We start from the raw sequence: 144,179 nt of genomic DNA, 5'->3' as shown, positions 1-144,179 counted from the left end.
CTCATCTGTTCCTGCATTTGAATGATGTGAAATTCTGGCACCAAAATGTGCACATTTATTTGAAAATGATCAGTCTCCCAGGTGGGAATATTAACAAGTTAATAGGAATCTTGAGGAATTTCATGTTAGATTGCACTTATTTCGAATATTTTCAGTACATTTGATGGGGTGCAAAATGATACTTACTCACAAGGGACTAATTTTGAAATTAATGCAAATGAAAGCATATTATTATATTCACTCCATCAAGGTGATGTTCTCTTTTGAGGAATTAAATTAAATCCCATTAAATCCCATCAACTTGTTTTTTAAAATAATGGGCATTAATGTCTTGTTTTTAAATTGTTGATGACTAACATATTGACCTCATTATGATTTTATGGGAGGAAATTACAGTTTTCCAGAGGAAAGATATGAAATCTCTTGAGAAGCATTATCTTATTTTTCATATTTATATATTTATTTTTTCATATTTTCACATGGGAACTGTCTGGCTCCTTCCCGCCCACAAAAGAATAATCAATTTTAATAACAACCTGGTAATTTGTAGATTTTGAAAGGGTAATATTCTTTAATTTCACTTTTAATTATCTTGTAGTGTAAGATTTACACTACTAAATGCACATTGAATTAAGTCCTGTGTTTATTTTCTTGAGCCTGTCTGTGTGTAAATTCCTTTAGAGCCGCTTCATTTAAACACCCAGGCCACATGAGACATTCTGTCCACATGCTTGGGGTGCTCTGCTACCCAAAACAGCCATTTCAAAATATTTTTTCCATATGTCCTTTTACCCAGGAATGTCCTGCTCTACCTAGAATAAAGAGCAGGATATTACTGCAGAGGTAGAATCACATTCCTTTTTAGATGTGGCTATACATTGAGCAGAGAGGTCTGGAGACTCTCAAAGTACACTGTCCACTGAAAATCAATATGCACTATTCACCCATTGTGAGTTCGGTTATAAATACTTGTGTAGAGTTTCATACTGTTATTATATGTTTCATACTGAACTCACAGGAGATTATTTTCATATTTCACAATAGATTTGTTGATAGGCTGTACGTAGTAACGTGGCTCAAATCCAGGGAATCCAGGTAGTACCTGAGCCCTCACCGCTAAATGTACTAGACTCTGTCCAGAGGAAATAGCCCAGGTGGATATCCCAGAAATGGAGCCATTCACTCTTATTCAGTACTAACTATCCAGACTGGCTTTGTACAGATGGATCAGAGCCATTGGGGTGGGGGTGGGGGGCAGATACAGCCGTACACAAACCAGGAACTTTTTGTGATTGTTTACTTCGTCTTTGCCAACAATGCACTTCTCAAAATGGAGTGTTGATATGTTGTCCTAAATCAGAGGCTTTGTGTAACGATGGACTGCAGCCATGACCTTTCAAATCTGTCCATTAAATTTGAAAAAATACCTTCTTTGGTTAACAGTGCATCTGGGCTCAATGTACAGCAAGACTTAAAGGGAGCAGAGCACTCAGTACACCATGCAGTTGAGTTATCCATTTTGGCCACATGGTATCACTAAATAAATCTGTATTTACTACAATAAAATACTGTTTAAAAATTTGATTTGGCAGATTGCTTTAACTTATTTAATTTCCTTCATGGATATCACCCAATGAGCTTCATTTATTAGACAGCAATATTCTGCATTCTGAAAAAGAGCACAATTGAAAAAAATGACATGGGATGACAAGAACAAATAATTTCAAGTTATAATGCTAACAACAATGAGAAACGTTTGGCTAAGAACTGTAGTACAGTGACAGAAAGTCATTGTTGAAAGTCATTTAGATGCATACTCAGGTTATTTATTTCTAACAGCTAATAAATGTAGTGAAAATATATTTTTTAAATAAATCAAAAATAACACACTCAGCAATCAAAATTTGTCACCACAAACGTCAAGCCTGTGTGCACCCCCATAACTGCATGTTATCTCTGATTCAAGTTGAGTGTTTAAGAGCAAATATCTACAAAGCATCCTTGATTACATTCTGAAAAGATTTATTGTCTGCTGGTTCCCTGGAATTCAAACATAGGGCGCATGTTGGCAAGGCCATATATCTTGTCTTCAGGTGATTTATAGTATTTGTTTAGGTTACTTATTAAGGGGTCACAGGGGCTCATAGGAAACTGAAATGCCTGTGCTTTATTAACCAGCCCCATGAGCTTACTGAAGTATCTTTGACAAGGAGGGATTTATCTTGAAGGAAAATAGCTAGAAAAAGCCTGCCTAGAAAAATATGTCTATGTCTTCTGTCCCCCATTCTAGGTGGCTGCATAATTAAAACTAACAGACTGTCAGATAAAACTACTTGATAATCATTGCAAAAATATAGCCAGCCACATTATAGCACTTGGTATTGTGCAATGGGGGACCAATTGGCTATTATTTCGTGATATGCTCTCTTATTTTCTCTCTTTTTGCAGCAGGAAATTGATCATTCTTTTACTGTTTTTGTAACTCCACTTAATTCACTCAAAACCTGTCAAATCAGCATACCATACAATTCCTCTTCCTCTGAGTTGGAAATAGTTAAATTCTGAAATATTTCTTTTAATCCAAAAATCTGGTCTTTGTTTGCAGCAAATTACTCATTTTTCTTGTTCAATTTTATAGTTCATCTGGAAGGACATTTGAAAGAGGAAGTACAGTATATTTATATGTGTAGACCTTAATATCTACATTTTAGTGTCATTTTCTGTATTTATGTATCATTATTTTCATTATTTTGTGCTCTCTGTCCCTCTTCTTTCTCTCTTTTTTCTGAAGAATTTGGTGTCCGCTGATTAGTGTGTGACACAATATTCATTAGATTAAAAAAAAACTTAAGAGTGGCATGCTTTGGGCGATATATGTCCGTGTAGGCCACAGAAGCAGAGATAATAGGATACCCTCAAACAGTAAAAACTTGAAACTTGATTATGAAATCATTATCAAACACTGTCTAATGCATGATGAATGTGCCTACTGTAAATACTCATAGATCTACAATATGAATCTCAAACTCTAGTCTGGAGGGCCACAGTGCCTTCTGGTTTTCAGTAACTCACTGAATAAATATTACACAATGCTGCTTCCAAGGCCTATATTGGCTGCTGATTGAAACAAAACCACAAAAAACAGCTCTCCAGGGCTTAGCCAGTTGTAATCCTGACTGATGGAAAAAAATAGTTCAATATCATAAATTATGTCAATTCTGATCCAAAACCAGTGAATGAAGGTCATTAATGTTGGTCTGTGAAGTCCTAGGAAGCAATTTATACAATTTTCAGCAACTTATTTTCTTATTATATCTTTTCCATGTTTGAAAGGCCTTTGTCCACGAGTCGTATCACTGCAACAACGCCCCAAAATTCAGGAGGTCCCCACATCCTCTGAAATGTGGACTGCAAGCTGATGTTTCCTTTTCATTTTGCAGAGATGCCAGGAGCAATGGAGGTAGGGCATATTATTGATATGTACTGCACATAAGCACTCATCTTAACATGCTTTACAATTGCCATATTTACTGCTTTTACCTAGTTTACTGTCAACACAAGACCACCCATAACTCCCAAAAGGGAAGCCTTCTGTCATCTGAATCCCAGATAAGATGCAGGTTCTCAGTGTTCAATCAGCACTCTGTGAATTAGGAGGATTGCTCAGAATCGTAATGCTGCCGAGGGCCTGCATCGTGCATATGTTTAAACGAATCACTAGAAGAAACTGCATCTGTTGGTCAGAAGTCGGTGAGTCATCTGTGGAAAATAAATGATATTCCACTGCCAGTGGCTGAAAGATATTGTTTAAAAGGGAAATACGTCTTAATTTCTCCCTCTATTCTCCAACACATGGCTGTGGTATTGGGATAAAGTGACCTGAACAGGGAATTCCTTTGCGGATGTTTCATTTCTGTCGCGGTTAGCTAAATTTCCACGGTGACTAATGTCCCTGAGAGAAAGGCCGGATTGGGTAATGGGAGGTCTTGTAGTTGCTGAGCCAACATGAGGTCTGTTGAAATGGAGACACACCGCCTCCGCTTCTCTATAGCTTCTCTCTGCGGGCGGAGAAATCGGCCAGGACACCGACGTGCCGGCACACGAGCCACTCACACAGAGGAGGGAAGGAAGAGGGAAAAGGCTCCGAGTTTCTGCTTAAATCTCAGATGAAATACGATGGACAGGGGAGAAACAGCTCCCACAGCTGCTGGAGACCTCAGAGGTTATAGACACAAGATTGTTCTTGAAGCCCACTGTTCAGTAATCATGCTCAAGAGGCCTTCCTTATTTTTGCTTCATTCTGGAAAGTGTGTGGGCTTTATATATCACATCAAACACACATAATGTATCAATTTTATTGCCAGTAACTCTTATTTGAAGAGCCTTACAAGGCTAGCACAGCATGGTTCATTTAATTCATTAAATGTATGGAGCAGCTGGAAATACAGTAGCATAATTCCAGCTGAAAATAGCCAAAATAAATTGAAAAATTGAATTGTGAAAACATGTGCCACAACCATTCTGAAGCAATAGCCTTTGTAAAAGTAAAGTCAGCAGCTATACCTAAAGAGGAACGTCATACCAAACCAAATGAGATTGCCAAAACACCCACCATGACTGGCATTTTCAAATGGCTTTTTGTTAATAAAAGAGTGGAAAAAATAGCATCACATAATCACATGCTAGCCTACTGTAACAATCTAATTGCTCACTCACATGTTAGAAAGGAGAGACATAATGTTGTGTATTTCAAGCAAAAACATGACAACGGATGTGGTCGGTGCTTGACGTGAAAATAAAAATATTTGCAGGAATCAGGGCGACTGGATGAGATGGGAATAAAACCTGGACAGCCGCATGATGTGGTTGGAGGCTGTGATCCGGACTCGAGTGGGGGAAGATGGAGTGGGAGAGACTGCGATCATGAATGCTAGAAGAAGTGCTGGTGCTCATATGAGCGAAACGAACAGGTCTTTACGCCAGGCTTCACCAGATTTGTTGACCCCTTTTCAAATATGTTTGAGCATTGAACTACTCCTCCAAAGAATTAGGGCCCAAGAATGAGTTCGGGCTGTGTAAGATATATGGCAGGTCTAAGAAAAAACAATACATTCTTCGTAAATTTCACATATTTTGGCTAATTCAATAAAAGTTCATGCATTGGCTGCACTTTTCAATAGCCAAACTCAGTAAAATATATCCATGCTTTATGTGATAAGTGTAGCTCTGTGGATTTCGCCCTTGCACATATTTTTGTGGTTTTCCTAAATTTTAAAAGAATGGAGTCTGGCGAACCGAAATGGTTTGTATACATATACATATGGGCTCATATATATATATATCACTTCAGCGTAACAAATTCAACTGAAACATATAACATATGGGGACCTTTTCTTTATTACTTGTAACACAACTGAATTTATTAACTCTGCTTTCATGGCTGGTGCTGGATCTTCTGAACAACAATCACAAAAATATAAATGTATCAACATATTACCAGATGCGACTGTTGGTTTCTACACTTTATTATTTCAGAGTCTCTTCAATTATTCAACTATTATTAAAAACACTAAACCTTCTCTCTCTTTACATTGCAGGTCTTCTCGTCTTCATCTTGATAGCACTGATTTGCCTGGTTTCTATTTCTAGTAGTATTTGCTTACAATGTTAAATTGCATGTTTTATAAGTTACTTTGAGTACAAACATCTGCCAAGTGGTAAACTAAATTGTTAAGAAACAAAGAGAGCACTATATAAGACTGTATACTTTTGATTTTTTCCAGCAAATTTGCCCAACACTTTTGGACAATATGGATGTAATTAGCATTTTCTCTCTGAACTGTGGGGGATTTCTCTCTTTTATCCTTGTTTGGGTGTGGTGAGTGAATGTAGCCCCCTCAAACTATGGCACCCCCTGCAAGAATGTGCCAGGCCCTGGCTTTATTTGGCATTTCAGAGCTGGGATGTCCGTATCTCTTCAGCTGAGCTCACTGAATGGCTCAGGCCCTGTTAGATTAATGCTGGAGCTGTGACAGGCTGCTATAGTGCAGGGTAAAGACAGGCTTCATGAGTCACAGGCAGTCTTCATGTGTCGAGGCCAAATACAACAGGCCTTAAGACCCCTCATATTAACTTCAGGGAGTTCAGGACTACCTTTGTGCCTCTGTGAAGCTATGAAGCCATTATAGGAAAAACAAAAGTTGAGTTGAAAACTAGGTTTGCAGGAAATTAATAGCACTCTGGTGTTATTTTTCTAAACTTTCTCAGCCCACTGAGTCAGCTTGCCTAAAGCATATTAATTAGCAGGTTGACCATGGAACATTGTATTGCCACATTGATAATGTTGCCAAAGTTGCCACACTGATTAAATAAACAGTCAGGCTGTTTATTTTTTCATATTGTATATTACAGTGGTTGGTTGTGATGTGTATTTTTACAGTTGCAAAACTGCTGCACATTTTCAGACATACCTTTCTGACGGCAATTTGGGAACAAATGTGGGGAGGGGATTGGGGGAAATTGGAAAAGCGCATAAAAGTGTACATTTCTAAAATAATTAGTCACTTTAGTGTCTCACAGATGCAGACTCCCAAATTCCTACAATACAGGAACAACAGTAACATGGGAGATGCTATATGTTAATTTTTATGTAGGATCTTGATCACTAGAAGAGAATTTATGCCAATTTATCAAAACTTTTTGAATGTTTTAATCCAAGATGCAGCATTTAGAAATTAAATGTTTAAATGTCTAAAACCTGCACGTGTTACTCAACAGAAGTAGTTTACCCCTGTTATTCAAAGCAAACCACATAGCCAGCTGTGCTGTTTTTAAGACACCCTATTGGTCTGCAGCGTCAGGAATCCCTAACATAAATAGAAACAAGAAAACTGTTGTTGCATCCATCCTTGGTTACCAGTCAGCTAGCTATTCACATTTTAGACCACTGAATCAAGCATCGTCTAAGACTTGAATTAGGTTCAATCATGTCAGGCAGTTGTAAAATCAATCAGGGCTAGTTGTTGGAAGCAGTAGCCAGGGATGGGCAACAATACCCTAAAGTGACTCTTGTTGTAAAGTACCCAAATACATACATCTATGACCTAATATTAAAACTGTAGGTTGTATTCAAGATGGCACATGGGTATAAACCATACAACAAAAAGAGGTGAGCAACCAGTGTTATTTCAAATACATGTATTGATACTACAGCTCATGCAAACCTCTTTATCTCTTCATTAGCACTTCATTTTTTTCTCACAAACTCCCACAAACCAAGTGGAATTTTTTTCATCGGGTTCAGGACATCTTCTGTATATTCTGTTTGACTGTTGGTCAACTGTCGCCTGCGGGTATAAATACTCGGGACGATGGCCTCTTGACTGTAAAAGGTGGTGCCACAGTTCTTGTATCCTGCAGGCTCTGCAGTAATGCAGAATGGCTGTGATGCTATGAGGAGCTAGACCTATTTTTAAGACCAATTTGTTTTCACATTATTTTGAATTCCCAGTAGTTTTTGTTGGCCCCAGCAACGTCCTCCTTCAGTTCGGGAGAGTACAGATAAGCACAGGCTTATATCCAAAGTGTGTGCCTCCGGCTTTCATTACTGTTCACTCTGCAGTCCAGCAAAGTTGTAACACCAGCCGAGCTGCACAGTCAACATGGTGGTGTAGCAAACTTCATGTGCAGCTGGCACAGGTAGGCTAGGTGTGCAATCAACCAGGGGATTCGCTGTTGAGATGGGTGCATTCCAGTCAAAAAACTGAACCCTTGCCTTGACAACACATTAATACCAACCACGGTCTGCTGGATTTAATCGACAGCAGAGGATTGTGTCATAGAGTATAAATAGAGTATAAATATTACACACTATATACACACTATATCTAGGGTCCCCGTGGAGTCGGTAGTGCCTGGGAAAGCTTTCCCTATCATACCCCCTTAGCTCCACCTCTGCCTTGAAGACATTCTCTTGCACATCACTTTTTTGGGAACCTCAGTTGCCTACATCCAGATAATGAATTTAGCCATATATTGGCTTCACCTACAATCTCATTGGTTCACTGGTTGTTACTTTGGTGACTTTTTATAGACTCTGACGTCTGCCCCTCCAGTTAGAACATGACCCACTCCCAACCTTATTGGTGAACTGACTTCAAAATCCAGCCCATGATTAATAGTGCCCAATAGTGCCATATTGTTCCCACAATAGATTAGTGTCCCTAAGAGCACTTCTCTCATTCATTATTGATACTGTGAATGAATCCAGTCTGCCTCCTTCATTTGAGGGGCATGCTAAAATGTCTTTTATGGAAGCTGCTATGGAAACGGCAGGGAACGTTGATTGTTTTTGGAAAGCGTGTATAATTTTATTCGCTGTTGCGCAGCTGGGTGGTTGGCGGGGGAAAAATCGACGTTGCTAACCAAGTAGCCCACGCTAAGTAGTTAAAATAAAGAAATAAAAAAATTTGACACAAAGTGCTGCCTGTTACTGTGTTTGCAATAATGATTCACTTACTGCGCTGTGCCAAAGCCTCTTCATCCGGTGCTGCAGCCCGCTCAATATAGCTTTTGCAGACTTGTACTGCTAGTGAGCTGAGTAAGACCTTGGCCCTTGGAGCGCTGCCTCGACAGCTGTTCCATCCTGCCTCTGTTAACCCCCCCCCCCCCCAGCTCCCCAGTCCCCCCGGTCCCCCCGCCTTAATCTCCCCGTGCCAAAGAGAATAGAGGCATGGTGTAAAAGTTGGCCAAACATTTAATCGAGAGCTCAGTCACACGGTCTTAACCAGTACATGGGCCATATGTCATTTGTGTTAAGCATTTGAGTTTAGATTAGGGGTAGACAGTTTTATTGCAAGAGCATTTCTGGCTCTGGGGCTAATCTCCTGACATGACTGTCACACCAACCACAAATTTCTGTTTGGTTGAGAATTAATAAATGCTACTCCATTACTGAGACTGGTGTCTTCTACAATGCTTTGCTGTTAGGTTCCCAACTGTAGGATGACCAAGCTTGATTTGGTTTTGGATGTGTTGCTGATTTATAACTCTGCTGAGCACAAATACATGAAATGGTCCTTGTCTGTATTTTTATCATAAGCATTTTTGTGTATCCACCTGAAATGTGAGATTACTGTAAGTTTATATAAAAATATTGCTTATATAATTATACTTTGTAAATGTAATCCTTTATATTATCCAGCTCTGTTCACAAACCTTTGATCTTCAGCTGGATTAACATTACATCAGTTAAATCCTGTCCAAGGCCAGTGGCTTTTAACTGATCTGTTCCTCTTCCTGAACCATAGACCACTCCCCTGGATTGAGTTCACATGGTCGGTCATTTATTTGCTAACTTACTGACTTGTGAAATGCATGGCCAAGAACGACACACAGCCTGAATCCATAATAAGAAACTGATCAGAAATGTTCTGAAAGCCAACACATGTTGTTAGTATTGCCTAAGCAGTACTGGAAGAGTGCCCTTATTCTATGGCTATTTATGTATTTGTCCTAGGCCTGAGCAATTTCCTTCATGGAAAGATCCTTTAAGATTACATCACAGCAGAACAGTTACAGAACAGCCAGTGACTGAGTAAACAAGCATCAAGATGAAAACCAGACTAAAATAGAGAAACGCACATAAATCATTGTTTTAACACGTGTCCAATGCCGAGCACGTCCCCCCTTTATGCAAAATGCACCCAGTGCACTCAGTCAGCGAAGCGCTGCATGCTGGGTACTTGGCACTGAAATGAAGCAGTTTAATACACAGATGTAAATAATGGCAGCGGTGTCAAGGCTGCAAAGCTCTGTGCTATTGGGTGACACAGTCCCCAGGCTGTCAGGAAAACGACTGATAAACTAAGAGTAGACTATGATGTGTCAGCTGGCCGATCCTTGTTATGCACGACCCTTCCGCATAAACCTGCCACAGCACGGTCTCAGGCAGGGTTGCCAAACACAGCTTACGGATGACAGACACATATGCTGCCGTTTGCTCTCCAGCCTCTGTTATTCATTCATTTGCCGAAGCTTTTTGCCAAAGCAGGTTCAGTGGATGATTAGGTGCATTGCTTTACAGCACTAATTAGGTGACAAACAGGCTGTCCATTTTTGCAGTCTGACATCTTCCCCCAGATCTTGCTGTTAAATATATAATTTTATGTCTGACAAAAAACAAATTTATATGTTTGAGGTGATGGGAGTGGAGTTACCTGAGGCAAAGGGTAGGATGTAGGAAATTTAGCTCACCCACTTTGCATTGTCAAGAGACTTATTTGTAGTTCTGCCAGTAAAGAAATGATCAAAAGGGACTCTTTGTCCCTTGGATTTAGGGAGGGTGTGGCTACTGCTGTTTGGCAGATGCGACAGTTGAGGGTAGGCTTTGACCAAATGGGATATTTAATATTTTTTACATTATACTGACTGATTAACTGAGCCAAGCAAACAAAGTCATCTGTGTGTGCTACAGTACAGCCAACACCTTGCTCTGCAGCTGGCTTCTCGCTCTTTGCATTGCACGGTTGTAGTGGGTGGGTGTAACTCTAAAACACTACTGTACTTAGTCACAGTCAGTTTGAACTTGATGACCAATTTAATGGTTGGCTGTGCCTGAAGAAAATTCGATGAAACGTTATTTTACTCACCTGGGAGAACAATAAACTACGCATAAACCACCAATTCAACCTATTAACATCTACAAACCCTAGTCTACTAAACACCAACCAGAACCATAAAAGATAACATCTAATGTTTCCACGACACCTTGTCCCCTATCCTACAGTTTCTAAATGACAGCTGATTCCTCCTCCCTACACTATATTTTAAAAAAGTGAACAACCTAAGGACGGTAACTCTGAATGCTATAGTAATCAGGTAGGAAAATGTAGGCTTTGACCCTCAGGAATAGTAATAGGTATTGAAGGATTATATCAATTTAGGCAGCAAAACACATGAGCATATTAAGTTCACTAGCAGTAGCAAAATTGTTTAAAATGCACAACATAACCAAACAAGAATATGCAGACATATATTCATACATCCAAAAAGTAGCCTTACAATGACTTGTGCAAATGGATTTAGTAAAAGGATTTTCACAAATGGCACCCCTATCTCATGTAGCAAGACAAATGGAAAATTCCCCACCATCTGGGTTCTGCATGTTGCCATTTCCCAGGTTACGAGTTGCCTTTGAACCCCAGGAAAGGGGACTGTCCCTGCTATGTCACTGGATGAACAAAGCATGCCAAATCAAATGAAAACGTATGTGCAATCCTATCCTAACAATACATACAAACATATATACATGATGGGCAAAGTGATATTGTTCCAGAAAACACACGTAATTGTATGCACATTTGGTTTAAATTGCCTTCAAATCAGCTCAACCACTCTATACTGTTAACATTAGAAACTGCTAAAGCTAAGCCGATGTGGACTTGGTTACTACTTGAATGGGGCACCTCCAGAGAAAACCGCAGGAAGAGGGCACTCTTCTCTCTGGTCTTACCGGGTTAAATAAAAATTTAAAAACCATGACCACCAGTAGAGACTTCAACGCATAGAAAAGACAAGTGCACTCCTTCCAATGTATTACTCACTTTTTCTCTCACTGGTGTCCAACTCAGCGGGTATGAATAAAATGTTTTCACAGCATTGTAACCACTTTATGTTCATTTTCCATTTGGAGTTTACTGCCTTCCCCGGCAGGGAGCTGGCTGATACGATCTTTGGAAAAAGATCTAATGCACCTGGTGCGGTATACAAGCCCTTTGAAATGCATTGCAGCAAAAACAGCGAGTCTGTGGCAGTGGATGGTAAATGTCGAAGTGAATTTAACATATCAGAACTCCCAGAGAAACTTTGTTTTCTCATCTCCTTCTTTGTTTTGAAAAATCTGCATGTGCGGTAGTAGAGCTGTTCCTTACTTTCACAGTTTCAAAGGTTTCTTGCCCTAGGCACATGTGGCTATGGAAAGCAGCCTAAAGCAATACACAAATGAAATAGAAATTCAGGCACATTGAAAGGGTAAGGGGCTACCTTGGTGGCTTAGCAGTGCAGGCTGCAGGCTGGATTATATAGAGGTAGATTGATACTGGACTACGACATTAGATGACTGTGCCCAAAAGTCCACTGTGATGGGAAGCTGTTGGATTTGTATTACTGGGTAGTGGGCTTAACTCACTATGTAATAGCAGTTTACCCATTTTAGTTTGTGAGACACATCTCTCCTCTGGTTGGTAGACATCACTCTGTACTGTACGAGAGTTCTGTATGCCCTAAAATGTGAGTTTAATATGGCCAGCTTCCCTCACATTATGCATAGATGCATAAAGAGTTCACAACCACTGAAAAACAAGTTTAATGGTTGTCCATGAGAGATTCACCGCTTCTTCGATCCACATTAGCTCTCTCCGACACCACAGTGTGGCCTGTAGTGTGGAAAGTAGTTGGCTGGTTGGCAAGGACTAATGGGGGTGGGGGGAATGGGATTCAGTATATGCATTTCCCACATGGTAATCTGGGTGTGAGTGGCATAGTGGTGCCAGGAGAAAACAGCACAACTGGCGGTTCCAGTTGAGAAGTGTTTTCATCCTACTAATAAAGCATTAAATACAAAGCACCCCTCACTGTTCATTCTGACAGTTTGTGGAAAGTATGTAACTTTCTCAATCACACGTTTTTTAAACACACGCTGCATAAAAGGGAGGCAATTGTTCAAAGTTGATATTGAGAATGTTCCAAATCAGGAGCAATAATAAGGGCCTTGAGCCAGAGAGCCATCTCTGCAGCACTCAAGAGGAGTCGAGCCCTGCAGCCAGATCAATCCACTCAAGTCAGGAATCTGGGAGGGGACAACAGAGACAGCTGTAGGGAGGAGAGGAAAGTTGTGTTCTGTTTTTTTTTTTGGCAACTAATAAGAGCATCTCTCTCGTGTGGTAATGTTCACCACCCCTGGACCGGCCATAGCTTCTTTGTATGCTACTTGCCTGAAAATTTTCCTTGAGGAGACAAGTAACCTTTCATGTTCCACAACTCCAGTGTGTACCTGTCTGGCCCTAATGTGACATGTCTGTCATCCACAGACAATAGGAGTCCATATGTGTGTGATACTGATATCTGCTCTGATATCACCAAAGTAAGCTCTGAGATAAATCTTAGAGCATTATTTCAGTCTTAAAAATATAGCTCAATTAAGGTATATGTCACACGCCAGCATGACACCCCTGGTAGGGAGATGTGGCAGTTTCGGGAAACACCGTTGATTGCCACATGGAGAGAAAGAGAGAGAGAGAGAGAGAGAGAGCGCACCCACACGAAGGCGAAATAAAATAAATGACCATCTTCACCCTTCCCCCTCACAGGTTCCAGGCATAAACAATAAACTAAAACGACAAGCTAAAATAACAAAGACAAAAGTAAGTAAAACAGCGTGACCACTTTCCAGTGTGCCGCACGTAGCTGGCCCGCTTTCCAGCCGGACCAGCTCCTCCAGCTTTACAGTGGCGGATTACTTTCTTGGTCTTTCCTGCTTGAACAAAACTCTAATATAAAACGAAACGAAAATCATGAACACGCTCTCAGTGCGAGCTCCCAGTCTTGGCCTCAAACTGTGGAGAGCAGCACACCTCTAAGCACCTAGACTGATTAGTTAACGCAATCCAGGTGCGTGTGCCCTCTCCACCAGCTGGCGTAACGGAGACCAATTTGCTTCTTCGGTGGACCGAATGCTATAGTATAGTTTTTCCTGGAAACAAAGCATTGCTTTAAACGCTGCAATCAATTGTGCCAAAGCAGAGGACAAATAATTTATTGTAACTAAATTGCATGCAAATATAATATCATTAAATTTTACCAATATTATATAACTAGTAGTGTTTATTTTCGCATAGCAAGAAAATGTTGTTTTAATATTTTTTGCAACATAAAAAATGCATACTTACCCTTTATATGAAATATAAGGTATCCACAATATTTATATCAGACTCATTTTATTTTACTGCAAAATCATTTTCTCCTGGTAGAGGTTCAGTTGCCTGTTTTAAAATCCTAATGATGTGTTTGGCTGTGACTTAATAGTACTTGAAATGTCCTTTGCTAACTGACCGCAAGTCAATGACTCGCCATCATTTATGAACAATAATTTAGGTTAACCACTAGGTGGCAAAACACACATTTTTAAGGGCATCCACCACAGAAGTCTCAGTCTCTGAAGAGTGCCTGCTCAGCTCCTTATCACGCTTTGTCAATGTCTCTAACCACTGCAGTTTAACTGCTGAGTATTTCCTCTTACCTTCTACAAGGGACTGCTGGATTGTGCTTTGACAGAATTTCAACCAGCCACATCTGGAAAGACAGTTGATTTTTGACATACTTGCATAAATTTTCCCTATCATGCTTCTGTGCTACAGTATTACTGTATATGTACATTGGTGAAGAGAAAATGGTAACGATGGTTTTCAGGTCTGGTTTAGCTCAGTACGAAACGTTGATTGTTTTGAGATCAGGTGATCTTTAAGGGAATACATTATCTTTGACTGATACATTAGCCGATGTGACACACATTAATCAAAAGCTTGTTGCTTTGTGCTTAGCTGTACTTCCCTATAAAACACTGGAGGGAGGACTGACACTGCTGGTGCAGGAAGGCTGGGAGTACATAATGTACCACTGTATTTGCCATCGAGCGATGATAGAAAGCCTACCAGTCGAAACCTCCCTTTTCTGGGTGACACCATAATCTGTTACTTTGCAGGAGTCTTAATGGTAAAATATACCATTAAAATTGTTAACAATACGAATGAGCTGAGCATAAAATTTGAAGGGTACATTAAATGTTTTAGATTACATTTTATGTGTTATGAAAATTTATGCCTTCTGCCCTTTGAAGTCCACAGCTATGGTCAGGGCCCCCAGGATCTCTGTGGCAAATCTGTTTTGCATTTTGCCCAATGCAGTCCAGCATATCATCACTGATAAAGATAAGCTGTTTCCCTTTGCACTTTGCTGAACAGAATATGAATTTGCTGGGGAAAATTTAAAAAATAATTTCTAATAAACCAATTTATCAATCAGTGAAACCTATTTGCTACAGTCTTTTTAAATTAAATTTAAAATTAAACTGCTCTGAGCAAAGTTTGCCTCAGAAAAAATCAAAATCAGGCAAAATCAGAAAATAACTGCAGATAACAATTTATTTTCAGGAGGGCACAAACATGATCGAACAGGTAAGCCTGAGCCTTTATGTTCAGGCAATGGGTGAAAATATGTCATTTTAAAATGTACCTTTGGCCAGATATGATTCAGCTTCACTGCTTTAATTGTATTTTACATTATCTTCATCTGGCTATTTCTCACACGCAATAAAATAGATGATTAAGACCATTTGTCTCTGCTACTCAGCAGAACCACAAAACATCCCTGCAAAGAAGGGGTGAAACAAAACCGCTGACAGTGATGTGGGGAGGGGTAAAAAGGCCGTTTGAGAGATTCATGACACACCATTTGGAACTTCAAAGCACAACAAATGCCAGTACTCATTTGGGGCTTCATGCCTCGGGAAAAACTGAGAGCATGCCTTGACTTTGCATGAGAACGGCCAACACACATACTCTGCCTTGAAGTCGGCACCAATGATACCCGAAATAGAAAACTGGAGCAGGCTGTAGCTGAGGTAGACAGCATTGTGCTTTCCAAAGCTATGCCAGTGCGTAATTGTTTAAAGTATATACAAAAAATATTAGTCAACAAATCTCTAGTTCAAAAGTTCTCTTTTGCTATTCACTGTGATCACGCCAAAGTACTGTGATACACCAGTATTGAAAACCGAAATGCTGGGGGCACCGCCCTCATCAGCGGAACAGATTTCCCAAAGGCACATGTAAAGCATTATCGATTCTGCCTTGAAAGGAAATAAATATTCAGCTTCCACAAGATGTGATCTTTATGTTAAATATGCTGGAGAGAAAAGTTGCATGCTTTTCTGCCTGTAACTAGGAGGACCAAACTCCAACAGGATTAGTGGACTTCAGTTTTTCAGGATCTGAAGCCAGAGGAGTAGTTTAAAAAGAATAACTAAGCAGAAATAATGTATTCTCTAGTCTAGTATTTTTTAAACTATAATTGGCTCAAGCACAGCTGTTGTCCTTTGTGACATATTCTGATAGGAAAATAGTTTAGCCATACCATAATTAGCAAGGCTGAGTCAGCTTAGCTTTTAGTTCTCCTAGATTTAACAATGTGGGTTTCAGACATCCTCATAGCGTGAGTCCAGCAACAATAAACTGACTGATGTCCCACAGATGATCCTAAACAACAAAACCAAAGTTCTCATTGCTGGTCGCCAGAATTCCCTTGCAATTTCTAGTCATCTAAAATATAACTAAAGTGTAGAAGACTACATTTCCCCGAATGACATGAAATACAGTGGGCTCATTGACCTCCAGGCATTCAATCTGAGATATCCAAGCAGTCAGTCTAACATGGACGATGATACTAAGCTGCATTGGGGACAGAGAGGGATTTAGGACAGTGCTCTGGAGCTCATACTGATAAGGCAGGGTCAGCAGGAGGTCTTTTGACGCTGTGACAGAAACACATGTCATGTTTTGTTGGTTATAAACGATCCACATTTTATATGAGGCCTGTAAATTCATACATTAAAGAGTATGATATTTTTGTTGGTTTCATTTTCACTCAGTGCACCTTATCCCAACACAACCAAATTTTGGCAAAATCTTCAAAAGAGAAACCCGTTTTAAAATGCTGCTTTTTCAATGTTCAAAAGATATTATCACAGTTAAGACTAACTCTCCTTCTCTGCAGTTTTAATAACATTCAGTCATGGATGCTTCAAAATAACCAACTTTGGAGAAAAAGTTGATCCTCTGAAGTAAGGAGCCAAAACCAGCTGCCTTTGTGACATTATAGTATGCACATTTCATATGGTATGGACTGAACACAGCAGTCACCCATTGGCTTAAAATAACAGGTAGACTTGATATGCCTCATAGACATCACATTACCATCTCACACATTTATTTGTCCCCAGTCAACATGTCCAGTATTCTCTGTACTGACCCCAGGGAATTATGGTATTATTCCCCCGCCATTGTGACGATTCTCACGGACGTCAATCCAGGGGACAGCCCGATCATTCTGCCATGGAATGTCTGGCTCATGTGCACGTAGGAAGATAAATGTGGACACATTTTCCACTGTGACTCAGCCTGCAGATAAATTAACTATATTTAAAGTGGAGCACTTCAATGTGAATTCCATCAAGGCTGCAGTTAACGGCATCTGTGGAAAGCTGGAAAGGCAACAGGATGAATCAGAGTCTGCTGTGCTCCATTCAGCCGCAAGATCTGGTGAGAACCTCCCACCCAGTCTTTCAAAATGCACTTTAAAATGACAAAAAAAAAAAAATCTCACGATTTTAATTTTCCCACCACAAATGTACGAGGACTCCACGGACCATAAATGTCTCATGTTTATATAAACAGATATAAGCAATCCAGTATCTCCAGTATCTCCATCAAGGCCTCTATGCAGCATAACAGCTTCTGTTTATTTCAGTGAGTCAGCCCGAGCGGAAATGAAAAATGTTATCGATGCCAGAGGAGGCTGACCCTGCTCATTTGTTAACATTATATTTATTCTTTAAAGAAAAGATGAGTTAGAGGTGGACCTTTGGTGCAAACAAGGTAGTTAAACATTGGCTATACATAAGAAATAATAGAAATGTGATTTGTAAATGGTATTTTGCCTTTCCGTATTTTTATTTATTCTTTTATCGATTGATTAATTTGATATTGTTAGAATTCCACAATATAATCAAAGCAGCGCTTTGGCTTAGTCAATAAAATGAAGTTGTCACTGAGGCACAATATGCTAAGCCACAAATTTAACTAGCCTTCCTGCATTCCTGGCCTTTTTGTATCTTTAATATGATAACATTTTTTTTAGCATTTTATACAATTCCTTCGAATTTCCGGAACAAATAAAACCAGAACATAAAACCTTAATTTTCTCCAAGCAAATTTATACCTGTTGATAGATGTGTATCTCTGACATCAAAGTCAGTATATTAAGTGCTTTAGAACTGCAATCAGACCAGTTATTTAATCTCTGTAAGGCTGACCTTTTATTGAGTTCCCAGTTGGTACTGTAATTACTCAAACTATCTTCCTGATTTGTTTATAGATAATCAGTCAATGTTGAGCAGTACCTTGTCATTTCAATAGCACACCCACTATCAGAAAGAATTCCTGTTGAAACAGCTGTCATCATCTTTAAATAATCAGAGTAGCCAGAGGGAAACTTTGACTTTTCTGCTTTGGATTAGCTGGGGTAAATACCATTAATCCCGACGGTAGAGAGGGTTGAAGGTTCTGTTCCACATAGTGGTTTGAATTAAAATCAAATGAATCTGTCACTGCGTGAGAGAGCTATTCCACGAGCCGACATGTGAGAGTGAGATCACGTTCAAGAGAGCATCCAGGTTGCAAAACCCGTGCCACTGTAAACACTCCAGCCTAGTTCCAGTGAACCACACTTATTTTCTTCCCCAGTTGGATAACATTGTGGTGATACCACATCCACTGTAGTTTTTGCTTGAATACCCCGGATACACATGCAGGAATCTTTGTTCTACACTCATACCCTCTTCTACATCGGACCCTGAGCCTGTTATTATAAATATAATTTGTGAATATAATCTATTAATCTAAGTAAGTGCTCAGTTATTTACTATTGCGGTCATGGTAAATATTTACCACAAATTTTCTTTACAAATCACAAACTTGGCCAAGAGCAAAAGGTCAAGCTTATTCTTTTCATTTAAATTAAACAAAGCTGGTCTTGAGACATTGTGAGAGGTTTAAGAGTTGCTCTCATTGAACCACTCTTTCAGGTCCACTTGCAATTTCCCATAATGCTTTTTAAAGTGGCCAATCAATCAATCAGCTTTATAACGAAAGCCCTCACTTCTAGAAAAATGTTCAGTCATCTGTTAATGTGTACATCTCCCCCCCATGTAAATTGCATCATGCTGTGATAACAGCATTACCGCTGTGCATCATTGTAGAAGGATGGACGGAAATTGAAAAGCCAGAATTCTGGGGTTGTCAGACTTGCCAAATTTCTCTAAATTGTCTCCGTGATAGTATCTCTGTAAAAAAGGGCTATACAAATTATTAACTGAATTTAATTTAAAAGCTCATCAATTTAATCTGGAATCTTTGTTCATCATGAGAACCAATCTAAAACAGGCTTTCCTTTATTGTCTAGCCAGCAATAAAGGAAAGGTGGCAGCTTCTCCAGGAAGTCTTCTGATGAGTAATGACGTACTGTGTTCTCTTCTTAGTGTCTGGGAGGATGGTGAACTTTAGCACTTCTTGGGTCTTCTATTGACTCATCCTGGTTTTCTCAGACAGTTGTGGAATTATTTTTTTTGTTTTTTTATTTACAACAGAAGTGCATTAAGAACCCATACATGTGATTCAGATTAGCAGCTCCGGTCACTGGTTCTTGGAGGTTAATATGTCTATTCGCTCCATGTTTTCATTAACAACCATATGAAAACACATCGGTATCCAGTCTTGTTGTCAAACAGAATTATGTGCAAAGCTAAAAACTGACTATTGCTTATCATTATCTCTCATCACTGATTCCATCTAATTGCTCAGATTTGTTATTTGAAGGGATTTAAATTTTATGATTTGTGATGTGATTTATTTATGTTTAAGGGATAATACAATACTAGAATGAATTAAGATACATATACATTTATAATATATCACTTGATATACATTTGCATATTTCAACATTTATTTTAAACGCTGTTAAGTTCCTCAAATGCGTGTATTAAGAACGAACATAGGAATGAATCTGCAGTCTGTTATCTGTCATCCTTAGAGTCCCCCAAAGATGATGGACATGTTTTTTTCTATTTTCACTCCATATTATTTCAGAAAGAACAGATGTCTCCACCCAAAGGAATCCCAAATGTGTCTATTTCACATTCTTAGAACTTAGAACTCCAAGGTATAAGACAGGATTGCACTGACATGAATCAAAGAAGACACTTCATGAGCAGATCAATAGGTGGACTGCAGATGCTCTGCAGATGGGTCACTAATCAGAAATGACACTGAACCAATCCTCCCTTCACTGGCTGATGCTGGCACTGGTTGTACATCGTTCTGCTGAGCTGCTAACCATGGTCTGCACTAGCATCGTCTGTGTTCAAAAGCATTTAATCTCTGTAACAGCTGACATAGAGCATTTACAGCATCTGAGAAGAGAGTGAGCACAAGCTGGGTAAGTGCACCAGTGCAGCACTTCATTTTCTGGTCATATTAGTTGATCAAATATATTTATGGGTGTAATGGTGTTTGCCAAAGGAGTTGCATTAATGTTGTTATATGAATTAACCTGGCCCTAAGGTAAGTTAGGTAATGTAAACACAATAAGCTACATTATAACTAACCCCACTCAGCTAATTAGCCTTCCATGTTATTCAGTTTCTTTTTGTAAATGTTACAGCAGTTACCACAGGCAAACTGGTGCTAACTGCTATAATTAACCTACAACAGGCAACAGCTGTTAGCAAAAAAAGATATCCAATAAAGCTATCCTTAAATATGACATAAATCAACCGTCCACAGCAGGCTTGTGTAGTTTCATTCTGGCATAGTAGAGAAAAGGTCAGGCAAAGTGTTTGCCGTTTACTATAAGTCAATCTGTATAAGAATTTCAGCCAAGTGATCGTAATGTAATAATGTAAAGCTGTGCTTTTGACACCCGGACACAAATTCTGGCATGTGTGAGATTGCTCATCTACAAGGTTCCTAATCCTCAGCGTTGACACCCTATCCTCCTTGCAGAGCCTACTGTATCAAAGAGCCCCGGGAAAAAAGGCTATACTTTGCCATAATTAAATTGGCAAGGGCCTTGTTTCACAGTCCTGTGATGTCACAATCCCAGTCCTCCTATTTGATTGAGGGTTTATTGCTAGATCAATCACTATGGATAAAATTCTTGTTTTAAATGTTTGTTTTTCAGTAATAAGTACGTGAGATGAAATCATCCATACTGTGCGCAAAAAGTCGGCTGGACCCATCTAGGTTCAGACCTGGCCCAATAACTACTGTAATGGGCAACATCTGAGCAGATTCTTGCCATGGTCTGGCACTTCTATCTTGGTTCTAGTTGCCCGGATCTGGGCCAATGTACTTGTCCCAGGTCCAAGGTGTAATTCATTCTGACACTAGGCCACACGGTTTGTTCTGTATCTGGGCCTGACATTTCCAGCCAGTTCCAGTGCTAACTGCCATGTTTAATTTACACACATTTAACACGACATGTAATATCACTGATTAAAATAAGCTCAATTGTCAGCTCTTAACAAAGCAGACAAAATGAACGGTGAGAAACCCTTTTATTTTATTCACATGAAATCTGCAGTGGAAATTCCAAAGAACCTTTTTCCCCTTTGTCCATTGTCGCTAACGTTTTGAATGAGGGAAGCAGGAGTTTCAATTTTGCTTAATGTACTGTACTTCTTTAGTCCCTGGTGTTGAGTGTAAACTGTACCCTTTTTAAGAGAATAATGACAAGCAGATGTTCCTTTAGGATTTAAGGGGCACCAGCACCTTTAAGTGGGGGACAGACAATTCTGCGTTATACCTGTTATTATTTATTAGTTTATTTCATCTTTATTTAACCAGGGTAGCTACTTTGAGGTCTTTTGCAAGTGAGCCCTGGAACCTACATGTCTTTGGACTGCGGAAGGAAACTGGAGTAATCTGAGGAAACCCGGGCGAACTTGAATCCAGAACCTCCTTCTTGTATGGCAACAGTGCTACCCACTGCGCCACCACGCTGCCAAATATTAAATTTATATGAATGAGATCTGTAAACTGTTCAATCAGACTTTTGTCGTGATCTCCTCTTTGGTAAGTGCTGTTCATTGCACAACAGTATTGGGTTGCATTTTTCTGCTGATTACTGCTGTTAAATTCAGAAAATGCAATGAAATTGAATGCTTGGCAGTGAGGGGTAGAATGACTTCACACTGTCACAGTGAAAGAAACAGTAACATTAGAATGTTCAAATCCAATTCCAATTGTGTATGTAATTTCTTCTGGACCACACCCTACCTATCTTAGGTAGCATACTTCACCCAGCTGTGGAGACCCCTTAAATACAGTAGCTGTCCTATTCTGGGTTGTCAAAATAATTATAATCATGCTGTGTGCCCAAATTTTATAATAAATTCTATCTTATTGTTTGCAAATCAGGAAGATTACAGATCATTCCCATTAGAGAGAGACATTCTACACCTCACGGAAGAAAGAAAAAAAATTACCGGATCTAATCAAATTGCAATTTTCTGTAATTTCATGAACAGCAGTTTTCCGGGGGGGTTCACGGAAAGTTCGCGACTGTCTGACAGCACCATTAGCAGCACCCTGTGTTATGTCCTCGTGTTTCCATGGAGATAAATTAAAAATACTCTTTCGCAGGGGTGATTTAGGAAGAAGTTTTTTGCAACTCTTTAACCTTTCTGGTCGGGGTTCCTCTCTTTTTTTGCCCCACCGAGAGGAACTTCTCGGGGGCGGGATCACGGAGAGGAGCTGGAGAGGGAACATCTGGGCCTGGAGAGGCACTGGCTGCGCTGCACAGAGGGTAGCGCTCCCTCCCTCATAAATCTTCTCCCCGTCCATGGCGGCAGCCCCCAGACTGTCCCGGCTGCTGGCTTCCCCCCAAAAACACAGGCCTTGTTTGGAACGCATTCTGAGGATAAAAATTAATGCATTTTCCTGCAGAGGAAGACAAAAGTGTCCAGTACTGTTCGCTGCTCTTATAAAGGATTTTCCATAAACTGTACAGGGCAGTGAAGACAGCCTTTTCTTCCAGATTTTCACTCAACTGAGCTCCAAAGACCGGGTGCAGAACTAAACAGGTTGCACTGTAGGGTAGTTTGGTTTGGATGCAGTTTTGAGACACAAGCTGTTGTTTCCCTGAGCTCTTCCATCATTCCCAATAAAATTCTAGATGAATGTACTGTACTGTATTGTAAAAAGTGTTATGCAAGTGAACCTGTTAAAACGACTACTACTCCTACGTCTATTACTATTAACTCTCTTACCCCAACTGCTACTACTACACATTATATTATTACCAATTTACATTACTATGACGATCAATTCTACTATTGCAATAATATACAGTAACAATAATGGCTTTTTAATCTCATATGCACCCTGGAAATCTGCCTTGGAGCAATGGAACTTTCTGGATCTGTATCTCTCTCTCATCATTCATACTCGCACATGCTTGCGCACGCATTCTTCTTTCCTCCATTTCTCTCCCTCTGTCAGTGAGTGAGATTTTCCAGACGTTAAAAGGCAAACACAGCCATAAAAGGCCTCACTTTGCTACAAGATACTCCAAAGCACAGCTGATACAGCTCTTATCCCTATCATTAGAGTTCTGCTTTTTCATTTTTTATTTCCACAATCACTAAAAGGAGGGAAAGAAAACCGACACAAGACCACTTCATTTCTACCCTTCTGCTAAAATCTTATAATACATTTTTCTCACTCAAAACCCGTGAAAGAAATATCACTCCTATTAAGTTTATTAGAAAGTCTAATTTTTATTCCCCATCCCCTCCCCCCAAATAAAACAAAAAATTCAACAAACAAAAAAATATCAGTTTGACAAGTACATTCCATATTTAAGAACTGGAACATGTTTGTGAAGCAAGGGTTCCAGAAGTGCATTTACAACACATCATGTCTGTTTGCTATTGCTGAGTGACTGTCATCATATACATATTTTCACTTAGAGTTATGTAAACACAACCAAAGAATCTATACCATGTAAATCTTTATTGCTGAAAGTGAAATCCTAAAGCATAGCCAAGTGGCTCAGAATGAGTCTAAAAATACTGAAAAAAGTATCTGTCTGAAATCTGTGTTTTGCTAATAAAGAAGTTATTTTATTTAATACGGTAATGCCAGTTAAAAAGAAAAGTTTTATAAAAATTTCTCTGACCAAGATATTCATACAGTTTTTTGTTTTAAATTATAAAAAAATGCACCTAATTTTTGAAAACAGTTGTGTACATGTTCCAGAACCTTTAAAATACAAACTGGACAAGGTCAACAACTCCATTGGCAAACGCGTATAGCACCAGTACGAAAATCATGCAGCACTCTTTTTATCCTCTTCCTTTTTGGGTTCATTTCTTTATTGTGACAGAAAAGAAAAAAATGACTACTTCAAGGCTTTGCAAGTGAATCCTTTGCAGGATCAGTGCAGTCATTGTTTCTTTGCTCTTCTGTTTTGGTCATTTAATTTGATATCCTCAGAATCACCACAGAGGTAAAAGTTGATTTTCTTCACCGATGTTCTCCTATGTTTTCATTGCTGCCATGATTTTTTGCTTGCCAGGCACTGTAAATAAAATTGAAGATACAGGCTTTTAATTTCTTTATGTCCAAAAATGATGTTCACAATTCACATGATTTTGACTGAAGTAGTTTTTTACTAGGCATGCATAAAACCTTCTATCAGCAATACAACCTTCACAGCTGTCAGGTAATTAAAGTGTTAATACAGGCATTATTACGGTTCTGTTTGCTGGGGATTATGAGGCTGACTGTATACAACCATAAAACAATAGTTACAACTCTCGCTTTAGGGGGACTGAGTTGCAAGTTGATTCAGCCCATTAATTTATCCAAATAATTAATTAGCTAAGAACATGTAACTTCAGAACTTTATTTCCAAAATATATGGTAATGAAACAGATTTTGAAATGTGTTTGAAAAGCTACAAACACCACATGCTAACAGTGCTTTTGTGAAATGTTTTTGCGATGTTTCGTCATTTTAAATGCACTCCAGCCATTAGTCTGAGAAATGGGCTTTTGAAAAATATGTATTTATTAAAACATAAGATGGGGTTGATGGGGTGGGTTAGGGGGGTAAATGGGAAAGCAAACCATGGGAATAGAGGAGAGGACCCACCTGCTGTCCCGCAGGTCTTCAGGCACTCCTCCTGGGTGTCGAAGCGGTTCTGGTTGCCTTCGCAGCCTCCATACCAGAAGCGGGTGCAGCTCTTGCTGGGGAAGTCGTAGTGCCACTTGAGGACAAACTTTGCACATGAACCCTCTTCCTTGGGGAGCTGGCAGATGTTCACCCCGAAAAGGGCAGCTGAGAACAAAGCAGGGACCAAGGGAAAGGGGGGGCGGAGGTTGGTTGAGCATTAATTAACATCCGGGAAATTGATTGACCATGTCTGTTCTAACAACCTGAAATTCAGCTGTCTGACAAACCCGGGCTGTCAAGGTTCCACAACTGATGTTGTGATATTGAATTGGGTTAACATAAATAATCATGTTGGTAAATGTTCAATCGTAATCCAGCTGCTGTGAAGCTTTTTGAAGTTTCTTTTCAAATTTATCTATGACCTTCCTCCACAAAAGCCAATATCTTTAAAAAGAAGAAGTACATTTACTGAACATGACAGTATATGTACAGTAAATTGGCTGCAGTTACCTGCAAGCAGAAATGTTCTTTTTCAATGTTATGCATTGACCCATGAACAACAAAATTGCTGGGCTCCAAACCGCAGGCATTGGAAAATAGGCCTGAAGAAGGCCTGAAGGCCTATTACCTTTATTACTGTGAGCACACAAAATGATAACATTTCAGCTGCTAAACATCAGGACCAAATTTTCCCACTAAAGTGCATGCTGGGATATGTGTATGTTTTGGAATAAAACCTGTTTCTATTGGCAGCTGCCATTATCCACCAAAAAATATGTTCCACTGAGAATCTTTGAGCTCATTGACGCCAATAATATATTCTGGAAGACACTGAAACTGTGCTGCTCATGATTGCACTGGTGATGCCTCACAGTTGAGTCTGACAGTGTTAAAATGGTACTCCAAAGCCTGTGCCATTCTGTGACTATGCCTGTTCTGAAGTGCATGACTAAACTGCCCTATTCACAGATGCACCTGCATGTCTGCTACCCATCACCCAGGGGCAGTGTTAACCGTACAGCTAAAATCTACCTTACAATTATTTGGCAGACGCTACAATACAATAATTTGACATACAATAAGTGCATACAGAAGGTCATTGGAACAACGACAATATGCCTGGCACCTTATGTAGCGAGCATCTTGACCCCATGTGGGGGTGGGGGGGATGGATCAGCTTGCCTGTCCGCACCTAGTTTGGCGCATTTCCTTTGCCATGCTTCATTACCCTTGGAATGTACGACTTCCTCTTTCCTCACACACAGGAGAGACTGACTCCCCCCAGCAGCCATTCCCATCACAGGGCTTCCTGCTCTCATAGCCTGACATAGTTTGAGTTATGGCAAGGCCTTTTCCCTGCTCATTTAGGGCCTGTAATTACCAATCAGGCAATGTAAACTCTCGGCTGCCCGCTTGTTAAGACGAAACTTACAGCAGCATTCTGCCAGTGCTGCTCTTAGTTTCTCTGTGGCAGCTGACAAGAACACAATTGGGCCTTTTCATTCATTCCAAGATGATTACAGTTTGGCAAGTGCAAGTGGAAGCATACAATTCTGATGATTTACCGTTCCATAATTCATCCCATTGATGAAGAGGGATCTGGACAGATAAAGCTCTCTTTGTTTAAAAAAGGAATGGAAAGTAGAAGAAAATGAATTATGCAACTGTGACTGTAACTATATTCTGCTACAGTGGAACTTCATTTATTATTTTTTTGCCATTTTCCAATCCAAGCTGATGGATTTGAGAGGGAGGCCAACCTCTTAATCCTTTTCAGAATTTGGGGGTGAAAACTCTAATGCTTACTCCCTGGGACAGCATAATTTTATCAGAAAATATTTTGTTAAGAATATAATAATACAATAAAAGGACATAAATGAAGGAATGTGAAACTGTTAATAAGAAAAATCGTACATTGAAAACTTGCAGCAGCTAACCCTACCCACCCTACTCCAGGGACAGATAGGAGAAATGAAAGAGAGAGCGATATGAGATAAACAGATTCATAAACAAAGATAACTGAAAACAGTGTCATAACATGGTTCAATGAAAAGCTCTGTTGCTTGCAGGTCGGTATCCATACATGTTTTTGTCTCCCCAATTTACTGTCCGTTATATGCCTAATTAGCTACATGCACCATTGCCAGTTCACCCAATACAGAGTAAAACATCTCAGATCGGAACACAGTAAAAGTCTTCAGCTGTCATTCATGGGATTATCAAGAATTTAAGGCCAGTCAGCATGAAATCCAATAGCCAGTTTGACTCACCTGGGGCAGGTGGGTCTGAGGTCTCTTCCTGCTGCTCACCGGCCTGGGGTTCTGGTGCTGGGGAAACAATTGTTCACCATTTTTTTTTTTAAAAAGCCAATTTGTCACCACAGCATACTGAAACTGAAAATCTTCATCTTTAAACATAGGAACCATGTACATTTAAAAAAAAGTTTTCAATCATACCAGCTTGGTGTAAAGATTTTTGGCAGCCAAAAAAGAGGACTACTTACATGTTTTCAAGCAGCGTCTCATGCACTGGGCTTCAGTCTCGAACCTATTGGCATTCCCTCCACAACCACCATACCAGAACTGGGTACAGATCCCGTGCTTTTTGTCAAAGAACCACTTAGCCTTATAGTCTTTGCATGGCATTCCGAAGTCAAAATCAAGTGCGCACGGGTCTGCATTTTCATTAGCTAAAACATGCAAAAACAAGACTTGTTAATACGAGTGGAAGAAAAATAGCAACAATGTTAAAGTAAAAAAAATTAGATCAGAAGAACTGACCTATACAGTAGTGCCTGGTTTTAAAGCTAGTTGACTGCCAAGGACTGACCACTAATGTCATTCAATGAAATGTTCTGAAGGGACACTGAGCAATTACATGAATATGGGCTTGGAAAATGTTAAATGAAAAGAAAAAACAAATGGGTATGTATTTTTACATTAAATGTATATAAAATAAATGGGGACAGATGCAGTGAGACAGAATATGTATGAAACTGAACTAAGAATGGCAGTGCCCACATTTTTGAGAATGGAAATCAACTCTTTTGCACTTAAAGCCAGGCCTGTGAATATTAGTACATTTTAGTAACTTGTGTTTTTTAGCAGCAGTTTAATTCCCATCATGCTTTGCAAACTACAGTCCACTACCACTGGCAGTACTCTTTCTTTACTGAAAAAGGACAAAGATGCATGCTATCACCAGAAAAGCCTTGCCACATTGAAAGTGACACTATGTTTTTCTCACATGTATACATTTCTCACACTCAAACATAAACAGCAATTGCTTGGACTAATTTCAGAGCAGGTCTGAAGCATCGATGTACTGTAGAAGCCAACTTACATCATATACAGTATGTGACGTTGATGGAATCAACGTTCCAGATGTGTGGCTGGGTATTTTCATTACACAAATATGAGTTAATTGAGTTGAGTTAATAATTAAAGACTACTGCTTTCATTAAGCTAGTTTCTTGGTATTTTTCACCTCCACAGAAATCTGGTTCAAGTAGCACAGTATCCTTGGAACGTCATTGTGGGGAAAAGTGTTCTCTCTGTGGAATTTCATCCATTCCTGACATTTTCTTTGTGTAATTATTATTATTATATTCTTCTTCTCCTTATTATTATTATTATTATTATTATTATTATTAATAATAATAATAATAATAATAATAATAATAATAGTGTGGTTGCCTTTGGCAATCACACTACTATTATCTCACATATTATTCTTCTTAATTCCACCCATTTTTTGGACTGCTACTCCTCCCAGAGTTTTCGCAACACATACATGTGCAATATGTCAAATCGAGTGGCTTCATTGGGAATGGTGTGCTATAACTTTGTGGAAAGTTTTGGTGCACGGCTTCTGAAAAATTCGACTTTTTGTGGGAAATTTTGCCCCATAGAGAATGAATGGTGGAATGTTGACACTCGTGACATCACAATGCCCTCTAGCAACAAAACAGAGCATTGTGACATCACGAGGTTGGACATTCCGCCATTCATTTAAATTTCCAATGTTTATTATTTCATAGTATTTGAACTGGTTGTTATAGACAGTTGTGGGATGCCTCATTGGACATGGTAGAGATTCCTTTGTTCATTGGTGAAGAACCCTAACCCTAATCCTAGCTGAAACCCTAAACCTAACCCTGGCTGTAACCCTAACCCTAACCCGAGTTGTAACGCTAACCCTAGCTGTAACCCTAATCCTAACCCAAACTGTAACCCTAACCCTAACCCGAGCTGTAACTCTAACCCTAGCGGGGTTAACCCTAACCCTAGCTGTAACCCTAACCCTAATCCTAACTGTAAACCTAACCCTAGCTGTAACCTTAACCCTAAGCCTAGCTGTAACCCAAACCCTAACTGTAACCCTAACCCTAGCTGTAACCCTAACCCTAACCCAAGCTGTAACCCCAACCCTAACTGTACCCCTAACCCTAACCATAGCTGTAACCCTAACCCTAACTGTAATCCTAACCCTAACCCTAGCTGTAACCCTAACCCTAATCCTAACTGTAACCCTAACCCTAGCTGTAACCCCAATCTTAACTGTAACCGTAACCCTAGCTATAACCCTAACCATAATCCTAGCTGTAACCCCAACCCTAACTGTAACCCTAAACCTAGCTGTAAACCTAACCCTAACCCTAGATGTAACCCTAACCCTAGCTGTAGCAACCACCTAGAACACCATAGCAATCACCTATTAACACAATGGCAACCCAACACCCTAGCAACCGCCTAGAACTCCATAGCAACCACCAAGCAACACCCTAGCAACCACCTAGAACACCCTAGCAACCGCCTAGAACACCATATCAACTACCTAGCAACACCCTAGCAACTGCCTAGAACTCCACAGCAACCACCTAGCAACACCCTAGCTACTGCCTAGAACATCATATTAACAACCTAGCATACGAAACCTGAAATATGTTGTCTTCTTCCAAAATAGTAATACTGAATACTTATGTAAGAATAATGTTTACATAATGTATAAAGCTCTGTTCAGCACAAAGTCAACTTTGCATTGGCAGAAACCACACGTCACAATTTCTGCAGGAATTTTCTAGTTCTTCTTCTTCTTATTATTATTATTCCTAATGCTGATTCTGGTTTATATTGAGGGGCATGCCCAGACCAAAGAGAACTGTGGGAATGCATTTAGTAGAGTGGAGGTCACAGTGTCTTTGTGAATAACAAAGACGGGATTAATTTATCTGGAAGTGAACAGACACACTAAATTCTCATGGGCTGTGAAAAGCCAATGTGCACCTGCATGAAAAATGCAATTAACTTGAAACCATGAAATAAAAACTGCCTTTACTGGCTTGGACAATGGGCTATGTGTTGATAAGGAAAATGCATCAAAGATAAAGAAAACAGTCATGAAAACATACTCTAATAAGTACGGGGTTGTATCCTGTTTCAGGGTTGAATCCAAACAGTCTGCCTTGTGAGGGAGTAATAAAGCTGCATGATAATAAACTAAAACTGAAATAAGGGATCCAGTTCCAGTAAGGTATACAAATCTATGAGATTTGAAAATGATAATACATTTTACTATCCTAGCTACATGGCTAAATAACATAGTATTTGTGAACACAATAATGTGAATTTTGAAAAATGTTGATAAAAAGTTGATGAATGCAAATTTTATGCAGTATTGTAGTAGAAATACAATATTTGTAAACATTAATCTATATTCTCAAATACATATGCAACACTAGATTTTGAATGAACAAAAATAAAAGAAAGAAATGTGTGCCTTCAGGCATATCTTTTATAATGGCTCACCAGGTCAAATCACGACATTTATTGTTACTTTAGGAATGAGAGGAACCAAGACAGCATTTATTTAGTTAGAACTACACATAGAAAGATTTTATTTGACGTTTCTTTGCTTTTCCCCTACTGTTTAATAGGTCACTCACATAAATATTTAATATATAGTGTACACAATTTGCCTCATTCCTCAGATATGCACATTTATGTTTCTTGGACAGCAAGAGAGGCCTCCTTATAAAAGAACAGCATTCTATAAATTTTCATCAGTGAGTATATTTTTCTTACTCACATGCTTAGTGACTGTACAGGCATACCAAGGTGGTGGAAACTGCGCAGCTACTGTGAAAAAGTCTCCTCTTTTTCTTACCATGGCTTACAGCAATTATTAAACTTTGGGGGTTCTTGTTGGGAGAGAATTAAAAATTTCTTGAGAGCATTATGCGTCAATAAAGCTTAAACTAAGAAATACTCTCAATTGAATAACATTTACATAAACAAATTTACTTATTTAAAATATTAAATTCCATAACAGTTTTGTTTCACTAACTCACCAAAGCAGGAACAGATTACTGTTTTACTTTATCATAATTTTATCATTACTACACTACTACTACTGGCCCACTTATGTTTTGTGAATGAATATGCAAATACATGTGCAAATTATTGCCTTGTTATGTGTAACGATAATTCAGTATAACATTGAACCCAGAAAACAGAACCCCAGTTTGCATATAAATTCTGTTAGCTTAAATATTTTTCTGTTCTTTGAAATAATTTTTGGGATGATGATTTGGATCGTGATTAGGTTCTCGGGCCTGTCAACTGTTTAAATTTTGAATTCATTTTAATTCCTACAGTGGCAAGTTTCTCTCAAGAAAAGGCTAAACATGGATGGCCTAATGAAAATGTCACACAACAGCAAGTCACATATTTGAGGTAATTCATACTTGAAAGACCACATTATTTACTGGATCTGTGATTTAAATTCATTTGTACATGTAAAATGTAAAAAGGAACTATATTTTGTTCCTTTTAGTTGTTATGCTAAATAAATGCTTTGTTATTCTGGTCTCAGTGGACTGCCTTGTAATCCGTAGAGTGAGAGATAATAAGATTTAATAAGGGAAAATGGCTCTTAAATCAGGAATTTCCTTGGATTATGCTGTTTATATACCAGCTCCTGCCAATGAAATTATACAGCACCCAGGGCCAATTCTGAGAGAGAGCAGTATTGGGGCAGGGGCAGCTTGCACAAAAGAACTGGTTCAGCAAGAGCTAACAGCGTAGCTAATCTAAAACACTTCTATAATGGTGGCATTAAGGAATATTTGTTATTTTTAGGGCCTCTGATATATTGTTAAGGAGATAAGATAAGGTGAACTGAGGAACAGAACAGTTGTACTTTTCATACAACAGAGAATGAGGAAGGAGTCCTATCGCTCACCTAGCTCTGGTTTGTCCAGTGGAGCAGTGGAAAGAGTAGCAGTCACTTCGGCAGGAGCCACTGTCTTTTTCTCAGCTGCTTCTGTCAAATCAAGGAAATTATGTTAATGTGACAATCACAATAAAACACAGCACAATCCAGGTGCTCTGGCACGTTTGCAACTGTGGGAAGTAACCTCCTTGTACAGCTACAACAAGGAGTCTCAATGGCCAGTGGTTGACAAATGGCAGGAAACAGGAAACGGGCTCGCTGCGGTACGTTCAGGAGCAAGACACTCACTGGTACTGACGATGCCCTTGTGCGTGTGCACAGGCTTGCCCTGCGCGTACACGACCACCACCACTTGGTAATTCTGCGCGCTCTCCAGGCCCTCCAGCAGGAGCTCCGTTCCCGTCACGTTCTTCTGCAGGGCCAGGGAGTGGTCGCTCAGCCGCATCACGGTCACCTCGTAGCGGGCCATGCCCTTGCTGTCGGAGCTGGACCAGCGGAGCCTAAGGCTGCTGGACGTCACGTTGGCCACGTGTAGTTCCTCCGTATCCACTTCTGGAAGAGGCGAAAGAGAACACCAAACACAGGCCCCAAAAGTCAAAGAAGGCAAAAAGTGAATTGAAGGTTGGTAAAGCCCCCAAAATGTGCTCATGGAAAATAAGGAAAAAATGTGGCAGAGCAGAAAGTAGTGTGTTTCAGTAGCAGTAGCCTTTGTCTACTAAAGATGGTGATTCCTGCAGAAATACATTCAGACACTCTGAGGGACAGACCCAGACAACACAAAGAGGTGTGTTACCTTTGCTCTTAGCTGGATGCACAACCTGGTTCACATGGTGCTTCTGATGCTCCCTGCATGGGGACGAAGTTTCAGACACAGTCCAGAAATGAATGAGCAGATTTCTCATATCAGTGATAATGTGGGAAAAGGTACAGAAGTGGCACAGCAGCTGGTTTCATAAAGACACTCACTCTTTCTTTTGGGCGTGTTTGAAGGGAAATTTCCAGGGCTGGTCACTCAGGTACCACTGACAGTTCTTGGAAACTTCAGGAGACATATAGAAGGCGTGCTCCACTGTACAGAGAGAGATAGAACAATAAGGTAAGCACGGGTGAAATAATTCATTTGATTGGCACAGAAATATTCTGAACATACAAATCAGTGCATTTCTTAAATTTGAATGATACACAAAAATAGATAGTCCTAGTGAACCAGGGCCTATGTTCAATGAACAATTGTCCTTAACTATGAAAAGCATATAAATAAATAATAAAAATTGCCATAAACTGTGAATAATACTGTATTTTTACAGCATATATATATATATATATATATATATATATATATGTACCAATCCCAACAGCCCACACTGCACTCACTGCTGATGTATTTGGGAAGGAGGAGCCCAAAGCGCTGAATGTGCGGGTCGTAGAACTGGGTGGCGCCATTTATCCTCTTGAAGAAGACACTGGCGGGCTCGCTGGCCATGCGAGCGAGGATGCGGGCGTCAGTGACACCCAGGTGCTCGCCCACACCAAGGATTACCAGGAAGTAGCCCTTGCACTTGGCCTCAGTGGACAGGCGCACCAGCTTCTCCTCATCCTGTGGCCAGACAGGACCCGTCACCATCAGCACGATGAGCTTCAGGTCGCGGTGGTGCGGGGCCTTCTCAAACACGTTCTCGATGGTGTACTCTATGGCATTGCCCAGCGACAGAGAGCCCTCCAGCTGGGTCACCTTGTCCTGCAGGAAGTCCATGATGTCCTCCTTGGAGCCGTGGTCGGTCAGGTCTATGTCCACCCGTACGGGGGCACCGGTGCCATTGGCACTGAACTCGTAGGGGGCGTGCTGGACCACCGCCACACGGGCGTGGTTTACCGAGGTCTTGGGGTCGGAGGCGATCTGAAGCTGGTCGATGATGTGGGCGATGTAGCGCTTCATCTCCATGAATACCGCGGGCCAGGTGCTCTGAGAGCTGTCCATCACGAAGGCCACATCAATGTCCAAGTCAGTGGTGAAGGAGCGTCTGTCTCTCGTCGATGAAGGGGGGATGAAGTCACAGACCGGGCTGGGTGAGCAGAAGTCTGAAAGGGAAACCAAAATCAGGCTTTAATACGTTAAACGCATTGGAGCCAAATGTAATGTGAGGAAGAAAATTGTGCTGGGGTTATCCAACAGCAGTGGTTCTCACCCCTGATCCTGGATGACCAGTGTCTGGTTTTCATTATTATTCAGCACATCATTTTTAAATTAAAGCTGATTACAGTTAGGTCAGCTTGCCTGGCTTCTTGCAGACCCTGTGATTCTCCAGGATCAGGGTTAAGAACCACCGTCCTACAGTTAGTAACGTGATGAAAATGCATGCACAGCATTTGAGAAGATATGTTATAGATATAAATATCCAATGCACATTAAATGGCGCTCACCCAGACAGATATGGCAGCTCATGATCTTCTCGATGGCTGAGTTATACTGTGCATTGCTAGGAGCGGGGAGAGCAATGACCTGAGCCAGCACAGTGTTGTTGACCTGTCACAGAGAAACGGCTGTGAACAAACCTTCCCTGAAGTCACTGACTCACATTTCTGACAAATCAGACAAGACAAGAGCTTGATTACATCCAGCAAGGAGCATCACTAGCGGACCTTCTGCACCAAGGCAGTTCCGTGCTGTAAAAGGAATCGCTGATGGAGTGCTGAAAGCAGTCTGCCTCTATGCCCCAGCCTCATTTGTTTGTCCACCAAAATTCCAGGCATGCTCTTCGTTAATAAACCAATGAGGTACAATCAGAGACAGTGATTCAAGTCATCTAAACCACTTGCCTATAACGTGGCTAAAACTTATAACAAATTAACTGATTAGACTGTGGGCAACCGATGAACTGCAAATTCCCCCAGATGTCCTGGAGAGAGGGGGGGGGGGTAGTGGAGACTATAGTGCCCCCTACCTTCAGGGCCTGGGAGAGCGAGCGGTCCTCGCGGTTTGTGATGAAGACGGAGGCGATGCCGGCATCGTATAGGCGGAGGGCGGCGGCGCTGAAGGCCGGGGAGGTCTTGACAGCACCATTGACGAAGAAGACGGCCACCTTGCGCATGAGGAAGCCGCTGCGCACGCGCTTGAAGGTGTTCTGGGCCAGGAAGTTCATGGCGTTCTCCAGGCTGCGCGGCTTGCGGGTCTGAAGGGGCTGCAAGCCTTCGATGCGCTGCAGCAGGCTGCTCTTCTTCAGCGCGTCGGCGAAGCGCACCTCCGTGGTCACCTCCTGGTTGTACAGGGTCAGGGCCACCCGCGCCCCCCGGGGGCAGTTGCTCTCGGAGATGGTGATGCCGCCCAGCAGCTTGAGCACCGCTTCCCTCATGTTGTTGAAGGCTGGGCCGGCTGTGCCGTCCGACACGTCCAGGGCGAATGCCAGCTCAGTGGGGTACAGCGGGCACTCCTGAGCGCCTGAAATTGAGGAAGCACGAAATGTTGCCTGTGCTGCTGCTACAATATTAAATGACCAATTTTTTTGTACTAAGGAGCTATATCCATATTTCAGTCCACAAAGTCAAAATACACAATATTCAGAAAACTGACTTACCATAGCAGCAAGCTAGAAGTAAACAAAAACAAAGCATTTTATTACAGTCACAGTATTACAAGATAGTACACAATTATGAATGACAGACTAGGTAGCATAAAAATAATTATTATGTCACTACATTGTATATTTGCATGGACAAAACTGATCATTTTGAATTCCATAAGCATATCAGAAAGTAGGATATCTGCTGCATTTGTTAAAAAAAAACTGTTATCTAGATTAAAAATGTATGATTGCATGATTGAATTAAAAACAATCAACAGTATGATTAAAACTACATTTGCTCTTTGATTTGACTCAAAAATTATTACATCAGAAACAGCATACTGTATATAATAACCTGGAAATTGAATAGAAAGAACCATATTCAACGACAAATGGCAAAGTCCATAATTAGTACTCACGGCAGTTATCTCTGATCTTCTTCACCAATTCACATTGCTGAAAGCAGAAACACAATCACAGAATTATTATGGAAAAAATATGCTCTGGTTCCAATATTTTTAGCTTTTTTAATTCTGTTTTTGCATCCAGTGCAAGTTGTTTGAAAAAAGAAATGTAAACTTCGTACCACCACGCCAGGTCCTCTTGGTCCTTTCAGGCCCTGTAAAAACAGCACAAAAATCCGCATTAAACAGACTGAACACATCAGAAACGCATCAGAACTCAACCCCCAGCTCTGATGGCTAGCAAAGTGAATATCCAAAGAGAGAGCCACCCTTTGTCTGTGGCTCAAGGCAGCATTTGATAGAATGCAGACATTAGACTAGTACAGTATTTCTTATGCACTGTATGAAATGCTGTTTCAACACCTCCAAAATACAGGCTTGGAATCAACATTAGGCTTTTTCTACTGAACTGCAAATAAAAGTGCATTTTTTAAATTAAATTACTTTTTTTCATTCAATTTTATGATAGCTGTGTACATATAGACTGAGTCAGTATGAAAGTTCTCATCTTTAGTGTCTTAGCGCTATAATTTTGGTAGAAAAAGGGCACCGGGTTAGTTTGCTATTGCAAGAAAAGGCTTAATTCAAGCAAAAGACAAAGTTTCTACATATCCTTTAAAAGGGGACCAAGTTGTATAAAACTTTTTCCGAGACCCATGTACTGAATACCTGACTTTTTCTAATTTCAGAGAAGTCATCATCTCTCTGACCCATTGTATAAATGAAGGGGGTTTCGTTGATTTCCGATTGAGAAGAATGAGACGGCAGGCCAAAAGAGATGCAAATGCAATAGCGTTTTCCTGTTGAGCACATAAATTCTCCTCTGACTTTACCACACCAGCTGATAGCTGTAGTCTAACATGTGCATTCAATTGTGAGAGAAAGCTGAGGATGAAAGTTGAGAGAATCCAGGCCAAAGAATGAGACACTTGCTCAAATGTCCTTTGAGGGACAGCAGGTGCAGATCTAATGCTGTTTATTCCTGGTAACCATGGTGCCCATTCCCCCCAGGTGAATCTCTCACACATGGCCTACATCAAGTGTGAATTTGTTAGTTTGGCTCTGTAGTCTCTCATCAGTGTGCACCTCACTGCTATTCATTATTTTACCTACATACAGGCTGAGAATCAAGTGTATCTCCCTCCACACACACACACACACACACACACACACACACAAAACCAACACATGCACACAAACACACACACACTCATGCGCATGCACACACGTGTGAATTTGTTGGTGTCAGTCTGCGGGTGGACGCGTGTATGCATGCACATGTGAAAGTATCATGGATTTTACGTAATGTTCTTGTACCTCTGGCTTTTAAACGAGACATGCATGACCACACAAAATGGGATAATAAAGTCCACCTATATTTATACGTATATATGTTCACCTATATCTATACCTTTACACACACACACACGCCATATTTAAAAAAAACACTCATGAAATAAGGTCCTTACATGAGGTCCAGGGTATCCAACATCCCCTTTCTGACCAGGATCACCAGGATTACCAGCAACACCCTGCAAAAGAATCCAAACCGGCATATTTACATCAGGAGTACACGTGGACCCAAAGCATACCTTTCGCATCTATAAATCATGAACAGCGTGGCTCTCATACTGTATCCGTAATAAAAAGCTGCAAATCTGAAAACATTTACTGTAAAAGTAGACAAGCAGGCAGGTATTATAGAAACCAGGCAAGAAGTGAGGACAGACTTTTCCACTTAAAACAAATAGCCTCAATACCTACAGGCTAGTACCTATATATCTTTGTGTCTGTCTGTCTGTCTAATTTCCTCCCTGCTTGAGTTGCTCTAACATGATTTTTAAAGATGCTGTTTCAAAGTAAATTAGTCATACATTCTTAATGTCTTTGACTCATTTTGACAGCAATACATGTTGAATGGAAGAGGACATTATTTCGACACTCTCTTCAGCCATCTGCTTTCCGTTAAGTCCCAGGAAACTCACCCGCTGTCCACGGTTTCCTCTTGGACCTGGGCCTCCCTGAGGGCCTGGGTCACCCGCTGCACCCTGAAGGAAACAGCAGGGGGGGTTAGAGAGAGAGAGAGTGAGAGAAGATCAGCTTGTCTGCACATGGCAAGGTCACATGCGGGTCAGAGCCAGGCGCAGAGAGCACAGCGGCTGTGTGTGTGTGCGTGTGATGCAGAGCCAGGCTGATCCCCGGGAGTCAGCCGCAGCCAGGAATCACACCCTGAGGCATTACCCACCTTCGGACCAGGGAACCCTGGGAATCCTTCGTCACCCTGCGATTAAAAACACAATCCCATTAACACTAGCATCGGAACACCTACTCCAAGAAAATTCACTCCTCCGTATCGTATAGAATGGGAGAATCCATTACTACGTTACATTTATTCAGCAGACGCTTTTATCCAAAGCGACGTACAAAAGTACATATCAAGGTCATTGGAACAAAGTTAATTATGCGTAGGTTACGATAAAACAGTGACATAACCTTCCAGGTAGCTCTGGGTGAAGCATATCATTTACTGGCAGATTTGTACTTGTGACTGAATAACTAGCAACATTATATATCTCTCTGATAGAATTCACAAAGTTAGTTCTGTCGTTATTGAGGGTGTGAAACTGATTTTTACACTTCTTCCTTTAGGTCCAGGGATTCCAAAGCCATCTCTGCCGTCATCACCCTGCAAGGGAAAGGTAGACATTATTTCCACAGTCAAACTTGGACAGCACTCCCCTGGACCAAGGCACTCGCAAAGTAGAATATTTATGTCCCTAAAAGAATCTAGCTACAGATGGTCTTTTTAGACTTAAATCCTGCCTTCCTTTGAACTTGTTATGCATACATTGTCCTGATTATAAACATCTGTAGGACATTTACTTTTGATAAAATGATCATAGATTTGAGGTTAACAACACACTTTTCTGCATGAGGAATTTCAGCCTAGTGTTGATTTAGGCAGGGCATTTGGTTATAAAAATTGTCAATCACACTTTAAAATAGCTAATGAATAATTTGTGACTCAAGCTATAAGGGACTGGACAAAAATAATCTACAAATGGCTGTCAATCATATATATTCTTATGTAAGAAATCAGGTCCTCTAGCACAGAAACGCTTCCCATTGACAAGCCCTATTTATTCATTCTGTTCCTCAGGAATGAACCCTCCTGATGGGCTGCAGTGGAATCAAAAGCAGCAGTCAGTGTAAATCCCACATCACTGCAAAAAAACACCACGACACTGAAATATGTCTTTTTTTTTAACCGAATCTGTTCCCTCTTTTATCTTTTCTCCCAAACTGGGATGGCCAAAAATGATTGTTGTTTTTGTCGTTGTATTCCCCACTGCTGCTGCTCCTGTAAAGCAGGGGTGTCTTAGACACTCACAGGCTCTCCGCGAGGTCCCAGGGGTCCAGCCACACCTTTAGGACCAGGATCTCCTGGTTCACCCTGTAAGAGTGAACAGGAAACAACAAATTATTCCATGTCCCATCCTCCAGTCAACTCTAATAACCTTTAAGTGCTAGTAAAAAAATGTTTTTCTTGTCCTGGGTTCAAGTAACATTTTTGTACTTTTATTTGTGAAGAAAAGGTTTCCTGCTGCATTTATTTAAATGAAAGTCGAAGTTAAAGACACGTGAATTTAATCCTCAAATGAAAACGTGTAAATTAATTTATGAAAAACTGTGAATAATTCACTGCATTATTGTCATATTTAACTTTTTATGGGCTTTTCAGCTTTATTGGACAGGACAGTTTTGGACATTAACCAGGAAGAACAGGGGAAGAAAGAGGTAATGAGCGTGTGGACAGTGCTCTACAGGCTATGCCACAAGACACCCCATCATTTTTAACATTTGATTTGGACGGAAATGTGACTATGATTGAAGTAAAATACTGGTTACATTGTTCACAATGATTATTATACTTGGTGGAAATATTTCCCAAACCTGTGTGGTAATAATATACTATGTATAATTGGTCAGATCTATAATTATTCATATTAGGTAAATTGTTAAAAATGTATTTATCAATTCTAAAATTCTAAAATAATCATGATGCTTATGTGAAACACATCAAAAAAAGGTGAGATTTCTTGTTGAATGTGCTTACTAAAACTTGTGTTGAAGGTAAATTAATCTGTCCAAGGGGTATTCCTGCCTCTCACCCAAAGCACACTGGGATAGGCTCCAGCACACATCGTGACCCTGACCAGGATAAGTGGGTATAGATAATGGATGGATGGATGAGGAGGACTGGTTTTGTTTTTCATCAAGTCTATCAAGGTTCAGGTTATTCCATAAAAATCTGTGACTCTGTCCTGCAACTCTTTAGTAAGAAGCCAAGGCAAAGGCCTAGAAGGTTCCTGTAGTTTTCTCGCCCTGTGTAATTGTCGCTAACAGGACAGTGAGGACCAAAGGTGAGGCTGCCGTGGTGCAAGTGAATGGTACCTTGCGGCCAACAGATCCTCTTCTACCCTTTTCACCAGGACCTCCTGAAGGTCCTCCAGCACCCTGTCAGGAAACAAGCAACATCATCAGCACTGTGGGACCTGGGGCTCTGGGTTCTACAAATACAGCATTGTAAACAGCCTTTTTGCTTCATGTGTGGTTCCCATTTATCTCCTGACCGCACACAACATATGTTTACTGTTACTCCTAAGGATGAGATTATTTATTTACCAGACATTTATACTGCACAGTTCAAAAAGACTGGATTAGCAAGAAGCATCCATACTGTGAGGGCTCTAACAGGTCAAAGAGAGACTTATACTCCCATTTGTGTTAAAAAATAATATGAAAAATTTTCAATTTTGGAAACAGCAGTAGGATGATGTGTAGAACAAGCGGATGTGTCTCACCCTGGGTCCAGGGTTCCCATCCTCCCCTCTGGTTCCTGGAGTTCCCATTGGTCCAGGCGGGCCCTGGGACACAAATGTACAGTATGCAATCACATAATGTACTGGGTTTGAAATGTAAACTGGACATTGCCATTACTCCCTGAAGAAAAGCATTTAACCTAAACTATTAAAGCAATATATATATATATTTTTTAGGGGTTCACTGTCAAATATCGGGGGTTAAAGATGATTCTTTTTTTTCTTCTGTTGCTAGGCAACTGCACCCCGGTCCTGGCTAATGATGTAACACAATAGCAAACTTCACATTCACCTGAACGTTTCATTCGTAATTTGTTTGTTACAAACAAGCATCCTTTCACCATGGTAACTGCTGGGAAAATTTTAGCAGCATCCGAAGGCTAATTTGAATGCAATGCTAATGAAGTAGACTGTCATTTTACACTGCAATACTGAGTAATGTGCGAACTGAGTTTGCTGCAGCAATTTCACTACTATAGCAAACATGCTTTGGTAACTAGCTACATAGTTTAGCCAGCTAGTAATCTTGCTAGATAGCTAACATTACTGATATAATGCTAGCTAAATGGACTTGCGATGGCTAGATGGCCAACTAGCTAGCTAACAAGGTAATTAACAGTCTGTTATGCATCTGTGAAGCTAGGTAGCGCAATTTGCCAACTAGCATTACTGAAGTTACATTAATACAGGACAGAACCAACATTAGCTTTATTGATTAATTATAATATGAATGCATAACCATAGTGAAATAGATAAGGTTAATGATATTGACTAACTTGCAACATTTTGTAATGTTACTGCTTTGGCTGGAGAAGTTCTAACGTTAAGTTACTTGCATTGAAAACAGCACCGAAACAGTACTTTGTTTTTCCTCCCCGGTCAATCTGGTAGGAGGGCAACTGGGCCCATGCACCGATTTCTAACAGGCCATTTATGATTTTTATATGGGCCAACAGCATGACCTAGATAAAGAAGTGTACCAAGATGTAAATAATAACATGTAAATGTTTCTTAAGGGACGCATCATCTTCATTTGAGTAACTTTCAAATAAACATGTGGCCTCCTGAGCTTGGTACCCCCAAGTTTCTGTGCAAAGCGGAAAGCTCCCAGCTGAGCTTCACTGGCCTCGCAACATTGCTTGGGGTTTCGCTTTGTCTGGAAAACATCTATCAGAAAACGAGGGAGAGAGGGTGGGTGATAGGGGATCGAAAAATCAAATACACCTACCCGAGACCCTCCAATGCCTGGCTCTCCCTCCACACCATCAGCTCCTGGTTTCCCAGCAGGCCCCTGTAAAAGAGCCGAGAGACAAGGTGCGGTTTTGTCTGTCTGCAACAAGTACTAAGCATGTTGAATGAGTCAGAATATATGGATGGATCGCCGACTGGGTAGAGGAGCACTGTGAAACAGGACTAGGCTCTTAACCCACAGATTGGGTTTCTTTCCCTGGTGTGGCACTTTCTATTGTACTTTCCAGTGAGATATGTAACCTGAATTAGCTCTGTAAATGTACAAATGGAAAATGTGCAAAACACGCTTCAGACAAGAGCATTGGCTAAGCCTATTATGTAATGTCTATGGTAACTCGCATTACATACACCAGTCAACAGGAAAATAAAGAAAATGATTAGGTGGGTTCTACATTATCTGTTTAGATTTTTCTTTTTCCTTCAGTAAGGAACAAATAAAAATAATATGCTGTCAGCATACTATCAACAGTTAAACAAATGAAATAGCAGGGATTGTGCTGGTATGGGAATCCTGTGTGGGTGGCGACAGGAAAGACTGCATGTGCTGGCATAGTGGGACTGAGAGATTTTGATCTTCCTGATGCTTCTCTCTCATCGGAAACTTACAGGTTGTCCAGGGGGACCTCTCCTCCCATCAGCACCCTAACACAAAAGGAAAAAGAGGAAAATTTCACATCCTCGGCCAAATCAGACACATCTCACTGGGGTATTCTCAAACCATGTACACAAATTGTTTTTAGTGTTATGTACTAGAATTTAAAAAACTATCCATTGTGTAATATATAATAATAGTGTACACTTTGGAAGGACAGGAATTTACCATTGTAAAGTAGTATCACTATCACAATTGAATAGTCGAGAGGTAAACTCCTTAGCTAGGATTCAGTGAAATGCTTATAGACCTTTTCCTGAGAACCTGCTGTGCTACTTACTGATATGTGGTTATCTAATAAAGGACACAGAACTCTTACCCTCCTGCCTGGTTCACCAGGGCCACCTTGCTCTCCATTCGATCCTGCTTCTCCCTGAGAAACAGAAGAGCAGCACATTTTCATGTTGCACAACACTTGTGTTCATGTTTTATAACAAGACCAGGTCAAAACCTAGTATATGGCTGGACCGGCCGACCAATGGTGTAACTTCATAACTCCGCCAACCAATGGCGTAACTTCATAACTCGGCCAACCAATGGTGTAACTTCATCACTCAGTGACTCGGTCACAGACATTCGCATTTATAGGCCTGGCCCCGCTGTTGCGGTCCAGCCAAAAAAGCAAAAATGAAGTACAGTATGAACACACTCAGACAGAAGGTGGGACATATTTAAAAGGACATTTCTCAGATTGTTCTTGGACACATTGGACACATTCTGGTCCTTCAGTAATGGCAAACAAGAAATCAGAATGCTTTTCCATGCTTGCGGTGTATTGAAGCTGCTTCTGAGAGAGGGGTGGAATGAAGGAGAGCCATGACCCACTCTGGTGAACAACACAAGCAGTTGAAGCAGTTAACGGTACATTACCACTGGTCCGACATCGCCTGGGTCACCCTTTGGTCCTCTCTTTTTGTTGTCTTCTCCAGTTACACCCTGAAAAGCAAATTTACATATCATTTGGATATAAAGCACATTACACATTGAACGTTATATCAACACATAGGTATTACACAAGTCATGAACAAGACTATTTACTCATTTTCAGGAGTACTAAACGTTCTTAGTCTCCTACACTTACACAAATAGGTGTAAGTAAGCCATCTTTCACCCAGCCCTAGGAATATGCATTCAGCTCAGATATGAAAGACCACATAGACTGAATCACTGAATATACTCACTGGGTCTCCTCTAAGGCCAGTCTCTCCTTGATCTCCAGCCTGGCCTTTAGCACCTTTAGGACCCTAAACACCAAAAGGTATAATAAGGGAGATTCACAGTTTTAGTACCATTACTAAACAATGGGACAGGACATAAAATGCTCCTGTATGTATTTGTGTAAGTGGTGGGGTGGATTTTGTGATTGCATGTGTAGGCTACTCACCCTATTTCCTGGGTTTCCTCTGTCTCCTGGAGGTCCTGCCACTCCACTTGTTCCCTTGGGAATGGAGGAGGAGTAAACAATTACACCCAATCACTCAAACAAATAGAATTTGTTTGGGCAGGGTTGTAAATTAAGATGTGCAATGCATAAACAGTGGCAATGAGTGATGAGCAGGGAAGCTGCACTTTGTTTGCTAAGCCAGCCTCAAAAAGGTATGTGAAAAATAGTTAATATATCATCAGTTTTCCTTATGTAAGGTATTGCTCTGAACCCTACATTTTTAGGCATATTTTACAATTTAAGGTGGCTTAATAATTCAATGTGATGGACTGGCCAAAAAAATTCCTTACCTCCTCCCCATTGATTCCATCCAGACCGATTTCTCCAAATTCTCCCTGTCATAAAATAAGTAAAAGTTAAAAGACTGCAGAAACACGGAAAGTGAAAAAAATGTATAGGTGAATGAATCACGCGGCAGTGTTACCTTTTCTCCGGAGTATCCCCGAGAGCCCTGCATGAAAGAAAGCATCAGCATTAGTACTGCATCCCGGCACAGACACAGTTTCTATGGGGACGGTGTGATCAAAAGGGGATCAAGGTCCTGTTTTGGACCCTACTTTGAGGGAACTCACCTTGACGCCCCTCTGTCCTGGACAGCCCTGGAATCCCTGGGTTCCATTCACACCTGGGGGACCTCTCTCACCCTGTCAGAGAAAAAATACATATATATCATTTTTTACTATGTACAATCCATTATTTCTGCATAAATGCAAATATGATGGAACAGGCCAGGGAACAGACAAGGTAGATTAGTGTGGTTTATATAGATTGCTAGCTTTTGGAGGTGACAAATATGAAAAAATATGTTGGAGGTGACAAATATAAAAAAATATGTTTTTTTCTTGCACGTTATTTCAACACTGCCAGCTGTTATGGATAAACCTGTCCAGCTGGACTTGGACTAGGACCCTACAAAGGAGGATGAAGTGTAGGAGATGAAAGGACATGCTGTGGTAAGGCATGGCAGAATGAACATAAAACATAAGAGGGGAGATTCACTCTGCCAGAAGGATTCACAGTCAAAGCAGCAGAAAGAGGCTTGTGAAGCGAGCTTCACAAAGTAAAGAGGCGGGATGAATGAATAGAGGAGGAGGTTAAAGTTCAGCTGCAGAACTGTGAGTTTGTTCAGCAAGGAAGCTAGTGAGTGAGGAATCATTGTAATGACACCATGAGATTACCAAAGGAGGAACTTGGGTTTTGCGTAATTTAAACGACTAAGTCAAGGAGGGGGGTGGGGGGGCATTCTCTCACGAGGTTCCACAGAGCCAGGGGCCGAATAGGCAGGATGTAATCAGAGGGCAGAGATTTGAACATTCATTCAGGTGCTACTTACAGGGCCGCCTTCATCTCCAGGATGTCCTCTGTAGCCCTCCCCTCCAGGTCCACCCTGGCAGGAAAGGAAAGCTCAATTAACAAAAATTACCATTTACTGAACCTTGCTTATATTTTCCAAAAAGACTTAATGTAGAATTTTACAATGGTCATTCTGGAACAAATCTAACCACATAAACAGAGAAACAAATTGACAGACAGGCAGACAGACAAGCAAACAAACAAAAGAACAGTAGTAACCTTAGGTCCAGAAGCTCCAACAGCTCCTCGATCCCCCCTCTGTCCAGTGCACTTGCATGGCACCGAGCAGCATTCTCTTTCTGCAATGTTGTCCTAATAATGATTAAAAAAACAAAGTCAATTGGGACCCCAGCAGGCATTGTGGAAGTTTTCTGGCTGTTGAGTTTTGCTACACACGAACTTTATACTTCTGTTCAGGATCCACAGAAGCAAACAATTACGCACAGTGCAGTATGAAAGGGGAGGCTGAGTGGAGTGATCGTATGCAGAATTTATATGGGTGTCTGTATGACCGTCTGAGAGCAGTGTGTGCTGAGCCTTTTGCCTGTATATGGGTGGGCATATTAGTCCTTGGGTGTAGTAAACTGGTGTGTGTGTGTGTGTGTGTGCGCACAGGTGTGTGTGTGCATGTGTGTGTGTCTGTGTGTGTGTGTAGTATGCTTTTGTGTGTAGTACTGCTCACCAGTTCCTCCATAAGCTCGTAGTCCAGGTCCAGCAGGTTGACACGCAGAGGTTTGGTATAGCGGAAGCCCCGGCCGAACTCCAGCAGCACAGCATCTTCAAACCGGGGAACTCTCTCCAGGCCAACCAGGATGAAACTGTTCACACCTGCCAGCATGAATCACCCACGGTTTACAGGGACTGGCTGTGAATCATTGAGACTCTTGGAAAATGACTGCCTATTCTGGAGAGGGAAATGAAGCTGAACCTCACAAAAACTTGCATCTTACTTTAAGGGGTGATGGAACACAAAATCAAAAAAGGGACCTCTATCAACAAGACCCTGGGCTGGCACCTCCAGCACATTTTAAGATCTCTTACGATATTTATTTTCCTTTGAAAACAACCCAAATTTGTTATAGTTCAATTTTTTAACAGTGATTATTTTATACGGTATTCTACAGTATATGCATTTTGAATTAAAACCTTATGTTGAAACAAATGTGCAATGCAACACTGTAAAAATATGTATGTGTTTTGTAGGTGTGTATTACATGGCCTGGTTACATTTAAGTGTCCAAGATAACATAAAATTGTCCATCCTGGGATTAATTACGTATAACCAAAACTAACCAAACATAAAGCTTATGAATGGGGATTCAGTTCAATGTGCAAATGCCAGGAAATGACATGAATCCTTTTTCACCTGAAACACGGAGAGCCTCAATACGCTCCTTCATCTGCGCAAACTGTCCATCCAGACCATCTGTCAGGTGTATCACAACCTAAACATTTGTTATGAGAAAAAAACAAAAAACAACTGACAACACCATTTTACTGTCACAACTAGCTTCATTATTCTTTAATGTTATATATCTTAATCATGAAATAAACATAAATGCCAAAAGTAACCAATAAAAAAAGTGATAGCACATGCAGACGCACTCTAACAACATCTGTGGCTCTGTTGCGGAATCTGGCGGTGTAGGCATCAATGGTCTTGGCATTGAGGACGTAAGGGCCGCGGGTGCGGAGGGCTTTGAAGGAGTCAAAAAGCTGGGCGTGGTCTCCTGTGAAGTCCAATTGGACGGGTTCGGAGGCGGAGTCCATGGCCAGGATGCCGACCTGCACAGAGGGAGCCTGTCCAGATGTGCAGCTGATGGCTTGCATCTGCATAATCCTCTGGAGGATGGCACCCATTTTGGATTCCAGAGACCTTTGGGCACTAAAGATGTTCTGTGCTGACACGTCAAAACCCACCAGCACCTCAACCTTGCAGACTGATGAGACAGAGCAAACCACAATAAATATATAGACATATATAAAAATTTATTTAATAAAATAATAAATTTCATAATATCTGTCTTTGAACATTAATGCAGCACTCACATGTGTAAAATACATTCAGAAAGACTGCAGCATTTCAGCATGTTTTGTAGAAATGCATTTCAACCAATCTCACTTAGCAGTTTGTTAGTCAAAACCTAATGGTGCTTGTGTATTAGAAGTGCTATGCACACATTCTATGCCATGCCTAGTACAACTAACACATGTCATTATTATTTGTCAAACACAGGTTTCCCACCTCCTGTCTTTAAAATTGGGAGGAACGGTTTTCAAAACATTTTAATTTGCCCAAAATCAGGAATTCCTTCTTTAGTCTATAACTTAACAGAGATACTGGGTTTTGTGAGATACATCTGAAGAAAAAACAACTATAAGAAAATAAGAGCAGACATTGTTTAGAGACAACATTGGTGCAACCCTCTAGTAGATAATGTTGGTTTAGTGGTAATGCTACAATAATTCAGATGCATTGTGGATCCAATGATCAGTCAGAGACATAACTTTTCCCCTGTGCCACTAAGATAAGGGAAGAGAAGAATCTGCCCTATTTCCTTACCCCTTGTGGGCTCTTGCTCCGCTGTGCAGTGTTTCTGGCCCTTCACGTCATCGTCCAGAGTCTGCAAGATCTGTTCGTTAAGTTCAGAGAGCTCCTGGAAAGTTCTGGCTCTGTGCACAGTGGTTGCCTCACTCCCCAGGCTGGAAAGCTCGTCCTCAATGTCGCCCACCCCGACGGCGTAGATCCGAACACCAGCCTTTTGGAGACCCAGGGCAGCCGACTTCCCGTCGTCATTAGACTTCCCGCCCTTAATGAGCATCAGGATCTGGGGCACGCCCTCATCTTTCCTGCTTCCCTTCTCCTTGGTGAAATGAGTCCCCTGAACGTACTTAATGGCGGCACCGGTGTTGAGCCTCTGACCTCCTCTGTACTCCGTCCTGGTGATGGCATCAACGATGTCATTCTTGTTCTTGTAGGTGTTAAGGTAAAACACGTCAGTCACGTCTGCAGCATAATGAGCCAGGCCAATCTGCAGGTTGTCTCTCTCCGTGAAAAATAGGTCAACAAGGTTCATGATGAACTCCATAACTTCTTTGAAATTGTCTCTGCCAAGGTTTATTGAACCGTCCACCAAAAATACAATGTCGGCTACTTTAGGGGATAAACCTTAAAAGAAGATAAAGGGGAGAATATTAGACCTGGGAGAACTTATATATTTATATGCTATCTCTTGGCCTTCATAAGAATTACATCTTATTTTCCTGTTAAGCAGATAATTATCAGTGAAGTACCCTAACTCCATTATTGCCTTATGCATCAGGTTTTAACCAGTTCTGATACTGGGTACAGCAGTAATTTAATTAGCAAACATGTAATTAAATACTACTACTACTACAACAATAATACTAATAGCTTGAACCCTCCAAGGTATATTTACGAAGGATAAAAATGCATATCTTTTTTTCCACAGCAATAAATAAATCATGACTGACTTCTAAAAATTTGTCACATATGAACTTACCTGTGTCATCAAAATCTGTGGGTTCAATGTCACCTGTAGGTCCCTTGCTACTAAGCCTGGCAACGAACCTCTCCTGAATACCGGCCAGCCCTGGGAAACTGGGAATCTGAAGTACATCCGCTGGGGAGGTGGCAATCTGAGACAGCTGCCTGGAGTCAGCCGCACCGGCACCAACTCCTATGCAATTAACCTGCCTTTCCTTGAGCAGCGGGCCATAAGGCGAGACGTCTGATGGGGACCGACCCCCGGTGAGCACCACCAAGTGCTGGGAGGCCTCAGATGGCCTGACACCCGCCGATTGCTTGAGCTCGTTTTGTAACACGTAATCGATGGCTTCGGCCAGGTTGGCAGACCGCCCACCCATGAGGCGGAGCCTCTTCACCGCCGCCAGAACGTCAGGCTTCTTGTCAAAGGAGTTGAGAGAGAACTGCGTCTGCTGGCTGTCGCTGTACTGAACAACGCCCACGCGGACCTGGTCAGAACTAATATCCAGTTGCTGGAGCACTTTCAGTATGAAGTCCCGGATGTGGGCAATACCACTGGAGCCCACACTGTCTGATCCGTCAATGAGGAAAACAATGTCCTTTTTTCCAAGCGAGATATTACCTAGCATGAACAAAAAAATAAATGTTAAGAGAGAAAGAGGAAAATTCCCAAAATGTATTTTCCCAAAATGTTATCATTAATAAATTAAAATGTCTTAACTTTGACCAAAAATTGTACATAAATATTCAAATTACACTTCTGACAATAGTATTATTTTGCCAAAAATCATTTTTTATATCTCCAGAAATGTGTAAAATATATCATACCCACGTCCACTGGAGTACGAATGGAAATTATATCTGTTGTTGTCAAGGTTTTCACTGGTGCTAGCAGGCGTTGCTCAATATTGGGGAGTTCTTGAAAATCTGTAACTGTGAAGGCGTATTCAGGTTTCAAAGATATGAGCCGCAGCTCATCAGCGTTGGCATTCCTGCTTCCAATGGCAAGAGGAGCAATCGGGCTTAACTTCAGCTGATTGGCTGGACCCGAGACGTCGTCTGAGGACTTGCCCCCGGTGACCAGTACGAGGAACTGCGGGACCCCCTCTTCGATCCTGCTGCCAGCTGACCTCTGGTAGATGTTTTTGGACACCCAGTCCAAAGCTCGGCCTGTGTTCAGTCTGTTTCCTCCCTTGTTCCTTATCTTCCGCACTGCTCCTCGCAATTCCTCCGGAGTGGAATGTTCATTGAGGAGGAACTCCACCTTGGGTTCTTCACTGTATTGGACCACAGAGACCCTCACCTTGTCCAGGCCTACATCCAGCTTGTCTACAACCCTCCCGATCATATCCCGGATGTTTGGGAATTCACTACGCACTGTAGTGGATCCATCAATAAGGAAGACCACATCCCTCTTGTCTCCAGGCTGTGAAACTGCATTACAAACAGATAGTTTTGTTTCCATACATTTTGTGAATTTCAATCATGCAGGATTTTTAAAATTATTATTATAATTTTTTTAATTTATTGTTATAAAGAGTACTAAAGTCTCATCCACTTTAAACAATATCCTAGTCTTTGATCCACAGCCACACTGTTAATGTTACTAATAGTAATAATAATTTAGTTATAACAAAAAAGCCACATTAAAATTCAAATTAATGGAGATGATCACATAAAAACAATTATAAAAATAACCTTCAACAGAAATGGCAGATTTTGTTCAGGTAATTTCTACAGCAATGTGTAAACAGCATTCCCCCAATAACATGTATCCGTCAAGTCAACGCAATTTAAATATGTTGAAGGCATGCATAACTGAAAGAAATCGGTTACCGAGCTTGTGAAAAAATCAGACAATCCTTGGTGTGAAAGATATAAAAGAAAATCACAGATATCACTCACCTGTTGGGTAATGGGGTTGCAAAATCCTAATTTCTTCATCTGACAGTTCTGTCAGAGTGGAGATGAGTCCGTCCTGAATGGTAAATAGGCCAGGGAAATTATCAATAGTGTAAGCGTATTGTGGAACATAGGAAACCATTTGAAGCTCCTGGGAACCTACATCTCTGGTTCCAATACTGAATGGCACCACCCCTGACTGTTTTAATTTTGTGGCTGGACCTGTAACATCATCTGAAGATCTGCCCCCTGAGACTGCAATCACAAACTGTGGGACGCCGTCTGGTCTTCTGCCTCCACGTGTGGGGACTAATACATCCCGGCTGACAAACTCTATAGCCCTCCCCAAATTACGCTGCCTACCCCCTCTGTGTCTCAGGCCTTTTATGGCATTTAAGACGCCTTCCTTGGTCGTATGGGAGTTCAGGTAGATATCCCCACTTGCAGCATCACTGTACTGCACCACACCAATCCGGATTTTGTTCTCTCCAACGTTGAGATTTTCCACGACCCTGCGGATGAATTCCTGGATGGCTGTGAATTGCTGCCTGGTGGCATCGGAACCATCAACCAGAAAGACGACATCCTTCTTTGGACCCTGGCTGTCACCTACAGGAAACAAAACCAAAATAATCTGTGTTACTAATGACCCTGCAATCAGAGAAAACTACAAGCCAAGTAAACATTCTGGACAATTTCTGGGACTTAATGACATTTTCAAACATGGTATTTGTGTTCATTTTTAATAAGTGCACTTTTTGATCAATCTGAATCTGAATCAGATATATATAGCAAACACCACATATTGCATTTATGAACAATTTAGGAACTGTGTATCAAAACAATTATTAGCAAAAATAAATCATCTTCTGCATTATCCTCAAAGGGAAACATTATTTTAATTCAAAATTTCAATATTAACTTTAAAACCTTCAAACCCAGACAGAGCTTTAACACACAGCAGTCAAGTAATCGCAAACTTCAAAGCATTTCTTGAAGGTAATACTTGAAAAAAAGATCAGAATTCTGAATGCAATTCCACCCATGGAATACATTTTGTGAACACTTCACATTAAATGAAAAAAAATCCAGAAGTTTAAAAGTAACATGAAATTGACAGTAAGTCTTCCCTTAAGAGCATTAAGAAAATGTAAGGAAATGTACACAACCAGCTCACAGCCATTTCACCGTGGTGGAAAGGCCACTACTCATGAATGATCCCAAGAGAATAATAAAGTTTAATGTACTGACTGTGGCTGGCAGCCCCACATGGTGACACAAAATTGCCTCTCATGTCTAGAGATGGTAGACCTTCATTTGGCTGGGATGACAGTGACTCATCATACACCACTGACTCCTGCTGGGTGATTAGGCACCTGCAAGTTTGTCTGTTCTGCACACGACTCAGGTCTGTGCATGCCTGACTTCTGAACTGCGGTGTAATGAGAGGCAGCAACTGCCATCACAAGCTTCAGAGGAGTGCTTGTCTGTGCCCCCACAGATTGACAACGGTTGTTGCAGCATGATCATGATTGGGCATTGCAAATTGGGAATAAAAAGGGGAAAAGGCATTTAAAAGAATAATATTAAGAATTTATGGCTGATGACATCAATGGCGGCAAACTTAAGAGTGAAATCTGTCAAGTTGTTCAGAATCAGTGTTTCTAGTTCCATTTGCAATGCCCACGACCCCATAGGTTTTCGGTGCTGCAGATGGTTGATCAACATCATCACTGGATGTTTCACCAGTAAGTAATATGAGAATTTGAGGTACACCCACATAGCATCAACCTCCAGAGGATACAGCATTAGAATATCCATCAACATACTGGAGGGCTGCCCTAGTGTAACAGGACCTTCCTCTTTTGTGTCTGAGAGTTTGTATTTTATTAATGACACTGACTTTTTATGTATTTAGGTAGAAGCGAACAGCCGGAACCCTACTGTACTGCTGCTAGCCTCTCGCTGTTTTCTACCAATTTGGGGTTCTCCACCACCCTGTGAATGAAGTCGTGCATGGCAGGGAATCCATCCTGACTGCCATCAGAACTGTCAAATAGAACCACGATGGGCTATACTTTCCTAAATTAATGTCATACGGCGTGGCAGAGGCGAGTAGCGTACAGCGCCAAGTGCTGCACAGCACATCTGGATAATGAGCGGGATTATACTGAATATATTATAAGTGGGTGAGGTGCATCTAAATTCATTAATAGCCAATAAAATGACCTCTTTTCATTCCCTTTTAGAGACGTGCACATTGCACAGGATGTACTGCCAATTTCCATAGTCTAAAACTGCAATGGAAGATGACGTTGAGGATGCAACAGAAGTTTCAAAGGTTATGAAGTCATCCATCAATCTAAGTTTGGGAAACAATGCAGTCTTAAACTTGGTAAGATATTACAAGATTCTAAAATGAAATCCTGAACAGGAAATATAAAGAAGAAATATCCACCAAAAATTCCTGTACATCACCCATCAGACACTTTCAGCAGTGATGACAAGTTTGTTGTTGCAGATTTAATAGGTCAGAAAATCACTAAAAGAAAATGCTGAAGTGGAAGTGAAGGAAAGTCTCAAAAGCTCTTCAGGATCTGCATTTCTTGACCCAAAAGTCAATAATAATAATAATAATAATAATAATAATAATAATAATTGATAGATAGATACTGGAAATACTGGAGATAATAAAAAAACCTTCAAAAATAATATTGCAACAGCACAAAAGGTGCTAACCTGACTTCTAGAGACAAAACTGCATGAATATATTTCAGGCTGCATGTGTTTCAATGTCATCTTAAGATGAGGACTTACATTTGTAAATAAATAATATTTACGAACATAATCACAAAGAATAGAAAAGTGTATGTGTTTTTATATTTTCTGACTGATAAAACACTACATAAATGACGATTGTCTTAGAAATTTTTAGGAAAAAAGACTTCAGTAATTATACAAAAATAAACTATGCAAGTATCATTATAGCAAGAAATTAACAAAATATAAGGAAGGAAAACAAAGGGGCACAAACAATGAATTGAATATATAAAAAGAACATAGATATAGAACAAAATCAAAGATTTCACTGGATGCATAGAAAAGTAATAAAAATAACTGAAAGAAATGTAAGTGTTGGGTAGGGGATCAATAGAAATGTTGAGTAAAAAATAATGAATAATTATGAATTGATCTGAAAGCAAAAAATACAAGCTGTAATTGCACAAAAAAATGACCATTAAATCCTATAAAAAAGTGAAAACAAAATGATACATTATCAAGGAATACATTTGCTAAAAGTCAAATGAAATTGAAAAAAATATTTCAAATATGAATATAGCAGCATACAAACATTCCAAAGCTGCAAATGTACGTTAGTACAAAAAGAAAAGAAGTCCAGCTTACCATGAACTGTAGGTTTTTCTGATGCAAAAGAAAGCATGGATTTCCCAATTCTAGAGAGAAAAACTTCATGGATACTTGGAAGATTTTTGAATTCAGAAACAGAAAAAGAATAGCTAGGATCATAAGAAATAAGTTCAAGATGGTCAGAGCCTCTTGTCCCAATTGTAAAGGTCAAAACTCCAAGCTCTTTCAGTGCAGACGCTGGCGAATCGACATTATCGTAGGACCTTCCGCCACTCAGCAAAATCAGTAGCTGAGGAACACCTTCCAGGCGTCTGCTCCCAGCAGATGCGGTAAAGACATTGTCCTTAACAAACTGGAGAGCTGCCCCAGTGTTGAGGGGCCTTCCTCCTTTGTGTCTGAGGTTTCTTATGCTATCGGTGACATCGCCCTTTGTTGAGTGTGTGTTCAGATAGAAATGAGCCTCTGGATCTCTGCTGTACTGGACCACAGAAACTCTGTCTTTGTTCTCCTCCACATTCAGTTTCTCCACTACCCTTTGAACAAAGTCTCGCATTGCTGGGAATCCATTTCTAGTGCCATCAGAGCCATCCAATAGGAACACAACATCCTTTCTGGCCTCGTCACCGACTAAGAAAAATTAAGTTGAAGACAAATGTCGTCAATATAAAACATAAGGATAACTACATGCTATTGCATGCTCAGTATTTTCTCAGAAACCAGAGAGCACTGATGAATCCTGTACTCTTTGAAATTGACAAGTTAACGGTGCTCAAAAAAAACCAATATCACTCAATATCGAATGCCATTACCATGCTAAAATATTTTACATCTGGGGGAAAAAATGTTAAAATCTAAATTTCATGAATTAAATCATATTTGAAAACAATGGCAATTAATCAATTAATGAAATTAAATAATTACAGTATGGCACTTGAAAGAACTGACATACCTATAACGGTAGGAGCTTCAGTTGTCATACGGATCACTACCGTGTCCACGGAAGTAAGAAGCTGCTCTTGGACACTGGGAAGGTCAGTGAATTCTGACACTGAAAGAGCATGACTAGGATCATGGGATATCTTCTGCAACTCTCTACTGTCAGAGCCTCTTGTCCCAATTGCAAAGGTCAAAACTCCAAGCTCATTCAGTGCAGACGCTGGCGAATCGACATTATCGTAGGACCTTCCGCCACTCAGCAAAATCAGTAGCTGAGGAACACCTTCCAGGCGTCTGCTCCCAGCAGATGCGGTAAAGACATTGTCCTTAACAAACTGGAGAGCTGCCCCAGTGTTGAGGGGCCTTCCTCCTTTGTGTCTGAGGTTTCTTATGCTATCGGTGACATCGCCCTTTGTTGAGTGTGTGTTCAGATAGAAATGAGCCTCTGGATCTCTGCTGTACTGGACCACAGAAACTCTGTCTTTGTTCTCCTCCACATTCAGTTTCTCCACTACCCTTTGAACAAAGTCTCGCATTGCTGGGAATCCGTTTCTAGTGGCATCAGAGCCATCCAATAGGAACACAACATCCTTTCTGGCCTCGTCACCGACTAAGAAAAATTAAGTTGAAGACAAATGTCGTCAATATAAAACATAAGGATAACTACATGCTATTGCATGCTCAGTATTTTCTCAGAAACCAGAGAGCACTGATGAATCCTGTACTCTTTGAAATCGACAAGTTAACGGTGCTCAAAAAAAACCAATATCCCTCAATATCGAATGCCATTACCATGCTAAAATATTTTACATCTGGGGGAAAAAATGTTAAAATCTAATTTCATGAATTCAATCATATTTGAAAACAATGGCAATTAATCAATTAATTAAATTAAATAATTACAGTATGGCACTTGAAAGAACTGACATACCTATAACGGTAGGAGCTTCAGTTGTCATACGGATCACTACCGTGTCCACAGGAAGTAAGAAGCTGCTCTTGGACACTGGGAAGGTCAGTGAATTCTGACACTGAAAGAGCATGACTAGGATCATGGGATATCTTCTGCAACTCTCTACTGTCAGAGCCTCTTGTCCCAATTGCAAAGGTCAAAACTCCAAGCTCATTCAGTGCAGACGCTGGCGAATCGACATTATCGTAGGACCTTCCGCCACTCAGCAAAATCAGTAGCTGAGGAACACCTTCCAGGCGTCTGCTCCCAGCAGATGCGGTAAACACATTGTCCTTAACAAACTGGAGAGCTGCCCCAGTGTTGAGGGGCCTTCCTCCTTTGTGTCTGAGGTTTCTTATGCTATCGGTGACATCGCCCTTTGTTGAGTGTGTGTTCAGATAGAAATGAGCCTCTGGATCTCTGCTGTACTGGACCACAGAAACTCTGTCTTTGTTCTGCCTCCACATTCAGTTTCTCCACTACCCTTTGAACAAAGTCTCGCATTGCTGGGAATCCATTTCTAGTGCCATCAGAGCCATCCAATAGGAACACAACATCCTTTCTGGCCTCGTCACCGACTAAGAAAAATTCAAGTTGAAGACAAATGTCGTCAATATAAAACATAAGGATAACTACATGCTATTGCATGCTCAGTATTTTCTCAGAAACCAGAGAGCACTGATGAATCCTGTACTCTTTGAAATCGACAAGTTAACGGTGCTCAAAAAAAACCAATATCCCTCAATATCGAATGCCATTACCATGCTAAAATATTTGACATATGGGGGAAAAAATGTTAAAATCTAAATTTCATGAATTCAATCATATTTGAAAACAATGGCAATTAATCAATTAATGAAATTAAATAATTACAGTATGGCACTTGAAAGAACTGACATACCTATAACGGTAGGAGCTTCAGTTGTCATACGGATCACTACCGTGTCAACGGAAGTAAGAAGCTGCTCTTGGACACTGGGAAGGTCAGTGAATTCTGACACTGAAAGAGCATGACTAGGATCATGGGATATCTTCTGCAACTCTCTACTGTCAGAGCCTCTTGTCCCAATTGCAAAGGTCAAAACTCCAAGCTCTTTCAGTGCAGACGCTGGCGAATCGACATTATCGTAGGACCTTCCGCCACTCAGCAAAATCAGTAGCTGAGGAACACCTTCCAGGCGTCTGCTCCCAGCAGATGCGGTAAAGACATTGTCCTTAACAAACTGGAGAGCTGCCCCAGTGTTGAGGGGCCTTCCTCCTTTGTGTCTGAGGTTTCTTATGCTATTGGTGACATCGCCCTTTGTTGAGTGTGTGTTCAGATAGAAATGAGCCTCTGGATCTCTGCTGTACTGGACCACAGAAACTCTGTCTTTGTTCTGCCTCCACATTCAGTTTCTCCACTACCCTTTGAACAAAGTCTCGCATTGCTGGGAATCCATTTCTCGTGCCATCAGAGCCATCCAATAGGAACACAACATCCTTTCTGGCCTCGTCACCGACTAAGAAAAATTAAGTTGAAGACAAATGTCGTCAATATAAAACATAAGGATAACTACATGCTATTGCATGCTCAGTATTTTCTCAGAAACCAGAGAGCACTGATGAATCCTGTACTCTTTGAAATCAACAAGTTAACGGTGCTCAAAAAAAAACCAAAATCACTCAATATCGAATGCCATTACCATGCTAAAATATTTGACATATGGGGGAAAAAATGATAAAATCTAAATTTCATGAATTAAATCATATTTGAAAACAATGGCAATTAATCAATTAATGAAATTAAATAATTACAGTATGGCACTTGAAAGAACTGACATACCTATAACGGTAGGAACTTCAGTTGTCATACGGATCACTACCGTGTCAACGGAAGTAAGAAGCTGCTCTTGGACACTGGGAAGGTCAGTGAATTCTGACACTGAAAGAGCATGACTAGGATCATGGGATATCTTCTGCAACTCTCTACTGTCAGAGCCTCTTGTCCCAATTGCAAAGGTCAAAACTCCAAGCTCTTTCAGTGCAGACGCTGGCGAATCGACATTATCGTAGGACCTTCCGCCACTCAGCAAAATCAGTAGCTGAGGAACACCTTCCAGGCGTCTGCTCCCAGCAGATGCGGTAAAGACATTGTCCTTAACAAACTGGAGAGCTGCCCCAGTGTTGAGGGGCCTTCCTCCTTTGTGTCTGAGGTTTCTTATGCTATTGGTGACATCGCCCTTTGTTGAGTGTGTGTTCAGATAGAAATGAGCCTCTGGATCTCTGCTGTACTGGACCACAGAAACTCTGTCTTTGTTCTCCTCCACATTCAGTTTCTCCACTACCCTTTGAACAAAGTCTCGCATTGCTGGGAATCCATTTCTAGTGCCATCAGAGCCATCCAATAGGAACACAACATCCTTTCTGGCCTCGTCACCGACTAAGAAAAATTAAGTTGAAGACAAATGTCGTCAATATAAAACATAAGGATAACTACATGCTATTGCATGCTCAGTATTTTCTCAGAAACCAGAGAGCACTGATGAATCCTGTACTCTTTGAAATCGACAAGTTAACGGTGCTCAAAAAAAAAACAATATCACTCAATATCGATTGCCATTACCATGCTAAAATATTTTACATCTGGGGGAAAAAATGTTAAAATCTAATTTCATGAATTCAATCATATTTGAAAACAATGGCAATTAATCAATTAATTAAATTAAATAATTACAGTATGGCACTTGAAAGAACTGACATACCTATAACGGTAGGAACTTCAGTTGTCATACGGATCACTACCGTGTCAACGGAAGTAAGAAGCTGCTCTTGGACACTGGGAAGGTCAGTGAATTCTGACACTGAAAGAGCATGACTAGGATCATGGGATATCTTCTGCAACTCTCTACTGTCAGAGCCTCTTGTCCCAATTGCAAAGGTCAAAACTCCAAGCTCTTTCAGTGCAGACGCTGGCGAATCGACATTATCGTAGGACCTTCCGCCACTCAGCAAAATCAGTAGCTGAGGAACACCTTCCAGGCGTCTGCTCCCAGCAGATGCGGTAAAGACATTGTCCTTAACAAACTGGAGAGCTGCCCCAGTGTTGAGGGGCCTTCCTCCTTTGTGTCTGAGGTTTCTTATGCTATTGGTGACATCGCCCTTTGTTGAGTGTGTGTTCAGATAGAAATGAGCCTCTGGATCTCTGCTGTACTGGACCACAGAAACTCTGTCTTTGTTCTCCTCCACATTCAGTTTCTCCACTACCCTTTGAACAAAGTCTCGCATTGCTGGGAATCCATTTCTAGTGCCATCAGAGCCATCCAATAGGAACACAACATCCTTTCTGGCCTCGTCACCGACTAAGAAAAATTAAGTTGAAGACAAATGTCGTCAATATAAAACATAAGGATAACTACATGCTATTGCATGCTCAGTATTTTCTCAGAAACCAGAGAGCACTGATGAATCCTGTACTCTTTGAAATCGACAAGTTAACGGTGCTCAAAAAAAAAACAATATCACTCAATATCGATTGCCATTACCATGCTAAAATATTTTACATCTGGGGGAAAAAATGTTAAAATCTAATTTCATGAATTCAATCATATTTGAAAACAATGGCAATTAATCAATTAATTAAATTAAATAATTACAGTATGGCACTTGAAAGAACTGACATACCTATAACGGTAGGAGCTTCAGTTGTCATACGGATCACTACCGTGTCCACAGAAGTAAGAAGCTGCTCTTGGACACTGGGAAGGTCAGTGAATTCTGACACTGAAAGAGCATGACTAGGATCATGGGATATCTTCTGCAACTCTCTACTGTCAGAGCCTCTTGTCCCAATTGCAAAGGTCAAAACTCCAAGCTCTTTCAGTGCAGACGCTGGCAAATCGACATTATCGTAGGACCTTCTGCCACTCAGCAAAATCAGTAGCTGAGGAACACCTTCCAGGCGTCTGCTCCCAGCAGATGCGGTAAACACATTGTCCTTAACAAACTGGAGAGCTGCCCCAGTGTTGAGGGGCCTTCCTCCTTTGTGTCTGAGGTTTCTTATGCTATCGGTGACATCGCCCTTTGTTGAGTGTGTGTTCAGATAGAAATGAGCCTCTGGATCTCTGCTGTACTGGACCACAGAAACTCTGTCTTTGTTCTGCTCCACATTCAGTTTCTCCACTACCCTTTGAACAAAGTCTCGCATTGCTGGGAATCCATTTCTAGTGCCATCAGAGCCATCCAATAGGAACACAACATCCTTTCTGGCCTTGTCACCGACTAAGAAAAATCAAGTTGAAGACAAATGTCGTCAATATAAAACACAAGGATAACTACATGCTATTGCATGCTCAGTATTTTCTCAGAAACCAGAGAGCACTGATGAATCCTGTACTCTTTGAAATCAACAAGTTAACGGTGCTCAAAAAAAAACCAAAATCACTCAATATCGAATGCCATTACCATGCTAAAATATTTGACATCTGGGGGAAAAAATGTTAAAATCTAAATTTCATGAATTAAATCATATTTGAAAACAATGGCAATTAATCAATTAATGAAATTAAATAATTACAGTATGGCACTTGAAAGAACTGACATACCTATAACGGTAGGAGCTTCAGTTGTCATACGGATCACTACCGTGTCAACGGAAGTAAGAAGCTGCTCTTGGACACTGGGAAGGTCAGTGAATTCTGACACTGAAAGAGCATGACTAGGATCATGGCATATCTTCTGCAACTCTCTACTGTCAGAGCCTCTTGTCCCAATTGCAAAGGTCAAAACTCCAAGCTCTTTCAGTGCAGACGCTGGCGAATCGACATTATCGTAGGACCTTCCGCCACTCAGCAAAATCAGTAGCTGAGGAACACCTTCCAGGCGTCTGCTCCCAGCAGATGCGGTAAAGACATTGTCCTTAACAAACTGGAGAGCTGCCCCAGTGTTGAGGGGCCTTCCTCCTTTGTGTCTGAGGTTTCTTATGCTATTGGTGACATCGCCCTTTGTTGAGTGTGTGTTCAGATAGAAATGAGCCTCTGGATCTCTGCTGTACTGGACCACAGAAACTCTGTCTTTGTTCTCCTCCACATTCAGTTTCTCCACTACCCTTTGAACAAAGTCTCGCATTGCTGGGAATCCATTTCTAGTGCCATCAGAGCCATCCAATAGGAACACAACATCCTTTCTGGCCTCGTCACCGACTAAGAAAAATTAAGTTGAAGACAAATGTCGTCAATATAAAACATAAGGATAACTACATGCTATTGCATGCTCAGTATTTTCTCAGAAACCAGAGAGCACTGATGAATCCTGTACTCTTTGAAATCAACAAGTTAACGGTGCTCAAAAAAAAACCAAAATCACTCAATATCGAATGCCATTACCATGCTAAAATATTTGACATCTGGGGGAAAAAATGTTAAAATATAAATTTCATGAATTAAATCATATTTGAAAACAATGGCAATTAATCAATTAATGAAATTAAATAATTACAGTATGGCACTTGAAAGAACTGACATACCTATAACGGTAGGAGCTTCAGTTGTCATACGGATCACTACCGTGTCAACGGAAGTAAGAAGCTGCTCTTGGACACTGGGAAGGTCAGTGAATTCTGACACTGAAAGAGCATGACTAGGATCATGGGATATCTTCTGCAACTCTCTACTGTCAGAGCCTCTTGTCCCAATTGCAAAGGTCAAAACTCCAAGCTCTTTCAGTGCAGACGCTGGCAAATCGACATTATCGTAGGACCTTCCGCCACTCAGCAAAATCAGTAGCTGAGGAACACCTTCCAGGCGTCTGCTCCCAGCAGATGCGGTAAAGACATTGTCCTTAACAAACTGGAGAGCTGCCCCAGTGTTGAGGGGCCTTCCTCCTTTGTGTCTGAGGTTTCTTATGCTATTGGTGACATCGCCCTTTGTTGAGTGTGTGTTCAGATAGAAATGAGCCTCTGGATCTCTGCTGTACTGGACCACAGAAACTCTGTCTTTGTTCTCCTCCACATTCAGTTTCTCCACTACCCTTTGAACAAAGTCTCGCATTGCTGGGAATCCATTTCTAGTGCCATCAGAGCCATCCAATAGGAACACAACATCCTTTCTGGCCTCGTCACCGACTAAGAAAAATTAAGTTGAAGACAAATGTCGTCAATATAAAACATAAGGATAACTACATGCTATTGCATGCTCAGTATTTTCTCAGAAACCAGAGAGCACTGATGAATCCTGTACTCTTTGAAATCAACAAGTTAACGGTGCTCAAAAAAAAACCAAAATCACTCAATATCGAATGCCATTACCATGCTAAAATATTTGACATCTGGGGGAAAAAATGTTAAAATATAATTTCATGAATTAAATCATATTTGAAAACAATGGCAATTAATCAATTAATGAAATTAAATAATTACAGTATGGCACTTGAAAGAACTGACATACCTATAACGGTAGGAGCTTCAGTTGTCATACGGATCACTACCGTGTCAACGGAAGTAAGAAGCTGCTCTTGGACACTGGGAAGGTCAGTGAATTCTGACACTGAAAGAGCATGACTAGGATCATGGGATATCTTCTGCAACTCTCTACTGTCAGAGCCTCTTGTCCCAATTGCAAAGGTCAAAACTCCAAGCTCTTTCAGTGCAGACGCTGGCAAATCGACATTATCGTAGGACCTTCCGCCACTCAGCAAAATCAGTAGCTGAGGAACACCTTCCAGGCGTCTGCTCCCAGCAGATGCGGTAAAGACATTGTCCTTAACAAACTGGAGAGCTGCCCCAGTGTTGAGGGGCCTTCCTCCTTTGTGTCTGAGGTTTCTTATGCTATCGGTGACATCGCCCTTTGTTGAGTGTGTGTTCAGATAGAAATGAGCCTCTGGATCTCTGCTGTACTGGACCACAGAAACTCTGTCTTTGTTCTCCTCCACATTCAGTTTCTCCACTACCCTTTGAACAAAGTCTCGCATTGCTGGGAATCCGTTTCTAGTGCCATCAGAGCCATCCAATAGGAACACAACATCCTTTCTGGCCTCGTCACCGACTAAGAAAAATTAAGTTGAAGACAAATGTCGTCAATATAAAACATAAGGATAACTACATGCTATTGCATGCTCAGTATTTTCTCAGAAATCAGAGAGCACTGATGAATCCTGTACTCTTTGAAATCGACAAGTTAACGGTGCTCAAAAAAAACCAATATCACTCAATATCGAATGCCATTACCATGCTAAAATATTTTACATCTGGGGGAAAAAATGTTAAAATCTAATTTCATGAATTCAATCATATTTGAAAACAATGGCAATTAATCAATTAATGAAATTAAATAATTACAGTATGGCACTTGAAAGAACTGACATACCTATAACGGTAGGAGCTTCAGTTGTCATACGGATCACTACCGTGTCCACGGAAGTAAGAAGCTGCTCTTGGACACTGGGAAGGTCAGTGAATTCTGACACTGAAAGAGCATGACTAGGATCATGGGATATCTTCTGCAACTCTCTACTGTCAGAGCCTCTTGTCCCAATTGCAAAGGTCAAAACTCCAAGCTCTTTCAGTGCAGACGCTGGCGAATCGACAGTATCGTTAGGACCTTCCGCCACTCAGCAAAATCAGTAGCTGAGGAACACCTTCCAGGCGTCTGCTCCCAGCAGATGCGGTAAAGACATTGTCCTTAACAAACTGGAGAGCTGCCCCAGTGTTGAGGGGCCTTCCTCCTTTGTGTCTGAGGTTTCTTATGCTATCGGTGACATCGCCCTTTGTTGAGTGTGTGTTCAGATAGAAATGAGCCTCTGGATCTCTGCTGTACTGGACCACAGAAACTCTGTCTTTGTTCTCCTCCACATTCAGTTTCTCCACTACCCTTTGAACAAAGTCTCGCATTGCTGGGAATCCGTTTCTAGTGCCATCAGAGCCATCCAATAGGAACACAACATCCTTTCTGGCCTCGTCACCGACTAAGAAAAATTAAGTTGAAGACAAATGTCGTCAATATAAAACATAAGGATAACTACATGCTATTGCATGCTCAGTATTTTCTCAGAAACCAGAGAGCACTGATGAATCCTGTACTCTTTGAAATCGACAAGTTAACGGTGCTCAAAAAAAACCAATATCACTCAATATCGAATTGCCATTACCATGCTAAAATATTTTACATCTGGGGGAAAAAATGTTAAAATCTAATTTCATGAATTCAATCATATTTGAAAACAATGGCAATTAATCAATTAATGAAATTAAATAATTACAGTATGGCACTTGAAAGAACTGACATACCTATAACGGTAGGCGCTTCAGTTGTCATACGGATCACTACCATGTCCACGGAAGTAAGAAGCTGCTCTTGGACACTGGGAAGGTCAGTGAATTCTGACACTGAAAGAGCATGACTAGGATCATGGGATATCTTCTGCAACTCTCTACTGTCAGAGCCTCTTGTCCCAATTGCAAAGGTCAAAACTCCAAGCTCTTTCAGTGCAGACGCTGGCGAATCGACAGTATCGTTAGGACCTTCCGCCACTCAGCAAAATCAGTAGCTGAGGAACACCTTCCAGGCGTCTGCTCCCAGCAGATGCCGGTAAAGACATTGTCCTTAACAAACTGGAGAGCTGCCCCAGTGTTGAGGGGCCTTCCTCCTTTGTGTCTGAGGTTTCTTATGCTATCGGTGACATCGCCCTTTGTTGAGTGTGTGTTCAGATAGAAATGAGCCTCTGGATCTCTGCTGTACTGGACCACAGAAACTCTGTCTTTGTTCTCCTCCACATTCAGTTTCTCCACTACCCTTTGAACAAAGTCTCGCATTGCTGGGAATCCGTTTCTAGTGCCATCAGAGCCATCCAATAGGAACACAACATCCTTTCTGGCCTCGTCACCGACTAAGAAAAATTAAGTTGAAGACAAATGTCGTCAATATAAAACATAAGGATAACTACATGCTATTGCATGCTCAGTATTTTCTCAGAAACCAGAGAGCACTGATGAATCCTGTACTCTTTGAAATCGACAAGTTAACGGTGCTCAAAAAAAACCAATATCACTCAATATCGAATTGCCATTACCATGCTAAAATATTTTACATCTGGGGAAAAAAAATGTTAAAATCTAATTTCATGAATTCAATCATATTTGAAAACAATGGCAATTAATCAAGTAATGAAATTAAATAATTACAGTATGGCACTTGAAAGAACTGACATACCTATAACGGTAGGAGCTTCAGTTGTCATACGGATCACTACCGTGTCCACGGAAGTAAGAAGCTGCTCTTGGACACTGGGAAGGTCAGTGAATTCTGACACTGAAAGAGCATGACTAGGATCATGGGATATCTTCTGCAACTCTCTACTGTCAGAGCCTCTTGTCCCAATTGCAAAGGTCAAAACTCCAAGCTCTTTCAGTGCAGACGCTGGCGAATCGACAGTATCGTAGGACCTTCCGCCACTCAGCAAAATCAGTAGCTGAGGAACACCTTCCAGGCGTCTGCTCCCAGCAGATCCGGTAAAGACATTGTCCTTAACAAACTGGAGAGCATGCCCCAGTGTTGAGGGGCCTTCCTCCTTTGTGTCTGAGGTTTCTTATGCTATCGGTGACATCGCCCTTTGTTGAGTGTGTGTTCAGATAGAAATGAGCCTCTGGATCTCTGCTGTACTGGACCACAGAAACTCTGTCTTTGTTCTCATCCACATTCAGTTTCTCCACTACCCTTTGAACAAAGTCTCGCATTGCTGGGAATCCGTTTCTAGTGCCATCAGAGCCATCCAATAGGAACACAACATCCTTTCTGGCCTCGTCACCGACTAAGAAAAATTAAGTTGAAGACAAATGTCGTCAATATAAAACATAAGGATAACTACATGCTATTGCATGCTCAGTATTTTCTCAGAAACCAGAGAGCACTGATGAATCCTGTACTCTTTGAAATCGACAAGTTAACGGTGCTCAAAAAAAACCAATATCACTCAATATCGAATTGCCATTACCATGCTAAAATATTTTACATCTGGGGGAAAAAATGTTAAAATCTAATTTCATGAATTCAATCATATTTGAAAACAATGGCAATTAATCAATTAATGAAATTAAATAATTACAGTATGGCACTTGAAAGAACTGACATACCTATAACGGTAGGCGCTTCAGTTGTCATACGGATCACTACCATGTCCACGGAAGTAAGAAGCTGCTCTTGGACACTGGGAAGGTCAGTGAATTCTGACACTGAAAGAGCATGACTAGGATCATGGGATATCTTCTGCAACTCTCTACTGTCAGAGCCTCTTGTCCCAATTGCAAAGGTCAAAACTCCAAGCTCTTTCAGTGCAGACGCTGGCGAATCGACATTATCGTAGGACCTTCCGCCACTCAGCAAAATCAGTAGCTGAGGAACACCTTCCAGGCGTCTGCTCCCAGCAGATGCGGTAAAGACATTGTCCTTAACAAACTGGAGAGCTGCCCCAGTGTTGAGGGGCCTTCCTCCTTTGTGTCTGAGGTTTCTTATGCTATTGGTGATATCGCTCTTTGTTGAGTGTGTGTTCAGATAGAAATGAGCCTCTGGATCTCTGCTGTACTGGACCACAGAAACTCTGTCTTTGTTCTCCTCCACATTCAGTTTCTCCACTACCCTTTGAACAAAGTCTCGCATTGCTGGGAATCCGTTTCTAGTGCCATCAGAGCCATCCAATAGGAACACAACATCCTTTCTGGCCTCGTCACCGACTAAGAAAAATTAAGTTGAAGACAAATGTCGTCAATATAAAACATAAGGATAACTACATGCTATTGCATGCTCTGTATTTTCTCAGAAACCAGAGAGCACTGATGAATCCTGTACTCTTTGAAATCGACAAGTTAACGGTGCTCAAAAAAAACCAACATCACTCAATATCGAATGCCATTACCATGCTAAAATATTTTACATCTGGGGAAAAAAATGTTAAAATCTAATTTCATGAATTCAATCATATTTGAAAACAATGGCAATTAATCAAGTAATGAAATTAAATAATTACAGTATGGCACTTGAAAGAACTGACATACCTATAACGGTAGGAGCTTCAGTTGTCATACGGATCACTACCGTGTCCACGGAAGTAAGAAGCTGCTCTTGGACACTGGGAAGGTCAGTGAATTCTGACACTGAAAGAGCATGACTAGGATCATGGGATATCTTCTGCAACTCTCTACTGTCAGAGCCTCTTGTCCCAATTGCAAAGGTCAAAACTCCAAGCTCTTTCAGTGCAGACGCTGGCGAATCGACAGTATCGTTGGACCTTCCGCCACTCAGCAAAATCAGTAGCTGAGGAACACCTTCCAGGCGTCTGCTCCCAGCAGATCCGGTAAACACATTGTCCTTAACAAACTGGAGAGCAGCCCCAGTGTTGAGGGGCCTTCCTCCTTTGTGTCTGAGGTTTCTTATGCTATCGGTGACATCGCCCTTTGTTGAGTGTGTGTTCAGATAGAAATGAGCCTCTGGATCTCTGCTGTACTGGACCACAGAAACTCTGTCTTTGTTCTCATCCACATTCAGTTTCTCCACTACCCTTTGAACAAAGTCTCGCATTGCTGGGAATCCGTTTCTAGTGCCATCAGAGCCATCCAATAGGAACACAACATCCTTTCTGGCCTCGTCACCGACTAAGAAAAATTAAGTTGAAGACAAATGTCGTCAATATAAAACATAAGGATAACTACATGCTATTGCATGCTCAGTATTTTCTCAGAAACCAGAGAGCACTGATGAATCCTGTACTCTTTGAAATCGACAAGTTAACGGTGCTCAAAAAAAACCAATATCACTCAATATCGATTGCCATTACCATGCTAAAATATTTTACATCTGGGGGAAAAAATGTTAAAATCTAATTTCATGAATTCAATCATATTTGAAAACAATGGCAATTAATCAATTAATGAAATTAAATAATTACAGTATGGCACTTGAAAGAACTGACATACCTATAACGGTAGGAGCTTCAGTTGTCATACGGATCACTACCGTGTCCACGGAAGTAAGAAGCTGCTCTTGGACACTGGGAAGGTCAGTGAATTCTGACACTGAAAGAGCATGACTAGGATCATGGGATATCTTCTGCAACTCTCTACTGTCAGAGCCTCTTGTCCCAATTGCAAAGGTCAAAACTCCAAGCTCTTTCAGTGCAGACGCTGGCAAATCGACATTATCGTAGGACCTTCCGCCACTCAGCAAAATCAGTAGCTGAGGAACACCTTCCAGGCGTCTGCTCCCAGCAGATGCGGTAAAGACATTGTCCTTAACAAACTGGAGAGCTGCCCCAGTGTTGAGAGGCCTTCCTCCTTTGTGTCTGAGGTTTCTTATGCTATTGGTGACATCGCCCTTTGTTGAGTGTGTGTTCAGATAGAAATGAGCCTCTGGATCTCTGCTGTACTGGACCACAGAAACTCTGTCTTTGTTCTCCTCCACATTCAGTTTCTCCACTACCCTTTGAACAAAGTCTCGCATTGCTGGGAATCCGTTTCTAGTGCCATCAGAGCCATCCAATAGGAACACAACATCCTTTCTGGCCTCGTCACCGACTAAGAAAAATTAAGTTGAAGACAAATGTCGTCAATATAAAACATAAGGATAACTACATGCTATTGCATGCTCTGTATTTTCTCAGAAACCAGAGAGCACTGATGAATCCTGTACTCTTTGAAATCGACAAGTTAACGGTGCTCAAAAAAAACCAACATCACTCAATATCGAATGCCATTACCATGCTAAAATATTTTACATCTGGGGGAAAAAATGTTAAAATCTAATTTCATGAATTCAATCATATTTGAAAACAATGGCAATTAATCAATTACTGAAATTAAATAATTACAGTATGGCACTTGAAAGAACTGACATACCTATAACGGTAGGCGCTTCAGTTGTCATACGGATCACTACCGTGTCCACGGAAGTAAGAAGCTGCTCTTGGACACTGGGAAGGTCAGTGAATTCTGACACTGAAAGAGCATGACTAGGATCATGGGATATCTTCTGCAACTCTCTACTGTCAGAGCCTCTTGTCCCAATTGCAAAGGTCAAAACTCCAAGCTCTTTCAGTGCAGACGCTGGCGAATCGACATTATCGTAGGACCTTCCGCCACTCAGCAAAATCAGTAGCTGAGGAACACCTTCCAGGCGTCTGCTCCCAGCAGATGCGGTAAACACATTGTCCTTAACAAACTGGAGAGCTGCCCCAGTGTTGAGGGGCCTTCCTCCTTTGTGTCTGAGGTTTCTTATGCTATTGGTGACATCGCCCTTTGTTGAGTGTGTGTTCAGATAGAAATGAGCCTCTGGATCTCTGCTGTACTGGACCACAGAAACTCTGTCTTTGTTCTCCTCCACATTCAGTTTCTCCACTACCCTTTGAACAAAGTCTCGCATTGCTGGGAATCCGTTTCTAGTGCCATCAGAGCCATCCAATAGGAACACAACATCCTTTCTGGCCTCGTCACCGACTAAGAAAAATTAAGTTGAAGACAAATGTCGTCAATATAAAACATAAGGATAACTACATGCTATTGCATGCTCAGTATTTTCTCAGAAACCAGAGAGCACTGATGAATCCTGTACTCTTTGAAATCGACAAGTTAACGGTGCTCAAAAAAAACCAACATCACTCAATATCGAATGCCATTACCATGCTAAAATATTTTACATCTGGGGAAAAAAATGTTAAAATCTAATTTCATGAATTCAATCATATTTGAAAACAATGGCAATTAATCAAGTAATGAAATTAAATAATTACAGTATGGCACTTGAAAGAACTGACATACCTATAACGGTAGGAGCTTCAGTTGTCAAACGGATCACTACCGTGTCCACGGAAGTAAGAAGCTGCTCTTGGACACTGGGAAGGTCAGTGAATTCTGACACTGAAAGAGCATGACTAGGATCATGGGATATCTTCTGCAACTCTCTACTGTCAGAGCCTCTTGTCCCAATTGCAAAGGTCAAAACTCCAAGCTCTTTCAGTGCAGACGCTGGCGAATCGACATTATCGTAGGACCTTCCGCCACTCAGCAAAATCAGTAGCTGAGGAACACCTTCCAGGCGTCTGCTCCCAGCAGATGCGGTAAAGACATTGTCCTTAACAAACTGGAGAGCTGCCCCAGTGTTGAGGGGCCTTCCTCCTTTGTGTCTGAGGTTTCTTATGCTATTGGTGACATCGCCCTTTGTTGAGTGTGTGTTCAGATAGAAATGAGCCTCTGGATCTCTGCTGTACTGGACCACAGAAACTCTGTCTTTGTTCTCCTCCACATTCAGTTTCTCCACTACCCTTTGAACAAAGTCTCGCATTGCTGGGAATCCGTTTCTAGTGCCATCAGAGCCATCCAATAGGAACACAACATCCTTTCTGGCCTCGTCACCGACTAAGAAAAATTAAGTTGAAGACAAATGTCGTCAATATAAAACATAAGGATAACTACATGCTATTGCATGCTCTGTATTTTCTCAGAAACCAGAGAGCACTGATGAATCCTGTACTCTTTGAAATCGACAAGTTAACGGTGCTCAAAAAAAACCAACATCACTCAATATCGAATGCCATTACCATGCTAAAATATTTTACATCTGGGGAAAAAAATGTTAAAATCTAATTTCATGAATTCAATCATATTTGAAAACAATGGCAATTAATCAAGTAATGAAATTAAATAATTACAGTATGGCACTTGAAAGAACTGACATACCTATAACGGTAGGAGCTTCAGTTGTCATAACGGATCACTACCGTGTCCACGGAAGTAAGAAGCTGCTCTTGGACACTGGGAAGGTCAGTGAATTCTGACACTGAAAGAGCATGACTAGGATCATGGGATATCTTCTGCAACTCTCTACTGTCAGAGCCTCTTGTCCCAATTGCAAAGGTCAAAACTCCAAGCTCTTTCAGTGCAGACGCTGGCGAATCGACAGTATCGTTGGACCTTCCGCCACTCAGCAAAATCAGTAGCTGAGGAACACCTTCCAGGCGTCTGCTCCCAGCAGATGCGGTAAAGACATTGTCCTTAACAAACTGGAGAGCTGCCCCAGTGTTGAGGGGCCTTCCTCCTTTGTGTCTGAGGTTTCTTATGCTATCGGTGACATCGCCCTTTGTTGAGTGTGTGTTCAGATAGAAATGAGCCTCTGGATCTCTGCTGTACTGGACCACAGAAACTCTGTCTTTGTTCTCCTCCACATTCAGTTTCTCCACTACCCTTTGAACAAAGTCTCGCATTGCTGGGAATCCGTTTCTAGTGCCATCAGAGCCATCCAATAGGAACACAACATCCTTTCTGGCCTCGTCACCGACTAAGAAAAATTAAGTTGAAGACAAATGTCGTCAATATAAAACATAAGGATAACTACATGCTATTGCATGCTCTGTATTTTCTCAGAAACCAGAGAGCACTGATGAATCCTGTACTCTTTGAAATCGACAAGTTAACGGTGCTCAAAAAAAACCAATATCACTCAATATCGAATGCCATTACCATGCTAAAATATTTTACATCTGGGGGAAAAAATGTTAAAATCTAATTTCATGAATTCAATCATAGTTGAAAACAATGGCAATTAATCAATTAATGAAATTAAATAATTACAGTATGGCACTTGAAAGAACTGACATACCTATAACGGTAGGCGCTTCAGTTGTCATACGGATCACTACCGTGTCCACGGAAGTAAGAAGCTGCTCTTGGACACTGGGAAGGTCAGTGAATTCTGACACTGAAAGAGCATGACTAGGATCATGGGATATCTTCTGCAACTCTCTACTGTCAGAGCCTCTTGTCCCAATTGCAAAGGTCAAAACTCCAAGCTCTTTCAGTGCAGACGCTGGCGAATCGACATTATCGTAGGACCTTCCGCCACTCAGCAAAATCAGTAGCTGAGGAACACCTTCCAGGCGTCTGCTCCCAGCAGATGCGGTAAAGACATTGTCCTTAACAAACTGGAGAGCTGCCCCAGTGTTGAGGGGCCTTCCTCCTTTGTGTCTGAGGTTTCTTATGCTATTGGTGACATCGCCCTTTGTTGAGTGTGTGTTCAGATAGAAATGAGCCTCTGGATCTCTGCTGTACTGGACCACAGAAACTCTGTCTTTGTTCTCCTCCACATTCAGTTTCTCCACTACCCTTTGAACAAAGTCTCGCATTGCTGGGAATCCGTTTCTAGTGCCATCAGAGCCATCCAATAGGAACACAACATCCTTTCTGGCCTCGTCACCGACTAAGAAAAATTAAGTTGAAGACAAATGTCGTCAATATAAAACATAAGGATAACTACATGCTATTGCATGCTCTGTATTTTCTCAGAAACCAGAGAGCACTGATGAATCCTGTACTCTTTGAAATCGACAAGTTAACGGTGCTCAAAAAAAACCAACATCACTCAATATCGAATGCCATTACCATACTAAAATATTTTACATCTGGGGAAAAAAATGTTAAAATCTAATTTCATGAATTCAATCATATTTGAAAACAATGGCAATTAATCAAGTAATGAAATTAAATAATTACAGTATGGCACTTGAAAGAACTGACATACCTATAACGGTAGGAGCTTCAGTTGTCAAACGGATCACTACCGTGTCCACGGAAGTAAGAAGCTGCTCTTGGACACTGGGAAGGTCAGTGAATTCTGACACTGAAAGAGCATGACTAGGATCATGGGATATCTTCTGCAACTCTCTACTGTCAGAGCCTCTTGTCCCAATTGCAAAGGTCAAAACTCCAAGCTCTTTCAGTGCAGACGCTGGCGAATCGACATTATCGTAGGACCTTCCGCCACTCAGCAAAATCAGTAGCTGAGGAACACCTTCCAGGCGTCTGCTCCCAGCAGATGCGGTAAAGACATTGTCCTTAACAAACTGGAGAGCTGCCCCAGTGTTGAGGGGCCTTCCTCCTTTGTGTCTGAGGTTTCTTATGCTATTGGTGGCATCGCCCTTTGTTGAGTGTGTGTTCAGATAGAAATGAGCCTCTGGATCTCTGCTGTACTGGACCACAGAAACTCTGTCTTTGTTCTCCTCCACATTCAGTTTCTCCACTACCCTTTGAACAAAGTCTCGCATTGCTGGGAATCCGTTTCTAGTGCCATCAGAGCCATCCAATAGGAACACAACATCCTTTCTGGCCTCGTCACCGACTAAGAAAAATTAGGTTGAAGACAAATGTCGTCAATATAAAACATAAGGATAACTACATGCTATTGCATGCTCAGTATTTTCTCAGAAACCAGAGAGCACTGATGAATCCTGTACTCTTTGAAATCGACAAGTTAACGGTGCTCAAAAAAAACCAATATCACTCAATATCGAATGCCATTACCATGCTAAAATATTTTACATCTGGGGAAAAAAATGTTAAAATCTAATTTCATGAATTCAATCATATTTGAAAACAATGGCAATTAATCAATTAATGAAATTAAATAATTACAGTATGGCACTTGAAAGAACTGACATACCTATAACGGTAGGCGCTTCAGTTGTCATACGGATCACTACCGTGTCCACGGAAGTAAGAAGCTGCTCTTGGATACTGGGAAGGTCAGTGAATTCTGACACTGAAAGAGCATGACTAGGATCATGGGATATCTTCTGCAACTCTCTACTGTCAGAGCCTCTTGTCCCAATTGCAAAGGTCAAAACTCCAAGCTCTTTCAGTGCAGACGCTGGCGAATCGACATTATCGTAGGACCTTCCGCCACTCAGCAAAATCAGTAGCTGAGGAACACCTTCCAGGCGTCTGCTCCCAGCAGATGCGGTAAAGACATTGTCCTTAACAAACTGGAGAGCTGCCCCAGTGTTGAGGGGCCTTCCTCCTTTGTGTCTGAGGTTTCTTATGCTATTGGTGACATCGCCCTTTGTTGAGTGTGTGTTCAGATAGAAATGAGCCTCTGGATCTCTGCTGTACTGGACCACAGAAACTCTGTCTTTGTTCTCCTCCACATTCAGTTTCTCCACTACCCTTTGAACAAAGTCTCGCATTGCTGGGAATCCGTTTCTAGTGCCATCAGAGCCATCCAATAGGAACACAACATCCTTTCTGGCCTCGTCACCGACTAAGAAAAATTAAGTTGAAGACAAATGTCGTCAATATAAAACATAAGGATAACTACATGCTATTGCATGCTCAGTATTTTCTCAGAAACCAGAGAGCACTGATGAATCCTGTACTCTTTGAAATCGACAAGTTAACGGTGCTCAAAAAAAACCAACATCACTCAATATCGAATGCCATTACCATGCTAAAATATTTTACATCTGGGGAAAAAAATGTTAAAATCTAATTTCATGAATTCAATCATATTTGAAAACAATGGCAATTAATCAAGTAATGAAATTAAATAATTACAGTATGGCACTTGAAAGAACTGACATACCTATAACGGTAGGAGCTTCAGTTGTCAAACGGATCACTACCGTGTCCACGGAAGTAAGAAGCTGCTCTTGGACACTGGGAAGGTCAGTGAATTCTGACACTGAAAGAGCATGACTAGGATCATGGGATATCTTCTGCAACTCTCTACTGTCAGAGCCTCTTGTCCCAATTGCAAAGGCCAAAACTCCAAGCTCTTTCAGTGCAGACGCTGGCGAATCGACATTATCGTAGGACCTTCCGCCACTCAGCAAAATCAGTAGCTGAGGAACACCTTCCAGGCGTCTGCTCCCAGCAGATGCGGTAAAGACATTGTCCTTAACAAACTGGAGAGCTGCCCCAGTGTTGAGGGGCCTTCCTCCTTTGTGTCTGAGGTTTCTTATGCTATTGGTGACATCGCCCTTTGTTGAGTGTGCGTTCAGATAGAAATGAGCCTCTGGATCTCTGCTGTACTGGACCACAGAAACTCTGTCTTTGTTCTCCTCCACATTCAGTTTCTCCACTACCCTTTGAACAAAGTCTCGCATTGCTGGGAATCCGTTTCTAGTGCCATCAGAGCCATCCAATAGGAACACAACATCCTTTCTGGCCTCGTCACCGACTAAGAAAAATTAAGTTGAAGACAAATGTCGTCAATATAAAACATAAGGATAACTACATGCTATTGCATGCTCAGTATTTTCTCAGAAACCAGAGAGCACTGATGAATCCTGTACTCTTTGAAATCGACAAGTTAACGGTGCTCAAAAAAAACCAATATCACTCAATATCGAATGCCATTACCATGCTAAAATATTTTACATCTGGGAGAAAAAATGTTAAAATCTAATTTCATGAATTCAATCATATTTGAAAACAATGGCAATTAATCAATTAATGAAATTAAATAATTACAGTATGGCACTTGAAAGAACTGACATACCTATAACGGTAGGCGCTTCAGTTGTCATACGGATCACTACCGTGTCCACGGAAGTAAGAAGCTGCTCTTGGACACTGGGAAGGTCAGTGAATTCTGACACTGAAAGAGCATGACTAGGATCATGGGATATCTTCTGCAACTCTCTACTGTCAGAGCCTCTTGTCCCAATTGCAAAGGTCAAAACTCCAAGCTCTTTCAGTGCAGACGCTGGCGAATCGACATTATCGTAGGACCTTCCGCCACTCAGCAAAATCAGTAGCTGAGGAAGACCTTCCAGGCGTCTGCTCCCAGCAGATGCGGTAAAGACATTGTCCTTAACAAACTGGAGAGCTGCCCCAGTGTTGAGGGGCCTTCCTCCTTTGTGTCTGAGGTTTCTTATGCTATTGGTGACATCGCCCTTTGTTGAGTGTGTGTTCAGATAGAAATGAGCCTCTGGATCTCTGCTGTACTGGACCACAGAAACTCTGTCTTTGTTCTCCTCCACATTCAGTTTCTCCACTACCCTTTGAACAAAGTCTCGCATTGCTGGGAATCCGTTTCTAGTGCCATCAGAGCCATCCAATAGGAACACAACATCCTTTCTGGCCTCGTCACCGACTAAGAAAAATTAGGTTGAAGACAAATGTCGTCAATATAAAACATAAGGATAACTACATGCTATTGCATGCTCAGTATTTTCTCAGAAACCAGAGAGCACTGATGAATCCTGTACTCTTTGAAATCGACAAGTTAACGGTGCTCAAAAAAAACCAATATCACTCAATATCGATTGCCATTACCATGCTAAAATATTTTACATCTGGGGGAAAAAAATGTTAAAATCTAATTTCATGAATTCAATCATATTTGAAAACAATGGCAATTAATCAATTAATGAAATTAAATAATTACAGTATGGCACTTGAAAGAACTGACATACCTATAACGGTAGGCGCTTCAGTTGTCATACGGATCACTACCGTGTCCACGGAAGTAAGAAGCTGCTCTTGGACACTGGGAAGGTCAGTGAATTCTGACACTGAAAGAGCATGACTAGGATCATGGGATATCTTCTGCAACTCTCTACTGTCAGAGCCTCTTGTCCCAATTGCAAAGGTCAAAACTCCAAGCTCTTTCAGTGCAGACGCTGGCGAATCGACATTATCGTAGGACCTTCCGCCACTCAGCAAAATCAGTAGCTGAGGAACACCTTCCAGGCGTCTGCTCCCAGCAGATGCGGTAAAGACATTGTCCTTAACAAACTGGAGAGCTGCCCCAGTGTTGAGGGGCCTTCCTCCTTTGTGTCTGAGGTTTCTTATGCTATTGGTGACATCGCCCTTTGTTGAGTGTGTGTTCAGATAGAAATGAGCCTCTGGATCTCTGCTGTACTGGACCACAGAAACTCTGTCTTTGTTCTCCTCCACATTCAGTTTCTCCACTACCCTTTGAACAAAGTCTCGCATTGCTGGGAATCCGTTTCTAGTGCCATCAGAGCCATCCAATAGGAACACAACATCCTTTCTGGCCTCGTCACCGACTAAGAAAAATTAGGTTGAAGACAAATGTCGTCAATATAAAACATAAGGATAACTACATGCTATTGCATGCTCAGTATTTTCTCAGAAACCAGAGAGCACTGATGAATCCTGTACTCTTTGAAATCGACAAGTTAACGGTGCTCAAAAAAAACCAATATCACTCAATATCGAATGCCATTACCATGCTAAAATATTTTACATCTGGGGGAAAAAATGTTAAAATCTAATTTCATGAATTCAATCATATTTGAAAACAATGGCAATTAATCAATTAATGAAATTAAATAATTACAGTATGGCACTTGAAAGAACTGACATACCTATAACGGTAGGCGCTTCAGTTGTCATACGGATCACTACCGTGTCCACGGAAGTAAGAAGCTGCTCTTGGACACTGGGAAGGTCAGTGAATTCTGACACTGAAAGAGCATGACTAGGATCATGGGATATCTTCTGCAACTCTCTACTGTCAGAGCCTCTTGTCCCAATTGCAAAGGTCAAAACTCCAAGCTCTTTCAGTGCAGACGCTGGCAAATCGACATTATCGTAGGACCTTCCGCCACTCAGCAAAATCAGTAGCTGAGGAACACCTTCTAGGCGTCTGCTCCCAGCAGATGCGGTAAAGACATTGTCCTTAACAAACTGGAGAGCTGCCCCAGTGTTGAGGGGCCTTCCTCCTTTGTGTCTGAGGTTTCTTATGCTATTGGTGACATCGCCCTTTGTTGAGTGTGTGTTCAGATAGAAATGAGCCTCTGGATCTCTGCTGTACTGGACCACAGAAACTCTGTCTTTGTTCTCCTCCACATTCAGTTTCTCCACTACCCTTTGAACAAAGTCTCGCATTGCTGGGAATCCGTTTCTAGTGCCATCAGAGCCATCCAATAGGAACACAACATCCTTTCTGGCCTCGTCACCGACTAAGAAAAATTAAGTTGAAGACAAATGTCGTCAATATAAAACATAAGGATAACTACATGCTATTGCATGCTCAGTATTTTCTCAGAAACCAGAGAGCACTGATGAATCCTGTACTCTTTGAAATCGACAAGTTAACGGTGCTCAAAAAAAACCAACATCACTCAATATCGAATGCCATTACCATGCTAAAATATTTTACATCTGGGGAAAAAAATGTTAAAATCTAATTTCATGAATTCAATCATATTTGAAAACAATGGCAATTAATCAAGTAATGAAATTAAATAATTACAGTATGGCACTTGAAAGAACTGACATACCTATAACGGTAGGAGCTTCAGTTGTCAAACGGATCACTACCGTGTCCACGGAAGTAAGAAGCTGCTCTTGGACACTGGGAAGGTCAGTGAATTCTGACACTGAAAGAGCATGACTAGGATCATGGGATATCTTCTGCAACTCTCTACTGTCAGAGCCTCTTGTCCCAATTGCAAAGGTCAAAACTCCAAGCTCTTTCAGTGCAGACGCTGGCAAATCGACATTATCGTAGGACCTTCCGCCACTCAGCAAAATCAGTAGCTGAGGAACACCTTCCAGGCGTCTGCTCCCAGCAGATGCGGTAAAGACATTGTCCTTAACAAACTGGAGAGCTGCCCCAGTGTTGAGGGGCCTTCCTCCTTTGTGTCTGAGGTTTCTTATGCTATTGGTGACATCGCCCTTTGTTGAGTGTGTGTTCAGATAGAAATGAGCCTCTGGATCTCTGCTGTACTGGACCACAGAAACTCTGTCTTTGTTCTCCTCCACATTCAGTTTCTCCACTACCCTTTGAACAAAGTCTCGCATTGCTGGGAATCCGTTTCTAGTGCCATCAGAGCCATCCAATAGGAACACAACATCCTTTCTGGCCTCGTCACCGACTAAGAAAAATTAAGTTGAAGACAAATGTCGTCAATATAAAACATAAGGATAACTACATGCTATTGCATGCTCAGTATTTTCTCAGAAACCAGAGAGCACTGATGAATCCTGTACTCTTTGAAATCGACAAGTTAACGGTGCTCAAAAAAAACCAATATCACTCAATATCGAATTGCCATTACCATGCTAAAATATTTTACATCTGGGGGAAAAAATGTTAAAATCTAATTTCATGAATTCAATCATATTTGAAAACAATGGCAATTAATCAATTAATGAAATTAAATAATTACAGTATGGCACTTGAAAGAACTGACATACCTATAACGGTAGGAGCTTCAGTTGTCATACGGATCACTACCGTGTCCACGGAAGTAAGAAGCTGCTCTTGGACACTGGGAAGGTCAGTGAATTCTGACACTGAAAGAGCATGACTAGGATCATGGGATATCTTCTGCAACTCTCTACTGTCAGAGCCTCTTGTCCCAATTGCAAAGGTCAAAACTCCAAGCTCTTTCAGTGCAGACGCTGGCAAATCGACATTATCGTAGGACCTTCCGCCACTCAGCAAAATCAGTAGCTGAGGAACACCTTCCAGGCGTCTGCTCCCAGCAGATGCGGTAAAGACATTGTCCTTAACAAACTGGAGAGCTGCCCCAGTGTTGAGGGGCCTTCCTCCTTTGTGTCTGAGGTTTCTTATGCTATTGGTGACATCGCCCTTTGTTGAGTGTGTGTTCAGATAGAAATGAGCCTCTGGATCTCTGCTGTACTGGACCACAGAAACTCTGTCTTTGTTCTCCTCCACATTTAGTTTCTCCACTACCCTTTGAACAAAGTCTCGCATTGCTGGGAATCCGTTTCTAGTGCCATCAGAGCCATCCAATAGGAACACAACATCCTTTCTGGCCTCGTCACCAACTAAGAAAAATTAAGTTGAAGACAAATGTCGTCAATATAAAACATAAGGATAACTACATGCTATTGCATGCTCAGTATTTTCTCAGAAACCAGAGAGCACTGATGAATCCTGTACTCTTTGAAATCGACAAGTTAACGGTGCTCAAAAAAAACCAATATCACTCAATATCGAATGCCATTACCATGCTAAAATATTTTACATCTGGGGAAAAAAATTATAAAATCTAATTTCATGAATTCAATCATATTTGAAAACAATGGCAATTAATCAAGTAATGAAATTAAATAATTACAGTATGGCACTTGAAAGAACTGACATACCTATAACGGTAGGAGCTTCAGTTGTCATACGGATCACTACCGTGTCCACGGAAGTAAGAAGCTGCTCTTGGACACTGGGAAGGTCAGTGAATTCTGACACTGAAAGAGCATGACTAGGATCATGGGATATCTTCTGCAACTCTCTACTGTCAGAGCCTCTTGTCCCAATTGCAAAGGTCAAAACTCCAAGCTCTTTCAGTGCAGACGCTGGCGAATCGACAGTATCGTAGGACCTTCCGCCACTCAGCAAAATCAGTAGCTGAGGAACACCTTCCAGGCGTCTGCTCCCAGCAGATGCGGTAAAGACATTGTCCTTAACAAACTGGAGAGCTGCCCCAGTGTTGAGGGGCCTTCCTCCTTTGTGTCTGAGGTTTCTTATGCTATTCGGTGACATCGCCCTTTGTTGAGTGTGTGTTCAGATAGAAATGAGCCTCTGGATCTCTGCTGTACTGGACCACAGAAACTCTGTCTTTGTTCTCCTCCACATTCAGTTTCTCCACTACCCTTTGAACAAAGTCTCGCATTGCTGGGAATCCGTTTCTAGTGCCATCAGAGCCATCCAATAGGAACACAACATCCTTTCTGGCCTCGTCACCGACTAAGAAAAATTAAGTTGAAGACAAATGTCGTCAATATAAAACATAAGGATAACTACATGCTATTGCATGCTCAGTATTTTCTCAGAAACCAGAGAGCACTGATGAATCCTGTACTCTTTGAAATTGACAAGTTAACGGTGCTCAAAAAAAACCAATATCACTCAATATCGATTGCCATTACCATGCTAAAATATTTTACATCTGGGGAAAAAAATGTTAAAATCTAATTTCATGAATTCAATCATATTTGAAAACAATGGCAATTAATCAAGTAATGAAATTAAATAATTACAGTATGGCACTTGAAAGAACTGACATACCTATAACTGGTAGGAGCTTCAGTTGTCAAACGGATCACTACCGTGTCCACGGAAGTAAGAAGCTGCTCTTGGACACTGGGAAGGTCAGTGAATTCTGACACTGAAAGAGCATGACTAGGATCATGGGATATCTTCTGCAACTCTCTACTGTCAGAGCCTCTTGTCCCAATTGCAAAGGTCAAAACTCCAAGCTCTTTCAGTGCAGACGCTGGCGAATCGACATTATCGTAGGACCTTCCGCCACTCAGCAAAATCAGTAGCTGAGGAACACCTTCCAGGCGTCTGCTCCCAGCAGATGCGGTAAAGACATTGTCCTTAACAAACTGGAGAGCTGCCCCAGTGTTGAGGGGCCTTCCTCCTTTGTGTCTGAGGTTTCTTATGCTATTGGTGACATCGCCCTTTGTTGAGTGTGTGTTCAGATAGAAATGAGCCTCTGGATCTCTGCTGTACTGGACCACAGAAACTCTGTCTTTGTTCTCCTCCACATTCAGTTTCTCCACTACCCTTTGAACAAAGTCTCGCATTGCTGGGAATCCGTTTCTAGTGCCATCAGAGCCATCCAATAGGAACACAACATCCTTTCTGGCCTCGTCACCGACTAAGAAAAATTAAGTTGAAGACAAATGTCGTCAATATAAAACATAAGGATAACTACATGCTATTGCATGCTCAGTATTTTCTCAGAAACCAGAGAGCACTGATGAATCCTGTACTCTTTGAAATCGACAAGTTAACGGTGCTCAAAAAAAAACCAATATCACTCAATATCGAATGCCATTACCATGCTAAAATATTTTACATCTGGGGAAAAAAATGTTAAAATCTAATTTCATGAATTCAATCATATTTGAAAACAATGGCAATTAATCAAGTAATGAAATTAAATAATTACAGTATGGCACTTGAAAGAACTGACATACCTATAACGGTAGGAGCTTCAGTTGTCATACGGATCACTACCGTGTCCACGGAAGTAAGAAGCTGCTCTTGGACACTGGGAAGGTCAGAGAATTCTGACACTGAAAGAGCATGACTAGGATCATGGGATATCTTCTGCAACTCTCTACTGTCAGAGCCTCTTGTCCCAATTGCAAAGGTCAAAACTCCAAGCTCTTTCAGTGCAGACGCTGGCGAATCGACATTATCGTAGGACCTTCCGCCACTCAGCAAAATCAGTAGCTGAGGAACACCTTCCAGGCGTCTGCTCCCAGCAGATGCGGTAAAGACATTGTCCTTAACAAACTGGAGAGCTGCCCCAGTGTTGAGGGGCCTTCCTCCTTTGTGTCTGAGGTTTCTTATGCTATTGGTGACATCGCCCTTTGTTGAGTGTGTGTTCAGATAGAAATGAGCCTCTGGATCTCTGCTGTACTGGACCACAGAAACTCTGTCTTTGTTCTCCTCCACATTCAGTTTCTCCACTACCCTTTGAACAAAGTCTCGCATTGCTGGGAATCCGTTTCTAGTGCCATCAGAGACATCCAATAGGAACACAACATCCTTTCTGGCCTCGTCACCGACTAAGAAAAATTAAGTTGAAGACAAATGTCGTCAATATAAAACATAAGGATAACTACATGCTATTGCATGCTCTGTATTTTCTCAGAAACCAGAGAGCACTGATGAATCCTGTACTCTTTGAAATCGACAAGTTAACGGTGCTCAAAAAAAACCAACATCACTCAATATCGAATGCCATTACCATGCTAAAATATTTTACATCTGGGGAAAAAAATGTTAAAATCTAATTTCATGAATTCAATCATATTTGAAAACAATGGCAATTAATCAAGTAATGAAATTAAATAATTACAGTATGACACTTGAAAGAACTGACATACCTATAACGGTAGGAGCTTCAGTTGTCAAACGGATCACTACCGTGTCCACGGAAGTAAGAAGCTGCTCTTGGACACTGGGAAGGTCAGTGAATTCTGACACTGAAAGAGCATGACTAGGATCATGGGATATCTTCTGCAACTCTCTACTGTCAGAGCCTCTTGTCCCAATTGCAAAGGTCAAAACTCCAAGCTCTTTCAGTGCAGACGCTGGCGAATCGACATTATCGTAGGACCTTCCGCCACTCAGCAAAATCAGTAGCTGAGGAACACCTTCCAGGCGTCTGCTCCCAGCAGATGCGGTAAAGACATTGTCCTTAACAAACTGGAGAGCTGCCCCAGTGTTGAGGGGCCTTCCTCCTTTGTGTCTGAGGTTTCTTATGCTATTGGTGACATCGCCCTTTGTTGAGTGTGTGTTCAGATAGAAATGAGCCTCTGGATCTCTGCTGTACTGGACCACAGAAACTCTGTCTTTGTTCTCCTCCACATTCAGTTTCTCCACTACCCTTTGAACAAAGTCTCGCATTGCTGGGAATCCGTTTCTAGTGCCATCAGAGCCATCCAATAGGAACACAACATCCTTTCTGGCCTCGTCACCGACTAAGAAAAATTAAGTTGAAGACAAATGTCGTCAATATAAAACATAAGGATAACTACATGCTATTGCATGCTCAGTATTTTCTCAGAAACCAGAGAGCACTGATGAATCCTGTACTCTTTGAAATCGACAAGTTAACGGTGCTCAAAAAAAACCAATATCACTCAATATCGATTGCCATTACCATGCTAAAATATTTTACATCTGGGGGAAAAAATGTTAAAATCTAATTTCATGAATTCAATCATATTTGAAAACAATGGCAATTAATCAATTAATGAAATTAAATAATTACAGTATGGCACTTGAAAGAACTGACATACCTATAACGGTAGGCGCTTCAGTTGTCATACGGATCACTACCATGTCCACGGAAGTAAGAAGCTGCTCTTGGACACTGGGAAGGTCAGTGAATTCTGACACTGAAAGAGCATGACTAGGATCATGGGATATCTTCTGCAACTCTCTACTGTCAGAGCCTCTTGTCCCAATTGCAAAGGTCAAAACTCCAAGCTCTTTCAGTGCAGACGCTGGCGAATCGACATTATCGTAGGACCTTCCGCCACTCAGCAAAATCAGTAGCTGAGGAACACCTTCCAGGCGTCTGCTCCCAGCAGATGCGGTAAAGACATTGTCCTTAACAAACTGGAGAGCTGCCCCAGTGTTGAGGGGCCTTCCTCCTTTGTGTCTGAGGTTTCTTATGCTATTGGTGACATCGCCCTTTGTTGAGTGTGTGTTCAGATAGAAATGAGCCTCTGGATCTCTGCTGTACTGGACCACAGAAACTCTGTCTTTGTTCTCCTCCACATTCAGTTTCTCCACTACCCTTTGAACAAAGTCTCGCATTGCTGGGAATCCGTTTCTAGTGCCATCAGAGCCATCCAATAGGAACACAACATCCTTTCTGGCCTCGTCACCGACTAAGAAAAATTAAGTTGAAGACAAATGTCGTCAATATAAAACATAAGGATAACTACATGCTATTGCATGCTCAGTATTTTCTCAGAAACCAGAGAGCACTGATGAATCCTGTACTCTTTGAAATCGACAAGTTAACGGTGCTCAAAAAAAACCAATATCACTCAATATCGAATGCCATTACCATGCTAAAATATTTTACATCTGGGGAAAAAAATGTTAAAATCTAATTTCATGAATTCAATCATATTTGAAAACAATGGCAATTAATCAATTAATGAAATTAAATAATTACAGTATGGCACTTGAAAGAACTGACATACCTATAACGGTAGGAGCTTCAGTTGTCATACGGATCACTACCGTGTCCACGGAAGTAAGAAGCTGCTCTTGGACACTGGGAAGGTCAGTGAATTCTGACACTGAAAGAGCATGACTAGGATCATGGGATATCTTCTGCAACTCTCTACTGTCAGAGCCTCTTGTCCCAATTGCAAAGGTCAAAACTCCAAGCTCTTTCAGTGCAGACGCTGGCGAATCGACAGTATCGTTGGACCTTCCGCCACTCAGCAAAATCAGTAGCTGAGGAACACCTTCCAGGCGTCTGCTCCCAGCAGATGCGGTAAAGACATTGTCCTTAACAAACTGGAGAGCTGCCCCAGTGTTGAGGGGCCTTCCTCCTTTGTGTCTGAGGTTTCTTATGCTATCGGTGACATCGCCCTTTGTTGAGTGTGTGTTCAGATAGAAATGAGCCTCTGGATCTCTGCTGTACTGGACAACAGAAACTCTGTCTTTGTTCTCCTCCACATTCAGTTTATCCACTACCCTTTGAACAAAGTCTCGCATTGCTGGGAATCCATTTCTAGTGCCATCAGAGCCATCCAATAGGAACACAACATCCTTTCTGGCCTCGTCACCGACTAAGAAAAATTAAGTTTAAGACAAACGTTGTCAATATAAAACATAAGGATAACTACATGCTATTGCATGCTCAGTATTTTTTCAGAAACCACAGAGCACTGATGAATCCTGTACTCTTTGAAATCGACAAGTTAACGGTGCTCAAAAAAAAACCAATATCACTCAATATCGAATGCCATTACCATGCTAAAATATTTTACATCTGGGGAAAAAATGTTAAAATCTAATTTCATGAATTCAATCATATTTGAAAACAATGGCAATTAATCAAGTAATGAAATTAAATAATTACAGTATGGCACTTGAAAGAACTGACATACCTATAACGGTAGGAGCTTCAGTTGTCATACGGACCACTACCGTGTCCACGGAAGTAAGAAGCTGCTCTTGGACACTGGGAAGGTCAGTGAATTCTGACACTGAAAGAGCATGACTAGGATCATGGGATATCTTCTGCAACTCTCTACTGTCAGAGCCTCTTGTCCCAATTGCAAAGGTCAAAACTCCAAGCTCTTTCAGTGCAGACGCTGGCGAATCGACAGTATCGTAGGACCTTCCGCCACTCAGCAAAATCAGTAGCTGAGGAACACCTTCCAGGCGTCTGCTCCCAGCAGATGCGGTAAAGACATTGTCCTTAACAAACTGGAGAGCTGCCCCAGTGTTGAGGGGCCTTCCTCCTTTGTGTCTGAGGTTTCTTATGCTATCGGTGACATCGCCCTTTGTTGAGTGTGTGTTCAGATAGAAATGAGCCTCTGGATCTCTGCTGTACTGGACCACAGAAACTCTGTCTTTGTTCTCCTCCACATTCAGTTTATCCACTACCCTTTGAACAAAGTCTCGCATTGCTGGGAATCCATTTCTAGTGCCATCAGAGCCATCCAATAGGAACACAACATCCTTTCTGGCCTCGTCACCGACTAAGAAAAATTAAGTTTAAGACAAACGTTGTCAATATAAAACATAAGGATAACTACATGCTATTGCATGCTCAGTATTTTCTCAGAAACCAGAGAGCACTGATGAATCCTGTACTCTTTGAAATCGACAAGTTAACGGTGCTCAAAAAAAACAATATCACTCAATATCGAATGCCATTACCATGCTAAAATATTTTACATCTGGGGAAAAAAATTATAAAATCTAATTTCATGAATTCAATCATATTTGAAAACAATGGCAATTAATCAAGTAATGAAATTAAATAATTACAGTATGGCACTTGAAAGAACTGACATACCTATAACGGTAGGAGCTTCAGTTGTCATACGGATCACTACCGTGTCCACGGAAGTAAGAAGCTGCTCTTGGACACTGGGAAGGTCAGAGAATTCTGACACTGAAAGAGCATGACTAGGATCATGGGATATCTTCTGCAACTCTCTACTGTCAGAGCCTCTTGTCCCAATTGCAAAGGTCAAAACTCCAAGCTCTTTCAGTGCAGACGCTGGCGAATCGACAGTATCGTTGGACCTTCCGCCACTCAGCAAAATCAGTAGCTGAGGAACACCTTCCAGGCGTCTGCTCCCAGCAGATGCGGTAAAGACATTGTCCTTAACAAACTGGAGAGCTGCCCCAGTGTTGAGGGGCCTTCCTCCTTTGTGTCTGAGGTTTCTTATGCTATCGGTGACATCGCCCTTTGTTGAGTGTGTGTTCAGATAGAAATGAGCCTCTGGATCTCTGCTGTACTGGACCACAGAAACTCTGTCTTTGTTCTCCTCCACATTCAGTTTCTCCACTACCCTTTGAACAAAGTCTCGCATTGCTGGGAATCCGTTTCTAGTGCCATCAGAGCCATCCAATAGGAACACAACATCCTTTCTGGCCTCGTCACTGACTAAGAAAAATTAAGTTGAAGACAAATGTCGTCAATATAAAACATAAGGATAACTACATGCTATTGCATGCTCAGTATTTTCTCAGAAACCACAGAGCACTGATGAATCCTGTACTCTTTGAAATCGACAAGTTAACGGTGCTCAAAAAAAAACCAATATCACTCAATATCGAATGCCATTACCATGCTAAAATATTTTACATCTGGTGAAAAAAATGTTAAAATCTAATTTCATGAATTCAATCATATTTGAAAACAATGGCAATTAATCAATTAATGAAATTAAATAATTACAGTATGGCACTTGAAAGAACTGACATACCTATAACGGTAGGAGCTTCAGTTGTCATACGGATCACTACCGTGTCCACGGAAGTAAGAAGCTGCTCTTGGACACTGGGAAGGTCAGTGAATTCTGACACTGAAAGAGCATGACTAGGATCATGGGATATCTTCTGCAACTCTCTACTGTCAGAGCCTCTTGTCCCAATTGCAAAGGTCAAAACTCCAAGCTCTTTCAGTGCAGACGCTGGCGAATCGACATTATCGTAGGACCTTCCGCCTACTCAGCAAAATCAGTAGCTGAGGAACACCTTCCAGGCGTCTGCTCCCAGCAGATGCGGTAAAGACATTGTCCTTAACAAACTGGAGAGCTGCCCCAGTGTTGAGGGGCCTTCCTCCTTTGTGTCTGAGGTTTCTTATGCTATCGGTGACATCGCCCTTTGTTGAGTGTGTGTTCAGATAGAAATGAGCCTCTGGATCTCTGCTGTACTGGACCACAGAAACTCTGTCTTTGTTCTCCTCCACATTCAGTTTCTCCACTACCCTTTGAACAAAGTCTCGCATTGCTGGGAATCCGTTTCTAGTGCCATCAGAGCCATCCAATAGGAACACAACATCCTTTCTGGCCTCGTCACCGACTAAGAAAAATTAAGTTGAAGACAAATGTCGTCAATATAAAACATAAGGATAACTACATGCTGTTGCATGCTCAGTATTTTCTCAGAAACCAGAGAGCACTGATGAATCCTGTACTCTTTGAAATCGACAAGTTAACGGTGCTCAAAACAAAACCAATATCACTCAATATCGAATGCCATTACCATGCTAAAATATTTTACATCTGGGGAAAAAAATGTTAAAATCTAATTTCATGAATTCAATCATATTTGAAAACAATGGCAATTAATCAAGTAATGAAATTAAATAATTACAGTATGGCACTTGAAAGAACTGACATACCTATAACGGTAGGAGCTTCAGTTGTCATACGGATCACTACCGTGTCCACGGAAGTAAGAAGCTGCTCTTGGACACTGGGAAGGTCAGAGAATTCTGACACTGAAAGAGCATGACTAGGATCATGGGATATCTTCTGCAACTCTCTACTGTCAGAGCCTCTTGTCCCAATTGCAAAGGTCAAAACTCCAAGCTCTTTCAGTGCAGACGCTGGCGAATCGACATTATCGTAGGACCTTCCGCCACTCAGCAAAATCAGTAGCTGAGGAACACCTTCCAGGCGTCTGCTCCCAGCAGATGCGGTAAAGACATTGTCCTTAACAAACTGGAGAGCTGCCCCAGTGTTGAGGGGCCTTCCTCCTTTGTGTCTGAGGTTTCTTATGCTATCGGTGACATCGCCCTTTGTTGAGTGTGTGTTCAGATAGAAATGAGCCTCTGGATCTCTGCTGTACTGGACCACAGAAACTCTGTCTTTGTTCTCCTCCACATTCAGTTTCTCCACTACGCTTTGAACAAAGTCTCGCATTGCTGGGAATCCGTTTCTAGTGCCATCAGAGCCATCCAATAGGAACACAACATCCTTTCTGGCCTCGTCACCGACTAAGAAAAATTAAGTTGAAGACAAATGTTGTCAATATAAAACATAAGGATAACTACATGCTATTGCATGCTCAGTATTTTCTCAGAAACCAGAGAGCACTGATGAATCCTGTACTCTTTGAAATCGACAAGTTAACGGTGCTCAAAAAAAAACAATATCACTCAATATCGAATGCCATTACCATGCTAAAATATTTTACATCTGGTGAAAAAAATGTTAAAATCTAATTTCATGAATTCAATCATATTTGAAAACAATGGCAATTAATCAATTAATGAAATTAAATAATTACAGTATGGCACTTGAAAGAACTGACATACCTATAACGGTAGGAGCTTCAGTTGTCATACGGATCACTACCGTGTCCACGGAAGTAAGAAGCTGCTCTTGGACACTGGGAAGGTCAGAGAATTCTGACACTGAAAGAGCATGACTAGGATCATGGGATATCTTCTGCAACTCTCTACTGTCAGAGCCTCTTGTCCCAATTGCAAAGGTCAAAACTCCAAGCTCTTTCAGTGCAGACGCTGGCGAATCGACATTATCGTAGGACCTTCCGCCACTCAGCAAAATCAGTAGCTGAGGAACACCTTCCAGGCGTCTGCTCCCAGCAGATGCGGTAAAGACATTGTCCTTAACAAACTGGAGAGCTGCCCCAGTGTTGAGGGGCCTTCCTCCTTTGTGTCTGAGGTTTCTTATGCTATCGGTGACATCGCCCTTTGTTGAGTGTGTGTTCAGATAGAAATGAGCCTCTGGATCTCTGCTGTACTGGACCACAGAAACTCTGTCTTTGTTCTCCTCCACATTCAGTTTCTCCACTACCCTTTGAACAAAGTCTCGCATTGCTGGGAATCCGTTTCTAGTGCCATCAGAGCCATCCAATAGGAACACAACATCCTTTCTGGCCTCGTCACCGACTAAGAAAAATTAAGTTGAAGACAAATGTTGTCAATATAAAACATAAGGATAACTACATGCTATTGCATGCTCAGTATTTTCTCAGAAACCAGAGAGCACTGATGAATCCTGTACTCTTTGAAATCGACAAGTTAACGGTGCTCAAAAAAAAAAACAATATCACTCAATATCGAATGCCATTACCATGCTAAAATATTTTACATCTGGTGAAAAAATGTTAAAATCTAATTTCATGAATTCAATCATATTTGAAAACAATAGCAATTAATCAATTAATGAAATTAAATAATTACAGTATGGCACTTGAAAGAACTGACATACCTATAACGGTAGGAGCTTCAGTTGTCATACGGATCACTACCGTGTCCACGGAAGTCAGAAGCTGCTCTTGGACACTGGGAAGGTCAGAGAATTCTGACACTGAAAGAGCATGACTAGGATCATGGGATATCTTCTGCAACTCTCTACTGTCAGAGCCTCTTGTCCCAATTGCAAAGGTCAAAACTCCAAGCTCTTTCAGTGCAGACGCTGGCGAATCGACAGTATCGTTGGACCTTCCGCCACTCAGCAAAATCAGTAGCTGAGGAACACCTTCCAGGCGTCTGCTCCCAGCAGATGCGGTAAAGACATTGTCCTTAACAAACTGGAGAGCTGCCCCAGTGTTGAGGGGCCTTCCTCCTTTGTGTCTGAGGTTTCTTATGCTATCGGTGACATCGCCCTTTGTTGAGTGTGTGTTCAGATAGAAATGAGCCTCTGGATCTCTGCTGTACTGGACAACAGAAACTCTGTCTTTGTTCTCCTCCACATTCAGTTTCTCCACTACCCTTTGAACAAAGTCTCGCATTGCTGGGAATCCGTTTCTAGTGCCATCAGAGCCATCCAATAGGAACACAACATCCTTTCTGGCCTCGTCACCTGACTAAGAAAAATTAAGTTGAAGACAAATGTCGTCAATATAAAACATAAGGATAACTACATGCTATTGCATGCTCAGTATTTTCTCAGAAACCACAGAGCACTGATGAATCCTGTACTCTTTGAAATCGACAAGTTAACGGTGCTCAAAAAAAAAACCAATATCACTCAATATCGAATGCCATTACCATGCTAAAATATTTTACATCTGGTGAAAAAATGTTAAAATCTAATTTCATGAATTCAATCATATTTGAAAACAATGGCAATTAATCAATTAATGAAATTAAATAATTACAGTATGGCACTTGAAAGAACTGACATACCTATAACGGTAGGAGCTTCAGTTGTCATACGGACTCACTACCGTGTCCACGGAAGTAAGAAGCTGCTCTTGGACACTGGGAAGGTCAGTGAATTCTGACACTGAAAGAGCATGACTAGGATCATGGGATATCTTCTGCAACTCTCTACTGTCAGAGCCTCTTGTCCCAATTGCAAAGGTCAAAACTCCAAGCTCTTTCAGTGCAGACGCTGGCGAATCGACATTATCGTAGGACCTTCCGCTACTCAGCAAAATCAGTAGCTGAGGAACACCTTCCAGGCGTCTGCTCCCAGCAGATGCGGTAAAGACATTGTCCTTAACAAACTGGAGAGCTGCCCCAGTGTTGAGGGGCCTTCCTCCTTTGTGTCTGAGGTTTCTTATGCTATCGGTGACATCGCCCTTTGTTGAGTGTGTGTTCAGATAGAAATGAGCCTCTGGATCTCTGCTGTACTGGACCACAGAAACTCTGTCTTTGTTCTCCTCCACATTCAGTTTCTCCACTACCCTTTGAACAAAGTCTCGCATTGCTGGGAATCCGTTTCTAGTGCCATCAGAGCCATCCAATAGGAACACAACATCCTTTCTGGCCTCGTCACCGACTAAGAAAAATTAAGTTGAAGACAAATGTCAGTCAATATAAAACATAAGGATAACTACATGCTAGTTGCATGCTCAGTATTTTCTCAGAAAGCAGAGAGCACTGATGAATCCTGTACTCTTTGAAATCGACAAGTTAACGGTGCTCAAAAAAAAACCAATATCACTCAATATCGAATGCCATTACCATGCTAAAATATTTTACATCTGGGGAAAAAAATGTTAAAATCTAATTTCATGAAGTTCAATCATATTTGGAAAACAATGGCAATTAATCAAGTAATGAAATTAAATAATTACAGTATGGCACTTGAAAGAACTGACATACCTATAACGGTAGGAGCTTCAGTTGTCATACGGATCACTACCGTGTCCACGGAAGTAAGAAGCTGCTCTTGGACACTGGGAAGGTCAGTGAATTCTGACACTGAAAGAGCATGACTAGGATCATGGGATATCTTCTGCAACTCTCTACTGTCAGAGCCTCTTGTCCCAATTGCAAAGGTCAAAACTCCAAGCTCTTTCAGTGCAGACGCTGGCGAATCGACATTATCGTAGGACCTTCCGCCACTCAGCAAAATCAGTAGCTGAGGAACACCTTCCAGGCGTCTGCTCCCAGCAGATGCGGTAAAGACATTGTCCTTAACAAACTGGAGAGCTGCCCCAGTGTTGAGGGGCCTTCCTCCTTTGTGTCTGAGGTTTCTTATGCTATCGGTGACATCGCCCTTTGTTGAGTGTGTGTTCAGATAGAAATGAGCCTCTGGATCTCTGCTGTACTGGACCACAGAAACTCTGTCTTTGTTCTCCTCCACATTCAGTTTCTCCACTACCCTTTGAACAAAGTCTCGCATTGCTGGGAATCCGTTTCTAGTGCCATCAGAGCCATCCAATAGGAACACAACATCCTTTCTGGCCTCGTCACCGACTAAGAAAAATTAAGTTGAAGACAAATGTTGTCAATATAAAACATAAGGATAACTACATGCTATTGCATGCTCAGTATTTTCTCAGAAACCAGAGAGCACTGATGAATCCTGTACTCTTTGAAATCGACAAGTTAACGGTGCTCAAAAAAAAAACAATATCACTCAATATCGAATGCCATTACCATGCTAAAATATTTTACATCTGGTGAAAAAAATGTTAAAATCTAATTTCATGAATTCAATCATATTTGAAAACAATGGCAATTAATCAATTAATGAAATTAAATAATTACAGTATGGCACTTGAAAGAACTGACATACCTATAACGGTAGGAGCTTCAGTTGTCATACGGATCACTACCGTGTCCACGGAAGTAAGAAGCTGCTCTTGGACACTGGGAAGGTCAGAGAATTCTGACACTGAAAGAGCATGACTAGGATCATGGGATATCTTCTGCAACTCTCTACTGTCAGAGCCTCTTGTCCCAATTGCAAAGGTCAAAACTCCAAGCTCTTTCAGTGCAGACGCTGGCGAATCGACATTATCGTAGGACCTTCCGCCACTCAGCAAAATCAGTAGCTGAGGAACACCTTCCAGGCGTCTGCTCCCAGCAGATGCGGTAAAGACATTGTCCTTAACAAACTGGAGAGCTGCCCCAGTGTTGAGGGGCCTTCCTCCTTTGTGTCTGAGGTTTCTTATGCTATCGGTGACATCGCCCTTTGTTGAGTGTGTGTTCAGATAGAAATGAGCCTCTGGATCTCTGCTGTACTGGACAACAGAAACTCTGTCTTTGTTCTCCTCCACATTCAGTTTCTCCACTACCCTTTGAACAAAGTCTCGCATTGCTGGGAATCCGTTTCTAGTGCCATCAGAGCCATCCAATAGGAACACAACATCCTTTCTGGCCTCGTCACCGACTAAGAAAAATTAAGTTTAAGACAAACGTTGTCAATATAAAACATAAGGATAACTACATGCTATTGCATGCTCAGTATTTTCTCAGAAACCAGAGAGCACTGATGAATCCTGTACTCTTTGAAATCGACAAGTTAACGGTGCTCAAAAAAAAACCAATATCACTCAATATCGAATGCCATTACCATGCTAAAATATTTTACATCTGGTGAAAAAATGTTAAAATCTAATTTCATGAATTCAATCATATTTGAAAACAATGGCAATTAATCAATTAATGAAATTAAATAATTACAGTATGGCACTTGAAAGAACTGACATACCTATAACGGTAGGAGCTTCAGTTGTCATACGGATCACTACCGTGTCCACGGAAGTAAGAAGCTGCTCTTGGACACTGGGAAGGTCAGAGAATTCTGACACTGAAAGAGCATGACTAGGATCATGGGATATCTTCTGCAACTCTCTACTGTCAGAGCCTCTTGTCCCAATTGCAAAGGTCAAAACTCCAAGCTCTTTCAGTGCAGACGCTGGCGAATCGACATTATCGTAGGACCTTCCGCCACTCAGCAAAATCAGTAGCTGAGGAACACCTTCCAGGCGTCTGCTCCCAGCAGATGCGGTAAAGACATTGTCCTTAACAAACTGGAGAGCTGCCCCAGTGTTGAGGGGCCTTCCTCCTTTGTGTCTGAGGTTTCTTATGCTATCGGTGACATCGCCCTTTGTTGAGTGTGTGTTCAGATAGAAATGAGCCTCTGGATCTCTGCTGTACTGGACAACAGAAACTCTGTCTTTGTTCTCCTCCACATTCAGTTTCTCCACTACCCTTTGAACAAAGTCTCGCATTGCTGGGAATCCGTTTCTAGTGCCATCAGAGCCATCCAATAGGAACACAACATCCTTTCTGGCCTCGTCACTGACTAAGAAAAATTAAGTTGAAGACAAATGTCGTCAATATAAAACATAAGGATAACTACATGCTATTGCATGCTCAGTATTTTCTCAGAAACCACAGAGCACTGATGAATCCTGTACTCTTTGAAATCGACAAGTTAACGGTGCTCAAAAAAAAAACAATATCACTCAATATCGAATGCCATTACCATGCTAAAATATTTTACATCTGGTGAAAAAATGTTAAAATCTAATTTCATGAATTCAATCATATTTGAAAACAATGGCAATTAATCAATTAATGAAATTAAATAATTACAGTATGGCACTTGAAAGAACTGACATACCTATAACGGTAGGAGCTTCAGTTGTCATACGGACCACTACCGTGTCCACGGAAGTAAGAAGCTGCTCTTGGACACTGGGAAGGTCAGTGAATTCTGACACTGAAAGAGCATGACTAGGATCATGGGATATCTTCTGCAACTCTCTACTGTCAGAGCCTCTTGTCCCAATTGCAAAGGTCAAAACTCCAAGCTCTTTTAGTGCAGACGCTGGCGAATCGACATTATCGTAGGACCTTCCGCTACTCAGCAAAATCAGTAGCTGAGGAACACCTTCCAGGCGTCTGCTCCCAGCAGATGCGGTAAAGACATTGTCCTTAACAAACTGGAGAGCTGCCCCAGTGTTGAGGGGCCTTCCTCCTTTGTGTCTGAGGTTTCTTATGCTATCGGTGACATCGCCCTTTGTTGAGTGTGTGTTCAGATAGAAATGAGCCTCTGGATCTCTGCTGTACTGGACCACAGAAACTCTGTCTTTGTTCTCCTCCACATTCAGTTTCTCCACTACCCTTTGAACAAAGTCTCGCATTGCTGGGAATCCGTTTCTAGTGCCATCAGAGCCATCCAATAGGAACACAACATCCTTTCTGGCCTTGTCACCGACTAAGAAAAATTAAGTTGAAGACAAATGTCATCAATATAAAACATAAGGATAACTACATGCTGTTGCATGCTCAGTATTTTCTCAGAAAGCAGAGAGCACTGATGAATCCTGTACTCTTTGAAATCGACAAGTTAACGGTGCTCAAAAAAAACCAATATCACTCAATATCGAATGCCATTACCATGCTAAAATATTTTACATCTGGGGAAAAAAATGTTAAAATCTAAATTTCATGAGTTAAATCATATTTGGAAACAATGGCAATTAATCAAGTAATGAAATTAAATAATTACAGTATGGCACTTGAAAGAACTGACATACCTATAACGGTAGGAGCTTCAGTTGTCATACGGATCACTACCGTGTCCACGGAAGTAAGAAGCTGCTCTTGGACACTGGGAAGGTCAGTGAATTCTGACACTGAAAGAGCATGACTAGGATCATGGGATATCTTCTGCAACTCTCTACTGTCAGAGCCTCTTGTCCCAATTGCAAAGGTCAAAACTCCAAGCTCTTTCAGTGCAGACGCTGGCGAATCGACATTATCGTAGGACCTTCCGCCACTCAGCAAAATCAGTAGCTGAGGAACACCTTCCAGGCGTCTGCTCCCAGCAGATGCGGTAAAGACATTGTCCTTAACAAACTGGAGAGCTGCCCCAGTGTTGAGGGGCCTTCCTCCTTTGTGTCTGAGGTTTCTTATGCTATCGGTGACATCGCCCTTTGTTGAGTGTGTGTTCAGATAGAAATGAGCCTCTGGATCTCTGCTGTACTGGACCACAGAAACTCTGTCTTTGTTCTCCTCCACATTCAGTTTCTCCACTACGCTTTGAACAAAGTCTCGCATTGCTGGGAATCCGTTTCTAGTGCCATCAGAGCCATCCAATAGGAACACAACATCCTTTCTGGCCTCGTCACCGACTAAGAAAAATTAAGTTGAAGACAAATGTTGTCAATATAAAACATAAGGATAACTACATGCTATTGCATGCTCAGTATTTTCTCAGAAACCAGAGAGCACTGGTGAATCCTGTACTCTTTGAAATCGACAAGTTAACGGTGCTCAAAAAAAAAACAATATCACTCAATATCGAATGCCATTACCATGCTAAAATATTTTACATCTGGTGAAAAAATGTTAAAATCTAATTTCATGAATTCAATCATATTTGAAAACAATGGCAATTAATCAATTAATGAAATTAAATAATTACAGTATGGCACTTGAAAGAACTGACATACCTATAACGGTAGGAGCTTCAGTTGTCATACGGATCACTACCGTGTCCACGGAAGTAAGAAGCTGCTCTTGGACACTGGGAAGGTCAGAGAATTCTGACACTGAAAGAGCATGACTAGGATCATGGGATATCTTCTGCAACTCTCTACTGTCAGAGCCTCTTGTCCCAATTGCAAAGGTCAAAACTCCAAGCTCTTTCAGTGCAGACGCTGGCGAATCGACAGTATCGTTGGACCTTCCGCCACTCAGCAAAATCAGTAGCTGAGGAACACCTTCCAGGCGTCTGCTCCCAGCAGATGCGGTAAAGACATTGTCCTTAACAAACTGGAGAGCTGCCCCAGTGTTGAGGGGCCTTCCTCCTTTGTGTCTGAGGTTTCTTATGCTATCGGTGACATCGCCCTTTGTTGAGTGTGTGTTCAGATAGAAATGAGCCTCTGGATCTCTGCTGTACTGGACAACAGAAACTCTGTCTTTGTTCTCCTCCACATTCAGTTTCTCCACTACCCTTTGAACAAAGTCTCGCATTGCTGGGAATCCATTTCTAGTGCCATCAGAGCCATCCAATAGGAACACAACATCCTTTTGGCCTCAGTCACCGACTAAGAAAAATTAAGTTGAAGACAAATGTTGTCAATATAAAACATAAGGATAACTACATGCTATTGCATGCTCAGTATTTTCTCAGAAACCAGAGAGCACTGATGAATCCTGTACTCTTTGAAATCGACAAGTTAACGGTGCTCAAAAAAAAACAATATCACTCAATATCGAATGCCATTACCATGCTAAAATATTTTACATCTGGGGAAAAAAATTATAAAATCTAATTTCATGAATTCAATCATATTTGAAAACAATGGCAATTAATCAAGTAATGAAATTAAATAATTACAGTATGGCACTTGAAAGAACTGACATACCTATAACGGTAGGAGCTTCAGTTGTCATACGGACCACTACCGTGTCCACGGAAGTAAGAAGCTGCTCTTGGACACTGGGAAGGTCAGTGAATTCTGACACTGAAAGAGCATGACTAGGATCATGGGATATCTTCTGCAACTCTCTACTGTCAGAGCCTCTTGTCCCAATTGCAAAGGTCAAAACTCCAAGCTCTTTCAGTGCAGACGCTGGCGAATCGACATTATCGTAGGACCTTCCGCTACTCAGCAAAATCAGTAGCTGAGGAACACCTTCCAGGCGTCTGCTCCCAGCAGATGCGGTAAAGACATTGTCCTTAACAAACTGGAGAGCTGCCCCAGTGTTGAGGGGCCTTCCTCCTTTGTGTCTGAGGTTTCTTATGCTATCGGTGACATCGCCCTTTGTTGAGTGTGTGTTCAGATAGAAATGAGCCTCTGGATCTCTGCTGTACTGGACCACAGAAACTCTGTCTTTGTTCTCCTCCACATTCAGTTTCTCCACTACCCTTTGAACAAAGTCTCGCATTGCTGGGAATCCGTTTCTAGTGCCATCAGAGCCATCCAATAGGAACACAACATCCTTTCTGGCCTCGTCACCGACTAAGAAAAATTAAGTTGAAGACAAATGTCATCAATATAAAACATAAGGATAACTACATGCTGTTGCATGCTCAGTATTTTCTCAGAAAGCAGAGAGCACTGATGAATCCTGTACTCTTTGAAATCGACAAGTTAACGGTGCTCAAAAAAAACCAATATCACTCAATATCGAATGCCATTACCATGCTAAAATATTTTACATCTGGTGAAAAAAATGTTAAAATCTAAATTTCATGAGTTAAATCATATTTGGAAACAATGGCAATTAATCAAGTAATGAAATTAAATAATTACAGTATGGCACTTGAAAGAACTGACATACCTATAACGGTAGGAGCTTCAGTTGTCATACGGACCACTACCGTGTCCACGGAAGTAAGAAGCTGCTCTTGGACACTGGGAAGGTCAGTGAATTCTGACACTGAAAGAGCATGACTAGGATCATGGGATATCTTCTGCAACTCTCTACTGTCAGAGCCTCTTGTCCCAATTGCAAAGGTCAAAACTCCAAGCTCTTTCAGTGCAGACGCTGGCGAATCGACATTATCGTAGGACCTTCCGCCACTCAGCAAAATCAGTAGCTGAGGGACACCTTCCAGGCGTCTGCTCCCAGCAGATGCGGTAAAGACGTTGTCCTTAACAAACTGGAGAGCTGCCCCAGTGTTGAGGGGCCTTCCTCCTTTGTGTCTGAGGTTTCTTATGCTATCGGTGACATCGCCCTTTGTTGAGTGTGTGTTCAGATAGAAATGAGCCTCTGGATCTCTGCTGTACTGGACCACAGAAACTCTGTCTTTGTTCTCCTCCACATTCAGTTTCTCCACTACCCTTTGAACAAAGTCTCGCATTGCTGGGAATCCGTTTCTAGTGCCATCAGAGCCATCCAATAGGAACACAACATCCTTTCTGGCCTTGTCACCGACTAAGAAAAATTAAGTTGAAGACAAATGTCATCAATATAAAACATAAGGATAACTACATGCTGTTGCATGCTCAGTATTTTCTCAGAAAGCAGAGAGCACTGATGAATCCTGTACTCTTTGAAATCGACAAGTTAACGGTGCTCAAAAAAAAACAATATCACTCAATATCGAATGCCATTACCATGCTAAAATATTTTACATCTGGGGAAAAAAATGTTAAAATCTAAATTTCATGAGTTAAATCATATTTGGAAACAATGGCAATTAATCAAGTAATGAAATTAAATAATTACAGTATGGCACTTGAAAGAACTGACATACCTATAACGGTAGGAGCTTCAGTTGTCATACGGATCACTACCGTGTCCACGGAAGTAAGAAGCTGCTCTTGGACACTGGGAAGGTCAGTGAATTCTGACACTGAAAGAGCATGACTAGGATCATGGGATATCTTCTGCAACTCTCTACTGTCAGAGCCTCTTGTCCCAATTGCAAAGGTCAAAACTCCAAGCTCTTTCAGTGCAGACGCTGGCGATTCGACATTATCGTAGGACCTTCCGCCACTCAGCAAAATCAGTAGCTGAGGAACACCTTCCAGGCGTCTGCTCCCAGCAGATGCGGTAAACACATTGTCCTTAACAAACTGGAGAGCTGCCCCAGTGTTGAGGGGCCTTCCTCCTTTGTGTCTGAGGTTTCTTATGCTATCGGTGACATCGCCCTTTGTTGAGTGTGTGTTCAGATAGAAATGAGCCTCTGGATCTCTGCTGTACTGGACCACAGAAACTCTGTCTTTGTTCTCCTCCACATTCAGTTTCTCCACTACCCTTTGAACAAAGTCTCGCATTGCTGGGAATCCGTTTCTAGTGCCATCAGAGCCATCCAATAGGAACACAACATCCTTTCTGGCCTCGTCACCGACTAAGAAAAATTAAGTTGAAGACAAATGTCGTCAATATAAAACATAAGGATAACTACATGCTATTGCATGCTCAGTATTTTCTCAGAAACCAGAGAGCACTGATGAATCCTGTACTCTTTGAAATCGACAAGTTAACGGTGCTCAAAAAAAACCAATATCACTCAATATCGAATGCCATTACCATGCTAAAATATTTTACATCTGGGGGAAAAAATGTTAAAATCAAATTTCATGAATTCAATCATATTTGAAAACAATGGCAATTAATCAATTAATGAAATTAAATAATTACAGTATGGCACTTGAAAGAACTGACATACCTATAACGGTAGGCGCTTCAGTTGTCATACGGACCACTACCGTGTCCACGGAAGTAAGAAGCTGCTCTTGGACACTGGGAAGGTCAGTGAATTCTGACACTGAAAGAGCATGACTAGGATCATGGGATATCTTCTGCAACTCTCTACTGTCAGAGCCTCTTGTCCCAATTGCAAAGGTCAAAACTCCAAGCTCTTTCAGTGCAGACGCTGGTGAATCGACATTATCGTTGGACCTTCCGCCACTCAGCAAAATCAGTAGCTGAGGAACACCTTCCAGGCGTCTGCTCCCAGCAGATGCGGTAAACACATTGTCCTTAACAAACTGGAGAGCTGCCCCAGTGTTGAGGGGCCTTCCTCCTTTGTGTCTGAGGTTTCTTATGCTATCGGTGACATCGCCCTTTGTTGAGTGTGTGTTCAGATAGAAATGAGCCTCTGGATCTCTGCTGTACTGGACCACAGAAACTCTGTCTTTGTTCTCCTCCACATTCAGTTTCTCCACTACCCTTTGAACAAAGTCTCGCATTGCTGGGAATCCGTTTCTAGTGCCATCAGAGCCATCCAATAGGAACACAACATCCTTTCTGGCCTTGTCACCGACTAAGAAAAATTAAGTTGAAGACAAATGTCATCAATATAAAACATAAGGATAACTACATGCTGTTGCATGCTCAGTATTTTCTCAGAAAGCAGAGAGCACTGATGAATCCTGTACTCTTTGAAATCGACAAGTTAACGGTGCTCAAAAAAAAACAATATCACTCAATATCGAATGCCATTACCATGCTAAAATATTTTACATCTGGGGAAAAAAATGTTAAAATCTAGATTTCATGAGTTAAATCATATTTGGAAACAATGGCAATTAATCAAGTAATGAAATTAAATAATTACAGTATGGCACTTGAAAGAACTGACATACCTATAACGGTAGGAGCTTCAGTTGTCATACGGATCACTACCGTGTCCACGGAAGTAAGAAGCTGCTCTTGGACACTGGGAAGGTCAGTGAATTCTGACACTGAAAGAGCATGACTAGGATCATGGGATATCTTCTGCAACTCTCTACTGTCAGAGCCTCTTGTCCCAATTGCAAAGGTCAAAACTCCAAGCTCTTTCAGTGCAGACGCTGGCGATTCGACATTATCGTAGGACCTTCCGCCACTCAGCAAAATCAGTAGCTGAGGAACACCTTCCAGGCGTCTGCTCCCAGCAGATGCGGTAAACACATTGTCCTTAACAAACTGGAGAGCTGCCCCAGTGTTGAGGGGCCTTCCTCCTTTGTGTCTGAGGTTTCTTATGCTATCGGTGACATCGCCCTTTGTTGAGTGTGTGTTCAGATAGAAATGAGCCTCTGGATCTCTGCTGTACTGGACCACAGAAACTCTGTCTTTGTTCTCCTCCACATTCAGTTTCTCCACTACCCTTTGAACAAAGTCTCGCATTGCTGGGAATCCGTTTCTAGTGCCATCAGAGCCATCCAATAGGAACACAACATCCTTTCTGGCCTTGTCACCGACTAAGAAAAATTAAGTTGAAGACAAATGTCGTCAATATAAAACATAAGGATAACTACATGCTATTGCATGCTCAGTATTTTCTCAGAAAGCAGAGAGCACTGATGAATCCTGTACTCTTTGAAATCGACAAGTTAACGGTGCTCAAAAAAAAACAATATCACTCAATATCGAATGCCATTACCATGCTAAAATATTTTACATCTGGGGAAAAAAATGTTAAAATCTAAATTTCATGAGTTAAATCATATTTGGAAACAATGGCAATTAATCAAGTAATGAAATTAAATAATTACAGTATGGCACTTGAAAGAACTGACATACCTATAACGGTAGGAGCTTCAGTTGTCATACGGATCACTACCGTGTCCACGGAAGTAAGAAGCTGCTCTTGGACACTGGGAAGGTCAGTGAATTCTGACACTGAAAGAGCATGACTAGGATCATGGGATATCTTCTGTAACTCTCTACTGTCAGAGCCTCTTGTCCCAATTGCAAAGGTCAAAACTCCAAGCTCTTTCAGTGCAGACGCTGGCGAATCGACATTATCGTAGGACCTTCCGCCACTCAGCAAAATCAGTAGCTGAGGAACACCTTCCAGGCGTCTGCTCCCAGCAGATGCGGTAAAGACATTGTCCTTAACAAACTGGAGAGCTGCCCCAGTGTTGAGGGGCCTTCCTCCTTTGTGTCTGAGGTTTCTTATGCTATTGGTGACATCGCCCTTTGTTGAGTGTGTGTTCAGATAGAAATGAGCCTCTGGATCTCTGCTGTACTGGACCACAGAAACTCTGTCTTTGTTCTCCTCCACATTCAGTTTCTCCACTACCCTTTGAACAAAGTCTCGCATTGCTGGGAATCCGTTTCTAGTGCCATCAGAGCCATCCAATAGGAACACAACATCCTTTCTGGCCTCGTCACCGACTAAGAAAAATTAAGTTGAAGACAAATGTCGTCAATATAAAACATAAGGATAACTACATGCTATTGCATGCTCAGTATTTTCTCAGAAACCAGAGAGCACTGATGAATCCTGTACTCTTTGAAATCGACAAGTTAACGGTGCTCAAAAAAAACCAATATCACTCAATATCGAATGCCATTACCATGCTAAAATATTTTACATCTGGGGGAAAAAATGTTAAAATCAAATTTCATGAATTCAATCATATTTGAAAACAATGGCAATTAATCAATTAATGAAATTAAATAATTACAGTATGGCACTTGAAAGACCTGACATACCTATAACGGTAGGCGCTTCAGTTGTCATACGGACCACTACCGTGTCCACGGAAGTAAGAAGCTGCTCTTGGACACTGGGAAGGTCAGTGAATTCTGACACTGAAAGAGCATGACTAGGATCATGGGATATCTTCTGCAACTCTCTACTGTCAGAGCCTCTTGTCCCAATTGCAAAGGTCAAAACTCCAAGCTCTTTCAGTGCAGACGCTGGTGAATCGACAGTATCGTTGGACCTTCCGCCACTCAGCAAAATCAGTAGCTGAGGAACACCTTCCAGGCGTCTGCTCCCAGCAGATGCGGTAAACACATTGTCCTTAACAAACTGGAGAGCTGCCCCAGTGTTGAGGGGCCTTCCTCCTTTGTGTCTGAGGTTTCTTATGCTATCGGTGACATCGCCCTTTGTTGAGTGTGTGTTCAGATAGAAATGAGCCTCTGGATCTCTGCTGTACTGGACAACAGAAACTCTGTCTTTGTTCTCCTCCACATTCAGTTTCTCCACTACCCTTTGAACAAAGTCTCGCATTGCTGGGAATCCATTTCTAGTGCCATCAGAGCCATCCAATAGGAACACAACATCCTTTTTGGCCTCATCACCGACTAAGAAAAATTAAGTTTAAGACAAACGTTGTCAATATAAAACATAAGGATAACTACATGCTATTGCATGCTCAATATTTTCTCAGAAACCAGAGAGCACTGATGAATCCTGTACTCTTTGAAATCGACAAGTTAACGGTGCTCAAAAAAAACAATATCACTCAATATCGAATGCCATTACCATGCTAAAATATTTTACATCTGGGCAAAAAAATTATAAAATCTAATTTCATGAATTCAATCATATTTGAAAACAATGGCAATTAATCAAGTAATGAAATTAAATAATTACAGTATGGCACTTGAAAGAACTGACATACCTATAACGGTAGGAGCTTCAGTTGTCATACGGACCACTACCGTGTCCACGGAAGTAAGAAGCTGCTCTTGGACACTGGGAAGGTCAGTGAATTCTGACACTGAAAGAGCATGACTAGGATCATGGGATATCTTCTGCAACTCTCTACTGTCAGAGCCTCTTGTCCCAATTGCAAAGGTCAAAACTCCAAGCTCTTTCAGTGCAGACGCTGGCGAATCGACATTATCGTAGGACCTTCCGCTACTCAGCAAAATCAGTAGCTGAGGAACACCTTCCAGGCGTCTGCTCCCAGCAGATGCGGTAAAGACATTGTCCTTAACAAACTGGAGAGCTGCCCCAGTGTTGAGGGGCCTTCCTCCTTTGTGTCTGAGGTTTCTTATGCTATCGGTGACATCGCCCTTTGTTGAGTGTGTGTTCAGATAGAAATGAGCCTCTGGATCTCTGCTGTACTGGACCACAGAAACTCTGTCTTTGTTCTCCTCCACATTCAGTTTCTCCACTACCCTTTGAACAAAGTCTCGCATTGCTGGGAATCCGTTTCTAGTGCCATCAGAGCCATCCAATAGGAACACAACATCCTTTCTGGCCTTGTCACCGACTAAGAAAAATTAAGTTGAAGACAAATGTCATCAATATAAAACATAAGGATAACTACATGCTGTTGCATGCTCAGTATTTTCTCAGAAAGCAGAGAGCACTGATGAATCCTGTACTCTTTGAAATCGACAAGTTAACGGTGCTCAAAAAAAACCAATATCACTCAATATCGAATGCCATTACCATGCTAAAATATTTTACATCTGGGGAAAAAAATGTTAAAATCTAAATTTCATGAGTTAAATCATATTTGGAAACAATGGCAATTAATCAAGTAATGAAATTAAATAATTACAGTATGGCACTTGAAAGAACTGACATACCTATAACGGTAGGAGCTTCAGTTGTCATACGGATCACTACCGTGTCCACGGAAGTAAGAAGCTGCTCTTGGACACTGGGAAGGTCAGTGAATTCTGACACTGAAAGAGCATGACTAGGATCATGGGATATCTTCTGCAACTCTCTACTGTCAGAGCCTCTTGTCCCAATTGCAAAGGTCAAAACTCCAAGCTCTTTCAGTGCAGACGCTGGCGAATCGACATTATCGTAGGACCTTCCGCCACTCAGCAAAATCAGTAGCTGAGGGACACCTTCCAGGCGTCTGCTCCCAGCAGATGCGGTAAAGACGTTGTCCTTAACAAACTGGAGAGCTGCCCCAGTGTTGAGGGGCCTTCCTCCTTTGTGTCTGAGGTTTCTTATGCTATCGGTGACATCGCCCTTTGTTGAGTGTGTGTTCAGATAGAAATGAGCCTCTGGATCTCTGCTGTACTGGACCACAGAAACTCTGTCTTTGTTCTCCTCCACATTCAGTTTCTCCACTACCCTTTGAACAAAGTCTCGCATTGCTGGGAATCCGTTTCTAGTGCCATCAGAGCCATCCAATAGGAACACAACATCCTTTCTGGCCTCGTCACCGACTAAGAAAAATTAAGTTGAAGACAAATGTCGTCAATATAAAACATAAGGATAACTACATGCTATTGCATGCTCAGTATTTTCTCAGAAACCAGAGAGCACTGATGAATCCTGTACTCTTTGAAATCGACAAGTTAACGGTGCTCAAAAAAAACCAATATCACTCAATATCGAATGCCATTACCATGCTAAAATATTTTACATCTGGGGGAAAAAATGTTAAAATCTAAATTTCATGAATTAAATCATATTTGAAAACAATGGCAATTAATCAATTAATGAAATTAAATAATTACAGTATGGCACTTGAAAGAACTGACATACCTATAACGGTAGGCGCTTCAGTTGTCATACGGACCACTACCGTGTCCACGGAAGTAAGAAGCTGCTCTTGGACACTGGGAAGGTCAGTGAATTCTGACACTGAAAGAGCATGACTAGGATCATGGGATATCTTCTGCAACTCTCTACTGTCAGAGCCTCTTGTCCCAATTGCAAAGGTCAAAACTCCAAGCTCTTTCAGTGCAGACGCTGGTGAATCGACATTATCGTTAGGACCTTCCGCCACTCAGCAAAATCAGTAGCTGAGGAACACCTTCCAGGCGTCTGCTCCCAGCAGATGCGGTAAACACATTGTCCTTAACAAACTGGAGAGCTGCCCCAGTGTTGAGGGGCCTTCCTCCTTTGTGTCTGAGGTTTCTTATGCTATCGGTGACATCGCCCTTTGTTGAGTGTGTGTTCAGATAGAAATGAGCCTCTGGATCTCTGCTGTACTGGACCACAGAAACTCTGTCTTTGTTCTCCTCCACATTCAGTTTCTCCACTACCCTTTGAACAAAGTCTCGCATTGCTGGGAATCCGTTTCTAGTGCCATCAGAGCCATCCAATAGGAACACAACATCCTTTCTGGCCTTGTCACCGACTAAGAAAAATTAAGTTGAAGACAAATGTCATCAATATAAAACATAAGGATAACTACATGCTGTTGCATGCTCAGTATTTTCTCAGAAAGCAGAGAGCACTGATGAATCCTGTACTTTTTGAAATCGACAAGTTAACGGTGCTCAAAAAAAAACAATATCACTCAATATCGAATGCCATTACCATGCTAAAATATTTTACATCTGGGGAAAAAAATGTTAAAATCTAAATTTCATGAGTTAAATCATATTTGGAAACAATGGCAATTAATCAAGTAATGAAATTAAATAATTACAGTATGGCACTTGAAAGAACTGACATACCTATAACGGTAGGAGCTTCAGTTGTCATACGGATCACTACCGTGTCCACGGAAGTAAGAAGCTGCTCTTGGACACTGGGAAGGTCAGTGAATTCTGACACTGAAAGAGCATGACTAGGATCATGGGATATCTTCTGCAACTCTCTACTGTCAGAGCCTCTTGTCCCAATTGCAAAGGTCAAAACTCCAAGCTCTTTCAGTGCAGACGCTGGCGATTCGACATTATCGTAGGACCTTCCGCCACTCAGCAAAATCAGTAGCTGAGGAACACCTTCCAGGCGTCTGCTCCCAGCAGATGCGGTAAACACATTGTCCTTAACAAACTGGAGAGCTGCCCCAGTGTTGAGGGGCCTTCCTCCTTTGTGTCTGAGGTTTCTTATGCTATCGGTGACATCGCCCTTTGTTGAGTGTGTGTTCAGATAGAAATGAGCCTCTGGATCTCTGCTGTACTGGACCACAGAAACTCTGTCTTTGTTCTGCTCCACATTCAGTTTCTCCACTACCCTTTGAACAAAGTCTCGCATTGCTGGGAATCCGTTTCTAGTGCCATCAGAGCCATCCAATAGGAACACAACATCCTTTCTGGCCTTGTCACCGACTAAGAAAAATTAAGTTGAAGACAAATGTCATCAATATAAAACATAAGGATAACTACATGCTGTTGCATGCTCAGTATTTTCTCAGAAAGCAGAGAGCACTGATGAATCCTGTACTTTTTGAAATCGACAAGTTAACGGTGCTCAAAAAAAAACAATATCACTCAATATCGAATGCCATTACCATGCTAAAATATTTTACATCTGGGGAAAAAAATGTTAAAATCTAAATTTCATGAGTTAAATCATATTTGGAAACAATGGCAATTAATCAAGTAATGAAATTAAATAATTACAGTATGGCACTTGAAAGAACTGACATACCTATAACGGTAGGAGCTTCAGTTGTCATACGGATCACTACCGTGTCCACGGAAGTAAGAAGCTGCTCTTGGACACTGGGAAGGTCAGTGAATTCTGACACTGAAAGAGCATGACTAGGATCATGGGATATCTTCTGCAACTCTCTACTGTCAGAGCCTCTTGTCCCAATTGCAAAGGTCAAAACTCCAAGCTCTTTCAGTGCAGACGCTGGCGATTCGACATTATCGTAGGACCTTCCGCCACTCAGCAAAATCAGTAGCTGAGGAACACCTTCCAGGCGTCTGCTCCCAGCAGATGCGGTAAACACATTGTCCTTAACAAACTGGAGAGCTGCCCCAGTGTTGAGGGGCCTTCCTCCTTTGTGTCTGAGGTTTCTTATGCTATCGGTGACATCGCCCTTTGTTGAGTGTGTGTTCAGATAGAAATGAGCCTCTGGATCTCTGCTGTACTGGACCACAGAAACTCTGTCTTTGTTCTCATCCACATTCAGTTTCTCCACTACCCTTTGAACAAAGTCTCGCATTGCTGGGAATCCGTTTCTAGTGCCATCAGAGCCATCCAATAGGAACACAACATCCTTTCTGGCCTTGTCACCGACTAAGAAAAATTAAGTTGAAGACAAATGTCGTCAATATAAAACATAAGGATAACTACATGCTATTGCATGCTCAGTATTTTCTCAGAAAGCAGAGAGCACTGATGAATCCTGTACTCTTTGAAATCGACAAGTTAACGGTGCTCAAAAAAAAACAATATCACTCAATATCGAATGCCATTACCATGCTAAAATATTTTACATCTGGGGAAAAAAATGTTAAAATCTAAATTTCATGAATTCAATCATATTTGGAAAACAATGGCAATTAATCAAGTAATGAAATTAAATAATTACAGTATGGCACTTGAAAGAACTGACATACCTATAACGGTAGGCGCTTCAGTTGTCATACGGACCACTACCGTGTCCACGGAAGTAAGAAGCTGCTCTTGGACACTGGGAAGGTCAGTGAATTCTGACACTGAAAGAGCATGACTAGGATCATGGGATATCTTCTGCAACTCTCTACTGTCAGAGCCTCTTGTCCCAATTGCAAAGGTCAAAACTCCAAGCTCTTTCAGTGCAGACGCTGGTGAATCGACAGTATCGTTGGACCTTCCGCCACTCAGCAAAATCAGTAGCTGAGGAACACCTTCCAGGCGTCTGCTCCCAGCAGATGCGGTAAACACATTGTCCTTAACAAACTGGAGAGCTGCCCCAGTGTTGAGGGGCCTTCCTCCTTTGTGTCTGAGGTTTCTTATGCTATCGGTGACATCGCCCTTTGTTGAGTGTGTGTTCAGATAGAAATGAGCCTCTGGATCTCTGCTGTACTGGACCACAGAAACTCTGTCTTTGTTCTCCTCCACATTCAGTTTCTCCACTACCCTTTGAACAAAGTCTCGCATTGCTGGGAATCCGTTTCTAGTGCCATCAGAGCCATCCAATAGGAACACAACATCCTTTCTGGCCTTGTCACCGACTAAGAAAAATTAAGTTGAAGACAAATGTCGTCAATATAAAACATAAGGATAACTACATGCTATTGCATGCTCAGTATTTTCTCAGAAAGCAGAGAGCACTGATGAATCCTGTACTCTTTGAAATCGACAAGTTAACGGTGCTCAAAAAAAAACAATATCACTCAATATCGAATGCCATTACCATGCTAAAATATTTTACATCTGGGGAAAAAAATGTTAAAATCTAAATTTCATGAGTTAAATCATATTTGGAAACAATGGCAATTAATCAAGTAATGAAATTAAATAATTACAGTATGGCACTTGAAAGAACTGACATACCTATAACGGTAGGAGCTTCAGTTGTCATACGGATCACTACCGTGTCCACGGAAGTAAGAAGCTGCTCTTGGACACTGGGAAGGTCAGTGAATTCTGACACTGAAAGAGCATGACTAGGATCATGGGATATCTTCTGTAACTCTCTACTGTCAGAGCCTCTTGTCCCAATTGCAAAGGTCAAAACTCCAAGCTCTTTCAGTGCAGACGCTGGCGATTCGACATTATCGTAGGACCTTCCGCCACTCAGCAAAATCAGTAGCTGAGGAACACCTTCCAGGCGTCTGCTCCCAGCAGATGCGGTAAACACATTGTCCTTAACAAACTGGAGAGCTGCCCCAGTGTTGAGGGGCCTTCCTCCTTTGTGTCTGAGGTTTCTTATGCTATCGGTGACATCGCCCTTTGTTGAGTGTGTGTTCAGATAGAAATGAGCCTCTGGATCTCTGCTGTACTGGACCACAGAAACTCTGTCTTTGTTCTCCTCCACATTCAGTTTCTCCACTACCCTTTGAACAAAGTCTCGCATTGCTGGGAATCCGTTTCTAGTGCCATCAGAGCCATCCAATAGGAACACAACATCCTTTCTGGCCTTGTCACCGACTAAGAAAAATTAAGTTGAAGACAAATGTCATCAATATAAAACATAAGGATAACTACATGCTATTGCATGCTCAGTATTTTCTCAGAAAGCAGAGAGCACTGATGAATCCTGTACTCTTTGAAATCGACAAGTTAACGGTGCTCAAAAAAAAACAATATCACTCAATATCGAATGCCATTACCATGCTAAAATATTTTACATCTGGGGAAAAAAATGTTAAAATCTAAATTTCATGAGTTAAATCATATTTGGAAACAATGGCAATTAATCAAGTAATGAAATTAAATAATTACAGTATGGCACTTGAAAGAACTGACATACCTATAACGGTAGGAGCTTCAGTTGTCATACGGATCACTACCGTGTCCACGGAAGTAAGAAGCTGCTCTTGGACACTGGGAAGGTCAGTGAATTCTGACACTGAAAGAGCATGACTAGGATCATGGGATATCTTCTGTAACTCTCTACTGTCAGAGCCTCTTGTCCCAATTGCAAAGGTCAAAACTCCAAGCTCTTTCAGTGCAGACGCTGGCGAATCGACATTATCGTAGGACCTTCCGCCACTCAGCAAAATCAGTAGCTGAGGAACACCTTCCAGGCGTCTGCTCCCAGCAGATGCGGTAAACACATTGTCCTTAACAAACTGGAGAGCTGCCCCAGTGTTGAGGGGCCTTCCTCCTTTGTGTCTGAGGTTTCTTATGCTATCGGTGACATCGCCCTTTGTTGAGTGTGTGTTCAGATAGAAATGAGCCTCTGGATCTCTGCTGTACTGGACCACAGAAACTCTGTCTTTGTTCTCCTCCACATTCAGTTTCTCCACTACCCTTTGAACAAAGTCTCGCATTGCTGGGAATCCGTTTCTAGTGCCATCAGAGCCATCCAATAGGAACACAACATCCTTTCTGGCCTTGTCACCGACTAAGAAAAATTAAGTTGAAGACAAATGTCATCAATATAAAACATAAGGATAACTACATGCTATTGCATGCTCAGTATTTTCTCAGAAAGCAGAGAGCACTTATGAATCCTGTACTCTTTGAAATCGACAAGTTAACGGTGCTCAAAAAAAAACAATATCACTCAATATCGAATGCCATTACCATGCTAAAATATTTTACATCTGGGGAAAAAAATGTTAAAATCTAAATTTCATGAGTTAAATCATATTTGGAAACAATGGCAATTAATCAAGTAATGAAATTAAATAATTACAGTATGGCACTTGAAAGAACTGACATACCTATAACGGTAGGAGCTTCAGTTGTCATACGGACCACTACCGTGTCCACGGAAGTAAGAAGCTGCTCTTGGACACTGGGAAGGTCAGTGAATTCTGACACTGAAAGAGCATGATTAGGATCATGGGATATCTTCTGCAACTCTCTACTGTCAGAGCCTCTTGTCCCAATTGCAAAGGTCAAAACTCCAAGCTCTTTCAGTGCAGACGCTGGTGAATCGACATTATCGAAGGACCTTCCGCCACTCAGCAAAATCAGTAGCTGAGGAACACCTTCCAGGCGTCTGCTCCCAGCAGATGCGGTAAACACATTGTCCTTAACAAACTGGAGAGCTGCCCCAGTGTTGAGGGGCCTTCCTCCTTTGTGTCTGAGGTTTCTTATGCTATCGGTGACATCGCCCTTTGTTGAGTGTGTGTTCAGATAGAAATGAGCCTCTGGATCTCTGCTGTACTGGACCACAGAAACTCTGTCTTTGTTCTCCTCCACATTCAGTTTCTCCACTACCCTTTGAACAAAGTCTCGCATTGCTGGGAATCCGTTTCTAGTGCCATCAGAGCCATCCAATAGGAACACAACATCCTTTCTGGCCTTGTCACTGACTAAGAAAAATTAAGTTGAAGACAAATGTCATCAATATAAAACATAAGGATAACTACATGCTATTGCATGCTCAGTATTTTCTCAGAAAGCAGAGAGCACTGATGAATCCTGTACTCTTTGAAATCGACAAGTTAACGGTGCTCAAAAAAAACCAATATCACTCAATATCGAATGCCATTACCATGCTAAAATATTTTACATCTGGGGAAAAAAATGTTAAAATCTAAATTTCATGAGTTAAATCATATTTGGAAACAATGGCAATTAATCAAGTACTGAAATTAAATAATTACAGTATGGCACTTGAAAGAACTGACATACCTATAACGGTAGGAGCTTCAGTTGTCATACGGACCACTACCGTGTCCACGGAAGTAAGAAGCTGCTCTTGGACACTGGGAAGGTCAGTGAATTCTGACACTGAAAGAGCATGATTAGGATCATGGGATATCTTCTGCAACTCTCTACTGTCAGAGCCTCTTGTCCCAATTGCAAAGGTCAAAACTCCAAGCTCTTTCAGTGCAGACGCTGGTGAATCGACATTATCGTAGGACCTTCCGCCACTCAGCAAAATCAGTAGCTGAGGAACACCTTCCAGGCGTCTGCTCCCAGCAGATGCGGTAAAGACATTGTCCTTAACAAACTGGAGAGCTGCCCCAGTGTTGAGGGGCCTTCCTCCTTTGTGTCTGAGGTTTCTTATGCTATCGGTGACATCGCCCTTTGTTGAGTGTGTGTTCAGATAGAAATGAGCCTCTGGATCTCTGCTGTACTGGACAACAGAAACTCTGTCTTTGTTCTCCTCCACATTCAGTTTCTCCACTACCCTTTGAACAAAGTCTCGCATTGCTGGGAATCCGTTTCTAGTGCCATCAGAGCCATCCAATAGGAACACAACATCCTTTCTGGCCTTGTCACCGACTATGAAAAAGTTGAATACAGAAGCCGTCAATTTAAGAAATTAGCATGCCATTGCATGCACTGTTTTTTCCTCAGAATCCAGTATTTACTTTCAGAAAATGTTAAGTAAGTTTTACTTTTTATTTTCAGATAGAAGTCATTATTCTACTTCAATGCCCTTCTTAAACACATTTCATTTTCGGGCTCAAATACTAAAATTATATTTTACTGACTAATATCATCAGATTCGACTGACTGAAGTCATATTCAACAGAAATGTTGAATATTTTCAGAAATAAATTGATTACTCTACCAATATAGCCAAAATAACAATTTGTCACTGGAAAGAATTGACATACCTATAACGGTCGGTGCTTCTGTTGTGATATGCACCACTACTGTCTCTATTGAGGAGAGTAGTTGTTCGTGGATATTTGGAAGTTCAGTGAATGCTGACACCGAAAGAGCACGCCTAGGATCATGGGTTATCTTCTCCAACTCTCTACTGTCAGAGCCTCTTGCACCAATTGCGAAGGTGAAAACTCCAAGCTCTTTAAGTGCAGAAGCTGGTGAAATAATATTATCTCTGGACCTCCCACCACTCAGCAAAATCAGCAGCTGAGGAACACCCTCCAGACGTCTGCTCCCAGAAGAAGAAATTAACACATTGTCCTTAACAAACTGGAGCGCTGCCCCAGTGTTCAGGGGTCTTCCCCCTTTGTGTCTTAGACTTCTTATAGAATTTAACACATCTTCCTTCTTTGAAAATGAGTTTAGGTAAAAATTTGCCACTGGCACATTACTGAATTGAATAACAGCAACTCTATCTTTGTTTTCCTCCACCATGAGATTTTCAACAATTCTACTGACAAAGTTGCGCACTGATGCAAATCCATTTCTACTATTGTCAGAGCCATCCAGCAAGAAAATAATGTCTTTTTTTGCAGTGTCTTTTTCATCTGCAAAACATATTGAACATATAATGAATATAACATACTGATTTTCTTTTTCATAAATAAAGCATATAGCATACCATGAGAAATAGACAATGACACAAGTCTTGAATAACAACAACTATTCCGTTAAAAATATTCTTGCATTATTGATTTAACTGTATGGTAAGAATAGCCAACCAGGATGACAGGAACTGACACTTAGCATACTATGACTTTTATGTTTTAAATATCCTAAATAATTCATTATCCCAGGGATTTCATACATTTAATTCACAAAATAAAGACATTTTAATGTTGCACCAGCATGACTTATTTTCCTACTATCATTAAATGCTCATATAATTGCAAGTGTACTTTACTATTATAGTTTTCCTTACCCACAATTTTTGATTCTTCTTTTGTTTTCACTTGAGCTAGTCCAGCAACTAAATTTTGCCTGAGGTTTGAAAGATTCTGGAAATCCGGAATAGAATAAGCATAACTGGGATAGGATGCAATTGCCTGTAGCTCAAATGGATCTGTTGCTCTTGATCCAATAGTGAATATGACAACTCCAAACCTTTTTAGAGCGCTTGCTGGGCCTCTGGGAGAATCCCGTGATCTGCCAGAAGCCACTAAAACTAAAATCTGGTTGGCACCATCAAGGCGTCGGCTTCCATCCGTGGCAGTCAAGACTCTGTCCTTTATAAACTGAAGAGCTGTGCCAATATACTGTGGTCTTCCTCCCTTTGGTTTGAGGTTCCTTATTGCATTCAATACACTCTCTGTGGTAGTATGAGTGTTCAGGTAGAAATCAACTGCTGGGGTATTGCTGAACTGGACGATCGAAACTTGATCTTTCTGTAGGTCCACGTCTAATTTTTCTACTATGCTGATGACAAACTCGCGTATTGCTGTGAATCGACTACTAGCATCATCAGATCCATCCAAAAGGAATACAATGTCCCTTTTCACATTGGGATCTTGAACTAGAGTGAATAAGGGGGAAAAATCAGCAAGGTGCATCCATGAGAGTTTTCTAAAGAAAAGGTCCATTAAAGTATGAATAGATTTAAGTCCTGACTGAGCCCCAATCCCGAGTACATGCATGTGTCACGTTAAATATAATTGCACTGCAGTAACTTTAACTCACCTCTGCCTGTTATGGTTGCCTGCTTGTGAGAAGTAACTGATAACAGCAATGGCTGTATAAGAGAGGAGATGTAAGAAATAGAACTAACAGAAAATGCATAACTTGGGTCATGCACAATTGTCTGCATCTCTGCTTTCTCAGCATTGTTGACTCCAATACCAAAACACACAACTCCAGTTTCTTTCAGTGCAGTTGCTGGACCTCTGATTTCATCGTGGGACCTTCCGCCACTCAGCAAAATCAGTAGCTGAGGAACACCTTCCAGGCGTCTGCTCCCAGCAGAAGCAGTGAAAATATTGTCCTTAACAAACTGAATTGCTGCCCCAGTGTTGAGGGGTCTTCCTCCTTTGTGTCTTAAAAGCCTAATTCCATTCATGACATCACTTTTTGCTGCATGAGTGTTTAGATAAAAACCAGTAGCGGGGCCATCACTGTACTGCACCACTGCAACTCGAACTTGGTTTTGCTCAATGTTGAGATTTTCCACTAATCTACCAATGAAATCACGAATTTCCAGGAAACCATCCCTCATTTCATCAGATCCATCAAGTAGAAACACAACATCCATCTTTCCAGAATCTGAGTCAAATATGAAACATATGACATTTAAATTCAGAAACTAATAAAAATTAATTGGAAAAGACAAGCCATGTTTTCTATTCGGTACCAGCATGCAACCTTAACCATAGGTCAATACAAAGCAATTTGAATCTCAGTTATTTCAATTATCTTGTTTTCCAAAAGGAAAATTTTATACAAAAAGTTTCTCAATCTCAAAATATTACATTTTTAAACAACCACATTCTTACCAGAGAAGTCAGTCATTTCAGGGAGTATTTCCTGAGCACCACTCATGGCAGATATAATTTTATCTTGGACACTTTCAAGATTTTCAAAATTGGAAACAGAAAAAGTATGAGTAGGTGTGAAAGATATAGTTTGCAGCTCCAAAGTATCTGCATTCTTTGTTCCAATTCCAAATGTTTTGATTTCTCTGTTTTTCAGAGCTTGGGCAGGACCTCTAATGTCATCGCTAGACCGACCTCCACTGAAAACAACTAAAATCTGACGAACAGGTTCCGGACGTCTGCTCCCAGTAGAAGTATTAAAGACATTGTTTTTAACAAACTGGAGAGCTGCCCCAGTGTTGAGCGGTCTTCCTCCTTTGTGCCTGATGGATTTTACTGAATTTAACACATCACCTTTGGTTGAGTAAGAATTGAGATAGAAATTGGCGGTGGCCTCTTTGCTATACTGGACCAGGGCAACCTGATCTCTGTTGTCTTCCATGCTGAGTTTCTCCACTAGTCTTTGAATAAAGCGACGCACTCCTTCAAAGCCATTTCTTGTATCATCAGATCCATCAAGAAGGAACACAATATCTCGTTTTATAGATTTGGATTCTGAAATACGATGAAGAAAGTATAAGTGCATCCACTGGAAAAACCATTCAGCATTGGGTTAAAGCTTAGTCACATTATAGCCAGCAGTTTGTTTAAAACAAAAGAACCTCAGTATGTTAATGAGACTTCGAATATTTCAATCCCCAAACAGAGAATCCACAAATAGTCTAGATAGACAATTCATATATTTTACAATGACTGATGAAAACCTAAATTTCAGTTATTAGTAAATGCAGTTAGATTGTTACTTATACAGCAGAAAATATTATTCTTACCGAAATCTTTCAATCTTATTGCTGATTTACGATGAGATACCTCTTTAACCAAAGCAAAAAACTGCTCTTGCATAGTGGGAAGATCCTTAAAATCAGTAATAGATAGAGCATATTTTGGATCATGGGACAGTGTTTGTATCTCAAGAGTGTCAGCATTTGCAGTACCAATGCTGAATGGAACAACTCCAGATTCCTTTAAAGCTGTTGCTGGACCTCTAATGTCATCTCTTGATCTTTTACCACTCAAAACAATTAAAATCTGAGGAACTCCTTCCAAACCTCTGCTCCCAGCAGAAGCAGTGAACACATTGTCCTTAACAAACTGGAGAGCTGCCCCAGTGTTCAGGGGTCTTCCTCCTTTGTGTCTCAGGCCACGTACAGCATCAAGAATGTCTTCTTTTGTAGAGAATGTGTTTAGATAGAAGTTAGCTTCAGGATTATTACTGTACTGGACCACAGAAAATCTGTTCTCCACATCAAATTTCTCCACAGTTCTTTGGACAAAGTTGAGAATTACAGGGAATTGGGTTCTTGAGTCATCCGAGCCATCAAGTAAAAACACAATGTCTCTTTTCCCATCATCTGCTGCAAGCATAAACATTTACAACAAGTATTTGTCAATGCATTTGATTTTGTTATGTGACTGTCATCATATTCAAATAAATATAATCATGACTCTCCTCATTCAATGTTCAGTATTCTCACTTAGGTAGTGTCATGGTAAACATACTTTGCAGTATTAGAGGTCGACACCTCTAGGCTAGAAATAATGTCCAAGTCCACCTAAGCCCAACATCTGTATAGCCCGAGCCAAACTAGCCAAATTTTAAGCTCAAACCCGATAGAATCCAATTACTGAAATAACAACCCAGCAACACCATACAGCAGATAATGTAGTGCTTTCCGCAGGAAAGCTGCTAGTGAAGGTATTTACGCTCACAGAACAGGGGGAGCAACACTTCTGCCGGCTGTTAACAATGATTGACAATAATGGCACAAAGCCAAAGCTTCTAGTGTTTGTATTGTACCCTTATGCTCAACTAGAAAATTAAAACAGCCATATTCGATATTTTGCACTTAAACAATGTTGAAACAATGATTTAAAACAACGGTGACATTGCACCCCAGAATATTGACAGGCTTTGGTTTAGACTTTGAATGGATGTACAGAAGTTGGCGTACTTTGGTAGAAAGTAGTTTTCGATGAATCCATGCACAGCAAGGTCTGGATGTTCATGAGTAGCTGCGCCATTATATTTGGAAAGAGACATTGCTGTTTAGTTTTTCGAATACAAAATATTTTGGGTGAATTGCCTCTTTAAGTTAGTCGCTCCTCTACTGTCAAATACAGCTGTTATAATTTGCTAGTTGAGCATAATGGTATACAGCAGAAACTTAAAACTTTATGCAAGTGTTGTCAATTGTTGTTAACAGCTGGCAGAAATGTGGCTACGATACTGTTTGTGAACTTCCGGGTTGGCAGTGGGCTGTAACCAATCTGATCTGACGTCACAGATCTAAAAATAGGCCCAATACAGGCCCAGTCATAGCATGTCTTTGGGCCCCATCGGGTTTGGGTCAGGATGCAGAGCTCTATTCCTTTGTATTAAATTAAAATTCATAGGAAGCAAACATATGAGTGGATGTTTGAAAGTGGTATAATGCAGCATTTAGAAAAACTTATATAAAGCAAAATTGAATTAATGTTTCCACAAATGCAGCACACTGAATGGCTGGCAAACTACTTTGTAGTGCAGTTGTTAATATTTAATTTCCCTTGTCAGAACTTGAAGATACAAACTGTTGTATCGTTGTGCCATTGTTCTTCATTTAGTACAATCTCTTTGATCATTGCTTTCTGGTGCACAGTTATCATTCCATTTGATGTCCACTTGGGGTTCAAATCAAATACAAAACACTGTTTTCCCTTTCTTTCATACAATTATACACAACAAAATAATGCCATTAAAAATATGTAAATGTAATGTACCAGAAGGATCTTCTATCAATAACAGTTTTATTGACATCAGCTATTATTTAGAAAAAACCAACTTCAATCTTTTAATGATTAATTGTCAGATGTATGCTCTTAGATGCAAACGTTTTCTGTCCTTACCTATCACTGATGGCAAATCAGTGGAGGTGAGTTTTGTGACTTTTGTTATTGCTGAAACAACTTGCTGTTGGACACTTGGAAGATCATAGAAATTTGGAATTGAAAAAGAGTAGCTGGGCTTGTGAGAAATCATTTGAAGCTCAAGAGTGTCTGCTTTTTTCACACCAACCACCAATAGAATGACTCCAAACTCCTTTAACATTGTAACAGCACCGTGGACATCATCACTGGACCTTCCTCCCGTCAGCAGAATCAGTAGCTGAGGAACACCTTCCAGGCGTCTGCTCCCAGCAGAAGCAGTAAGCACATTGTCCTTAACAAACTGGAGAGCTGCCCCAGTGTTGAGGGGCCTTCCTCCTTTGTGTCTCAGGTTTCTTATGCTATTGGTGACATCGCCCTTTGTTGAGTATGTGTTCAGATAGAAATGAGCCTCTGGGTCTCTACTGAACTGGACCACAGACACTCTGTCTTTGTCTTCCTCTAAGAAAAGTTTTTCCACTACATTTTGAACAAAGTCTCGTATTGACTGAAATCCATTCTGAGTTTCATCAGAACCATCCAGTAAAAACACAATATCCCTTTGTGTTGTGTCTGTTTTGACTAGAGAGTACAGTATAGATTAGTCAGGTCAAATGCTCTTTAGATATTGTATAGAATTTTCCAAGCATGTAAGAAACTCATATACTAAAACGGATGTGCAGGTGCAAATGTTATGTACATACGTTGTGGCGTGTAACTCAGATATTTACTACAATAATGATGTAAATAAAAGATCAGTGAACTCACATTTCATGTAGGTCAAAAGTACAGTAATGCATGCTTTTACAGAATACCCCAGTTCAGTTTTCAAGTCAAATATTATAGAAAGTGATGCAAATACATTTCAAATTTGGAAATCTTGTTACCACCAAACATTCGTTCTTACCTACAACAGTTGTTGGTTGTGGTCTCGGCAGACGAGGCACACTTTTAACAAACGATAAGAGATGCTGATCAACACTCTGAAGATCATCAAATCCAGGGACAGACAAGGCATAGCTGGGAGTGTGTGCGATCACCTGTAGCTCAATTATATCTGCATCTCTTGTCCCAATAGTGAGTGGCACAATGCCATCCTCCTTCAGAGCTGATGCAGGGATGCTAACCACATCGTGAGACCTCCCGCCACTCAGCAAAATCAGTAGCTGAGGAACACCTTCCAGGCGTCTGCTCCCAGCAGAAGCGGTAAACACGTTGTCCTTAACAAACTGGAGAGCTGCCCCAGTGTTGAGGGGCCTTCCTCCTTTGTGTTTCAGGTTTCTTATACTATTGATGACATCTCCCTTTGTTGAGTGTGTGTTCAGATAGAAATGAGCCTCTGGATCTCTGCTGTACTGGACCACAGAAACTCTGTCTTTGTTCTCCTCCACATTCAGTTTCTCCACTACTCTTTGAACAAAGTCTCGCATTGCTGGGAATCCATTTCTAGTACCATCAGACCCATCCAGCAGAAACACAATGTCTCTCATTGCTGCATCTAGTTCAACTAAAACACAACAAACAACCTATTCAATTATAACAAAGATCATGGAAAAATTACATAAGCAGGAATCATTTAGTGTATAACCCATAAACTATAATAATGAAATAATTCATTTACTCTGCATATACAATCACTGTTCCTAGGAGGGGGGAAAAATCATGGAATTGATCTAGCTTATATCACATAACACCATTCAACGTTCATGATGTTAGTCTTAATTAAATTATATTTTTCAAGACATGCAAGAGAAAATCAGACAAATCAGTTATGGAAAATGAAACAGGAGAGAATAATAATGTTAAATACAGTGTTCAATAAAACTGATGTTATTTCAGGTTCTATGGGAAACTCATAGTTTAATGTTCTAGGAAAATGTATAATACAGTGTAATTGGAAATATTTTCCTTGTCCAGTGATTAAAAGGAGCAGGAAAGAGAGGAAATAAATAAGACCAGTCTTCTACCGGATCAGAAGTGTTTATATTGAGAGCAGCCAGGCAATGATATGAAAATCATTGGCTCAAGGTAGAGCAAAGTGCAATGAAGGATTCTGCCGCTCACAAGCAGACAGTTTTCCGGACAGTTTATCCGAAAGGCAACTTGTGAAGTTCTCAGGGGGAGAACATGGAAAGGGAAGTGCGTCAGATGTAAACAAAATGATAAACCTGTATATCCACATTTTGTTTACTTGATCAAGACTGTGGATATAGACAAGATACCCACATAAAAGCATAAAAGCTGGTCTCTAGAGAGCGTAGATTGTTTGAAATTGATGAAACTGATCAATTGCTTCTTTTCTTCCAATGATAAAGCAGTTTCATAAGTATTCAAACCAGTGGAGATCAATAGTTGAAAGGAAAAATGATAAGATAATAAAATGTGTATTGCTGTTCACGGACTGCAAAATTATGGTTTTTCTTACCAACTATAGTTGGAGGCTCAACTTCCATTTTTGATTTGATAAAGGAAAGGATTTCTGGTTGAATGGACATGAGTTCACCAAAGGCAGGCAGATTGAAAAGAAACCTGGAAGTGTAGGAAATACTCTGGAGCTCATTTTCTTCTGCATTTTTCAACCCAATGCCAAAAGATAGGACTCCAAGGCCTTTCAGATCCACAGCAGGACCCGTGACGTCATCACTTGACCCTCCGGTCGTCAATACAAATAAAATCTGAGGAACACCTTGCAGATGTCTGCTCCCAGCAGAAGCAGTAAAGACATTGTCCCTAACAAACTGGAGCGCTGCCCCAGTGTTACGGGGTCTTCCTCCTTTGTGTCTTAGGCTTCTCACTGCATACACAACATCCTTCTTGGTTTTATGAGTCATTAAGTAAAAGTAAGCTGAAGCATCATGGCTGTACTGTACAACGGCAACTCGAACATTGTCCCCATCAATGTCAAGGTCTTCAGCCATCCTTCGAATGAATTCTCGGATAGCAGGCAATCCATTCCTGGAGTCATCAGAACCATCAAGCAGAAACACAACATCCCTTTTGATGTCTCCTGTATCAACTAGGATTTATGAAGAAAAAGAAAACAGAAAATGGTAGTAGAGATCATTAATCAGGACAATATAATGCAAGAAAGACTTTAAAGTATACCTATACAAAAGATTAAGAAAAAAGATGGAATGCCAAAGTGGAATCTCCCATAGCAATGCCCATGTTCATATTTCTACTCTACTTCTTATTACAAAGCATTTCTCTACATTGCACAGAAACATGGAAAATGCTTTATGCTTTATTCAAATAGTACAGAAATCAATTACTGAAATCATGTGTTAAATAACAGCTGGCAGAAAGACCCTTTATTTTTTCATTTCAAAATGTCTGAAACATTTTTCAGTCATGTAATTATATGTGCAGAAAAGATGGAAAGTTGCAGAAAAGATTAACTGTATTTGAAAAGCAGGCATTACATCTGTATGAAAAAGAACTCCAAGAGCTTTGTCAGCATCTCATCTTTTCAGAAGAAAAGACACTAATTTTAAAGAGGAAATAAGACAGACAAGAATGGTGGTGTATCAGAAAGAAGATCTGTATGGAGAACATAGTCATGGTTTCCTGAGGAGGAAACATCCATGGCAGGATAGCAGCCAACATGAAATAAAGAATTGAATGGGCATATGTTCTTAAATTGTGAAATAATAGCACAGAATATATATGGTTTCAGTATTCTTTACTTGGCATTATGTGTGGAGTATGTAAGGATTTGAAGTTGATAGATCCAATGCAATCAACAGATACAACTAAAAGGTAGAATGGTTTTGCTAGCTTACCGTTGGACTAAACTTTAATTTCAACATCATTCTCAAAATTGACAGGTACATTATATATCTTTTTCCACTACCCAATGTTTAAAACCCATGCTCATGTTCTTACCTACTACTCTTGGAATTCCTGGGCTTTCAGTTTCATCTGTATCTTTTGAAAAGCTCTTAATTGTGGCAACAATCTGGTTTTGTATTGAGGGCAGGTCGGAAAACCCTGAAACCTGGTAGGTAAATCTGGGTTTGAAGGAAATCATTTCAAGCTCTTGCCAATCAGCACTGCCCACTCCAATGCTAAACGGCATAACTTCAAGGTCTTTAAGAGCTAATGCTGGCCCCCGAACCTCATCCCTAGATTTTCCACTAGTCAAAAATATCAGTATCTGAGGAACACCTTCCAGTCGTCTGCTCCCAGAAGAAGCAGTAAAGATGTTGTGCCTAACATACTGGAGAGCTGCCCCAGTGTTGAGGGTTCTCCCTCCTTTGTGCCTCAAGTTTCTTACGGTCTCAAGGGTTTCTTCCATTGTCGAGTACGTGTTCAGATAGAAATGAGCCTCTGGATCTCTGCTGTACTGGACCACAGAGACTCTGTCTTTGTTCTGTCCCACATTCAATTTCTCCACTACTCTTTGAACAAAGTCTTGCATTGCTGGGAATCCATTTTTAGTGCCATCAGACCCATCCAGCAAAAAAACAATGTCTTTTCTTACATCCTCCACATGAACTGAGGCAAAATTGAATAGAGGACATTTAAAGGTGAAAACAGTGCTTTGTCAACCCAGCAGCAACAAACATTGCAAAACAAAATTTTGTAAAACAGACCATCTCGCGGCACTCAGAATAAAATTCAGCTTACCTTGCTCTATCACCGTCTTCAAGTTCTCTTCGGAAAGGGTGACGAAACTCCCCAGTTGCTTCTGAACCCTGTTAAGCTGGCTGAATTCCTTCACCGTGAATGCAAAGGAAGGATTGTGGGAGATTGCTGCAATCTGACTCTGGTCTGCATCCCTCACCCCCACTCCGAAGGGCAAGACTCCTTCTGTCTTCAGTGCCCCAGCAGGTCCTCTCACATTGTCCCTTGATTTTCCTGCAGTCAGAACAATCAGGAACTGGGGAACATTCTGAGCTGCTCTGCTGCCCCGTTCTGCAGAAAAGACCGTGTCCTTCATGAATTGCAGAGCTCCCCCTGTGTTCAGAGTTCGACCGCCAGCCAGTCCCATGGTGTTGATGGCCAAAGACACATCCTCTTTGGTTTTGTAAGTGTCCAGGTAAAAATTGGGTGAGGGGCTCTCACTGTGCTGAACCACAGCAACCCGCACATTATCAATTCCAACGTTGAGAGGTTCGATAACATTCAGAATGAAGTCCTTGATGTACTGGAAATCACTTCCGACAGCATCAGAGCCATCAATGAGAAATGCCACGTCCCTCTTGCCTTCAGTAGTTTCTACTGCAAAGGAAAACATACATTTTGATCCATAAAACTTTATCCAGTAGTTCATCATATCCATATTTTAAACAGATTATCCCTACAGTGAAACTGCCAAGTAAAATCCCAAATCAATATATAAGTAGAACAGAACTAAACATAAAATACAATATTATGAGCTCACCTTCGGTGATAATAGTGTCTGTGTCTCCCACCACTGTGATTAAAGGTGTCATGATGTTTTCAACAACACTTGTCAGGTCATCGAATCTGCTCACATAATAAGCCAAGGTGGGCACAAAGGCAACAGTTTTCAAGATATTTTCATCCACCTGGCCAGCACCAACTGTGTAGGTCAGAACTCCCTCCACTGCTACCTTATCGGCAACCCGTTTGACTTCATCTTGAGGTGGGCCTCCAGTGATGAGAACTACTGCCTGCGGGACCCCTTGTCTTCTCCTGGACCCAGCTGATGGCTGAAAGAGGTTTTCCAAGGCAAACTCTAGGGCTGCCCCTGTGTAAATAACATCTCCTCCCATTGGCCTGATCCGAGCCACGGCATCCAGAACATCCTTCTTGTTGTTGTAAGTACTCAGGTAGAACTCTGTGCGCTGTTCCCTTGCAAACTGCATCAGGGCAATCTGCACCCTCTCTGGGCGCACATCCAGCTGGTTCACTATGCGGGAGATGAAGTCACGCACATGAGCGAAACCGGCCTCTCCAACGTAGTCAGACCCGTCCACCAAGAAGACAATATCTCTGATGATGCGTTGGGTCTCCACCGTTGTTATTTCAACTGCAGTGGAGGAAAACACACACACACACAATATTTCAATGACAGTTCGGAATATGCCTGAGTTTGATGTTATGGGTTATTCATTTAACCCTCCTAAATTTAGAATCACAAACTGTGGCTGTCAACTGAACATGCCTACTGATCACCAAGCCCAGCCCTTTTACAAACTGCGCCTCTCAGGATATTTTTATTTAGGCTGGGAATGGAATCGACATTTCTACTTAATTTTGACTAACTAATAATTTCAAGTGACAAGCAGGCCCTGAAATAGATTATTGCAGTGTATCAACATATATTGGTGAACTGGGCTTGCAACATCTACGTTATAGGTTCAATTTTCAGGTTGGACATTACTATTGTAACCTTAGGCATGATGCCCAAGCTGAACTGCTTCAATAAATTTCAGCAGTATAAATGGATTGCATTTAACTAATGTAAACTGTGTAAGCTGTTTGGACAGCAGCATCTGGTAAATGCCTTCTCTGTAAATGTATGTTCAGCAAAATTATCTTTCCAAACGGCTTGTGCAAAACAAATCTAAAGGATTTATGTCAACTCAAAATGAAGGGTAAATGTTCAAATTCAAGCCTGGACATGATTATTTTACATTAGATTATCATAATGACGTCTATTTATTAAGTGTATATCGTTATAAATGACACTGATGCCATTTAATGAATCAAAGGTAACAGTAAAAGTATCTGAAAGAAAAACAGTTGAAAGTGAACATTCAGATACCACTGAAGAAAAGCTGACCTGTACTGGTTCATAAAGAGATTCAATTACACAGGACCCAATAAATAAAAAAAGTTTACCATACAGTAAACTTTACTTGCCATCATCTTATCTCTTTTAAAATCACAAACGGTTATTTGTATACAGTATAGAATGAATAATCAGTTCATTCTGCCACCACAGACACAATTCACTGTGCATCAAAAAGCATTTATTTCTTTAAAGCAATCTGGGCAACACTGTAAGTATTTGTATTTTTTATATTTAAAAAATAAAAAAATATTATTAGAAGTGTATTCTTGTTTGGAGAGCTATTTCCAAACTATTATCTTTCCAAACTATGCAGTCTGCCATTGGTTGTGCAAGGGTAGTATACATTTTTCCTACTGGGTTTGTTTGATTGTGACTAAACTATGTTCTATGGTTTTATAAATAATGAGTAAATTACTTGACTCTGTTGGTCGCTCAGTCACGACAACTCCGGAGATTGTGGAGAGCGGAGAGATGAGCATCGTGGGGTTGCGGGCCAGTCCACGGAAGTCCTTCAGCATGAAGACCAGGCTCTTGTCGAAAGCGATCGTCTTCAGTTCCTCCTCGTCTGCATTCTTGGAGCCAGCAGCCATGGTCAGGACGCCCATTCGGTGGAGGTCCGTGGCCTGCTGGGCGACGGTGTCGCTGGCCTTCTTGGCTGAGAAGAGCAGCACCAGCTGGGGCACCCTCTGGCCGATGCGGCTCCCTTTATCAGCCCGCAGCATCTGGGTCCTGACGAAATCCAGGGCAGCCCCAATGTTGACCTCCTGAGTGCCGCCCTTTATGCGCATCTTCCCGACTGCAGTGCTAAGGGACTCTTTGGTACTGTGCGTGTTCAGGTCCATCTCCAGCTTGGGGGTGTTGGTGAACTGGGCTACACCCACCTGTACCTGATCAGGTCCAATGGGCATGATATCGACAAACTTTTTGATGAATTCACGGATGGCATTGAAGTGGGTGCCACCCATATTCTGGCTCCCATCTATAAGGAAAATGATGTCCCTCCTCTCAACAGCCACGTCTGGAAAAGAAAAGATAGAAACATTAATATGTTTAATATTAATATGTTATAAAATATGAACTATCAACACATGATCAATTTGGAAAATAGCATTTCAAATAAAGCAGAAAACTGGGCAAGCATGAATGAATGTCATCAATTAATCACATTAGCTATTTCTGAACACTTGAATTTTTGTCCAAGGTTTTGATCATGGGTTTGTGGAGATTGGGCTGGTCTTCAAGATATTCCAAAAATTCCATACTTAAAGGCATATTTCACTTTGGTTCAACACAAGCAATTTTGTGGAGCTTACCCCACTGTATTTGCGTTGCTCTCGTTTTCCGGTTCCCATTCACTCCCATTCATTTTGTGACCTTGCCAAAATAAATTGTTTTAAAATGCAAAGAAACCATGGAGGATAATAGGTTGATAAAAGATGTCATACAGTAAGGTCCAAGGTTTTTTTGCCGATTACCTGTTTTCAGGTTTAGGTTAGATATAACCAGAGAAACTATTTTCAGATTTGATTTTTCCCACGGCGCGCAGGCAGGACTCCCACTGTGGGCTATGCGTGGCAAATTGTGGTCACTCACTCACTCACTCATGGACATTTAGTCGGATGCATGCGCAGGTGGTGCCAGCTAAAATGTGTCTGCAGAAGTGAGTTTGATGCATTTGATGCTACTACCTCTTTTATCGACCTATTATCGTCCATAGTTGGACGATTAATTTCGGCGAGGGCACTAAAATGAATGAGAGTGAATGGGAACTGGAAAAGTGGGAGGAACGGCGTTGCTGTTAACGGTAAACAAAGATGTTGCTGGTATTCACGCTGCGAAAATACAGTGGGGTTAGCTCCACAGAATGACTTGTGTTATACCAAAGTAAAATATCTTGTTAAAAACATGTTATAGTGTCAAATGCTGTTCTGCAATTCTGTTTAGTCTTCCTGTTTGTTATGACTGCTGCTCTGCTGTATAAGGACATTAACGGAACTTAAGCCAAAATTAATTTATTTTAACTCCCTTACAAATACATCTATTCTGTAGAATGTGTAACAAAAAAAACCTTAAAGCATTGTAAATTGCTGATGAGAAAAACAAACTCAAAACCCAGTTACATTGTGGTTGAACTCATGTGGTTACTGCACTTCTACACTCTTGACAATCTCAAATCAGTTATTCTGTTCCATTCTAATTTTACACCTACCCACTTGTACAGGTCTTATAACTGCCTGAATTGAATGCACTGCAATAGTTTTTTTAAAAATATAACTTATAATAATAACTTTATTTAGAGCTTTATTTATAGAACTTTTTTTGTTTTATATGGGGATTCTTTCTATTACGTGGGGCTGAGTGTGTTCAATTCCCACCTTAATTTGTAATCTGTGTCTATCTGCAACCCCTGAACCCCACTGCCAATTCCAAAGAGTGTAGACATCTGTGGTTTTCCTCTGAAAACAAAGTGTCACCAGTCTGCTTTCTTTGCACCGCAAACTACATCTGATCTCAAGTAGAGTGGAGTCAGAGGAAGACCTTTCACATGTGGCTTTAACATGCAGTCCATGGGCAGCCATTCAACCAGCAAAGGTTGCTAGAGAGTGGTGAAACTCAAATCCCTAATCGAATGGACCTTGCCATACCCTGGGCGATTCAGTTGCACATCACCCAGAGCTAACAGACAGAGTTGGCGCTGGCAAGGTCTGGATTCGATTGGAGACCGTAGGGCTCATCCTTTACCGAATGAGCCACCTAGCAGTCCACCTATAAAACAATTTTCATGGTTCCCATTATCCCAGAGTATATTGCAGTAAACAGGACTACTTGTCAAAGTCATAAGTGCATTTATAAATAATGTCATAAATATCATATAATAAAAATATGATAATCAATAAATTCAAACAGCCAATCGATCTTAATCTTGTGTTCTGTACAAAAGATTTAGCAATGCTGTAAGGGTTTGGATTTATAAGACATGCATTGTTAATACCACCAAATAACTATGAACTGGAATGATTTGCTGTTACAGACCACAGGAGACCTCAAAAGACATATTTTTTGGTTTGAGTCAGAATTCTTAACTCACGTCAGATATTTCAGATTTTTGGTTGTAACAAGCAGAATATTAGCCACTTACCTTAACAGTATCTTCATTGCTAGCATTAACAGTCTAGAATTTCTTATTTTCAAGGCTATATAGATGTTTCAGCATTGTCTCTTGTGGCTACTGTCTAAGAGTTTACATACCTTCGATCACTTCGGTGTGTAAGACAATGGTGCGTTGCGCCACCCCATTAATGTATGGCAGCAGCTGGTCCCCCAGAGTGGCCACAGTATTGACACTGGGCGCCGACAACACAAAGCTCCTGTCCGTGGCAATACCTTCCAGCTGCACGGTGCTTTCATCGCCAGCGGCCACGCCAAAAACAAAAACACTCGCTTGCTTTAGGGCCCTGTCACCCAAACTGAGATCGTCGCTGGATGCTCCAGCGCTGATTACCACGACAGCTTGCGGAACCCCGTCTTCCGACCTACCCCCCGCTTGGGGGGTCAGGAGGGTATCGGCGACCTCCTGGAGAGCTGCCCCCAAGTTGGCCTCCTCTCCGCCCGTGAAGCTAAGCCCCTTGATGGCGTCCATGACAGCCGTTTTGCTGTCGTAACTATTAAGATAGAACTGAACCTCAGGGTCCGCACTATACAGAATGACGGCCACACGGATGGCGTCCCTTCCCACATCAAGCCTCTCAACGATGCTGAGTGCCAAATCCCGGACTTGTGGGAAGTTGGCGGCCCCAACGTTCTCTGATCCATCAATTAAGAATACAAGATCAGCTGACTCTTGTGCTTTAAGGGGAGAAAGAGAGAGAGACAGAAAAAAAGAGCACAAAATGCAACATGAAAAAGCGTTAAAACAAAGGAGACAACATGCAGCCACAACAACTCATGTTTCTGTCATTTCCAACCAAGAAACACTGTCCATTTGTAAAACATTACACAAGCATATCATTCTGCATGGTGACTGAATCTAGGTATGGAAGACCCTGTTCATTAGGGCCTGATGAAGTATTGTAAGAAATGTGTTGTTCCTGTAGTGCTCTGGAATGCATAAGAAGCATGTTCAGGAAGCATAAGACCTATTGTTGCTGTGATTGGTGTTTATCCCTGGATAACACAGGCCTGGATTCTAGCAATATTTGTCCTTTATACTGACTAACAAATAAATGCAAGTATCAATTTTCTTAAAGCAAACACAATTTTTTTAAATTAATTTTAGTCATTGAATTGCTCTAGCGGCGTTTAAGTAAAAAACTAATACTTGCATTAAATCATGAGGTGAATTTAAGGACAAATGTTGATTGGCTCCAGGCCATAGTCAATGTTGTGCACACTATATTATGTCAGATAATAAAAATAAGCATACATTGAATTAAAGTAAATGTGCATCATGTCTACCAGCTGCAGTTAAAATGTTAATTTTCTGCAGTGCAGTTTATTGATGCCATCTAATCTGTTTATCCACTACTGTATGTCGCTCTGGATCGTCTGCCAGGAAATTGTAACGTAGTGTATTGTAAAAACACCTTAATTCCATTGACGTGTAAGTATCTGGTGGAACACTGCAGTCTCAACAACTACCAGCCCTAAAAAAGTTCTGAAGTGGTGTTGGCCTTTAAACTTCCAACCTCAGGCATTCAGCCACCCATGCAGAGTCCTGTTACACATTCAAGTGATCACGTGTCCAGTCATGACTCTGCGGTCCATCCTTGTCACTACAGAGTTGTCCTGTTCAAATTAAACCACTACTACTGTAAAACCCACTCACTCTATGGCTATAGCTAGGAAAAGGATCAGCCGGGGTTTCCTTGCTCAGCACTGGCCAGGAAACCCCAGGAGTTTGTGATAAAACCCAGATCAGTCAACTACTCTGAGATTTGTACTGTGAGGCTACACTGTTGCCTGAAAGTCAGCTATTTAATTTGTGAATTAGAGAAAGCTACCACGACTGTCTGCCACTATTCTGGCCACATCTGCTTCTGCAGTGTGCCAAGGATGGATCCTGCAGTTCATCACTGTTTTAAAACAGTAAGAGTATTGTGCACATAAAAAATTAAAAAAATTAAAAAACATATACAAAGAAAAGCTGGTGATTTTCACACACAAGACACGTCACAACAATCAGACACAAAGCAGCAGTGGAAAGTTAGACATTGTTAATGGCTTTTCCTGTTACGAGTAACAGTGGCTTATTTTCAGTGGGTTGTGTGTGATTCTCAAGCACAGGTTCTTGAAGCAATGGGGCACGGTCCGTGGGTCCTCTACCTACATTGTCAAAAATGTCTCTGAATCAAGAGAGCAACTCTTGAGCCAGGTAATCTAATGCTGAAGGCAGGGACGCTGAAGCCCTAGAAGCATTTGGGGTTTTCAGTGCATATTTACTGCAATAGCGTTTAGTAGAGTATCAAACTGATGGATGGATGGTAGATGGTAGATGAATGGACCTATAAGTTATCAGTGTAATGGCCCTGGGTGTATACAGCTGTAATAAAGGGAACTTTATTTCCCCCTCAGATTTTCTTTACATTTTGCTTTTTTTTTAAATTGCCATTTGTACTTTGATCTTGTATTATTGTTTGCCACCTGCATCCGCATAGGAAGCAGTGCAGCAGAATTAACTCAAATTGGTGACTATTCTGCATGCTACAAGTGACAAATCATACAACAGGAGAGTTGGGGCCAATCAGAGAACAGGCATATCTGGTAAAAAAAAAAAAAACAGTGAACTGTATGTGACTGGTGAGTATCTCTGAGAGACTCTGATGCAGAATTAGCTTGAGGAACTCTGACCTAGTTGAGAAAACCCTAAGCAAGCAGGGCAAAGTCAGTTACACTCCCGACCCTGTCAAATCCAGTCTTGATCAGCTAGTGCCCAGAGCTGAACCACAGTGGAGGACTACAGTAATTTACAGATATTAGACAATTTTTTTCTCTTCCTGCTTTTCAGTTTCAAATATTATAACAAATGTTGTGATATCATAACTCCCAAGGCTATAAAGTATCACACCTCTCAGTAGGGGTAGGCTAGTGTCCATATTCATTTCTTAATGTGGCTTTAAAGAAAAGAACTCCATCCATTGACAGATTTGTTTATTGTGGTGCATGGACAATTAAGGATGTTTCGTGAAGCGGTAGGGTATGAATTATTCACATGCAAACGTATGGGTGATCTGAGGTATTACTGGCATATGAGAAGCTAAGGAAGAACACTGAAAATGGTGTTAATAGTGCAAGTGAACGGTGGATGGAAGGTATGGCTCACTGTGTTAAAACATATCTTTGGTGTTAATACACTGCATTGGTCTGGGGGGGGGGGGGGGGGGGGGAGCAGGATTGCTGCTTCTCATTGCCCATTACATTAGTATGGTAGTGCCACAGCAGGGGGACACAGCCCGTTACCTGTCACATCTTGTATTATCCCAGTGGCTTCAGCTGCCACTGGAAAACCTGCAGCCGCACCCAGATTGACCACTAAGTCTTGGACTATGTTCGATAGGGCAGTAAAACTGTCTACGTTGTACACGTGCATGTCCAGGGGCGCGCTAGCCATCTCCCTGAGCTCCCACATCGCCGCGTCCTGCACCCCCACCGCAAACACGTCCACGCCGGCCATTTTCAGCACGGAAGAGGGCGGGGCCACGTCGTCCTGGGAACGCCCATCCGTAAGGACCACCACCACCTGCTGGACCCCTTCTGCGGCCCGGCTGCCGGACGCCACGGTCAGGTGGTTCTTTATCAGGAAATCCAGGCCCCGCCCCGTTCGGGTGCCTCCCCCCCGGTACGCCAGGCTCCTAATGTGGGCCAGGACGTCCTGCGGGGCCTGGTACGTGTTTAACCGGAACTCCGTTTTGGGGGAGCCGCTGTACTGCACCAGGGCGAAGCGGAACCCATCGCTCCACTCGCTCAGAGTCTTTACCGCACTGAACAGAAACTGTCTGACGTACTGAAAATTCTCTTGTCCAATGCTCCACGATGAATCCACTAGAAAGTATATATCTGCAGCCAGCGCTGGTCTGCCATCTTTAAAAGAGAAAACCCGTTTTGAGGAATTTCCCCCCAGCAGCCCCCAAAAAGGCAAGTTCAGTAGAGGGAGAGACAGAGAGGGTGCCAGGACCTTAATGAGCTCATTTTAAAAACCCTGAAAAAATGTTTACAGTCAGATGTGCAGTAAAAAGCCTTTATTAGCTTTACATTTTGTCCATGCTTGACACTGCCAACTAAAAACAGTTGGTTTAGTTTCTCCGAAATGACAATAACTTTAAATGAATTTTCTGGCCCCTGGTTGTGATTGTATATATTTGATGCACTTACTAGCCTTTTTTCCTCAGTGCAGGTGAGATGGATTGCTGAGGATTCAAATGTTTTCCAACAAAGTGTAAAAGAGTTTCAGAGAATGCAGGGCATAACATTTGCATATTGATTTAATTATATTTAATATTTGCATATTCATGACAGTAAAGGCATAATCCCTATTGCACATCCTTATCAATCAAATTCTTAGTAATATATGCATTAAATCTAGATCTTAAATCATGTAAGTGCCTGGCACATAGCCATTCTTAAAAGTGCCATACGTTGGAAAGCGTGGTGGCAATTTCCAAATTTTTTCAGCATTATGAGGTCCAGAAGGCTCATATTTTCGAAATACTGTATTGTACAGAACGCTACCCAGTTCCTTTGTCTTTTAAAAGCCATGTTTGATCCTTGGAGAGACATGGATGAATAATAGTTTGCAGCTCATAGGTCATGGTGCCCTCTACACCGCTACTGGACTTGCGTTTTGATGCTGCACTGTTATACCTGAGTTACACCTTGAAACATTTAAACACCACCTCTGCCTGACTGGTAAATCTTAGTCATGTGTTAATGAAACCCAGTGCCCCCATCATTCCTTTTTCAGTATGCAATGTTTAAAACAAACATTGCGTTCCTCTGTTGGCATTCACTGTGGTAAATTTTCTTGCCATGTCCCTCACAGAAAAAACAGTGAGTCCGAGGCCTCCACACACAAAAGCAAAATTGAGCCAGATCAAAGATACCAAGGCTGTTAATTTGGTTTTTTCCCCTGTGTATAATTTTTTGTTTTGATGAATTTCAGCATCAGATGATAATGTGGTTTGCTTTTTGTGAACTGGAAGTTTTTATTTAGATAGGACTGTGGCTTCCTTACTTTTCTGTCTACAGTTGAATGCAGACTTATTTTAGATTTATTTTCACCACTTTTCACTCCACAGATGTTTTGGTGAACTTTGGCAACAGAGGGAATGGAGGTTTGCGGAATGTCTGAGGGACTGTTCAGACCTGCAAAACTCAAAAGGCGGCAGCGTGGGGTAGGGCAGGGCATAACAAATTGCCCCGCCCTCCCCTGCGGCCATCCCAACAGTGCCTGGCAAGGAGTAAAACTTACCATCCTGAGCATGGGTGTCGGGGACCAGGCCTGAGATCGCCACGCAAAGAAGAGCGCAAAACGACAAGAACCAGCGTTTCCTCATCTTTCTACCAAAGCACCAAACAGACCACCTGCAAAACAAACACAGACACTCAGTTCCTGCACTTTTATTATTTATTTATTTATTTTTACCATAAAGGGTTACCTCACCCGCTGATTGTCCCAGGTGTACAAGGATCAGATTACACTCAAGCAATCCTTATTGCAGATTGGCAGACCACAAGCCCAACCTTTCAGGCAACACTAATAACACAGGGGAATAGGGAATGACATGCTGGCTTAGGCTTCAGAACTCCCCGGGACCCTGACCAGGATAAGCGGGTATAGATAATGGATGGATGGATGGATAGGGAATGGCCACTACAGTATTGCACTGTACTCTCAACTACTTCTATACACAAGGCTGTTTCTGTGAAAGAGAGAAGCAGGCCTTCAACTAAGTCTGTGCACTTGTGGAATTCAAATTTTTTTAAGTACGTGAGGCTTTGTAAGTTACATAAAAGAAAGGAAATCATATATATGAAGACACATGCATTTTTGCAGGTTCTCCATGCGTCTCCATTCCAGTTACCTCCCACATACCAAAAGCATGCTTTTCATGTTAACTGGCCTTTCTGATGTGTAGCCCCTCCTGTGTGTCTGTACGTGAGTGTGTGCTCTTATCTTGTCTTGAGCACACTCCTGTGCCAGCAAAGTTTGGCTGTGGCTCACTACCACCCCTTGAGGGCGAGCGATAACATCGCAAGGAGCATCAGGTGATAGCCACCTGCCTTGTAAATGAAGCTTTTTCCCATTTTATAACGTTTTTCCCTTTCTCAAATCCATAATATTGTGAAAGAGTAGTCAGTGAGCATGTTTACGGATATATTTGTCTCCGGCATACAACAAGAGCCAAACCCCTCCGGTCACATCTGCAGAAACATGTGATCTACTGCCACCGCAAAACGTCAACGGGAATCTGCCAAGGCAGCAGTGGCTGTCTCCCGCTGGGTCAGAAGCGAATAACTTCTCTGGCCACATCAAAACTGAATGCTCACCAAACAAACACCTCAGGCTCCTGCTTCAAAACAACAGACACACTCTCACTTGCTAAGTTGTCTACAGTGTGATATAATCAGTGGCTATTTCTCTCATTTTGTTTTGTTCTTCTCAGTACTGCTGTTGTTCCTTGGTAAGTGAATAAAACAGCAGGGGGTATAGATCCTGGGAATTGTGGGTAATTTTCTTTGGGATTTTGCAGAGTTTGGGTGGCATAATGCAAGCCACCTGTGAAAACAGCCACTCCTAGATGAGTAATTATTTACCTTTGGCAGGGCATTCCATTTTCCATCTCCTAACAACCGTAGTCTCAATGGGCATTTGGACTGGAAAGTCTTCTCCAGTTGGATGATTATGTGGGGAGAGTTCCTATGTGTAAAAGTTTTCCTGTGTTGTGCCAGGAAAGAAAGTGTTGGTAGCTTGTTGCCCACAGTGGGCATCACTCAATGTGAGATACACCCTAGGTCCAGTGAAATGCCCAATTCATGTGTATGATGGAGCAATTCCCCATGGTCTGGTTAATGTTAGAACTGTCTAAAATTTGGCCTACACTCTCAACTAAAGTTCATGGTTACAATGAAAATGATAGTGATGATATCTATAACAGCAACATCATGTTACAGGATGCACCTAAGGTCAAACCGATGGAGCTGATCACACATCTTAAGACCTGGTTTGAGTATTCCAACTATAAACAAAAAATATGTCTCAAAGTAAAAGCAGTGCACAGGTTATGAAAGTTGTACTTAAATCAATGTACGGAATGCTGCACACCGTTCTAATTTTGAGAAGTGAATTTACAGAAAGACAGGAGATATAGCTGAAGAGGAGTATTTCCTGTTTACACTATCATATACAGCTTCTCTTGCCATGGTGAAGACAGAGAACCACTGAAGGGCAGATCACCATGGTAAAGATGACTGAGAACCAATGAACCTGGAATCCCTACGGCAATCAAAACTAACAAACTACCAAATTCAAGATCACAATGGTGGCAAAGACTGAGTACCCAGTGATTAGTGGATCAGCACAATAGCAAAGGCTGAGAAGAGAATGAGGGCTTCACAGGCTTCCATGGTAACAAAATATAGAGACTCAATGAGCTTATCCGACTCATGAAGACTTCTATGACCTGATCTCCATGCATTCCCCTGGTCCCTGTGTTTTTGTTTTTTGTTTACGATGGAAGAGGTGGAGAGCAGCTGCATTGGTTACATGCAGGAATATAATATGCAGGAATATAATACCCCAGTGCTATTTTATAGTTGTACATGTCTGCAAGGCTGTTGACCTGAAGATTGATGCTCTTCCTTAGAGTCAATAACCTTAAGTTGGAAATGTTCAAGAATGTCAGGATAGAACAAAAACAGCCCCTCCAAGAATCCACTCTCTGTAAACCAGCCAAGAAAAACGGAAGGACAACAACTAATCTTAACAACATCACTAAATTGAAAGGTTTCAAAAAAACAGCTGGATACCTTGGCTGAGAAGAAGCATTATCAGAACTGACTATTAATTTGAAGATTCATCTTAATAAGAATATTTATGTTATATAAAAAAGTTCAATGAGCACAAAATGATCTACATTATTTAAACCAGCCTTATTCATTAGTCATGATTGTGGGAGGTGAGAGATGTTGTGAAAATAGAAATATTTCCACTAATTAAAAACTGTGGAAAACTAGCTGGTATCCATGACTGGAAACATCCATGCTGGGCTTTTTCAGTGATGAGAAGAAACAGCCAAAAAGGGAGTGTCTTATCATCAAGTACAACACAGATAACAGCATGCCGCACTTTCCTGTTAGCCTTACAGGACCACAGCCATGTGGGAGCAACATACCATTAGCATTAGCAGAAGGAAAGAACTGTTGCTGAAATGGGTTACAAACTCAACATACTCTAACTTGCAAGGGTCATTTGTGCTTAGATTCTATTGTATCTTTGTAAAAAAAATGACCACAAAAAATGTAAAGGTTTGTTGTACGTTGCTATGGATAAGAGCATCTGCCAAATGCCTGTAATGGATGTATACTCCAATAATCTATAATAATAATCTGTGTCAAATCGTTTCATCATTGTGAATAGAAATTATCCATGTTTTCAAAGGTCCCTTACTCATTCACATTGCTTGCAGTGTGTATTATGTCATTTACAGTAACTTACAGCTTTAAGTTACCCCTACATGAGCATGCCAGGCAGGAAACAGCACCACCATTGCAATCTGAAGAGAACTTGGCTCTCATCTCAGTAGCCAGAGCTGTAAGTATTGCTACACACCACCATCTGCTGGTGGAGAAGCACACAGCTGCAACAGGACTAATCACTTTGTCTCTTGCTATTTTGCTTATTTTTTCAAGGAACATAGAAAAAAAAAAAATACTAACACAAGTAGAACTATAATTATTTATGCAAACCAGGGGCATTTACATTTTTATATAAAAATCAGGCACTGAAACTGGTTCTAGTGCATACAATGACTAGAACAATTAATAACGATTCACTAGTTATTCATAGTAATTTTCTCATTCGGAATTCTTTTGATTGACATCTTCTATGAAAAGTTTGAGAACTCCAGGTATTTAAAAGCCAAAAAGTTATGGAAAACTGTGAGTGCATACACCCATTCCTTCTGTGAGCTCACGGTTTACAGCTGGAAAGATTTTCTGAGCAATGGGATTTTTTTTTTCTTCTTTTTTTGGAGAGATGCAGGGGGGTAAGTCTTCTCTTTGAGATAAACAGGCCCCCACTGTGACTTGTTACATGGAGGCCCTCCTGCACATTTCCCACTCCTCACAGGTGTTACACCTCTGCTATGTCTACAGGTCAGTGGAGGTTTATAGACATTACATATAAATTAATTCCTTGTGCCGCTGAAACTATTAAGTATGATATAGCTCTTGAAAAGCAATGGAAAGGTTCTTGTGTTAGAACTCGTGCAGGCAGTTGCCCAAGTTTGCAGCTTGGTGCTCTTCTCTGGAATCGAGCATCATGTCCCCTGTACTATGTGTGATTTCTTTAAAAATGAATGCTGAATGAATACTAGAAACCTTAAAAAAGCTTAGCGGTGCCCAGGATTCAAGCTCATGACCGTAGTGGCTTTTCCTTTGCACTGCCCCTGGCCTGCCTCAAAAGTGGCTGTTAAAAAAAGTGAATCAACCTTAACTGGACTCCAAGGCAGTAACAAGTAATGACAAATACTTAATATAGAAGTCTACTTTAACAGGCAATACAGCTGGCCTGTCCCATTTACATGGCTGCAGTTGCCTTAAAGAAAAAATGTAGGTGTGTTTCCTTTACACAAATGGTAGGCTTGGTTAAGGGCGTTTGACGGGCTGTCATCTATGAAATACATAGGTTACATGCCTGTACTGCAGCTATTGTTGCAGTTCTGAGCTAAGCTGTTTCCAAATGTACTTTTGAGCAATTTTCCCCCTTCGGTCTCCCAAAAATTTAAATCACCAATAGTGCGCATTGAGTCCCCGCTGTGCGTCCTCCACTTGCATAAAAAGTGAATGCAGCCCAGACGCACACATTTCTCCATTGTGCTGGCCTGCAAGCCAGCCACTGTTTCATTAGTCATAACCAGCCAATGACATGGACCAGGCTCCAAATGGAGATGTGTCAGCTAACGAGTCCAATCTGCTCTTACAGCGAGAACCTTCACTGACCAAAGCACTCCGAAGCCCATATCCAACTGTTTGTACATGACTTCAAACAAAGTAACAGTAAAGAGATTTTTTACCCTAGAAGTAGCTGCATTAATAATTCTTGTGCATGTGGCCTGCTTTTCGTGCCATTGGTTTATAAATGTTACGCATACTTATAAACATTGTATGGTCTGGATAGCTTAACTCTCTGCAGTAATCATAATAATGTGTCAGTGTTAAACTGCAGATAACTGTACGAGCTAGCTAACTCTCTTAGGAATCATTGCCTAATCTTGGCATCTTATTATTGAAACCCTGCTCAATAATAGTATATCATGACCTTTTTGGGAGGGAGGGAGCTGTTGTGTAATAGTTTCTCCATTTTGCATTAAAGCAGATGTTGAAAATGGTCAAAATCACATGTAATGACTGGAAATTTCTTCTACAGCGAGGGGCAATACCCTGAATTATGTCATTGTGAATCCATTCCCAAGGTTCAGTAACTGCTGCTTTTGTATGGCACGAAATGTATGGCCGTCATCATTTTGTAAAGCTGGTGTGATCCCAGTGTGCGCTAATGAGCTGGAGAACCATGGCAACCTCCTTGCTCCCAATTTAATCATGCACTTTTATGGAGGCTATACTAAATCTGCGGTAAAACAAAGGGAGATTGGGTCCACCAACATGAGTCATCGACACAGCTGCTGTGTATTGTCACAGTTTTATCAGCCTGTGTTGTATTTCTATTAATACTTTATTTGTTTGCCAAAAAGTCATTATCAGGGGTATGGTTTCTAAAAAAGATAATTCATTATCCTGGATAACAAGTGAATAAAATTTAGCACTATGTTTGAGGGAAAAGTCGTAAATACACCCCTACGATACAAACCTATGACCATATGGTTACAAAATGTAGTTCTTTTTCAGCTGAAACAATTCTGCAGCAATGTATGTTTTTGTAAAATTGTATTCAATTTATATTAAATACAGGCATTCGTTGTGGCTATACGTGCAATTTGTATATGTTAAGTGACAATGTGTTTTTGCTAAGTTGTTGAGGCTGTTTTTTGAACAAGTTTTTAATGGTAAGGGACCCCTGTTTTACAGCATGTAAATTACATGGTTCTCAGCAGTGAAAGCCAACAGATCGCACCGCAAAGCAGCGACCACCAAGCCTTCAGGCACTCACACCAATCAGATAACCTGGCAGGGAGTTGCATTATGTTACATTGTACTCACTTATCACACCGTTCCGTCCAGAGAGATTCAAGTCAAGTTGCCCTCTCTATGTTACAGACACAACCATAAACATCACCTACAAAAAAGGGCATTGTCAGGTCCAGATTTTTGTTGGGCTATCTGCTTTTAAAGAGTGCAATTGTGTGAGCCAATGAAGAGTCAAAACCTCGCAGCCACACCTCACCATGCCCAACCCCTCCACCTCCCACCATCACCACACCCCCACCCCCACCCGGTAACACTACGCCCCCAAAGAGGCGCTCTGATTTCAGGGTATGACATATGTGTCGCAGATGAAAGGAGGAGGCAGTAAAGAATGGGAATAGTTTCGCTGCGCTAGCCCAGGGCAGCTGGACTGTGTTAGCCTGTCTGACATCCTGCAGATGTGCATCCCAGCACAAGAACAACAGCTTTAAGTCACAGCATTCTCTTCTACTAAAAGTACCCAGATAAAGATGCAAAAAAAACTATGAAGCTGCAGCTTCACAAATGGATGAAATAAGTTTCTGTAAAAGCCTGGGCTATCTTAACCGTGTGATCAGAGAAAGCACACCTGTGTCCACGCGGTAAAGAAAACGGTGGCTATGCATATGGGAAACTGCACCACACTGCCGAAAAGAAAGAAAATCAGCCAATGTCCGGTCACAGTGACCCCAGAGCACAGTCACTGCCTCTCAGCTGCACTTACAAAGGCTCAACAAAAAGGTGTGATCAGTCTCAGACGCCAGCATAGCCCCAGACCCCGGGCTGTAAAACACATGCGCAGGTTTCTGCATTTGTACTCTTCTGTAGTCACACTGACTAAATGAGCTTTTTTTGTCTTGTTTTTACATACAAGGTCCATAGATGGACTGTTTGCTTGACCAAGTCTTTATGTGTATAAGATGTAAGAACTAGATATCACCCAAGATGAGGAATAAGTGGTAAAGAGCATGTTAACATTTCTACCGAGCCTACTGAGGATTCTACAGTCTAGACCAAGGTCAGAAATGCGCATGCTATCTAAATCTTTAAGCAGATGCTGGCTGAACTGAGGAGGGACTGAGTCTAGAAAAAGTCTGAACGCAGTATTCCTGAAAGGACAGCGACTCTGCTTTGATAGGATTCTCCACCAGGTGTTTTTCAACATATTTTCCTCACTTTAAGAAAAATTTGGCCATGCAAATTCATTAGAATTTTTTTTTTTAAGCCTCAACTTGTGCAACAATATAAATAACTGTACTGGAGAAGGTTTCCTTTCAAGGCAAATTCCTTGACTTGTTAAAATACCAAATATAGTCTGTTTACTGATCACATAAGGGGCTTAATTTCAAGAGCAGTTCATTGGATATTGAGTTTGAAACTCTCTGTCACTGTGATAGTAGCATCATCTGAACATAAAGAACTTCATGCATACCCCTGTGGAGCAGCGCTGTGGCACAGTGCTTATGCTAATGTATAAGCTATCTTGAAGTTTCTGGCTTGAATCCCAGTGGGGTCCCCCTGCTGTTACACCCTTGGGCCAGGTAATTAACTTAAACTGCTACAACAAATATCCAGCCATACAAATTAGTACCATGTGGATTCTAAACTACGTAAGCTGTTCAGGATATGGATGCCTGCTGAGCGAAATCCTGTCTATTTCTATAAATTACTTTTTATCTTAAACTCATCAACAGAAGACGAATGCACAGCGGTTTCATTCATGCAATTAACACAGTGCATATAACACAGAAAGATATATGGCACAGCTTGGATAATGCATATATTTGATTGTGCTTTTCTAGTGGCTGAAATGTTCAGAAAGCAAAAAAAAAAAAAAAAAAAAACTCAGCAGGTGAAAAACCTTTGTGAGTTTCTGAAACAGAATTCAAACACAGACATTCCCTTGGTTCTTGGTCCATTTGGTTTAAAAGCGGGAAATTAACTTCACACTTTCTGGCATCCCTGTATAACTCCAGAGGGTGTGGTTTTACACTAAGTCTTAACTAGCTGGAAAAGACCAGGCGCTGCCGACGTGCGGTTAGGACTAGACCTACACGGAACTCCTGACTCATACAGGTTGTGCTGTTTTGTTCTGTTATTTGTTCTGGTTCTCGATGAAAATTATTACATTTGAAGGTTTTGGCGGTGTTCAGAATCAACAAGCTTGCAGGATCCTTTGGAAAGTAACCAGGTTTTTTTTTTTTTTTTTTTTTTTTTAAAGATGCCTTCCTTTCTTCCCTCATTATTTTTCCAATTTTACAGTCCCCCTAGAAAATTTTACGTTGCAATTCATGTATCAGAGCCTGAACTGCCTGTCGTCCTCTATCTCTCAGTCCCTGTACACAGCACAGAGGAAAAGCTACACAATCAAACCCGATACTCAAATTTCTGAAGGTGAAAAATGAATTTCCAGAGCAAACAGAATACAGAAATACTGTGTAATCTTGCGCATGCATACTAAAATACAAGTACACACTAGCGAAGGGAAATGAAAAAAAAAAAAAACATGAAAATGGTTTCTTTCAGGAGCAGAAGCAATGGTTAAATTGATGCACATGAATACCAAATTCTACACCAAATTGTTCACCTTGTTTTATGCAGCAGAAGTCAACGGCGAAAAAACGATTGCACATTAACAACTTCTCACAGCCTCCCCAGGAGAGGAAAAGCCCACTTACCCTGAGATAAAACTGCTGTATTCCACAATTTTTAAAAGTGACAACGATTTTTCCCAAGGGTCATTCTCCTCCTGGCGTCCCCCTCTGCAGTGTCACCGCTCCCTGGGGGAGAAACCGCTGAGGCAGGGGTGCAAGAGACGAAGCAGGACCTGAGAGAGAGCACGCTCTGTGTGGGGACAGTGAGAGACCTTCACGCTGACCCACTGAAGGAGCTGTGGCGCAGACTTTGGGTCGAGACGGGACAAACTCAAGAGAATCTTGGAAAGTTGCCATCTTTCCTCCCTCCCACTTTCTAAAAAAAAGGAGAGAGAAGGAAAGAAAGAGAGAGAGGGAGAGAGAGAGAAGGGGGGCGGAAAGAAAATCTTAAATGAAATCCAGACGCACAGCCCTGTTTGGTCTGGATCTGGATTCTGAGGGTGATGTCAGAAACTGGAAGGGGATCTTTTCCCTTACCTTCAGAGCATAAGACATTTTTTCTTATTTGTGTGTGTGATTTCACACGATAAGCTGATCACCGGAGGAGGATGTTCAATGGTGATTAGCTATAATTTTCATGAAGTAGCCATATATGATAGCCAATCCTTGAGTTTTCTGCTGTTTCCACAACATTAAACATTTTTTTTACATTTACAGCACAAGACAGAATATTAGAACGCATGTATTTATTAGAAAACTGTAACACAAAACCAGATGTTAAATGACCCACTTAGCCCTGAAGTTTATAATTTGTAAGTAAAAATGTTTGCATGTTTTCTAAATGCTAAAAAAAGGATCTGTTAACCTTATATCTTAAGAAAATAATTGATATTAACAAGGAAGCATGTTCTGCAGTCAATGCGTTTGCAGCCAACGCCATTCCCATCTACCATAAACAATAAACTGCCTGATTATCAAGGAAATAAACAAAAAATGCTTTCGCTTGAAGTTTGGAAGAACTGAGTAACGGTCGATGTCCTGGTTTGCTGTTACACTGCTTGGCAGCCAGGGGGCAGCCAGATGTGGCTGTTCATATACATTCTATATAGTTCTGTTAATGTTAAACCATTGATTGTTGTTCAAAAATATATTGCCACATTTTGACAAATGTATTTAAACACACTGACTCATAGATTTGAACAGATTTCATACATATACTGTTAATTGAAATGAACAGTGTTTTGTAGTTTGCATTGAGAAATAAGTCAGCAATAATATTGATATATGTGGATAAATAATTGATGAAAATACTATGAGAATGCCTCACATTATCACCAAAC

The 144,179-nt window shown here is 41.3% G+C and overlaps 1 protein-coding gene and 1 long non-coding RNA gene across 6 annotated transcripts; both read right to left on the bottom strand.

The window, feature by feature from the left end:
* Nucleotides 1–23,643: 23,643 nt before the first annotated feature.
* On the bottom strand, nt 23,644–143,158 carry LOC118213909 (collagen alpha-3(VI) chain-like). 5 transcript variants are annotated; one of them, XM_035393138.1, is made up of 46 exons: nt 142,924–143,158; nt 134,313–134,425; nt 132,305–132,925; nt 129,098–129,694; nt 126,264–126,866; nt 124,469–125,080; nt 123,712–124,305; nt 51,321–51,926; nt 50,244–50,849; nt 49,432–50,037; nt 48,471–49,076; nt 47,513–47,847; nt 47,274–47,352; nt 46,590–46,735; nt 46,127–46,219; nt 45,888–45,941; nt 45,127–45,198; nt 44,979–45,005; nt 44,845–44,889; nt 44,495–44,548; nt 44,292–44,354; nt 43,981–44,046; nt 43,430–43,483; nt 43,065–43,100; nt 42,436–42,498; nt 41,190–41,252; nt 40,780–40,842; nt 39,716–39,778; nt 38,960–39,010; nt 38,570–38,605; nt 38,310–38,372; nt 37,794–37,856; nt 36,447–36,479; nt 36,280–36,316; nt 35,873–35,884; nt 35,243–35,736; nt 34,722–34,824; nt 33,675–34,379; nt 33,267–33,369; nt 33,094–33,146; nt 32,589–32,852; nt 32,310–32,390; nt 27,571–27,756; nt 27,338–27,394; nt 25,047–25,232; nt 23,644–24,471 (listed from the first exon to the last, which is right to left on the bottom strand). In XM_035393138.1, exons 2-46 carry the CDS (start codon nt 134,395–134,397, stop codon nt 24,431–24,433), a joined length of 9,480 nt encoding a protein of 3,159 aa, XP_035249029.1. In that variant the 5' UTR covers nt 134,398–134,425; nt 142,924–143,158; the 3' UTR covers nt 23,644–24,430. The 5 variants fall into 5 exon arrangements, with proteins under 5 accessions (XP_035249029.1, XP_035249030.1, XP_035249031.1 ...); XM_035393139.1 differs by lacking the exon at nt 27,571–27,756; XM_035393140.1 differs by lacking the exon at nt 132,305–132,925 and having other exon boundaries at nt 142,924–143,157.
* On the bottom strand, nt 113,079–114,979 carry LOC118213915. Its single transcript, XR_004762549.1, has 3 exons — nt 114,516–114,979; nt 113,542–114,141; nt 113,079–113,203 (listed from the first exon to the last, which is right to left on the bottom strand). It is a non-coding gene; the product is annotated as an uncharacterized LOC118213915 (long non-coding RNA).
* Nucleotides 143,159–144,179: the final 1,021 nt, after the last annotated feature.

This window comes from Anguilla anguilla, chromosome 15 (genome assembly GCF_013347855.1).
Source record: "Anguilla anguilla isolate fAngAng1 chromosome 15, fAngAng1.pri, whole genome shotgun sequence".
Classification (NCBI taxonomy): Eukaryota; Metazoa; Chordata; class Actinopteri; order Anguilliformes; family Anguillidae; genus Anguilla; species Anguilla anguilla.
Note: the sequence above shows the minus strand (reverse complement) of the source record. Positions and strands in the feature narration are given on the sequence as shown.

Excerpts from the sequence above, each read along its gene's own strand:
- LOC118213909 (XM_035393138.1), bottom strand. The coding sequence starts at position 134,397 with ATGAGGAAACGCTGGTTCTTGTCGTTTTGCGCTCTTCTTTGCGTGGCG. Across the intron at positions 43,484-43,980 it reads CAGGCGATGTCGGACCAGTG|GGAGAAGCAGGATCGAATGG; the intron begins GTAATGTACCGT and ends TCTGTTTCTCAG. Across the intron at positions 39,011-39,715 it reads TGGGACCTCGCGGAGAGCCT|GGTGATGACGGCAGAGATGG; the intron begins GTGAGTGTCTAA and ends TTTCCCTTGCAG.